At 44.1% G+C, this 144,179-nt stretch overlaps 1 protein-coding gene across 1 annotated transcript; it reads left to right on the plus strand.

The window, feature by feature from the left end:
• Positions 1–19,346: 19,346 nt before the first annotated feature.
• Positions 19,347–110,472, plus strand: HS3ST6 (heparan sulfate-glucosamine 3-sulfotransferase 6). Its single transcript, XM_058156912.1, has 2 exons — positions 19,347–19,982; positions 109,539–110,472. Exons 1-2 carry the CDS (start codon positions 19,501–19,503, stop codon positions 110,155–110,157), a joined length of 1,101 nt encoding a protein of 366 aa, XP_058012895.1. The 5' UTR covers positions 19,347–19,500; the 3' UTR covers positions 110,158–110,472.
• The last annotated feature ends 33,707 nt before the right edge of the window (positions 110,473–144,179 follow it).

Consider the following 144,179-nt stretch of genomic DNA (forward strand, 5'->3'; position numbering starts at 1 on the left):
TCTCTCTCTCTCTCTCTCTCTCTCAAACAAACCCCTCACCCCACCATTTTTTGCCCACAACCCCCATTTTTTGCCTAGAGGCTTCAGCTTTTTTACCTTTTAAAAAATGCTTTTAAAGTTTTTTAAAAAGCCTCCGATGATCAGGCACCTCAGCTGGGATCGTCAGAGCCTTGTTTTAACCCTCTAAAAGCATTTTTTTTTACAACCTCTTTGGCCGAAGAGGTTGTTTAAAAAATGCTTTTAAAAGAAAAAAAAGGTTCTGACGATCGCCTGGCTCAGCTGGGCATGTGGGGGGGGGGCAGGGATGTTTGCTACGGTTCTCCAAACCACCCCCCACCATTGCTACTGGATTGAGCGATCCGGTCTGAACCGGGAGCATTTCACCCCTGAATCTCCATTGCGATCTTTCCAAGGCTTTGGGATTCCAGTTAAATTGAGAACCTGCAGGAAGGTCTCTTCTGCAAAGCCAATTTCAGCAAATCCCAGATGCCTTTCAAGCTTCAACTTGCCCACTGGAGGGAGCCGGTGACTTCTCCCTCCTCAGAACTCAAAACCCAAAAAAAAAGCTCTGGAAATGCCCTAGGATGGATTGGCCAACACATGTCTCTTAATCCTGATTGCCGTTGTTATAAATCATATTAATATCTTCTCTTACTTTTCTTTTTTCTTTTTTTGGATGCCACATTCTTAACCCGAAGTAGCTACTGGCATGTAAAGTCATGCAGTAAGAATCAGAAAAATATCAACCAGGTTGGAGCAAGACAACTCAAGTCAAGGAGGGGAGAAAAATAGGTAAGGCCTTTCGGTCTTCTAAGATCCTCAGAACCAGAATTGGTGCTTTTATAAAAAAAATCCTGGCATGGCATGGATAGGCATGAAAGAGGCAAAAGAGCCACACCTTAGATACATATTAACACAGTTGGAAGGGACCTGGTAGGTCATCTAGTCCAACCCCCGCCCAAGCAGGAGACCCTACACCATTTCTGACAGATGGCAGTCCAATCTCTTCTTGAAAACCTCCTGTGATGAAGCTCCCACAACTTCCAAAGGCAACGTCTGGTCCATCGGTAGATTGTTCTCACTGTCAGAAAATTTCTCCTTGTTTCCAGGTTGAATCTCTCCTTGATCCGTTTCCATCCATTATTCCTTGTCTGGCCTTCAGATGTTTTGGAAAATTACTTGACCCCCTCCTCTCTGTGGCAGCCCCTCCAATATTGGAAGACTGCTATCCTGTCTCCCCTGGTCCTTCTCTTCACTAGACTAGCCAGGCCCAGTTCCTGCAACAGTTCATCTTATGTTCTAGCCTCCAGTCCCCTCATCATCCTGGTTGCTCTTCTCTGCACTCTTTCTAGAGTCTCAACATCTTTTTTATTTGAAGAGCAGGCCATTCTAATGTTGGTCTTCTAAGTGTCAACTCTGAAGCTGGCCTGACTGGGGCCATCTTTGAGACTTCAGGGTTGCCACAATGGAGATGAGGCGTAGGAAGGGAGGAATAGAGATAGTTGGTGGGGGGGGGCGGGGTTCATAGCCGGAACAAAATAGTTTCCTCTGGGAACCAAGGACATACTCACAGGTGGCTGGAGAGAGGAGGAGTGAAGTTGCCGAGCAACCGGACAGCATGTTGATTGGGCCATGTGATTGATTGTTTGGGGAAAGGGGGAAAACTTTTATTTTTAATTAGGTTAAACTGTCAGGAAATTGTTATTTGCCTAACTAGTTGACCAGGCAATGTATAAACTATGTATGTTTATAGAAATGCATAATATTGCTTTAAGGCTGTGCTGCATCATGGAAGCATCTTTTTATTTATTTTTATTTATTTATTTTGTCACAACAATATATGTAACTATCATACAGAAAGGTTATATAGTATATAAAGGTAAAAGCATATATATATATATATATGAAGAAGAAAAGAAAAACAATAGGACAGGAACGGTAGGCACGTTTGTGCTCTTATGCACGCCCCTTATGGTCCTCTTAGGAATGGGGTGAGGTCAATAGTAGAAAGTTTTTGGTTAAAGCTTTTAGGATTATGAGAAGAGACCACAGAGTCAGGTAAAGTATTCCAAGCACTGATGATTCTGTTACAGAAGTCATATTTTCTGCAATCTAAATTAAAGCGGTTGACATTAAGTTTAAATCTATTGGTTGCTTTTGTATTATTGCAATTAAACCTGAAGTAGTCTTTGATCCTGATTGGTTGAGCTCTGTAGCCAATGCATAAAAGGACTCCTAAATTATAGCTTGTGGGGAATTACAGAGGTGCTTTAGCATTATAACCTAATGACATGCTGCAACTGTATTTGAGCTTTATGATCGTTGCTTGATCATGGCTAGTTACTGATTCCTCAAGATACTGACTGTTGTGAATTGAACTGAACTGAAAGAAGACTTTGCTTGTTTGTTTTGCAAGTCTACCTTGGTAAGAAGACTGACTGACTGACTTTATATGTGTATGACCTGGAATTGTTTTTGGACTATGACTTTGCCTTTTCCCTAAAAGTAAAGGAATATCAAACCCCAGTTTGTCTGCAAGTGACTGTTATTGTATACAACCAGTCTCAGTCGTTTTCATGCGTAGGGTGCTCTGCTCAACAGTCCACAATCTTAGTTGTGAACCCAGATTACCCTTAACATAAACCATGGGAATTGGTTTCCACCAGTTTGTGCCAATATGATGTATCCAATAAAACTGTTCTTTAAGGAATCTACCTGCCTTGGAGTTCTGTTTGCTATGAGTATATTACTTGGAATCGGGGTGAAATGTAAAATTTGTTACTACCGGTTCTGTGGATGTGGCTTGGTGGGGTGGGGGGGTTAATGTGACTGGGTGGGCATGGCCAACTTTTTTTTTAACTTTTAAAAGCATTTTTTCTACAACCTCTTTGGCTGAAAAGGTTGTAAAAAATGCTTTTAAAAGCCTGTGATGATCAGGCAACTCCGCTGGGATCACTAGAGGAAAAAGAGCTTTTAAAGGTTTCTGACGATCCCAGTGGAGTTGCCTGATCGCCAGAACCTTTTAAAAGCATTTTTTTTACAACCTCTTCGGCCAAAGAGGTTGTAGAAAAAATGCTTTTAAAGGGTTCTGACGATCCCAGCTGAGCCGCGCGATCATCGGAGGCTTTTTTTTTTACTTTTAAAAGTATTTTTTTAGCTGAAGAAAAAATGCTTTTAAAAGTTAAAAAAAAAAACCTCTGATAATTGCGCGGCTCAGCTGGGGCGGGGGGGGCGGGGGGCAGGGATTTTTGCTACCGGTTCTCCGAACCACCCGCCACCATCGCTATCGGATCAGGCAATCTGGTCCAAACGGGGAGCATTTCACCCCTGCTTGGAACCGTTGGCACTAAACTCCTCAGAACCAGAATTGGTGCCTTTATAAAAATCCTGGCAGCAGGGAAAGGAACATTTTTCTGGCATGGCATGGATAGACATGGAAGAAGCAAAAGAGCCAGAACTTGCAACATATTCTCTAAACAAGCAAATAATGATTGGGTTGGGTTGGATTTGGCCTTCATAATCTGCTTAGGCACTCTTTTGCTAACCCAAAAGGTGCTTTTTTCAAGAGGCAACTGGACTTTCTTTGTTTTTCCTTGAAGATGTTTCGCTTCTCATCCAAGAAGCTTCATCGGTTCTGACTGAATGGTGGGGAATTCCACCAGAACTGAAGAAGCTTCTTGAATGAGAAGTGAAACAGCTTCAAGGAGAAACAAAGTCCAGTTGCCTTTTGAAAAAAAAAAAAAGGCACTTTTGGGACAACCATGACTCCGATGACTGAGAATCTCCATAGACACTTTTGATAAGCTTGATCATTGAAACTGTAGCCGATGTCAGCTGCCACTTCTTGCTTGCTTGTGCTTTTCAGGGACAGACTGCCATGAACTACGGGGAGGGGTAAATGTAAAATTTGTTACTACCAGTTCTGTGGGCATGGCTTGGTGGTGGTGGGGGTAATGTGACTGAGTCGGCCGAAGAGGTTGCAGAAAAAATGCTTTTAAAGGGTTCTGATGATCCCAGCTGAGCCGCGCCATCATCAGAGGCTTTTTTTTTTACTTTTAAAAGCATTTTTTCGGCCAAAGAAAAAATGCTTTTAAAAGTAAAGAAAAAAACCTCTGATAATCGCGCAGCTCAGCTGGGCATGGGGGTGGGGCAGGGATTTTTGTTACCGGTTCTCCGAACCACCTGCCACCATCATTACCGAATCGGGTGATCCAGTCCAAACCGGGAGCATTTCACCCCTGGAAGAGGTGAAGAGAGAGCCTTCCCCGTTACATTCCCCCCCCCCCGTTACACTACTAACCAGAGCATACAAAACATTTGCTAGACCAATTCTCGATTACAGCTCGCCTGTCTGGAACCCACACCTCATTTCGGACATTAATACAATTGAGCGTGTCCAGAAATATTTCACAAGAAGAGTTCTCCACTCCTCTAAATACAACAAAATACCTTATGCCACCAGACTTGAAATCCTGGGTTTAGAAAATTTAGAAATCCGCCGCCTTCGACATTACCTGAGTATAACTCGTAAAATCATCTGCTACAATGTCCTTCCTGTCGAAGACTACTTCAGTTTCAATCGCAACAATACACGAGCACACAATAGATTTAAGCTTAATGTGAACCGCTCCAATCTTGATTGCAGAAAATATGATTTCAGTAACAGTTGTTAATGCCTGGAATACACTACCTGACTCTGTGGTCTCTTCCCAAAATCCCCAAAGCTTTAACCAAAAACTGTCTATTATTGACCTCACCCCATTCCTAAGAGGTCTGTAAGAGGCATGCATAAGAGCACCAGCGTGCCTACCGTCCCTTTGATTGTATCCAATTTGTATTGTAATTTCATGCTTATACTTATGTATAATGTTGTGTTTGACAAATAAATAAATAAAATAATAAAATAAATAAAACCAAAGTAAGTGCTGTATTTCCTCGAGATGCTGCTTCAAGGTCACCCGGCATATCAACTGCATACCAAAGTTTGCATGGACTATCGGTTATGTAAACATCTTGCCTGAAGTTCATTGGCTGACCAGGGGTGGGAAATGGGAGATAAAATGTCTATAAAGATTCTCAGTCATCCCAGGTCATGGCTATTCCAAGGTACTTTTTTCAAGCGGCAACTGGACTTTCTGGTTTTCCTTTGAAGACATTTCGCTTCTCATCCAAGAAGCTTCTTCAGCTCTGACTGGATGGTGGGGAATGGAAGAACTTATACTCCTTGTAGACAGCTGGTCATTTGCATCCTTTTAGCATGTTGTTAAGGTCACCTGGAAGTTTATCTGTGTCCTCAGGGTCACCTGAGTAATGCAAATGGGTGTGGAGCCTTCTTGGAACTGTTGAAAGGACTATGTTGTAGATTGGAGATAGTGTTCTGACCTAGGCTTCCTGAGACAGTAAAAAGCACACAATTAGTCAACCCTCTTTTGATTTCAACGGCTGTGAATTCTCTTCATTCCCAGCCCGTGATGAGTCACAAATAGTTTGCAAAGAGTCCAACAGAAGTCTGCCACAGTACTTTGGGATAAGGCTGAGAATGCAGCTGCGCGGGTGATAGAGGGAGCCACTCGTGGCTCTCATATAACACCTACCCTGCGCAGACTGCACTGGCTACCTGTGGTTTTCTGAGTGCACTTCTGGTTACCACCTTTAAAGCGCTCCATGGCTTAGGACCGGGATATCTTCGGGACCGCCTTCTGTTACCACATGCCTCCCACCGACCGGTGCGCTCCCGTAGAGAGGGTCTTCTCAGGGTGCTGTCAGCCAAACAATGTCGGCTGGCGACCCCCAGGGGGAGAGCCTTCTCTGTGGGGGCACCTACCCTCTGGAATGAGCTTCCCCCAGGACTTCGACAGCTTCCTGACCTCCGGACCTTTTGCCGCGAGCTGAAGACGTATTTATTCTTCTGAGCAGGACGGCATAAAATGGGTTTTTAAATTGGATTTTAAAATGGGGTTTTATATTATATTATGTATTTTTAATTTAACTTATAGGCCATATTGAATAAGTTTTTTAATAGTGATTTTATTGTATTATATTGTGCTGTATTTTACTTGGCTGTTAACCGCCCTGAGTCCTTCGGGAGAAGGGCGGTATAAAAATTAAATTATTATTATTATTATTATTATTATTATTATTATTATTATTATTATTATTATTATTATTATTATTATTATTATTATTATTATTATTATTATTATTATTATTATTAGCACCCACCTTTATCTCCCTTGACACTCTGTCGAAGACCTAATTGGCAATTAGCTTTGCAAGGCCACAACCTTCAAAAAGGATGCAAATGACCAGCTCATGAGAACATATACTTGAAAAAGTACCACGGGATAGTAAAATAGAAGATAAATAATTGGAGACGTTCATAAAGTAACAAGATCTGAAAATCAACCCTGACGTGTTATGACATAAACCAACCACTGTGATTCTAGTAGTTATCCACATACCGGGCGCCATGCCAAAAAATCTTGGATGATGCTTAGAAAATTGTGGTGCATTGGCAAAAATTTCCATCTGTCAATTACAAAAAGACACATGCTTGGATCCACACATATATTACATTGATATATTAAAACCTCCTGAGTTCTTGGGAAGAATTTGATGCATAAGAAGGCCAAGAGTAGCTAAAGAACTGGCAGCTATATTGTGTATTTACTAATAATAATCAGAACATCCTGCAGCAATACCTTTAAACTTATTAAAGAACAACATCTGTCTGTTCCAGGTTTTTTAAAAAGGTAAAAGGTTCCCCTCGCACTTATGTGCTAGTCGTTCCCCACTCTAGGGGGCGGTGCTCATCTCCATTTCAAAGCCGAAGAGCCAGCGCTGTCCGAAGACGTCTCCGTGGTCATGTGGCCGGCATGACTCAACGCCAAAGGCACATGGAACACTGTTATCTTCCCACCAAAGGTGGTCCCTATTTTTTCTACTTGCATTTTTTATGTTCTTTCAAACTGCTAGGTTGGCAGAAGCTGGGACAAGTAACGGGAGCTCACCCCATTACACGGCGCCAGGGATTCAAACCGCTGAACTGCCAACCTTTCGATTGACAAGCTCAAGGTTCTTTAGAAGGACTCTATCATCGCCATCATCATCATCACCATCATTATCATCATCATCACCATCATTATCATTTTAGCCATTGTCTATCCAAAGCAGGATGAAGGCCTCTTTTGCATGTTTCCAATCAATGCGGTCCTGAACTTGCCTTTGGCAGTTGGCCCTGCCATATTTGCTGATGTTTTCGATCCATCTTGTTTTAGGTCGCTTTCGTGGACGCTTTTTATCAAGTGGGATCCATTCTATGACCGCCTTGGTCCACCTGCCCTCAGTTCTTCTTGCTAGGCGACCAACCCATTTCCATTTCCATTCTTTTACTCTCTTTACAACATTGTATGCTTTCGTTTGTTCTCTAATCCATGCGTGGGTCAGCTGATCATCAGAAATACCGGTTCAGACCAACCGGTAGATTTTATCACTACCAGTTCGCCCAACTGGTCCGAACCGGTAGGATTCCATGACTGTGAATATTTCTTGGGTATTACATACCCATATGACATTTTATGGTGGGGGCTTAGAATTTTGCTTGTAGGGGGCCTCTGTGGCTCAGACTGCTAATGCAGTCTGTTATTAACAGCAGCTGCCTGCAATTACTTTGGGTTCTAGTCCCACCAGGCCCAAGGTTGACTCAGCCTTCCATCCTTTATAAGGTAGGTAAAATGAGGACCCAGATTGTTGGGGGCAATAAAGTTGACTTTGTATATAATATACAAATGGATGAAGACTATTGCTAACATAGTGTAAGCCGCCCTGAGTCTTCGGAGAAGGGCGGGATATAAATTCAAATTTTTAAAAAAAAGTGACTCCCTGGATGCTTTCAACCATCATGCTATCTCCATTCATTCTTATCCTTCTTATTTTTTTTCTTAGCTTGCTCTGTTTTTTGGACACTCTTCCAAATGGTTTAATTCAGAAATCACGTTTAAGAGGTGGGTATTTTTGGGTGGGGGGGGATATATATATAGCCACTATAGTCCCAACGGTGCTTTCTTTCAAAAACGCAGCTGGACTTTCTTGTTTTGCTTGAAGACGTTTTGCTTCTCATCCAGGAAGCTTCTTCAGCGCTGACTGAATGGTGGAGGATGGAAGAATTTATGTTCCTTGCAGTCATATGAGCTAGTTCGTCGTCTAAGGAATGTTTGAGCTTTATAGCGGAATACTTTGCAAAGGGTTTTGTCCTGGTTTGCTATTTATTCTCCAACTAAGTGTAAAATTACTCCTGATAATCAAGATCCTCTGGGTGGGTTCTATGTTGCAGACCAGAGGAATGCTGTCGATATAATTTACTTGGACTTCAGTAAAGCATTTGATAAAGTAGACCATAACCTACTACTAGATAAAGTAGAAAAATGTGGGTTAGACAGCACCACCACCAGATGGATTCGTAACTGGCTGACCAACCGCACTCAACGTGTAGTCCTCAACGGAACTACATCCACATGGAGGGAAGTATGCAGTGGAGTACCCCAAGGCTCTGTTTTAGGCCCAGTACTCTTCAATATCTTCATCAATGACTTGGACGAGGGGATAGATGGGGAACACATCAAATTTGCAGATGACACCAAGCTGGCAGGAATAGCCAACACTCCAGAAGATAGGCTCAAGTTACAGAAAGATCTTGACAGACTTGAACATTGGGCGCTATCTAACAAAATGAAATTCAACAGTGAAAAAAGTAAGGTTCTACATTTAGGCCAAAAAAACAAAATGCACCAGTACCGTATATGTGGTACCTTGCTCAATAGTAGTACCTGTGAGAGGGATCTTGGAGTCCTAGTGGATAACCATTTAGATATGAGTCAGCAGTGTGTAGCAGCTGTTAAAAAAGCCAACACAGTTCAGGGCTGCATAAACAGAGGATAGAATCAAGATCACGTGAAGTGTTAGTACCACTTTATAATGCCTTGGTAAGGCCACACTTGGAATATTGCATCCAGTTTTGGTCGCCACGATGTAAAAAGATGTTGAGACTCTAGAAAGAGTGCAGAGAAGAGCAACAAAGATGATTAGGGACTGGAAGATAAAACATATGAAGAACGGTTGCAGGAACTGGGTATGTCTAGTTTAACAAAAGAAGGACTAGGGGAGACATGATAGCTGTGTTCCAATATCTTAGGGGCTGCCACAAAGAAGAGGGAGTCGGGCTGTTCACCAAAGCACCTGAGGGTAGAACAAGAAGCAATGGGTGGAAACTGATCAAAGAAAGAAGCAACTTAGAACTAAGGAGAAATTTCCTGACAGTTAGAACAATTAATAAGTGGAACGACTTGCCTTCAGAAGTTGTGAATGCTCCAACACTGGAAATTTTTAAGAAAATGTTGGATAACCATCTGACTGAGATGGTGTAGGGTTTCCTGCCTGGGCAGGGGGTTGGACTAGAAGGCCTCCAAGGTCCCTTCCAACTCTGATGTTATGTTATACTCAAAGAGCCATTTGGACCCGTTTCCCACAATAATAATAATAATAATAATAATAATAATAATAATAATAATAATAATAATAATAATAATAATAATAATAATAATAATATTTTAATTTGTATACCGCCCTTCTCCCGAAGGACTCAGGGCAGTGAACAGGCAGATAAAATATAAATACACACAATAATTAAAAACATCCCTTAAAAAACTAATTTAAATGCCCAAAATGTTAAAAAACATACTCCCCCATAAAATCACAAAACAGAAAAGGAAACACTGGGAGCCACAAAACCTGGGTGGGCGTGGCCAACTTGATGTCACTCACTTCTACCAGTCACATGACCCCCCCCATCCACGCCTACCCAGCCAGTCATTAGGGCAGAGAACCAGTTGTTAAAGAACACTGGGAACCACAAAATCCTTTTGACATATTTCTCTCTCCCCTCCCTCTCCCCTCCCTCCCTCTCTCCCCCTCTCTCTGTAACGCTGTATTCTCTCTCTGTCTCTCTCTCTCCTCCTTCTCGCTGTATCTCTCTCTGTCTCTCTCTTCCTTCTCTGTCTCTCTCTATGTTATCTCTCTATGTTAATCTATGTTATCTATCTACATTATCTATCTATGTTAATTGGTCTATTGCTAGACCAATTCTCGAATACAGCTCTCCTGTCTGGAACCCACACCTCATTTCGGACATTAACACAATTGAGCGTGTCCAGAAATATTTCACAAGAAGAAATTTTGTTGTATTCACTCCTCTGAATACAACAAAATACCTTATGCTACCAGATTTGAAATCCTGGGTTTAGAAAATTTAGAACTCCGCCGCCTTCGACACGACCTGAGCTTAACTCATAGAATCATCTGTTACAATGTCCTTCCTGTCGAAGACTACTTCAGCTTCAGTTGCAACAATACACCAGCACACAACAGATTTAAACTTAATGTGAACCGCTCCAATCTGGATTGCAGAAAATATGACTTCAGTAACAGAGTTGTTAATGCCTGGAACGCACTACCTGACTGTGGTCTCTTCCCAAAATCCCCAAATCTTTAACTAAAGACTATCTACTATTGACCTCACCCCATTCCTAAGAGGTCTGTAAGGGGCGTGCATAAGAGCACCAGCGTGCCTACTGTTCCTGTCCTAATATTCCCTTTGGTTGTATCCAATTCGTATGGTTATTTCATGCTTATACTTATATATACTGTTGTGTTTGACAAATAAATAAATAAATAAATAAATAAATAAATAAATAAATAAATAAATAAATAAATAAATAAATAAATATCTGTCTCTCTCCCCCCCCCTCTCTGTATCTCTCTGTCTCTGCCCTGGTGCTTCTCCATCCCCCACCATCATCCTTACCTTCTCAAGCCAGGCGAAGAGTGACTGGGAGGGGAGGTCAAGGGGCGGGGCCAGCCAGTGGTGGGATCACCTGACAGGGAGACACAGCAGAGGGCCCAAAAGGCCACATGCGGCTCCAGAGCCCCAGGTTGCTGACCCCTGTACTGTGGGAAGCCAGCCCCTTGAATTTGCAAACTATGATTCAGCGCAATATTTGAATGCAGCCAATTGTGGCTTGCTTAACAAACTGTATTTAAAAGACATTATGGATTAACACGTCGTGAGAACCAGAACATCTTTTAAACTTCATTTCTGTCTGATGAAGTTAAAAGAAAGAAACAACATGTATCAATGTTCTTCGTGAACATGTACACCTAACAACGCCCCGACATAAAAATCTGTAGTTCTTTAATTAAAACTGACAATTGCAAGCGTTAATTGCTTGGCATGTGGCTATCACCAAACTAATTGCTGTTTATTTATAACATGTTTCCCTTTTTTATTTTTAAAATTCAGCAGAAAAGAAGTGGGTTTTTTCCCTGCAAATCCCTTCTCATGATAGAAATGATTGCAAACAGTAATTAAGGCTTGAAAAATTACGGGGGAAGGGAAATTCAGTTGCAAACATATTAATTGAATGTTTGCTGTCAAACATCATCTCCTCCCCTCCCACTCACTTAACCTCCCACTTCCGTTCCCAAATGTTGTTTGATCTTTCTTTACTTCCAGTCTTGGGTTGCCTTTGATTTGCATCCTGCAGTATCTTGAAAGTTTAAGGAAGATTATAGATTATATATGTACAGTATATACCTCATCAAAACACCACATTTTGTCATGGGAAAAAAAGAAGATCTCCCTTGGCTAGTTCAAACTTTTGTATATCTTTTAAGTTTACTCACAGATGGTGTGTTTATTTTTGGCATGATGACACTTTTGTTCTTGCACTGTTACTTCCTCCTCCCCCCTCCTCTTCTTCTTCTTTTCATCCTCCTCCTCCTTCTCTTCCTCTCATTTCTTCTTCTTTTCTTTACTCCTCCTCCTCCTCCTCTTCCTCTTCTTCTTCTTGTCTTTCTTCTCCTTCTCTCCTCCTCCTTCTTCTTCCTCCTCCTCCTTCTTCTCCTTCTGCTTCTTCCTCCTCCTCCTCCTCCCCTTCTTTTTCGTCTTCTTTCTCCTCCTCCTCCTCCTCCTCCTCCTCCTCCTCCTCCTCCTCCTCCTCCTCCTCCTCCTTCTGCTTCTTCTTCTTCCTCCTCCTCCTCCTTCTTCTTCCTCCTCCTCCTCCTTTCTCTTCCTCTCATTTCTCCTTTTTTTTCTTTCTCCTTTCTCCTCCACTCCTCCCAGACGTCTCAGAAATGCATAAATCTAACATTTATCTGTTTTCTTCCAAGACTTTTTTTTAATTTGCATTTATATCCCGCCCTTCTCCGAAGACTCAGGGCGGCTTACACTATGTCAAGCAATAGTCTTCATCCATTTGTATATTATATACAAAGTCAATTTATTGCCCCCCAACAATCTGGGTCCTCATTTTACCTACCTTATAAAGACTGTGAAAGCATTGCTGTAGCTTCTGAGACGTTGTAATACTTTACTTTGTTACTATACTGTATTTCTGTGAAAAGTATTTGGTAAGACTTGGGTGAACATTTGAGGGGCAGGGAAGTAGATGAAAAAGCTAAAAGCATCTGTTTCCGTTTCATTTGTTTTTCTCTCACGTTTTTCCATTCATTAATTGGTGTTGTGGCCCCTGTTGTTTGTCAGTTTGCTCCGTTGACAGTTTTCCCATCAATTTGTCCTAAAGTAGTACATTTGTCTGCATTGTTTTGATAAATATGCAGTCTTTTGCACAGATGTTGTTGCAATAAACTTGCGTTTTATAAAAAGAAGCAACAAACTCAGAAGACTGTAAAGTTCAGATTGTTGAGCGTTCGGCTTTCAACTGTAATTGGCAAGTGAGTTTTGGTTCAAATATTGATTAAAAACAGCAACATTACCTCCGTCACCATCAAATGAGAACCAGTAGTTGCTCCATCCCTACAGTCAGGGGTCCCCAATCTTTTGGACCTCAGAGATCACTAAATTCATAATTTTAAATCTCATGGACCACTAATATGATCTGGCAAATGACTAGGTGGTCATGTGATTGGGTGGGCATGCCCAACTTGATGTCACTCACATCAAGGGGCAGCTCGCCGGCCTCTACTCACCCCCCTTCCCAGCCATTCCTCGTTTGCCCACCCAGGCTCCTTAGGGCCCCAACAGGAAGCAGTTGTTAGAGGTAAGCACCCACCACGAGAAAGAGTTTGCAAAACAGCTGGCTCAGTTCAAACTGGATCTGATTGAGAAGGAGGCTCAGCAGAAGCACCTCACTGAGGACTAGGAGGCTTTCCAAGCAGAGGGAAGACCTGCAGGAGTGCAAGACAGGTACCGGCACCTGGAGGCTCAGTGAGCTGAGATGGTCAGCCAGTTCCAGCCATGATGCAGTCCCACTGGAACGAGGCCCTCCGGCTCTTCGCCACCAGCAGCACTTCACTCCAGCCTTCGCCCAAAGCCCCACACCAGGAGGCTACAACAGACCCCAAGTCAGAATTTCTGCCCCCCCCTCCAACCCACACAAAAAAACCCTGAAAGGGGAGACTCTGCAGCAAAACAAACATTGCACCTATCCGGCCCAGGGGCCGTAGTTTGAGGACCCCTGATATAGTGCAATATAAAAATAGCAAACAATTTTTCTGCGGGCCACCAAAATTTTCTCATGGACCAGCAGTGGTCTGCAGACCACCAGTTGGTGACTGCTGCTACAGTAGACAAGTGGGGGACAGTGATGATATTACAGGTGAAAGTCACCGCAATTGAAAAGTATCTCTTTGTTGTCCGAGCAGAATCCAGGCACGGATTCTCTCCCCTCCAATCTGACTTCTTCTTGACAGATTTATAACATAACCTTGTCCACAATAAATCACAGTATTTCCATTTATTTAATCCTGGGTTGTATAAACAGAAGCATAGAAATCAAGATCACGTGAAGTATTAGTGCTGCTTTATAAAAACCTTAGTAAGGCCACACCTGGAATACTGCATCCAGTTTTGGTCACCATGCTATAAAAAAGATGTTGAGACTTTGGAAAAAATTCAGAGAAGAGCAACTAAGATGATCAAAGGCCTGGAGACTAAACCATAGAAAGAACAGTGGCGGGTTTTGGGTCTGGCTAAGAAAAGAATTAGGGGGTGACATAATTGCAGTATTCCAGTATTTGAGGGGCTGCCCCAAAGAAGAGGAGGGGTCAAATTATTTTCCCAAGCACCGGAGGACAGGACAAGAAACAATGGTTGGAAACTCATCAAGGATAGAAGCAACCTGGAATTAAGGAGAAATTTCCTAAAAGTGAGGACAATTTACCAGTGGAACAGCTTGCCACCAGAAATCATGGGTGCTCCATCACTGGATGTTTTTAAAAAGAGTCTACACAGTCATTTATTTGAAATGGTATAGGGTCTCCTGCTTGAGCAGGGGGCTGGGCAATAATAATAATAATAATAATAATAATAATAATAATAATAATAATAATAATAATAATAATAATAATAATAATAATAATAATAATAATTTAATTTGTATAATGCCCTTCTCCCGAAGGACTCAGGGCGGTTTACAGCCAAAATAAAAATACAACAATACATACAATATTAAAACACACACATTAAAAACTTATTAAATCTGGCTTAATATTAAAATACAAATAACACTAAAAATTAATAAAAATTAAAACCCCATAAAATCAGCTAAAAATTAAAATTAAAATCCAAGCCAGTCCAGCAAGACAAAACAAATAAGTTTTAAGTTCGCGGCGAAAGGTCCGAAGGTCAGGTATTTGTCGAAGTCCAGGGGGAATCTCGTTCCACAGGGAAGGAGCCCCCACAGAGAAGGCCCTTCCCCTGAGGGCCGCCAGCCGACATTGCTTGGCTGACGGCACCCTAAGGAGTCCCTCTCTGTGAGAGCGCACGGGTTGGTGGGAGATACAAGATGGCAGTAGACGGTCCCGTAAATATCCTGGTCCTAAGCCATGGAGCGCTTTAAAGGTGGTGACCAATACCTTGAAGCGCACCCGGAAGACAACAGGCAGCCAGTGCAGTCTGCGCAGGATGGGTGTTACATGGGAGCTCCAAACCGCTCCCTCTATCACCCACGCAGCTGCATTCTGGACTAACTGGAGCCTCCGAGTGCTCTTCAAGGGGAAGACCTCCAAGGTCTCTTCCAGCTCATTCATTCTATTCTATTCCAGTGGGAAGAGAGCTTGGAGGTATCTAGTGAGTATCTTACCTCACTCCTGCCCAGTGCATGATTCTGGGATGCGTAGTTTATGTAGACTGATGGCCGTCCAGCCTTTCACAAAAAAAGAAAAAGAAGAAGAAAGAAAAATCCTCCAGTGAAGAACATAAAACATAGACTAACAGAGTTGGAAGGGACCTTGGAGGTCTTCTAGTCCAACCCCTTGCTCAAGCAGGAGGTCCGATACCATTTCAGACAAATGGTTGTCCAGTCTCTTTTTGAAAGCCTCCCATGCTGGAGCCCCCACAACTTCTGAAGGTAAGCGATTTTCTCCTTAGCTCTAGCTTGCTTCTCTCCTTGCTTAGTTTCCATCCATTGTTTCTTGGAAATTCAAAAAGTCATAGAATGTAAAAAAATATTTACAGACCCCTCGCATCCTGGATATAAAGTGTTTCAACTCCCACCCTCAAAACAACGCTATAGAGCACTGCACACCAGAACAACTAGACGCAAGAACAGTTTTTTTCCCAAAGGCCATCACTCTGCTAAACAAATAATTCCCTCAACACTGTCAAAATATTGACTAAATCTGCACTACTATTAATCTTCTCATCGTTCCCATTACCCACCTCCTTCCACTTATGACTGTATGACTGTAACTTCATTGCTTGTATCCTTACGATTTATATCAATATTGATTGTTTCCTGATTGTTTATTTGTACTCTATGACTATCATTGTTGTACCTTATGATTCTTGATGAACGTATCTTTTCTTTTATATACACTGAGAGCATATGCACCAAAGACAAACTCCTTGTGTGTCCAAGCACACTTGGCCAATAAAAAATTCCATTCCATTCTATTCTATTCTATTCTATTCTATTCTATTCTATTCTATTCTATTCTATTCTATTCTATTCTCCTCCTCCTCCTCCTCCTCCTCCTCCTCCTTCTTCCTGATTGCTTATTTGTACCCTATGACTATCATTGTTGTACCTTATGATTCTTGATGAACATATCTTTTCTTTTATGTACACTGAGAGCATATGCACCAGGATAAATTCTTTGTGTGTCTCTAGACTAGCCAGGCCCAGTTCCTGCAACCGTTCTTCATATGTTTTAGCCTCCAGTCCCCTAATCATCCTGGTTGCTCTTCTCTGCACTTTTTTCTAGAGTCTCAACATCTTTTTTATAGTGTGGTGACCAAAACTGGATGCAGTATTCTAGGCGTGGTCTTACTAAGGCTTTATAGCGTGGTGTTAGTACCACACATGATCTTGATTGAATCCCTCTGTTAATGCAATTTAGGATTGCATTGGCTTTTTTGGCTGCTGCTGCACACTGCTGGCTCATATTTAGCTGGTTGTCCAGTAAGACTCCAAGATCCCTCTCACAGTTACTGCTATTAAGCCTGGTTTCACCCAGTCTATATGTGTTCTTTTGGTTTTTCTTGCTTAAGTGTAGGACTTTACTTTTCTCTACATTGAATTTAATTGCCATTCCTTTCCTGGCCTCAGATCTACCAAACCCTGGCTGGCTGGGCTGTCCAGTTTTACCCTTCCCTCTTCCTCTTCCTCCCCCACATAGGACATGTCCCAAGTTTGAGGGGCTCACCTTTTAAATGTGGGGCTCCCAACAGAGCAAATATTTGAGCTGCAGCTTGACTAGCGGGAGAATTTGCCTGAATTTGGCCTTATGCTACTCAAGAATAGCAGCTTTTTAGTAATTGTATCATCACACTCTCATTTTCAAAGTCTATAGCAGGGGTAGACAACCTTTTTATACCTACCGCCCACTTTTGTATCTCTGTTAGTAGTAAAATTTCCTAACCACCCACCGGTTCCACAGTAATGTGCCTTGTATCGTTGTCTGTGCATGCCTCTCGCGCATCGTGGATTGGGTTTTGGGGGGGCGCCGGCTACCAGCTCTGCTTATCTGTTACAGCTGGGTGGTGTGGGGGGAGACGCGCAAGCTATTCTGGGATGAGGCTCTTTTGTTTGCGGTCACACTATAGCGCCATTTAGTTTCACTTACGTAACGTGAACTAAACTTATGCGCGGGCGATACAAATAGTATATTTTCAGAAATTTAAATTGTCACAGGGATTTTTATGAAAACCTAATGAAAATGTTTTTAAATAATACTATGATTTTTTTTAAAAAAGTCAATTAAATAAAAAAAAAGGAAAGTGCTTCAGTATCGGACAAAACCCCTACCGCCCACCATGAAAGCTGGAACGCCCATTAGTGGGCAGTAGGGACCAGGTTGACTACCACTGGTCTATAGGCCAAACCGCAATGACATCATAATTTTTTCCCATCCTAATATCTAATGCAAGGGTATAAATTGAGTGTTAATTCTTAAGATACGCTTTGAGGGTCCGTGAATATTAACTTGTGTTCACTGACTACAATAGGATATGTTCTTTCATCCGATAAGTATCTTCAGAATTATACTTTCAACGTGTATAACTATACACACACACACACCTCCTTTGTCTGCTTCTCACCTTCATTAACTTTGAAGCCTGCACAAGAATCGGTGGTTTCCAGATGAGTGGGAGGGAGTGAAATTAGTTTTCAAAAACAAATTAATTGTGAAGCAGGAGAAAGAGCAGTTACATATGTGTAACAGAATCATCAGTGCTTGGAACACTTTACCTGACTCTGTGGTCTCTTCCCATAATCCCAAAAGCTTTAACCAAACTTTCTTTCTACAAAGAATATGAACAAATCTATCAAAAGTAGCTCAGCACAACAGCAGGCCATAAGATTCTGAGGCAGCTTCCTTGCTTTGGTTTGGTTCTCCAAACCAACAAGACAGACAAAGACTTCAGAGGATCATTAGAAGTGCAGAAAAAACAATGGCTACCAACCTGCCTTCCATTGAGGACCTGTATACTGCACGGGTCAAAAAGAGGGCTGTGAAAATATCTACAGACCCCTCACATCCTGGACATAAACTGTTTCAACTCCTACCTCAAAACGACGCTATAGAGCACTGCACACCAGAACAACTAGACACAAGAACAGTTTCTTCCCCAACGCCCTCACTCTGCTAAACAAATAATTCCCTCAACACTGTCAAACTATTTACTAAATCTGCACTACTATTAATCTTCTCATCATTCCCATCACCCATCTCCTTCCACTTAGGACTGTAACTTTGTTGCTTGTATCCTTACTATTGATATTGATTGTTTCCTGATTGCTTACTTGTACCCTATGACTATCATTAAGTGTTGTACCTTAGAATTCTTGATGATCTTTCTTTTATGTACACTGAGAGTATCTGCACCAAGACAAATTCCTTGTGTGACCAATCACATTTGGCCAATGAAGAATTCTACCTACCTATCTAACTATCTATCAATTAATCAATCTAATCTAATCTAATCTAATCTCTCTCTCTCTCTCTCTCTCTCTTTCTCTCAACCTCTGGGCCCCACTTGGGTCCTGCACGTTATGTGAACTCCGCAATCCTGCTAAAAAATTAACTGGGGTCAAAGGTTGGCAAGTTGTGTGAATAGGAGGGTTGGTTTTTCTGGTGTTCTTTAGAAAAAAAGATACCTTTCTCGATCAACGTCATTTTAAGGGCAGGTCAATTTTTCAAATTTTTTCTCCTCTCAAATTAGCGCCAAAGACGGGGAGAAGAGTTTCCCCCCCACACACACACACACTCTCGGGAGAGGTTGCAAGCGGCAGCCGCCAAGGATCGAGCCGGATGGTGGGAAGGGGCGCAGCGCACGTCCGACACCTTGCAGAGGATCGCTCGCGATCTCCTGCCCAGGAGAAACCCTCCATCCTCGCATCTCGGGAGCGCCCGGCCTTGGGTTGGAGACCCTCGAAAGCGAAGGAGGTTGCACCCGGCCGTGGGGGAGAGGGGGAGAGAGAAGCGAAGCCGGACAGCCCCGCTGCGCGCCTCTGCCCGGGTGGCAGCCTCCCTCTCCGCACTGCTCCCCCGAGGCATGTGCCCCGGGGTAGCGCCGGCCTGGGGCTCTTTCCGTGGCAAAGCGGGGCGCCTGCCAGCTGGCCAGCTGGCCCGGGACCCCAGCTGCGGGGCAGGGAGAAGGTGCGTCTCTCCAGCCCAGCCCCGCCTCGCCGCGCCCCGCCCCGCCTCGTCTGAATGCTGGGCTTGGCCAGCGGAGAAGCAGAAGAAGCCGGTCGGGGCTCCAGCCTCCGCGCCGGGAGGGCAAGGAAGGGGGCTTTGGGGGTGGGTGGGGGGCAGCAGAGGCGCTGAAAGGCGCCCGGGGCACCAAGGAGCGGAGCCGGGGGAAGACGGCTGCCTAGGGAGCGGCGAGGGGACGGCCCTCCGGGGGAGCGATGCCCTCGCCGCCCCAGCCCGACCCCGCCGCCGCCGCCGGGACGCCGCCTTGCCCGGGGGCGCCCACCGCCCATGGGATGTAGCCGCGTCGGGCCTCTGGGGGGGCTTCCGCGCGCCCCGCTCGCCCTGGCCATGCTACTCCTCTGCACCTACTTCTTCTACTGCCTGACCGGCCCCTGCCAGCCCCTCCGACGGCCAGGACCGCCCGGCTGGCCCCCCCAGGCTCCCCGGGCGCCTCTCTTCCCCCAGCGCCCTCCCGAGACCCCCGGCGGGGAGGAGGAGGAGGAAGAAGAGGAGGAAGACGAAGCCGCCGCCGCCGCCGTTGCATCCGGACCCGAGGAGGACGCCGCGGTCCCCGATGCTCCGGCCGGGGCTCTGCCAGTGGCCAGTGGCTTCGGCCAGAAGAAGTTCCCGCAAGCCATCATCGTCGGCGTGAAGAAAGGCGGGACTCGCGCACTGCTCGAGTTCCTCCGCGTCCACCCGGACGTGCGAGCCGTCGGGGCCGAGCCGCACTTCTTCGATCGCTGCTACGAGAAGGGGCTGCTCTGGTACAGGTAAGAGGGGGGCTCCGTCCCGGCCCAAGGGGGGTTGGCGCTCCATCTGCGCCCCTGCCCCGCTTTGGATCCTGCGCCGAGCTCGCTTGGAGCCCCTGCGCCCTTCCGCCCCGTCTCCGCCGCAGCTGCGGGTTGGAAGAGATCCAACCCGCAGACAACTGGGCTGTCTTTTGGGTTGTGTTTTTGTTTGTTTGTTTGCTTGAAGACGTTTCGCTTCTCACCCAAGGAGCTCCTTCGGTTCCGTTGGCAGGAAAATTAGTTTCCCATCCCCGAGCAGACCCGATCCCTCTCTGAGTAACAGTAACAGTAACAGTAAGAGAGTTGGAAGGGACCTTGGAGGTCATCTAGTCCAACTCGCCCTGCTCACGCAGGAGACTTATAGTAGGGATTCGAACCGCTGGACTTTTCTGATCGACAATCTCAGTTTCTGAGCCACTGAGCGAGCCGCCATCCCGGCCGGCCTTTCCCTTGGGATCGGATGAATGTGGGAAATCCTCGCGAGGAAAGGAGAGGAGAGAGGAGAAGAGCGGGATGAAATTTGGGTGGGAAGAGCTTCGCACCACTTCGGGAGAATCGGTGGTTAACTTTCTGAGCAGTTTGGTGAACTGGTTGTCGGACGAAATCATTAGGGCAGAGAACCGCTTGCTAAATTATTTGAATCCCACCACTGGTGGGAAGGTTGCGTGGTTAGCAAAACGGATCGAATCAGCCAAGCCAGGAGGAAGATTCCTTCCATCCGATCCCTTTCCAAAGCCCAAGTCTTCATCCGGCCAGCCGTCAGAGGGCTGGAGAGGTGCCCAAGGCGGCCCATTCCGGCTCTGCCTCTTCTCCCGAGTCGGTCCCGTTCCTCCTCGAACCCGCATCTTTTGCCCCTGCGGTTTTTTCTTTCTTCGTGCCTCTGCCATACGCTCAATAAATTTGTGCCGCTGCCCGCCTGCCTGCCTGCCCGCCCGGACTCTGCTGAGAATAAACGTTTGGGCTGGAAAACCAGCCACCCACCCTCCGTCCCTTTCTCCACTGGAGTTGTCCCTCCGCTTTCCCCCCGTTGCTTCCCTGGTCCTTCCTGATGCTTCGGTTAAAATTCGGTTAAAATGTTGCTTTGAACTGGCACAAATAACTCAGATGGGAACTGTTTTGAAATTCAGCAGCGTTGAATTGCTACAAACTGGGGGGTTTTATCATAATTATTCCGCGTATTTCTCTTCGCCAGCCCCTTCCTTTCCTTTCCTGTTAGGAGATCCTAAGAGGGGTCAACCGTTCTGATTTTAACTGGCAAAGACTGACAGCAGGCAGGAGTTTAAAAGTTTCTCTCGGGCTGGCTCCAGCCTTGTTCAGGCAATACTTGTTTTGCTAGATACTGGCTGACTCTGGAAGATGAGCCCAACTCTGTTCCACAATGGATGAAAAGCCCGGGGGGCCCCCGTTCATGCTTCCACCATCCCCCGTACTTTTTATAATAGTTTCTATTATGGGAATTGGATAGGAAAGAAATTCTGCCTTTGCAGGGCTGAAAGCTTTTCTGCTTTTGAAGTCCATGGCGGCGTGTCTGCTTTTGTGACTTCAAAGTGGAGTGTCTAGATTTCACAAAGGCAAAAAGTTAACAAAAAGCTGACCGGCTATGAAAACCCCTTGGAAAAAAATAAAATAAAAACCCAAATGATGAATTGAGGTTCAGGTATTTCCCCCTCCCCCTCAGTGTCTTGCTTTGTGACCTCTGGCTCTGAGCCCCTTCTGTCCTTCTGCAGAAAGTTTCTGTCCTTCACTGATACAACCCCACCACGTTGAAAGTGAAGTCAATTGATGCTCTGGTCCCATTTTCAGCCTTCTGGTCGTCCTTATTTCCCCATTCTTTTTCCCCTTTCTTCTACATTTCTTCTCTTCCCCTTGCGTGAATAATAATTTCCTGCAAATTCGGGTTCACTTCCACCATGTTGAAAGTGAAGTCGGGAAGTTGATGCTCTGATCCCATTTCAGCCTTCTAGTTGTCCTTATTTCCCCATCCTTCCCATCCCCGTACATTTCTTCTCTTGTCTTGTGTGAGTAATACTTTTCTGCAAATTTGGGTTCTCCTGAATGCAATCTCAGAAGACAGCAGTAAGATTTAAACTCAGGGTCTAAAAACCTCTTGGGGCTTCCTTCCCTTTTTGAGGAGCCCTCAAAAAAAAATAAATCATCATTTCAGAATCAGATCCTTGCAAATGTCTTGATAATAAACAGGCAGAACGTTGTACCGTAGCGTTTATTAGCTAAATCGAAAGTGCTGCTTTTATGTGGGGAGGGGCAGGAATAAATACTGTATGGAAGAGAAAGTTTGCCTTCGATCTTCTTCGGCTTCTTCTCGGTTGCCTTTTTGCAGTTTCTTCCCCAATTAGCTATTTTACAACTCATTGGATTAATGGTTTGTGAACCGGGCTAGTCGTTCTTGAGGTCAGGGGTGATCTATTGCAAACTTGATTTGAACAGAATAATAAAAAAAAGCCGCCTTTTTTTTTTGTATTGGTCTCAAGAGCCTCTCTTGGGGATTTGGGTTTTGTTTTGTCGCTCCCGGGATCACGACAGGCCTCCAAGCAGCTCCTTGTGATGAATGCTTCCAAAAATCAATAAAAGCATTTAGAGTTAAGGACCGGGATCCTTCATTTCAATCCATTTGATATGCATTATCCCTGGCGTAACAGCCGGATAAAATAGCTTCTGTTCCTTCTCTCCCCCCACCCCCACCCAAGAAATTGGGCTACTACTTATGTTTGAGCAAAATATATAAACAACCACCAAAAAAAGTGGAGGGGACAGTTGGAAGAATTGCTCTTCTTTGCAACTTAATTGTGCATTCTTAATTGACTGGACAAAGACCTTCTTAGATGGCAGCACTGCAAAAGGCCCAGGTCTCTTCCCATAATGACACTAGACGAGAGCCTTTTTTTGGGGGGGGGGGAGGTTACCATCCTCCTCTAGTTTCAGAATGGAGGGGAGGGAAATAGCGCTGTTTTCACTGTTCGAATCCTGCTGCCGGAGCGGAGCGACCCTCAGGCCCTCCGAAGCAGTTGAGCCTATCAGATCCCATCCGATGCCAATGAGGGATCTGAGCAAAATGCTGGAGCGGTTTGCAACTTTCTTGTTTCCCTTTTTTTTTTAAAAAATTTTTTTTTAAAGTTCAGTGTAAATGTATGCAAATTGGCCTCTGCGTAAAATCACATCAGACTCTGTGGTCTCATCCCAAAGACCCCAAAACTTTAACCTAAGACTGTCTATTGTTGACCTCACCCCATTCCTAAGAGGTCTGTAAGGGGCGTGCATAAGAGCCCCAACGTGCCTACCATCCTTGTCCTAATGTTCCCTTTAATTGTATTCATTTTATGTATTCAATTCATGCTTATGCTTATATATATTATCTAATATGTACTCAATAACATAAATAAACAAATAATAAAATAAATTTCCTGTTATGAGACCACAACGCTGGGAAGGCTTGTTTCCGGAGGTGAGACAATAGCCAGGTCCCCACAACGAGGCTAAAATTGAAAAGTGTATGTCTCATTGTGTAACAGAAACACAGCTGCTTCTAAGCGCATGCAGTGATCGAGGTGGTTTCATAAATGAATATCCCATTTAATACTGTTTGTTTGATGTTACAGGGCACGTGGGCCCAATAATTGTATTTTCATTATTATTATTCTGGGATGTGAAAATGCTGCGGAATGCATCCCCCATGAAATCAAGACCGCTTCAATCTTGATTGCAGAAAATATGACTTCAGAAACAGAGTTGTTAATGCCTGGAATGCACTACCAGACTCTGTGGTCTCTTCCCAAAATCCCCAAAGCTTTAACCAAAAACTGTCTACTATTGACCTCACTCCATTCCTAAGAGGTCTGTAAGGGGCGTGCATAAGAGCCCCAGCATGCCTACCGTTCCTGTCCTAATGTTCCCTTTGATTGTATCCAATGAATATAGTTATTGCATACTTATGCTTATATATAATGCTTATATGTTATATAGTTACTTTCATGCTTATGCTTATATATACCGTTGTGACAAAATAAATAAATTTAAAAAAATAAATAAAGAACAATTATGTCTAGATAGGTTGGCATTCCTGGACGAGGGCTCTGCATTGGAGGCAGAGATGGGGCCAGGGCCATCTGGGAACGATGTGCGGACTCCAGAGACTGATAGTAGTGAGGCAGAAGAACAGGAGGAGCCTGTTCCTAATGCATGCATGAGAAGAGCTACAAGAAGGCAAGAGCAGCTCAAGCAGAGAGGACAACTCAGGAGTAGGGCCAAGAGATGATTGGCCCCTCCCATAAGGCTTAAAACAGACCAGCACCGGTGTTTCAGCTTTGCCGGAAAACATTGGTGTAGCTGCGTCTTCTGCTTCATCCTCTGCTTCGTGTACATCTTTGTTTTTGTGGCTTCTGGATGTTTGCCAGGAACGGCCTTTGGCAGTTTGCCTAATTGGACTAAGGTTTGTGAGATAACTGAGGAATTTGTGTTGGGAGGCATTTGTTTTACTTTGAGTTGAACGACACTGGGAATGAAGTAATTCTCAGCTGTTCAAATAAAGTTTGTTTTTCCATGGACTAAGTTTATTACTACCTACTTGGGCCTGGATCACAACATTATCTGGTAGAAAAAGTGAGGATTTCAAAATGGCTTTTTAATTTCTAAGATTCTGGGGGATTTTACGATCACACAGACTTTTCAGGACTACCGTTCGCTTGTCCAGGAAAACTTATTGTCAGGGTTCCAAGTAATACACCCATAGCAAACCAAACTCTGAGGCAGGTGTATTCCTCAATGAATAGCTTTATTGGATATATCATATTGGCGCAGATCTGGTGAAAACCGACTCTGAAGGTTCCCGCGGTTTTCACCTAATTAAAAGTAAAAGTTCGTCACTTTCTCAAAACAATCACATGGTCCAGTCAGGGCTTTCTGGTTGCCTGGTGACATCAGTCCGCCTTCTTCTGACCAGGTGTGAGAACGTCCTTGGTTCCCAAGAGAAAGTATTTTGTTTTGGCTAAAAAATTCCAGCTATCTCTAATCTCCCCTCCCTTATCCCTCAGCTCCAGTGTGGCAACACTGAAGCATCCAAGATGGCTTCGGTCAGGTCAGCTTCAGGGTTGACACTTATTTTTAATTATTTGTTAGCTTTTAACACTTTGTTTTATTATTTTACTTTCTACTGTTACTGTTTAATGCCCCCTCTTGATGGGAAACTTAATTTTTTTCTTTGAACTGATTTTTTTGGTAGCCAATCTGTTTATTTTGAAGAAAATCAACTTTCATTAAGTCGGTTTGGTTGGTGAGTTCTAATCCTGCCTTAGGCATGAAAGCCAACTGGGTGGTTTTGGGCCAGACGCGCTCTCTCAGCCCAACCTACCTCATAGGGTTGTTGTTGTGGGCCATTAAGAGAAATGAGCAGGAGATAAGAAAGGCATTGAAGGCACCTTGCATAAGAGCACAAACGTGCCTACCGCTCCTGTCCTATTGTTTCCTTTTATTATATCCAATTAATATAGTTATTACATACTTATGCTTATATATATGCTTATATATTATATAGTTACTTTCATGCTTATGCTAATATATACTGTTGTGACAAAATAAATAAATAAATAAATAAAAATAAATAGTTCCAATAAGAACAATGGAATATATCAAAATTAGCCATTAAGTACGTGCCATTAACTTCAGCGGGATATGCGGCCAATTGCTCATATTTTAACACGGTCATTCTAAGGGAATTTCATGTAGCTAGTCCATAAGTCTTTGTGATCTCTACTGCTATCCCTTTTTTTTTTTTTTAGAAAAAAATGGATAAGACCAGTTGATTTTCATGGCACTAATCAAGTGTTTGTGGGAAGAGGTGACCTAGTTTTGACCTGGGTTTCTTAAAACACATCATTTCTCAGTAAAGTCTGCTGTGTCTAAATTCTGAATATTGTGATGGGGTAGAAAACTTTACAGTCCCTAGTAAATATTGTCTTAATGTTGGGGATCAGAAATGGTGTCCCTGATGTGTTCTTTTGTAAAAAATATTCTTTAATTTTTTTAACTATAAACATTCCATCTTCCATTCAACAGTGTGTCGTCTGGGTACAAATATCTCTGTGCAATAGCCATCAAAATTTACAACAGTATTCATTACATTAATATTAATTCTCTGATTTTACAATAGTGATATTGAGCATAATAAATATGTTCCTTTTCACCTCTTTACATATCTTCTGATAAGAATATAATAATAATATTAAACATAATAATCATAATAATAACAACCATCATATTGTTTACATCTCTATCTTAACACATTTTCTACATTTCACTAATCTCATTCTTTTGTTTCTATCTTCCATTTTTATTTTCTAACCATCGATAAAATAATTCCCATGTCATATAATATTCAGCTGGTTCTTTCTCTTTAATTGCGAGTGTTAATCTATTCATTTCTGCACATTCTAATATTTTCCTAATCACATTCTCGTCAGTCGGGATCTTTACACTTTTCCAGTTTTGGGCAAATACAATTCTAGCTGCAGTTAATACATGAATAATTAAATATGCATTCCCTTTACTATAAGTTTCAGGTAAAATTCCCAACAAAACTATTTCTGGTTTTAAATCTATGTGCTGTTTTATCATCTTTTCCAGCCAGGTATGTGTTTTTGTCCAGTATTTTTTTGCTTCTACATACGTCCACCACATATGATAATAAGACCCAGGTATCTGGTGGCATTTCCAAAACTTAGCTGACTTATCTTTAAACATCTTTGCCAACCTCACTGGTGCAAAGGACCATCTGTAAAACATCTTATACAAACTTTTTGTCTCTGATGTGTTCTTTATGTGCTCCCCCTCTATCCCACCTTCCATGGGCTATTCAGATGGAGCATGTGATAGGTTCTTTCAGTTTAGGGCCATCATAACCCTTAGGGTAAGCTAAGAAAAAGTCATCTTCCAAATTACAGGTAGATTTCACCTTGGGTCTCTTCAACCTGGGTCCTTATCAGAATAACAGATTTGGAAAGAACCCTGGAGGTCTTCTAGTCCAGCCCCCTGTGCAAGCAGGAGACCCTCTACCATTCCAGATAAGTGGCTATCCAGTCTCTTCTTGAAAGCCTCCAGTGATGGAGCACCCACGACTTCTGAAGGCGAGCTTATCCACTGGTTAATTGTTTTTACCTGTTAGGAAATTTCTCCTTAGTTCTAGTTTACTTCTCTCCGTTGTAATTCCAAACACTACCAGTATACTTTGGAACTCTGTGGTTAACAAGTAGGGATGGTAACATAGATTCACTGATGTAATTAACAGATTAACAGAGTTGGAAGGGACCTTGTAGGTCATCTAGTCCAACCCCTCCACCCAAGCAGGAGACCCTACACCATTTCTGACCGATGGCAGTCCAATCTCTTCTTGAAAGCTTCCAGTGATGAAGCTCCCACAACTTCCGAAGGCAACTTCTGTTCTGTTGGTTGATTGGTCTCATTGTCAGAAAATTTCTCCTTGTTTCCAGGTTGAATCTCTCCTTGATCCGTTTCCATCCACTATTCCTTGTCTGGCTTTCGGGTATTTTGGAAAACAGGTTTACCCCCCACACCTCCTCTCTGGGGCAGCCCCACAAATAGTGGAAGACTGCTATCCTGTCTCCCCTGGTCCTCCTCTTCACTAGACTAGCCAGGCCCGGTTCCTGCAACCATCCATCGTTATGTTTTAGCCTCCAGTAATAAGTTAAAACAACAAATAATCTTGTTGTCAACACTATACAAGTAGTTTTTGGTGGCTGGAGAATTCTGGGATTGAAGTCCACACATCTACAAAATGCCAAGTTTAGGGTTAGGGTTACTACTCTACTCCAAGGCCCTGAAATTTCCTGGTGGTTCCTCAGGACCAACTTAGAGTAAATCCTGCTCGGCTTTAAAATTAGACAGGTTTAATAAAATGTCGTCTGCTGAGTTCCAGTCAAAGTCCTGGCAAGGTTTACTTCAGTTTCACTATGCTGACGATTAAATGATACACCTCCCGGTGGTTTTCAAGAGAAGAGTTAAACACCTGCTCGGTTCTCAGCCTTAACTGCAGCTCCATCATAATCTCTTGATCTGTGTAAAAAGTAGGAACTAAACCTACCGGCTTTAACGATATCTTTTGTTCCCCTCCCTTTCTTGTTTGTAAGCTTGTTCAACTTAGGTCTGTTTCTTTTTCTCGTTTTTTTTCCCCCTTTGGCAGAGAAAGTTAGTTCAGGTTTATTTAAGATTGCCTACGGTTGCAGGCGGGATGGAGATATTTAAATCTGGGTGTGGATCTGCGCTTAGGGGTTGGAGAAAGAATTTTAAAAGTTGAGCTTTCTTGCTCCTGGGGAATCTTTTAAAGTCGTGTCAACATTGCTGAAATAGCTGACTAAGCCGAGAAATTCCAAATTGTGCCAAAAGCTTTTAATTGCCAGCAAGTTGAGCCCGCCTCCTGCACCTGTGGAATTGTTCGATTTAAATGAGGTTTTTCTTTTTTTTCTTTTCAAAAAAAGAAGACAATATTTTGAGCCACCAAAGTCCTTCTGCACGACGCGAGTTTCTTTCTATTTTCCCACGCGGTTCTTTAATCCTTAATGCAGGTCGGTGGATCCAGCGTGAATATTTCATAGATGGCCTCTGATCGGCATTTGGCGTTCCTTAAAGAAAGCAGCTCTTTTGCTTTGTAAATATAATTATGCAACTCAACAAAAGGCAAAGGGGTAGCATCTTTTCCTAGAGTGTTGGGTTTTTTTTTGGATGCTTTTCTTGGCCCTACCTTTTTCCGCAACTTGGGCCCTTTGTTAATAACAAAAGAAACCTTCAGTTAGAAAGCCATGAGTAATTCCCCAGATTGCTAAACCCTTTTAACCCTTGAGTGCAGGGCAAGGAGAAGACTGTCCGGATTCAATAGAAAGGGCAGGATGCAAATTGAATCAGTCAATGAATAAAACAAGAAGTAGAACAGCTTTTCTGGCTGGCACAGATACGTTTATGACCCGTCCAGGACTTAAGGAAATCATTCATTCAAACCAGTGGCATTTGGAGAGAGGCCTAAAGTAGGGCAAGATTGCAGTTGCAAAGCCGCTGCTTCTATATGCATCATGTGGGTTCTGGTGTGGCTATCATGTTGTTGTTGTTGTTTTTGTTTGCTACAAACACACACGCACTGCCGATGCCCTTAATCTAAACGCTTAAAAGGTTTGGGTTATATTGGCCTAGGTCCGTGATGGCGGAGCTATGGCACGCCTGCCACCAGTGGCACGTGGAGTCATATGGGTGGGCACGCAAGCTCAGCTCTGGCGTGCTCCGGGAAGTAGGGAAATAGTCTGTTTCTTGCCTCTGGGGTGGGGTGGGGGGAAGGCCCATTTTTTGCTCTCCCCAGGCTCCTAGAGAGGCTCTGGAGCCTGGGGAAAGCAAAATACGGATCCTGGGGCCACCGTGCCATCGCGTGCCAAAAGCAGGGGGAGCGCAGGTAGGGTCACACGGGCATACATGGGGGGTGGGGGACATAGAATTATGGGTGTGGGCACACACACGTGTGACATACACACCCACACCCACGCTCCCACGCTTTTGGCAGGCGATGGCAAAAAAGGTTATCCATCACTGCCCTAGGCTTAGGCTAAATGCAAACAAAATGCACCGGTACCGTATATGTGGCACCTTGCTCAATAGTAGTACCTGTGAGAGGGATCTTGGAGTCCTAGTGGATAACCATTTAGATATGAGCCAGCAGTATGCAGCAGCTGCCAAAAAAGCCAACACAGTTTTGGGCTGCATAAACAGAGGGATAGAATCAAGATCACGTGAAGTGTTAGTACCACTTTATAATGCCTTGGTAAGGCCACACTTGGAATATTGCATCCAGTTTTGGTCGCCACGATGTAAAAAAGATGTTGAGACTCTAGAAAGAGTGCAGAGAAGAGCAACAAAGATGATTAGGGGACTGGAGGCTAAAACATATGAAGAACGGTTGCAGGAACTGGGTATGTCTAGTTTAATAAAAAGAAGGACTAGGGGAGACATGATAGCTGTGTTCCAATATCTCAGGGGTTGCCACAAAGAAGAGGGAGTCAGGCTGTTCTCCAAAGCATCTGAGGGTAGAACAAGAAGCAATGGGTGGAAACTGATCAAAGAAAGAAGCAACTTAGAACTAAGGAGAAATTTCCTGACAGTTAGAACAATTAATAAGTGGAACGACTTGCCTGCAGAAGTTGTGAATGCTCCAACACTGGAAATTTTTAAGAAAATGTTGGATAGCCATCTGACTGAGATGGTGTAGGGTTTCCTGCCTGGGCAGGGGGTTGGACTAGAAGGCCTCCAAGGTCCCTTCCAACTCTGTTGTTATATATTATATATAAATCTCAAGTTTAGAAAAAAGAGTTTTAGTTACTCCTGCGGCAGTAAACAGCTGTGCAACAGGCTAAATTGAGGCAAGCGCAGGGGAGTTTTTGCAAACCCCACCTGTCTGGGCACGGCTAGATTGATGAATTTTAGCTGCGGTGGAAAAGGGGTGAGGTTGCAACAGGTAAACAAGCAAGAACCCTCCCTCTTAATGATTTCTTGCCGCAATTAAATTCAGCAAAGAGGCCAAGTGCGGTTTCAAAACATGTTTCGGCTCAGTCAAGGAAGACACTTTTCTTGGCAACGTGAAAACATTCATTTAACGTTTTCTGAGAGCAACCCGAAATTTACTTCCTGAATGTATTCCCGCGTTCAGGTCAATAGGCCTTGGCCAACTGCTTGCTTAATCAGATAGCACGGGACAATCTTCTCTCAGTCACGGGATTAATATGTACTACAAGTAATCCTTGATTTACAACAATTCATTTAGAGACTGTTCAAAATTACAACAGCACTAAAAAAAGCGACTTACGGTTGTTTTTCAAGTTATGACCTCTGCAGCGTCCCCGTGTATGTCAGAATTCAGATGCTCGGCGACTGGTTCATACTTAATGACGGTTGCTTTATCCCAGAGTTAGTTGATTCCCCGTTTGCAACCGTCTGACGGGCATGAAACCAGATTCACTTAACAACCAGGTAAAGTAATTTATCAGCCGCAGTGATTCACTTAACGACCGTGGCAAAGAAGGTTGTAAAACAGGGCAAAACTCACTTAAATGTCTCGCTTAACAACGGAAATGTTGGACTCGATTGTGGTCGTAAGTCAAGGACTACCTGTATTCACGTTGGGTGTTTATGCTGCCTTTTTAATTTAATATTAATTGTCTGTGTGCTGGGTGGAACCCAGTGGTGGGCTGCTGCCGGTTCAGACCGGTTCGGGTGAATCGGTAGTTGCGCCCCAGCGCTGTGCTGTCCTATTTAGCTGCAGTTTTTACAGTGCGTGTGTTGTGTCTGCGCCCCTCGAGTCGGGCCCTCTGCTAGAAAGTGACTTGGAAAGTGAGGGGGAAGGGCCGTCAGGACTTACCTCAGGAGCACCGGCTTCCCTGGCTCAGCTCCAGGAGCCAGAGGCAGGCCAGGTGGAGGAGATAACGACTCTTCCCCCCCAGGCCATGCCTCCAGACCTGGCTGATGGCAATCAGGCCTGGCTGGACCCTAGGTTTCATAGGCAGGAGAGGCGGGAACAACAGAAGCAGGGGTAGGGCAGGCCTAGGAAGTGCTGAGTTATGGAGCCATACCCCACAGGATATAAAACCAGCGAGGGCTGCTATGCCTCTTCGTAGCAGGCAAAATCAACTGCTTAACTAGAGCTGAAGTACTGTTTGTTCCTGTGTGACTCATCGGCATCAAGGGAGATAACAGAGTCACTTGGCAGACGCTTGCTAGTTTGCTGCCAGAGCTGATAGTGCCGGCTAATTAAGCTATTGCTTGGACGGAGGCGAGGGGGGACAGAACAGCGTGCATGTGTTCAAGCCATGCGTGAGAGCAAAGCACACGCGCGGAAGGCTGCGTGCGCTCACTTTTTCGGTGCTGGGCGAACTGGTTGTTAATTCATGTGACGCTCACCTCTGGTGGAGCCCTTGTTCCCACCCTGCTCTTTGAGGGAAAGCACTCCAAAAAGTTATACATGAAGGCAGGATAAGAGTTGGTTTTGTTCATTTTCCATTTTTTATTGTGTTGATTTTTTCCCCTTGTATTTCGTTTAGTAGATGATGTGCTGTTTTCATACTTACTGACTGAGCCCTGGTGTGTTTTAATCCTAGTTAACAGAGTTGGTCTTATGGGTTGGAGAAATAATCTTGGCTTGCTTGGTCGATTCCTGGTTAGCTGTCTTTCCTTTCTATCTTCTCTTGCATTTTTCTGAGTTGGTTAGACTTTGAGGAGGGAGACCAGCAGATAATTGGAATCTAAGCGTAGCCTTAAAACTCAAATCATGCAGCCATCAGGACATCTGCAACGCTCTCCGGATTCAATCAGCGGTTCGTTTGTTCTTTTTCATGCTACATTTCTACGGTTAATAATAGCAATAGCTTCAGATGGCTTATGAACAGTTCCTCTTTATGCAGAAAAGTGGCTGAGAAAAATATTTCGTGGTTGGTGGTTGATAAATGATTCATGGCCAGTGGTCTGATTTTTGCCAAGGCTCGGTTCTTTTTCCTTTCCCTTGTCCCATTCCATATTTTAATGACCTCCCCACCCCATTGTCACGAAACCTTTTGAAAGAGTAGTCCGGGTGAGATTAGAAGAAAATGTTGATTCATTTCGTCTGCAAACAAGCAGTGTACATTTACAACTCTTTCTGAACAAGGAGGCGTGCCGGATTGCTTCGGGGTTTTCGGAGAACTTTACACGCATATGGGTGTAACCGTGTAGCACAGGGGTCGGTAACATGTCACGCACCAGGAACTGCCATGCTTGTCAGCGTTCCAGAAAACCCCTCCTGCAGAAAGGACTCAGAAGCAAACATCTTTCAAAGTTCTTTTACTAGCATAGATAAACTGGCACAGTTGGATGAAATCTGGGGATGCGGGTTCCTCTCTCAGTAAGACAAACTCCAAAATCCCCACCCTCATGAACCCTCTGCCGATCACATGCTCCAATCTCCAACCATCCCATCTCGAGACATCACTCTGGCCACTCCTTCTCCAGATGTGAAGATGTGATGGTATTTATCTCCATAAATACCTTATGTTACCAGACTTGAAATCCTGGGTTTAGAAAATTTAGAACTCCGCCGCCTTCGACATGACCTGAGTTTAACTCATAGAATCATCTGCTACAATGTCCTTCCTGTTGAAGACTACTTCAGCTTCAGTCGCAACAGTACACGAGCACACAATAGATTTAAGCTTAAAGTTAACCGCTCCAATCTTGATTGCAGAAAATATGACTTCCGTAACAGAGTTGTTAATGCCTGGAATGCACTACCAGACTCTGTGGTCTCTTCCCAAAATCCCCAAAGCTTCAACCAAAAACTATCTACTATTGACCTCACCCCATTCCTAAGAGGTCTGTAAGGGGCATGCGTAAGAGCACCAGCGTGCCTACCGTTCCTGTCCTAATGTTCCCTTTGATTGTATCCAATTCATATAGTTATTTCATGCTTACGCTTATATATATGCTTATATATCGTATAGTTATTTCTTGCTTATGCTTATATATACTGTTGTGACAAATAAATAAATAATAAAAAAATAAATGTGAGCTCAGCCGGACCTTGACCGGCAGGAAGAATGTTATTATGTCTAATAGCCCCTTGAACCATCATCCCCTTCTCCTACTTTCCCCACACAGGAGAAAGTAGCAGCGTGTGGAAGCCTTCGACCTAGTATGGCTTCCAAAGCTGACAGTTCTCTTTCCCCATCAAAACATGACAGATTGCTCCGAGTATCGGAGTTTCTTGAAGAGACCCAGACTCATCGCTGAAACCTTACGCATTTTCCCACGCGAGCTCGTCTGATCTCGCTTCAGGACGCCAAAACCTTTTGCTCTTGGCAATCTCATGAGTCATGGGGGAGTGGGGAGGGGGCGGGGTGGTATTCACTTATCTGCTCTACCGGTTCGCAAATAACTTCCGCACATGCGCAGAGCGTCAAAAACGGGACGGTTGACGTCCAGGTGGGTGGGCAGAGCCTCCCGCCGCTGCTGCCGCTGCTGCCGGTTCACACAAACCGGATAGAACTGCCTGAATACCACCCACTGGGTGGGGGTTAATTTTGAGAATTGAAACTGCGGGCGCTTGGCATTTTTTCTCAGTTTAGGATGTTCACAAACGGGGCGAGTCAGAAAAATCAAGATGGCAAGAGTTTGCAATGGATGTCAAATCGGGAAAGAGCTTTGCTCACAAGTGCCATGTTTACCTTCCTATGGATCCCCTCTAATTCATGCGTGCAACAGATTTGGGCGGGGCCCTACTCATCCCTCTGTTCCTTTGGGGCAGAGATGGGGAACTTCGGCCCCCTTTATGACTTGTGGCCTTCAACTCCCAGTTGTCAACCCTGAAGCTGACCTGACCGAATCCGTCTTGGAGCTTCAGGGCTGCCACACTGGAGCTGAGGGATAGGGAGTGGGGATTAGAAATAGCTGGGTGTCAGGCCTGGAAGCCATATTTACCTTGGTGCCTTCAGGATCCAAGCCTGCCACAATCCTACCGTGGGAAGTTGGGAGCGGGGATTGCATGAGAGGAAGTAGAATTAGCCATAACAAAACTTCACAGAGGAGTTCAAGGCCATGGTGTCCGACAGCTGTGCAGAGAAGAACATGGGAGGTTGTCTTCTGTACGTGAAGGAACTGATTGGAGCAGTGGTGGACATGTGGGAGAAGTGGGCAAGGTCTTGAACTTGAGCTCTCCCTGCTTTTGGCAGGTTGGCCCATTAGGCCTGTTTTTTGCTCTCCCCAGAGCCTTTCTAGGAGCCTGGGGAGAGCAAAAAATGGGCCTTCCCACACCCCCAGGCCCTCTGGAGGCAGGAAACAGACTATTTCCCTACTTCCAGGTGCACGCCAGAGCTGAGCTCGTGTGCCCATTGATATGGCTCCGCGTGCCACCTGTGGCATGCGTGCCATAGGTTCACCATCACGGTTCTAGAGTGTCTTACTGGTAGAGGATATGTGTGACTCCCTGGGAAGTGTGTAAAAGTGCAGAATGTGTCAGCTGAAGTTTTGAGTGTCAAAGGAGATTTGCAGGAAGAGCCCACATCTTGCCCAACTTTTGCAAACCAAGATAACACTGCTTGGCATCTTTTGGGATAGCCAAGATAGCTTTTATCTGTAACTCTCCCTGGTTTAAACTTTGTTTGAGAATTGAAGTACCAGTGAGTTATGGGAAGATGATTAAAAAGCCCGTTTTCTGTGTCGTTTTTTCCGGTAACAAATGTTCATGATGTGGTATTCCTGTGGCCAGCGTATAAGATTGCCAGAGTCGATAATGCTTGCAATTGCCCCGTTATCTGTGTTACAGCGAAAACCAAATCAAGCTCTTTGTGTGCAAACTCTCCCGAATGCAGCCAAGGTAATTCTAGTCAAGGCAAATTGACTCAACCTGGCAGACGGGTTTGTGTTCCCAGGCCAGGACAGAGATAAGGAGTGTGCAAAAAAACAACAAAAAAAAACAAAGACAAAAAAAAAACCTTTGAAGGAAAAACATCCCAACTCTGAAATGTCAGGGTCTGATTTTGGAGAAGCTTTTCAAGGTCAAAACAAACACTTCAGAATTTCAATGTTTCAACCTCAGAATCTTTGGTTCCCTTCTCAGAGAAACGTATTGATGATGAGTATTTTTTAAGACAGCTTGGACATCCTTTTCCTGTCCTGGTTTGGACATTTAAGAAAGAAAGACCCTGGACTCCATTTGTGGTGCAAGATATTTATTATTTGATATTAATTGCAATAATACAAGAGCAACCAATAGATTTAAACTTAATGTTAACCGCTTCAATCTAGATTGCAGAAAATATGACTTCTGTAACAGAATCATCAGTGCTTGGAACACTTTACCTGACTCTGTGGTCTCTTCTCATAATCCCAAAAGCTTTAACCAAAAACTTTCTGCTATTGACCTCACCCCAATCCTAAGAGGACCATAAGGGGCGTGCATAAGCGCACAAACGTGCCTACCGTTCCTGTCCTATTGTTTTTCTTTTCTTCTTCCTTTATATATATATGCTTATACCTCCTAATATTTACGCATATATATGTTTATATACTATATAATCTTTTTGTATGATACTTATATATATTGTTGTGACAAAATAAATAAATAAAAAAATAAAATAAAAAATATATACTTTTACTAAAGCCAAATGGTTACAGCCTAAGCAAAACCAGATCTGAGGATTCATGGGTAAACCCGAAAACTTTCTCCTCTCCCAGGCCCTCTCCCAATGGTGAAATGTAAAATTTGTTACTACCAGTTCTGTGGGTGTGGCTTGGTGGGGGGATGGTAATGTGACTGGGTGGGTGTGGCCAACTTTTTTTTTTTACTTTTAAAAGCATTTTTTCTACAACCTCTTCGGCCGAAGAAAAAATGCTTTTAAAAGTAAAAAAAAACCCTCTGCTGATCCTGTGGCTCAGCTGGGCATGGGGGGGGGGCAGGGATTTTTGCTACCGGTTCTCCGAACCACCCGCTGCCATCGCTACCAGATCGGGCAATCCGGTCCGAAGCGGGAGTATTTCACCCCTGCCCTCTCCCCTTAGTCACCTTGTTAGCGTCCAATAAAGTTCAAACCAGTCATTAGAACAGAATAGAGCTGGAAGGGACCTTGGAGATCTTCTAGTCCAGCCCCCTGCTCAAGCAAGAAGTCCTATACCATTTCAAACAAATGGTTGTCCAATCTCTTCTTAAAAGCCTCCAGTGATGGAGCACCTACAACATCTGAAGCAACTTGTTTTTCACTGGTTAATTGTCCTCACTGTTAGGAAGTTTTGCCTTAATTCCAGGTTGCTACTCTCCTTGATTAGGTTCCATTCATCTATTCTATTCTATTCTTTTCTATTCTATTCTATTCTATTCTATTCTATTCTATTCTATTCTATTCTATTCTATTCTATTCTATTCTATTCTATGTTGTTGTGAACTCAGGCCCAAGTAGGTAGTAGGAAACTCAGTCAGTGTAAAAACAAACTTTATTAAAACAGCAGGGAATTACTTCATTCTCAGCGTAGTCCAACTAAATTAAAGCAAATTCCTCCCAACACAATTCCTCAGTCCTATCACCAACCTTGGTCCAATTAGGCAAACTGCCAAAGGCCTTTCTTGGCAAACGTTCAGAAGACGCTGATACGAAACAAATGGAACAAGACAAAGCTATCAACGTTGTTTTCCAGCAAAGAACCCAAATGCCGTTGCTGGTCTTTTAAGCCTTATGGGAGGGACCAATCATTCTTGTCCCTACTCCCAAGTCGTCCTCTTTGCTTGAATTGCTCTTGCCTTCTGGCAGCTCTTCTCATGCATGCATTAGGAACAGGCTCCTCCTGTTCCTCTGCCTCACTACTGTCAGCCTCTGGAGGCTCTGGAGTCCACCCATCACTCCCTGATGGCCGTGGCCCCGTCTCTGCCTCTGACGCAGAGCCCTCATCCAGGCCTTCCCCAGCCTCCAGGACTGGACGGTGTTCTTCCTCAGCCTCATCGCTGTCTGACTCTGTTGCCAGCTCCACAGGCTGCTGGTGGACTACAACATATGTAGAGCTCTTTAGGTGGTGGCAGCACCTTAAAATGCACCCAGAAGGAAATTGAGAGCCGGTGCAGCTCATGCAACAGTAGTGTCACATGGGTAAGCTAAGAGCTTTTAGTTTGTTTGCTAGCCCTCTGCCAGTGAAAACTGTTGTGGTCCACCAGTAGCCTGCAGACCTGGCAGCGGAGTCAGACAGTGAGGAGGCTGGGCAGGACAATGGGCCAGTCCTGGAGTCAGGGGAAGACCCAGACAAGGGCTCTGCATCGGAGGCAGAGATGGGGCCAGGACCATCTGGGAACGATGCGCGGACTCCAGAGCCTCCAGAGGCAGACAGCAGAGAGGCAGAGGAACAGGAAGAGCCTGTTCCCAGTGCACGCATGCTAACAGCTGCCAGAAGGCAAGAGCAGCTGAAGAAAAAAGGACAACTCGGGAGTAAGGCCAGAAGAAGGTTGGCCACTCCCATAAGGCTTAAAAGAGCAGCAACGAGCCATTGGGTTCTTTGTAGGAAAGCAACGTTGATTTCCGTGCTTCTTGTCAGCGTCTCTTGAACTTTGTGGGGGTTTTGCCAAGAAAAGCCTTTGGCAGGTTGCCACAGAGATCAAAAGTTGGTGATAAGGCCGACGGACTGGTTATTAAGAATTTTGTTTTGGACGAAGCTGAGAATGAATTAATTCTCAGCTGTTTTAATAAAATAAGTTTGCTGAGGACTGAATTGTGTTTAGTAATCACTACTTGGGCCTTGGTCACAACAACGGGTCTGGATGGGGAGAAACAGGCTCAAGCTCAATCCCTCCAAGACAGAGTGGCTGTGGATGCCGGCATCCCGGTACAGTCAGCTGCAGCCGTGGCTGACTGTTGGGGGCGAGTCATTGGCCCCGATGGAGAGGGTGCGCAACTTGGGCGTTCTCCTGGATGAACGGCTGTCCTTTGAAGATCATTTGACGGCCGTCTCCAGGAGAACTTTTTACCAGGTCCACCTGGTTCGCCAGTTGCGCCCCTTTCTAGACCGGGATGCCCTATGCACGGTCACTCACGCTCTCGTGACGTCTCGTCTGGATTACTGCAATGCTCTCTACATGGGGCTCCCCTTGAGGTGCACCCGGAGGCTCCAGTTAGTTTAGAATGCGGCTGCGCGGGTGATAGAGGGAGCCCCTCGTGGCTCCCATGTGACACCTCTCCTGCGCAGACTGCACTGGCTACCTGTGATCTTCCGGGTGCGCTTCAAGGTTTTGGTGACTATCTTCAAAGCGCTCCATGGCATTGGGACGGGATACTTACGGGACCGTCTGCTGCTACCGAATACCTCTCACCGACCCGTGCGCTCTCACAAATAGGGACTCCTCAGGGTGCCGCCGGCCAGACAGTGCCGGCTGGCGACACCCAGGGGAAGGGCCTTCTCTGTGGGGGCCCCCACCCTCTGGAACGAGCTTCCCCCAGGACTTCGCCAACTTCCCGACCTCCGAACCTTTCACTGCGAGCTTAAGACACATCTATTTATTTGCGCAGGACTGGACTAGATTTTAAATTCGAATTGGTTTTAATGGGGATTTTATTATTTTTATTGTCATTTTAATTATTCGGCCAATTATAATAAGTTTTTTAATGGATGTTTTATTTGTATTTATATGTATATTTTTATCTGGTTGTGAACTGCCCCGAGTCCCTAGGGAGATAGGGCGGTATAAAAATATGAAAAATAAATAAATAAATAAACAAAAACGGAGCTCGGGCAGGCCCATTTTCACTGGCAGAGGGGTGCAGAGGCCATTGCGGCTGAAAACGGAGGCTGGGGGAGCCGTGCTTGGCCCTTCCGAGCTCCGTTTTTGCTGGCTGAGCCACCGTGGGTCAGTTCTTCACCGTTTTCAAGGTGGCCCCTGGGCCAGATCTAAACACCGCCGCACTAAGTTAAAGCCCCAGAAAGCACATTAAGCACCAGCATCCTATCTGAATCTGGTCCTCATGAGCCTCGGTTTGTGTTCTGGGTTTTATTGTAGTGAATTAACAACCCGACTAATTTACAAAGGATCTTGGGAAACTGGTGGGGTTTTTAAAACTACGGTTGAAATACCAGCATGATTTCAGCGCTGACAGACGTGGGGGAATCCGGTCATCTCCCTGGCAAACGCAGCCCAATTGTTGCAATCCGGGGAGGGTTCTTCTCTCTGTCTGCCTGCCCTCCCCACCCCCACCCCATTCTGCAGCTTTGGTGAGGGGGGCAAGAAAGGAAGGCAGGTTGTGGCTGAGCAAAAGGGAAGCGGCTGTTTTGCCCCCAAGTCTCCACCGGTGTTTCGAACCCCGATAAGGAAGCTGCTCCGAGGGGGAAGTGGGTGAGCAAGGGAGGCATTCAGGTTGTTTGGAGAGCAGGCTTAAAAGCTTAGGGCTGACCCTTTTGGAAAGCGGGGAAGGGGAGCCCAAACATTTTCATAGTCTTAAACTGGGTGGGGATTGCAAAGTGAGCTAATGAAAGCCTCGCGTTAATACCAGGATTTAAGCTCCTAAGTGGCTTTTCAAAGGACTTTCAGTGTCGGCAAAAGAGCTCCATCAGCCCTAAGTTAGAGCTTTCTTGCTTTCTTGCTTTTTCTTTCTTCTCTTTCTCTTTCTCTCTTTCTTTCTTTCTCTCTTTCTCTTTCTTTTTGTCTCTCTTTCGTTCTTTCTTTCCTTCCTTTTTTCTTTCTTCTCTCTCTCTTTCTTTCTCTCTGCCTTTCTTTCTTTCTCTCTTTTTTTCTCTTTCTTTCTCTCTCTTTCTTTTCTTTCTGTCTCTTTTTTTCTTTCTCTCTCTTTCTTTCTTTTCTCTCTCTCTTTCTGTTTCTTTCTTGCCTCTTTCTCTCTTCTCTCTCTGTCATTTCTTTCTTTCTCTCTCTCTCTTTCTCTCTCTATCTCTCTTTCTCTCTGTGTCTCTTTCTTTCTGTCTCTTTTTCTTTCTCTCTCTTTCTTTCTTTTCTCTCTCTCTTTCTGTTTCTTTCTTGCCTCTTTCTCTCTTTCTCTCTTTCTGTCATTTCTTTTCTTTCTCTCTCTCTCTCTGTCTTTCTCTCTCTATCTCTCTTTCTCTCTGTGTCTCTTTCTTTCTCTGTCTCTCTCTTTGTCTTTTCTTTCTTTGTCTCTTTCTTTGTCTCTGTCATTTCTTTTCTCTCTCTTTCTTTTTCTTTCTATCTGTCATTTTCTCTCTGAGTCCCTCCCTCCCTCCCTCCCTCCCTCTCTCTCTCTCTCTCTCTCATTCTCTCTCTCTCTCTGTGTCTCTTTCTTTCTCTCACTCTCTGTCATTTCATTTCATTTCTTTTTCTCTTTCTTTATCCCTCTGTCTTTTTCTCTCTGTGTTCCTCCCCTTCCTTTCTTTCCAATTAAAAAAATAGAAGTCTCTTCTAAAAGGGCCTCTGGTGGCTCAACAGACTAATGCAGTCTGTTATTAACAGCAGCTGCTTGCAATTACTGCAGGTTCAAGTCCCACCAGGCCCAAGGTTGACTCAGCCTTCCATCCTTTATAAGGTAGGTAAAATGAGGACCCAGATTGTTGGGGGCAATAAGTTGACTTTGTATATAATATACAAATGGATGAAGACTATTGCTTGACATAGTGTAAGCCGCCCTGAGTCTTCGGAGAAGGGCGGGATATAAATGCAAATTAAAAAAAAAAAAAGCTGGAACTGCTACCCAAAAGACACATTACCTCCTTGTCCTATCACTTTTAAGAACAGAGAGAGGGAAGCAAGGATCTGCTTTCAGAACTAATTGCAAAATTTGGCAGAGGAATAATTGGGGGAGCCTCACTGGTTACAAAGGGGGTGGTGGCTTATCTTGCTTTACGAAGGACAGGCCTTGGTCAGAAAGCTTTTCTCAATATATCTGATGGGTTGACAAAGATAGCAGAGAGAAATATCTTATCTTGGCAACCCCAGGAGTCCAAGACCTTTACCTCTGGCGGCCATTATTATTAGCCATTGTAACATTCACTTTTTTAATTCTTGGAATTGGATTTATTGCAAAATACAAAAATAGGGGGACTGCATGGCTCCCACATCTGGGCTGCTCACTCTGGATGGCCAGCAGGGGTCAGTCGAGAGACACGGCTCTGTCCCTCTTGCTCGCTCCCTAGTGATAGCTGGGATTACTGCACCTCTCATTATGTTTCATCTTTATTTCCAAGAATTCTCTGGTGCCCAAAAGACTTTCTGAGAAGATAAAAATGACAGAGAATTAATATTGCTTGGGAAATGTTCCCCCAGCACAGGATGAAAGCATCATCTGGGCACATTATTGGCAGTTCAAAAAGGCCTTGATTGATGGCCTTGTCGTTATTTGATGTTTTTATCGCCTCTGCTTGGTATGGTAACCCTTATGTGAATCGGTAACTTCCGTCACTCATGGCAACCATTTGGAGAGTAACACAACATCTGAAAATGCCAAAAATGATCCTCACTCAGCTGTATTTAATCCACATGTGGTTTAAAGAGAAGGAACTTGAAACAAAGAAAAACAAAGAGTTACGTTTGGAATTAAGTTAAGTTAACTGGAGGCTAAAACATATGAAGAACGGTTGCAGGAACTAGGCATGATTAGTCTAGTGAAGAGAAGGATCAGGGGAGACATGATAGCATCTTCCAATATTTGAGGGGCTGCCACAAAGAGGAGGATGGGGGTCAAGCTATTTTCCAAAGCACCCAAAGGCCAGAAAAAGAATAATGGATGGAAACTGAAAAAGGAGAGATTCAAGCTGGAAATAAGGAGGAATTTTCTAACAGTGAGAACCATCAACCCATGGAACTGAAGTTGCCTTCAGAAGTTGTGGGAGCTTCATCACTGGAAGCTTTCAAGAAGAGACTCGCCTGCCATCTGTCAGAAATGGTGTAGGGTCTCCTGCTTGGACCTGGGGGTTGGGCTAGATGACCTACAAGGTCCCTTCCAACTCTTTTACTCTGAAAATCTGAAAGTTGCTGGTTCAGGCTTAGCATCTGGACCACGGGCCAGCCAGGTGGAATACCTGATTCTCCACTAGGGGGCACTACATTCTGTTTAATGATTTGAAAGGTAAGCTAACGATTACCCAATTTGCATCAATGCATCTGAATGATCCCTTCCATATTGCATTGCAGCCTTTATTCTTATTTTGTTTGGTGATAGGATGGTGCAAAATCTTTCAAATTCAGACAAAACAACAACAAAAGTCTCGGAGTTTTGTCAAGGGTGATATGCCAATTTCAAGCGGTGCCCTCTTGGTATTCAGTTTCCAGATTTATCAACTGAATTGGAAAAACCATAAGAATACAAAAATTACTCCTAGTAGAGGAAACTGCTTGCTGTTGGTACTTTCCCCTAAGTACTATGCCCCTGGTACTAGTATTATCACCCACTTTCTTCAGAGATCATCTCTTTTAAAAGCTTTCTTAAGTAACCACCCAGGCCTGTCTCTACTACAGCAGCAAATTCCACAATGGTTTTGATCAATCCATCAGCATAGAGCTGGAAGGGATCTCAGAGGTCTTCTAGTCCAACCCTCTGCTCGAGCAGGAGATCCTATACCAGTGGTTCCCAACGTGGGACCCACGCCCCACAGGGGGACAATTTGATTTTTGATGGGGGCAATTGGAACCTTGTTTAAACCACGTTAATGGCCTTTTAGGCTTCCTCCGCTTGAGTAGAGTTCACTTTTTGAATAGTAAGAATTATACGTCACGGGGGTGATGGGTGGGCATCAGGATTTTAGAGATGCTTAGGTGGGGCATGGCCAAAACAAAACCACTGTCCTATACCATTCTAGACAAGTAGTTGCCCAGTCCTTTCTTGAAAGGCTCCAGTGATGGAGACCCACAATTTCTGGTGGCAAGCTGTTCCACTGGTTAATTGTTCTCACTGTCAGGAAATTTCTCCTTAGTTCTAGGTTGGTTCTCTCCTTGATTAGTTTCCATCCATTACTTCTTGTCCTGCTTTTTGGTGCTTTGGAAAATAGCTTGACACACTCACACCCGTCTTTGTAGCAGTCCCTCAAATATTGGAACAGCGCTATCATGTCCCAGGTGGGGAAATATTGAAGAGCAAAGATCTGAAAAAACCTGGGAAAGCCACCTGGGAAAGCCAAGGAAAACCATCAAAACCATAAAAAAAGTGAAAGTTAGAATATTTCGGACATCTGATGCGACACCCGGACAAATACAGCATCCTTCACTTAATCCTCCAGGAAAAGTTTGAAGGCAAACGAGGTCCAGGCAGAAGAAGAACATCATGGCTTCAAAATCTAAGGGACCGATTTGGACAAAACTCAATAGTATTTTTTCATCCAGCTGTTGATAAAAATAAAATCGCCAACATGGTCGCCAACGTCCAATGACAGATAGGGCACAAGAAGAAGAAAGATCTCAAGATCTTCTTGGAAAATCATTTTTAATGGCTGACAGCACAGGAGGCAAAGTGGGAGGGAAGAGAATCAGGTCATAGAATCTTCACACTTTGGGCACCGAAGTAACTTGTAGGCAGACCAAGTCTAAATGATCACGTTTCACAGAATGAATCTTGCTTTGTGCCAGCAAAGAGCCACTTTTACCATTTGGTAGCTTGCAGTTATGTTTGGCTTCACCAACTACAACTGTCCAGACAGCAATGGGATTATATCCAAAGTTTGCAGAACGTTGGCATAGGTTATAATTGGCCTGGGGTTAATTAGGCAATAAGCCTAATTGTATTAATGATGGGTAAATAGATTCTATGAATATTTGGGAAAGTAATCTACAGCAAAATCAAATGGAAGAACTGGAATGCAATGACTGCTGAAAAGGAAAGACTAATTCACTGGTACGCTTTAACTACTACTTCTTCTTCTTCTTCTTCCTCTTCCTCTTCCTCTTTCTCTTCCTCTTCCTCTTCCTCTTCTTCTTCCTCCTACTCCTCCTCCTCTTCCTCTTCCTCCTCCTCTTTTTCTTCTTCTTCCTCTTCCCCTCCTCCTCCTCCTCCTCCTCCTTTTTCTCCTCCTCCATTTGAATGAGGCTTTTTCGTATGAAGCAGGAATTCTGCAAACAGGTTAAGGGCAGAAGCGAAGAGTGGAAATTTGCTTCAAGGGTGCTATGCTTCTGCTCATGTGGATTCTTTTTTCCACACAAAAAAATTGAGGGGCTGCCCCAAAGAAGAGAGGGCCAGTTTATTTTCCAAAGCACCAAAAGGCAAGACAAGAGACAATGAATGGAAACTCATCAAGGGCCTCTGGTGGTTCAGACTGCTAAGACAGTCTGTTATTAACACAGCTGCTTGCAATTACTGCAGGTTCTAGTCCCACCAGGCCCAAGGTTGACTCAGCCTTCCATCCTTTATAAGGTAGGTAAAATGAGGACCCAGATTGTTGGGGGCAATAAGTTGACTTTGTATATAATATACAAATGGATGAAGACTATTGCTTAACATAGTGTAAGCTGCCCTGAGTCTTCGGAGAAGGGCGGGATATAAATGCAAATTAAAAAAAAGGAGAAAAGCAATCTGGAATTAAGGAGAAACTTCCTAATAGTGAAAACAATTAACAATAGAACAGCTTGTCTTTAAGAAGTTGTGAGTTCTCCATCACTGGAGGCTTTTAAGAAGAGCCTGGACAGCCACTTGTCTGAGATGGTACAGTCTCCTGCTTGAGCAGGGGGCTGGACTAGAAGACCTCCAAGGTCCCTTTCAGCTCTATTCAGCTCTATATGCGATGGATTGATTGATTACAAACAGAATAGAATAGAATAGAATAGAATAGAATAGAATAGAATAGAATAGAATAGAATAGAATAGAATTTTTATTGGCCAAGTGTGATTGGACACACAAGGAATTTGTCTTGGTGCATATGCTCTCAGTGTACATAAAAGAAAAGATACCTTCATCAAGGTACAACATTTACAACACTTAATGATAGTCATAGGCTACAAATAAGCAATCAGGAAACAATCAATATCAATATAAATCGTAAAAGAATGACATTAATATTTTCAGCTGTCATTCACAACCTACCCTGCAATCTCTTCCCATTAATCTGCAGAAAAATATAGAGGCAACCTTGTGAAGCCTTCCTGAAGGGGTGGGGTAGCTTATTGATTTATAACTCCAAGACCATAAATGCCCTCTTGGCACACAGCCTGCATTCCGGCCGAATGGGAGCAGTCTGGATTGGGGAATGAGCTGGGTCCTAACTTGCCCTTATGGAAGCCTGATGGGTGACTCAGCAAAAGCTGTTGCAGTTGCCTTCTTGAAAGGCAGGGCAGAATTTGGAAAGAAATACCCGCATTGTTTCTGGCTTGCAACTTGTTGCTTAGGAATAGTAGGAAGGGAATATCGGTGCCCAGAAATCTAAAGGGAGGAACACCCATGAATAGAATAGAATAGAATAGAATAGAATAGAATAGAATAGAATAGAATAGAATAGAATAGAATAGAATAGAATAGAATAGAATTTTTTATTGGCCAAGTGTGATTGGACACACAAGGAATTTGTCTTGGTGCATATGCTCTCAGTGTACATAAAAGAAAAGATATGTTCATCAAGGTACAACATTTACAACACAAATGATGGTCAATATACTAAGGGCACTAGCCCTTGGACTACAGAGTCAGGCAATTGCCCCCAACAATCTGGGTCCTCATTTTACCAACCTCAGAAGGATGGAAGGAATATGATCAGGGTTGAAATCCAGCAGATTCTGACAGGTTCTGGAGAACCGGTAGCGGAAATTTTGAGCAGTTCAGAGAATTGGAAAATATCACCTCTGGCTGGCCCCAGAGTGGGGTGGGAATGGAGATTTTGCAATATCCTTCCACCAGGAGTGGGGAGAGAATGGGGATTTTGCAGTATCCTTCCCCTGCCATGCCCACCAAGCCATGCCCACCAAGCTACGCCCACAGGACCAGTGGTAAAAAAAATTGGATTTCACCACTGAATAGGAATTCATATTTTAATATAAATATTAAGCTATTGTTCTAAATCCCCAGTAGAGCACTTATGGACATTACCGCCCCCAAGAGATTCTTCAATCTCTACCAGCTAATTTTAGGGGGTGTTTCTTTCTTTTTTTTACTAGATGTATTCAATGGAAGGCAAGTGAAAAAATCCTCATTTTAAACCAGCATGTGCCAGTCAGAGCCAGTGTTAGAGCAGAATCAATGAGCCTGATTTGGAAACTGGACTTAAGATAAGAACAGTTGCAGGAATTGGGCATGTCTAATTTAATGGAAAGAAGGACTAAGGGTGGCATGATAGCAGTGTTACAATATCTCAGGGGCTGCAACAAAAGAAGGGGAGGGAGGACAATGTATTATCCAAAGTACCTGAAGGCAGGTTAAGAAACTAACCAAGGAGAAAAGCAACCTAAAACTAAGGAGAAACTTCCTAAGGAGGAGAGCAATTAACCAGAGGAAGGGCTTGCCTCCAGAAGTTGTGTCTGCTCCATCACTAGAGACTTTTAAGAAGAGACTGGACAACCATTTGCCTCCTGCTTGAGCAAGGAGTTGGACTAGAAGACCTCCAAGGTCCCTTCCAACTCTGTTCTTCCAACTCTGTATACAGGTCCTCAATGGAAGGCAGGTTGGTAGCAATTATTTTTTCTGCAGTTCTAATTATCCTCTGAAGTCTGTGTCTTTTCTGCAACCCAACAAGAAAGACACAGACTTCAGAGGCTAATTAGAACTGCAGAAAAAATAATTGCTACCAACCTGCCTTCCATTGAGGGCCTGTATACTGCATGAGTCAAGAAGACGGCCGTGAAAATATTTTTCAGATCCCTCGCATCCTGGACATAAACTGTTTCAACTCCTACCCTCAAAACGACGCTATAGAGCACTGCACACCAGAACAACTAGACACAAGAACAGTTTTTTCCCGAAGGCCATCACTGTGCTAAACAAATAATTCCATCAACACTGTCAAACTATTTACTAAATCTGCACTATTAATCTTCTCATCATTCCCATCACCCATCTCCTTCCAATTATGACTGTATGACTGTAACTTTGTTGCTGGTAATCCTTATGATTTATATTGATATTGATTGTTTCCTGATTGCTTATTTGTACCCTATGATTATCATTAAGTGCTGTATCATTAAGTGTCAAATTTGTACCCTATGACTATCATTAAGTGTTGTAAATGTTGAACCTTGATGAAGGTATCTTTTCTTTTATGTAGACTGAGAGCATCTGCACCAAGACAAATTCCTTGTGTGTCCAATCACACTTGGCCAATAAAAAATTCTATTCTATTCTATTCTATTCTATTCTATTCTATTCTATTCTATTCTATTCTATTCTATTCTATTCTATTCTTCTGTTAAACCTGGTCTGTTCTGTTAGAACGTACACTGTGAAACTATGCCAAGAGAACCTGTCTGGGTACAATGAATCTAGGAACTGAAGGGAAGGACAGATGAGGACCACACAAGGAAAAACAACAACATTACAATGCTCATTGATGGCAGACTTTTGACATCCCTGGGAGGAGCTGTTACCTGTACCTGGCAGCATCTGTTACAAGCCTGAAAGTGTCAAAATGGCAGCAGGCTCCGTTCTGGAAAAGCTGCTGTAGCTCTCACCTCCTTTTGAACGAATTGATTTATTTATAAGACAGGCTGACCCTGTCTGACCCTGCAAACTAAGAAAGGTCACAAATGATTAGCTTTTTTGGCAGCTGTAGCACACTGCAGGCTCATGCTTGAAGTGTCAGTTTCCTAGGACTCCTAGATCCCACTCACAATTCCTATTTTGGAGCTAGGTATCATCCATTCTCTACCTGTGCATTTGTTTTTCCTTGCCTATGTGAAGGGCCTTACTTTTCTCACCAATGAATTGCCTTTTGGATGGGGCCCAGTGTTCAAGTCTGTCAAGATCCTTCTGGATCTTGAAAGCTGTCTTCTAAGGTGCTGGCTATTCAAGCCAGTTTGGTGCCGTCTGCAAATTTGATAAGCTTCCCTTCTCTCTCCTCACCTTAATCATTTATGAAGATGTTGAAGAGTGCTGGGCTCAAGAAAAGAACTTGAGCTACTCCACTACATGTTTCGCTCTATGTAGCTGTAGCTCCACTGAGGACTACACGTTGAGTGTGGTTGATCAGTCAGGTTTGAATCCTTCGGGTGGTGATGCGTTGTTCTATCTTACTGAGAAGTAGGCTGTGGTCTACTTTGTCAAATACCTTTCTGAAGTCTAAGTAATAATAGTCTACAGCATTTCCCTTATCCACTAATTTAGTCACTGTCAGTTTTGGAAGGCAATTTTCTTTTTGCTTCTTAACTGCCACATATTTTAGCTGGAGAAGTTGGGAGGGGGTTGTTGTTGGAGCAGTAGAAAGTGAGTCATAACAGCATTCCGTATTCAAGGACATCCTGCGTCTAATGGTGACTGCCTGAAGATTGTATCCAATTGAGTGTGAAGTGTTGATTGGACAATGTGATGAACTTGTGGGTGTGGGGCAGGGCTGTGATCTGTCAACTGGGTGTGGAAAACCTGGAAGCTTTCAGTTTCGGGTTTTCGCAGCTGTGCCAACATGACATCTCTAATAAATTGGAACTTTGAGGAACCTCAATCCTCAGAGCTTTATTTCGTTGGGGGTGTTCCTTGGAACCCTGACAGTCACTTTGTCAAAGAAGGCTTTAAGGTTTGCTCTGGCATGATCTATTTTTGGCAAACCCAGGCTGGCTTCAAGTAATTGTCTTATTCATTTCTAGATGTTCACAGTTGTTCCCAGATCTTCCCAGGTATTGATTTCAGGCTGATTGGTCAGTAGTTTCCTGGATCCACCTTTTTTCTTCTTTTGTGTAGATTGGAACCACATCAGCTCTTTTCCAGCTCTTTTGCAATTCCCCCAATACTTCTGAAAGATCTCTTCAAGTGGTTTCAAGATCATATCTGCCAGCTTCTTCAAAACTCTGGGATATATCCATCTGGCCCTGGCAATTTGAACTCATCTAGAGTGATCAGCACTAAAAACAGATCAACTCAGAAGTTGAGACTTTGGAAAAAGTTCAGAGAAGAGCAACTAAGATGGCTGGAGACTAAAACATATGAAGAATGATTGTGGGATTTGGGCTTGGGTAGAATTGGGGAAGAAAAGAAGAATTGGGGGTGATATGATAGCATTCCAGTATTTGAGGGGCTGCCACAAGAAGAGGGGGTGAAATTATTCTCCAAAGCACCAGAGAGTGAGACAAGAAATAACGGTTGGAAACTGGTCAAGAAGAGAAGCAACCTGGAATTAAGGAGAAACTTCCTAATGAGGACGATTAACCAGTAGAACAGCTTGCCACCAGAAGCTGTGGGTGCTTCATTACTGGAGGTTTTTAAGAAGAGGCTAGACAGTCACTTATCTGAAATAGTATAGGTTCTCCTGCTTGAGCAGGGGGCTGGACTAGAAGACTTCCAAGGTCCCTTCCCGCTTCTATTCTATTCTATTCTATACTATTCTATTTAATTCTAATTCTAATTCTAATTCTAATTCTATTCTATTCTATTCTATTCTATTCCATATAACATTCTGCTCTGCTCTGCTCTGCTCTGCTCTACTCTACTCTACTCTACTCTACTCTACTCTACTCTACTCTACTCTACTCTACTCTACTCTACTCTACTCTACTCTACTCTACTCTACTCTATTCTATTCTATTCTATATAACCTAGTGTTACTGATTCCACAAAATTACCGTGTTTCCTTGAAAATAAGACCGGGTTTTGTATTATTTTTTTCTGGGGTTAGGTCTTATTTTGGGGAAAATATACTACTAATTGTGTCCATCTGGCTGATGATCTTAACTGGGCTTATTTTGGGGTAGGGCTTATATTAACAGCATCTTGAAAAATCATGCTAGGGCTTATTTTCCAGTTGGGTCTTATTTTCAGGGAAACAGGGTAAGAAGAAGGTGTGTGCTTGGAGGAAGTCTCCATGTAGAAAGCAATGACTAAATTCCTTATGAAAACAGATGGATATAACAGTGAGGCTACTGCAAGCGAAAAAAAAGGCTTGTTGGCATTTCACTCCCATTAAAAGGTTTGCAGTTTTGTCTTTTCTTCTCTTTCCTCTCCTTGGCTCCAGGCTGCCTGCCAGTCTTCGGGACAGATGCTCAGTTCCAACTTCAGGTCCACCAATTTGCTGACAGGATTCCTGTCCATGCAGCCTTTCTCGCTTCGGAATGCAGGAAACTCAGACCTGGAGCCAAAACTCTTCCCTTTTCCACCACGAACTCGTCTCATGGGCATCTTCCTAAAATGAAAATGTTATGTGGAATGAAAAGGCCTGTGTGTGTGTGTGTGTGTGTGTGTGTGTGTGTGTGTGTGTGTGTGTGGAGGGGCTGACTTTTCTGAGTCCAAAGCTAATTCTTTTGCTGAATAGATCATCTGCAAACTCATTAGCACATTGACTGAAACTTTGGCTACTTAGCAGGCTAGAAATGCAGGACTCTCGCAACTTCTGCAGTCCTAGGAGAAAATGGTACCCCGAGAGCAGATTCGGTAGAAGATTTTGTCTATTTAGTGCAGGCCTCTTGGATGGACCCATTTATTTTTATTTTATTTATTAGTCACAACAGTATATATAAGCATAAGCATGAAATAACTATATAAATAGGCATATATATAAGCATAAGTATGTAATAACTATACGAAATTGGATACAATCAAAGAGAACATTAGGATAGGAACGGTAGGCATGCTTGTGCTCTTATGCACGCCCCTTACAGACCTCTTAGGAATGGGGTGAGGTCAATAGTAGATAGTCTTTGGTTAAAGCTTTAGGGATTTTGGGAAGAGACCCAAAATCCCCAAAGTGCATTCCAGGAATTAACTACTCTGTTACGGAAGTCATATTTCCTCAATCAAGATTGGAGCGGTTCACATTAAATCTATTGTGTGCTCGTGTATTGTTGTGACTGAAGTTGAAGTAGTCTTCAGAGTCCAACTGATCTGGAGAGGACCCTGCTGAGTTCTTGGAGGGGGAGGCAGCACCAGATTTACTTTAGCTCAGGGGTCTCCAACCTTGGTCCAACCTTGGTCCCTTTAAGACTTGTGGACTTCAAAGCTGGCTGAGGAACTCTGGGAGCTGAAGTCCATAAGTCTTAAAGGGACCAAGGTTGGAGACCCCTGTTTTAGCTGATGAGGTACTAATACTCTAGAAAGTGAAACATCTTTTTATAGTGTGGTGACCAAACTGGATGTAGTATTCTAGGTGTGGTTTTACTAAGGCTTTATAGTCCAACCAGTGGTGGGTTTCAAATTTTTTTACTACCGGTTCTGTGGGTGTGCTTGGTGGGCGTGGCTTGGTGGGCGTGGCAGAGGAAGGAGAGTGTAAAATCTCCATTCCCTCCCCTCTCCAGGGGAAGGTTATTGCAAAATCCCCATTTCTTCCCAATCAGCTGGGACTCAGGAGGCAAAGAATAGATGGGGTCAGAATTTTTACTACGGGTTCTGTGGGCGTGGCAGGGGAAGGAGAGTGTAAAATCTCCATTCCCACCCTACTCCGGTGCCAGCCAGAGGTGGTATTTGCCGGTTCTCCGAACTGCTCAAAATTTCTACTACTGATTCTCTAGAACAGGGGTCTCCAACCTTGGTCCCTTTAAGACTTGTGGACTTCAACTGCCAGAGTCCCTCAGCCAGCAAAGCAAAGCTGGCTGAGGAACTCTGGGAGTTGAAGTCCACAAGTCTTAAAGGGACCAAGGTTGGAGACCCCTGCTCTAGAACCTGTCTGAACCTGCTGGATTTCACCCCTGGTAGGGGCACAGGGGAAAGGTGAAGAAAAGCCTAGGAAGATGCAGGAGAGTCACAAATGATATGATCATGTGCCTTAGCCTTATGACTGACTTCATTAAAATAAACACACAATAAAGATTGATGAAAGAAAAAATTAGCTGTGAACTGAGAAAAATAGTAAACATTTTAAAATTAATTCCAAGGTTTCAAGTTGCTGATGAGCCACAGCTCTGCAGCTGCATTGCAAAGGGCACAACCTTTTAGAAAACAGGTTTGTACTTGATAATTGAGGTCACACTCTTGACCATGAAGCCAAGACAAAATTTGATTTGATTCAGTGTAATTCACTTAAAGTGTAATTAATAGAGTATGATTACCTCCCTTTATACAATCATCTTCCTTCTGTGTTGCATAAAAGTTATAAACTGAGGGGGCTTTCAGATTGTATTAGCAGGTTCTGACAGGTTCTGGAGAAACGGTAGCGGAAATTTTGAGTAGTTCGGAGAACTGGCAAACACCACCTCTGGCTGGCTCCAGATTGGGGTGGGAATGGAGATTTTGCAGGATCCTTCCCCCAGGAGTGGAGGGGGAATGGGGATTTTGCAGGATCCTTCCCCCAGGAGTGGGCAGGGAATGGGGATTTTACAGGATCCTTCCCCCAGAAATGGGGAGGGAATGGGGATTTTGCAGGATCCTTCCCCCAGGAGTGGGGAGGGAATGGGGATTTTACAGGATCCTTCCCCCAGGAATGGGGAGGGAATGGGGATTTTGCAGTATCTTTCCCCCAGGAGTGGGGAGGGAATGGGGATTTTACAGGATCCTTCCCCCAGGAATGGGGAGGGAATGGGGATTTTGCAGGATCCTTCCCCCAGGAGTGGGGAGGGAATGGGGATTTTGCAGGATCCTTCCCCCAGGAGTGGGGAGGGAATGGCGATTTTGCAGTATCTTTCCGCCAGGAGTAGGGAGGGAATGGGGATTTTGCAGTATCCTTCCGCTGCCATGCCCCCCAAGCCACACCCACAGAACCGGTAGGGGAAAAAAATTGAATTTCACCCCTGGATTGCAGCTAGGACAATTGGGAAAGGTGGGGAGGGGGCTGCGTGGTGTTTCTGAATTCTGACATTGTGCATTCCTATATTTGGGAACGGGACGGTTTAATTGACCGTCAGTCTTTTCCTTGCTTAAAAAGAACAGGCTACCTATTATATTGCATACCTTCCTCCTTGCCGTGAGAAAAAAAAAATCACAACTGTGTTTTGAAAAGAATTGGAGAGGAGACTAATTCCTGACTCCATAAATGCCTTGAGAGGCAAGCTTTCCCCTGCTTCCAATTGGCAGACCTGCAGTGGAGACATTTATTAATTCAGTTAGCCTTCCATTGAGGACCTGTATACTGCACGAATCAAGAAGAAGGCCGTGAAAATATTTACAGATCCCTCATATCCAGGACATAAACTGTTTCAACTCCTACCCTCAAAACGAGGCTACAGAGCACTGCACACCAGAACAACTAGACACAAGAACAGTTTTTTCCCGAAGGCCATCACTCTGCTAAACAAATAATTCCCTCAACACTGTCAAACTATTTACTGAATCTGCATTACTATTAATCTACTCATCGTTCCCATCACCAATCTCTTTCCACTTATGACTGTATGACTGTAACTTTGTTGCTGGCAATCCTTATGATTTGTATTGATATATTGACCATCATTTGTGTGGTAAATGTTGTACCTTGATGAACGTATCTTTTCTTTTATGTACACTGAGAGCATCTGCACCAAGACAAATTCCTTGTGTGTCCAATCACACTTGGCCAATAAAAAATTCTATTCTATTCTATTCTATTCAATGTATCAGTGGAACGGATTGTCTCCAGAAGTTGTGAATGCTCCAACACTGGAAGTTTTTAAGAAGAGATTGGATAACCATTAGTCTGAAGTGGAGTAGCGTATCCTGCCTAGGCAGGGGGTTGGACTAGAAGGCCTCCAAGGTCCCTTCCAACTCTTGTTATTCTATTCTAATTCAGGATGGCCCTCTGGCTTTTTGTCATTCACATGTCATTTTGTCCCTCCTTCTGCATCCTTTCCTGATCAGGTCAGGTCCCCTTTTATGATAACACCCAAAAACGTAAAACTAGTCACTTGCTGTACTTGGTCTCCTGGCTTATCGATGGAGACCGAGTGGGACAAATGACCAGTTTTAAGTTCCTGGGTGTTATCATAAAAGAGGACCTGACTTGGGGCATTCACATTGCAGCCTTGATCAAAAGGACCCAGCAGAGATTATACCACCTGAGACTTCTCAGGAAACAATAACTGAATGAAAAACTGCTGGTGACCTTCTACCGCTGCACTATAGAGAGCATTTTAACTTACTGCACCTGCGTATGGTTTGCCAATTGCACAGTGGCAGATAGGACAGTGCTCCAGAGGGTCAACGTCATTGCCCAGAGGATCATTGTGTCAAGGTTCCAGAAAAACCTCTTCTGCATAAAAAAAACTCAGAAGCCATTGTCTTTCAGAGTTCTTTACTAGCATGAGGAAACTGGCACACGATGAGTGAAATTCCGAAACTGAACTTCCGGATTCTTTTCCCCAGTTATACAAACCCCAAGAGTCCCACCCCCCTGACCCTTTGATGGTCACATGGTCCCACGTTCTCCCAGTTCATTCGAATATCTTCTCGCCACTCTTCCTGCAGATGTGAACACCATCCGACCTTGACCGCTTGAAGAATGTTACCATACCCCTCAACCCCCCTTCTTCCCCTCAGGGGAAAAAATGTGGCAGCGTCTGGAACCCTAAAGTCTAGTATGGTTTCCAGGCCTGACACATTGGTTGCCCTCTCCCCTCTTTGGAAGAGCTTTATAGCTCCCACTGAAAGGGACCTTGGAGGTCTTCTAGTCCAACCCCCTGCTCAAGCAGGAGGCCCTATACCATTTCAATCAGTCAATCAATCAGTCAATCAATCAGCATAGAACTGAAAGGGACCTTGGAGATCTTCTAGTCCAACCCCACACTCAAATATTCCAATCAACCAATCAGCATAGAGCTGAAAGGGACCTTGGAGGTTTTCTAGTCCAACCCCCTGCTCAAGCAGGAGACCCTATACCATTTCAATCAATCAATCAATCAATCAGCAATCAATCAGTCGATTAGAATAGAGCTGGAAGGGACCTTGGAGGTCTTCTAGTCCAACCCCCTGCTCAAGCAGCAGACCCTATACCATTTCAATCAATCAATCAACAATCAATCAGTCACTTAGAATAGAGCTGGAAGGGACCTTGGAGGTCTTCTAGTCCAACCCCCTCCTCAAGCAGTAGATCCTTCTTGAGTATGACCTGGGCATTTGCAGTTCCCTGCCCACAGAGTTCCCTGGTGGCCATCCCCATGTGGCATCTTTTTCAGGTAGATGCCAATCTGGTACATGAGCAGAGCCGCTCCTTCTGCCCGCTGAACCAGCCTCCCATTGAGCCTGTCTTGTGAGCTGCGTGTGATCAGCAGCCTTGCGTTGCTGCCGTTGCTCTGCTACACTAGACTGTTGCCTGATTGTTTTGTGAAAGGAGGACGGAGTCCTTCTCCATCTGAGCTGCCCTCCTCCTTCTCCCCCCTTCCCTGCTGTCCCAGAACACAAAGGCTCAATGGTCTTCTAGTCCAGGGGTCTCCAACCTTGGCAACTTTAAGACTTGTGGACTTCAACTCCCAGAGTTCCTCAGCTGGCTGAGGAACTCTGGGAGTTGAGGTCCACAAGTCTTAAAGTTGCCAAGGTTGGAGACCCCTGTTCTAGTCCAACCCCTTACTCAAGCAGGAGACCCTATCCCATTCTAGACAAGTGGCTGTCTGGTCCCTTCTTGAAAGCTTCCAGTGATGGAACACCCACAATTTCTGGAGGCAAGTCATTCCACTGGTTGATTGTTCTCACTGTTAGGAAATTTCTCCTTAGTTCCAGGTTGCTTCTCTCCTTGGTTAGTTTCCATCCGTCGTTTCTTGCCTTGCCTTCTGTTCTTTGGAGAATAGAATTGACTCCCTCTTCTTTGTGGCAGCTCCTCAAATATTGGAAGACTGCTCTCATGTCACCCCTCGTCCTTCCTTTCACTAAACTAGCCATAGCCAGTTCTTGCAAACTTTCTTCACATGTTTTAGCCAGGGGTGAAATGTAAAATTTGTTACACCCACGGTTCGGTGGGTGTGGCTGGGTGGGGGAGGGGGTAATGTGGCTGGGTGGGCGTGGCCAACTTTTTTTTTTTTTAACTTTTAAAAACATTTTTTTTACAACCTCTTCGGCCGAAGAGGTTGTTAAAAAATACTTTAAAAAGCCTGTGATGATCAGGCAACTCTACTGGGATCGCCAGAGGAAAAAAAGCTTTTATAGCGTTCTGACGATCCCAGCTGAGTTGCCTGGTCACCAGAACCCTTTAAAAGGTTTTTTTTAACAGCCTCTTTGGCCGAAGAACTTGTAGAAAAAATGCTTTGAAAAGGCTCTGACGATCCCAGCTGAGCCGCACGATCATCAGAGGCTTTCTTTTTTTTACTTTTAAAAGCATTTTTTCAGCTGAAGAAAAAATGCTTTTAAAAGTCAAAAAAAAAAAACAACCTCTGATGATCGCGCGGCTCAGCTGGGAATAGTGGTAAGGGAGGGAAGGGATTTTTGCTACTGGTTGTCCAAACCACCCACCGCCATCGCTACCGAATCAAGCGATCTGGTCCGAATCGGGAGCATTTCACCCCTGGTTGTAGCCTCCAGCCCTCTAATCACCTTTGTTGCTCTTTTCTATGCTCTTCCGCACTCAATATTTGAGGAGGTGGACCCAGGGGTGAAATCAGTGGTGGGATTCAGCCAGTTCGCACCACTTCGGGAGAACCGGTTGTTAACTTTCTCAACTGTTTGGTGAACTGGTTGTTGGCAGAAATCATTAGGGCAGAGAACCGGTTGTTCAATTATTTGAATCCCACCACTGGGTGAAATCCAGCAGGTTCTGACAGGTTCTGGAGAACCGGTAGCGGAAATTTTGAGTAGTTCGGAGAACTGGCAAATACCACCTTTGGCTGGTCGTAGAGTGGGGAGGGAATGGGGATTTTGTAGTATCTTTTCCCTGGAATGGAGTGGAAATGGAGATTTTGCAGTATCCTTCCCCTGCCATGCCCCCCAAGCCACACCTACAGAACCGGTAGTAAAAAAATTTGAATTTCACCACTGGGTGGATCTCTTCACAAAGAGGAGGGGCTCCACCTGTTTTCCAAAGCACCAGAAGCCAAGAGAAGAAGCAATGGATGGAAACTCATCAAGGGGAGAAGCAACGTAGAACGAAGGAGAAATTTCCTAAGGTGAGAACAGTTAAGCAGTGGAACGTCTTGCCTTCAAAAGTTGTAGATGCTCCATCACTGGAGACTTTCAAGAAGAGACTGGACAGCCCCATGTCTGGAGTGGTATAGGGTCTTCTGCTTGAGAAGGAGGTTGATCTAAACCAGGGGTCTCCAACCTTGGCAACTTGAAGACTTGTGGACTTCAAATGATAATGATCTTCAAAGCGCTCCATGGCATAGGTCCGGGTTACTTACGGGACCGTCTATTGCCACCGAATGCCTCCCACTGGCCCGTGCGCTCTCACGGGGAGGGACTCCTCAGGGTGCCGTCGGCCAGGCAGTGCCGACTGGCTACGCCCAGGGGAAGGGCCTTTTCTGTGGGGGCTCCCACCCTCTGGAACGAGCTTCCCCCAGGACTTCGTCAACTTCCTGACCTTCGGACCTTCCGCCCCGAGCTTAAGACACATCTATTTATTTGCGCAGGACTGGACTAGATTTTTAAAAAAAATTTAAAATTTTAAATGTCTAAATTTTAGATTTGGTTTTAAATTGGGTTTTATTGTTTATATGTCTATTTTAAATTTGGCCTATATAATAAGTTTTGTTTTTTTTTTGTTTACATTTATACCCCGCCCTTCTCCGAAGACTCAGGGCGGCTTACAGTGTATAAGGCAATAGTCTCATTCTATTTGTATATTTTTACAAAGTCAACTTATTGCCCCCCCAACAATCTGGGTCCTCATTTTACCTACCTTATAAAGGATGGAAGGCTGAGTCAACCTTGGGCCGGGCTCGAACCTGCAGTAATTGCAGGCTACTGTGTTCTTAATAACAGGCTTTACCAGTGTGAGCTAAACCGGCCCCAAAAACATTTTTAGATGAATGTTTTACTTTGTATATTTATGTGTTTTTTATATGGCTGTACACCGCCCTGAGTCCCTAGGGAGATAGGGCGGTATAAAAGTACGAATAAATAAAATAAATAAAATAAAATAAATAAATCCCAGAATTCCTCAGCCAGCTTCTCTGCCTGAGGAATTCTGGGCGTTGAAGTCCACAAGTCTTCAAGTTGCCAAGGTCGGAGACCCCTGGTTTAGAAGACTTCCAAGGTACCTTCCAACTCTATTGCTCTGTGTTCTATCTTTTGCAAACTTTTTGCTTATTTGTAAATGAATAAACCCTGAGAAGGAATGCCTCCGTTTTCCAGCCAACGGTTGCCCAGTTTAGGAGGTGAGATTTGAGGCTGATTGAAAGCATGAACAACGCTGTAACAAGAAGACACAAGAGAGTCTGGCAAGAGGCCTGAGGTTGCCCTTATCTCTTCCCACTCCTGCAACGCAAGGCTGAAAACAGATGTGCTCCACAAAAACAAAGAGGCTCGTGATACAAATCCAGATGACAGGAAATACAGGCCTACGGATTAAAGCTTGTCTTTGTTAAAAGGCAGCGATTTAGCCCATCAGATTGCCAAATATGCTTGGAAGTAAAGACAGGCTCCCCCGGCTGTCCAGAGGCCAATGATGTCAGATGCAAGCATAGCATTATTGAGTCTGTCATTTGCACCTCTATAACTGTCTGGTTCGGTTCTGCAACCCAACAAGAAAAACACAGACTTCAGAGGATAATTAGAACTGCAGAAAAAATAATTGCTACCAACCTGCCTTCCATTGAGGACCTGTATACTGCACGAATCAAGAAGAGGGCCGTGAAAATATTTGCAGATCCCTCGCATCCTGGACATAAACTGTTTCAACTCCTACCCTCAAAACGACGCTATAGAGCACTACACACCAGAACAACTAGACACAAGAACAGTTTTTTCCCCGAAGGCCATCACTCTGCTAAACAAATAATTCCCTCAACACTGTCAGACTATTTACTGAATCTGCACTACTATTAATTGCTTCATAGTTCCCATCGCCAATCTCTTTCCACTTATGACTGTATGACTATAACTTGTTGCTGGCAATCCTTATGATTTATATTGATATATTGATCATCAATTGTGTTGTAAATGTTGTACCTTGATGAACGTGTCTTTTCTTTTACATACACTGAGAGCATATGCACCAAGACAAATTCCTTGTGTGTCCAATCACACTTGGCCAATAAAAAATTCTATTCTATTCTATTCTATTCTATTCTATTCTATTCTATTCATTAAGTTTTGTACCTAATGATTCTTAATGAATGTATCTTTTCTTTTATCTACACTGAGAGCATATGCACCAAGACAAATTCCTTGTGTGTCCAATCACACTTGGCCAATAAAAAATTCTATTCTATTCTATTCTATTCTGTGAACGATGCAAATTATGTCATTCCCAGGGAAGGGGCAAAAAAAAATAATGTATTAAAACATTGCATGGCCCGGCATTCTTCTTTTATGCATTGCATTCCAGTTTGTTCTTTTTTTAAAAAAAAAAAATGTTGATACGTTTCATTGGTTTCAGTGACTGATTTAAAGCAGATTTCCCTCTGGTGTTGATTTAAACCCAGATCTTTGGGGGTCGGCTCCTCGTTCCCCTATTAATAAAATAGAATGATATGAATTTTCTCAGAGAGCGGACTTCACATGTGGTTGCTTTGTGTATCTTGTCTTTTTATGTACGCCGAGAGCGTATGCACCAAAGAACAATTCTTTGTGTGTCCAATCACACTTGGCCAAAAATTTGGCAACTCCAAATCTCAACCAGCAAATGCTCAGTCTTACATATTGGAAAAAAGAACCAAAACACTAAGTACAAGCTTGATGGACATTACCTTGAAGATGATCCTCACCCCATCAAAGAGTTTTCATATCAAACGATCTAAGTGCCAAAGCCCACTGCATCTACATCGCCAAAAAGGCTTTAAGAGTTGTAAACTTAATCTTGCATAGCTTCTTCTCCAGAAAGATTACACTACTAACCAGAGCATACAAAACATTTGCTAGACCAATTCTCGAATACAGTTCGCCTGTCTGGAACCCTCACCACATCTCTGACATCAATACAATTGAACGTGTCCAGAAATATTTTACAAGAAGAGTTCTTCACTCCTCTGATCACAACAAAATACCTTATGCCACCAGACTTGAAATCCTGGGTTTAGAAAATTTAGAACTCCGTCGCCTTTGACATGACCTGTTTAACTCATAGAATCATCTATTACAATGTCCTTCCTGTCAAAGACTACTTCAGCTTCAGTTGCAACAATACATGAGCACACAATAGATTTAAGCTTAATGTGAACCGCTCCAATCTTGATTGCAGAAAATATGCCATCAGTAACAGAGTTGTTAATGCCTGGAATGCACTACCTGACTCTGTGGTCTCTTCCCAAAATCCCCAAATCTTTAACCAAAAACTGTCTACTGTTGACCTCACCCCATTCCTAAGAGGACTGTAAGGGGCGTGCATAAGAGCACCAGCGTGCCTACTGTTCCTGTCCTAATGTTCCCTTGATTGTATCCAATTCGTACGGTTATTTCATGCTTATACTTATATATACTGTTGTGTTTGACAAAAAAAATAAAGAAGTCTATTCTTCTTGCAATGGTTTTGCTTGTTCGTCATGGATGCCGGTACCTCAAACATGGTGTCTATGTGTGTTTACGTCTGTGTTAGTGTTTGAGCTTTGTTTTTTTAGACGTTTCTTCTAATTCTGGATTTTTTGGCTACTGCCGTTTTGCCAGTGTCTGCTGTGGGAGGTAGAACTTCATTCCTCTTTCTCTTGGCTCCGTGTTCTGTCTGGAGAGATGCTTTTCCTGGCCAATTCGGCTGAGCCCATCCCAGCATCAATAACCCAAAAGAGGACCCGAAGCCACAAGCATCTCCTCAAATCACCGATTGTAATTTAGTCGCAGAGCATTTGTCCTCCCCCCAACTCCCTGCCAAACTCCCAAACGGAGCAGGCCCAAAACACATGGAAGTATTTTCCCGCTGATAAATTTAGGATGGGGGAAAACACCAAAGGGGGTAATTTGGTGCCTGTTTTCTCCCTCTGGACCTATTTTCTCCCTCTGGAGTGTAGGAAATAAAGATTTGTAAAGAGCTGAGCTTCCTGGAATTGTCCTAATTACCCCCATATTTTTTAAATATAAATTTAACAAGGGCGTTTTTATATTTGTTGGTAAGAAAGTAAAGGTTTCCTAGCAAAGGTAAGGTGGTGGGGGGATCATCCCTGGCCACACACATGCAAAGAGCTTCGTTGCTTGAAATGACCAGCTGGGCTGAGAATTTTAATACATGGCAGTAAAACAAAATCAGTTAAAATTAAAACCTCAACAGTTCTTGCCATTCATTCCTGGTTATGTACCATTGGCATAACAGCCGATGAAATCAAGATTAAAACCAGCAGTGAACGAGTGATCTAATGGGGATTTTTTGGGAGAAATTTATAATAGCGTCACCAGGCAAGCATTTCTGGGAAGTTTACCAATGGAGAGACCCCGCTAACTAGGTGCATGCTAGCGATCTGGAGGTGAGAAGATGCACACCGTAAGTGATAACAGAATAACAAGAGTTGGAAGGGACCTTGGAGGTCTTCTAGTCCAACCTTCTGCTCAAGTAGGAAACCCTATGCCATTTGAGACAAATAGTTGTCAAATTTCTTCTTAAAAACTTCCAGTGTTGGAGCACCTACAACTTCTGGAGGCAAGTTGTTCCACTGGCTAATTGTTTAGGTCAGGAAATTTCTCCTTAGTTTTAGGTTGCTTCTCTCCTTGATTAGTTTCCCTCCATCACTTCTTGTCCTGCCTTGAGATACTTTGGAAAATAAGTTGACCCCCTCTTCTTTGTGGCAACCCCTCAAATATCGTTTGAATTTTCACCTCTAGTATTGTTATGAAAAGGAAGCTTGAAACTTCATGATGATAATATCAGAACACGGCTATCCTGTTATCCCTAGTTCTTTCTTTTCACTAGGCTAGAAAAACCCATTTCCTGCAACTGTTCTTTATATGTTTTAATCTCCAACCTCCTAATCATCCTTGTTGCTCTTTTCTGCAATCTTTCCAGACTCTCAACATTATTATTATTATTTTGTATTTTGGTGACCAGAACTGGATGCAATATTCCAAGTGTGGTCTTAAGGTAAAGGTTCCCCTGGCACATACGTGCTAGTCGTTGCCGACTCTAGGGGGCGGTGCTCATCTCCGTTTCAAAGCCGAAGAGCCAGCGCTGTCCGAAGACGTCTCCGTGGTCATGTGGCTGGCATGACTCAACGCCAAAGGCGCATGGAACGCTGTTACCTTCCCACCAAAGATGGTCCCTATTTTTCTACTTGCAATTTTTACGTGCTTTCAAACTGCTAGGTTGGCAGAAGCTGGGACAAGTAATGGGAGCTCACCCCGTTACACAGCAGCACTAGGGATTCGAACCGCTGAGCTGCCGACCTTTCGATCGACAAGTTCAACATCTTAGCCCCTGAGCCACCGCGGCCCCAACAACTGTGGTCTTACCAAGGCTTTATAAAGCAGTACTAGTACTTTTATGACAAGAGAGTCATGGAAGCATCATGAGCCGCATAAGGGACTTCCCATCACTAAAAGCAGCTATCTTCAGTTGGGAGATGAGTGGATAGAGATGGTTTTAGTCTCTGCATTTTGTTGTCTGTTTCGATAGTGGGCACATGACCCAGGAACTATAGGAGAGTCTCCTTGCTCTTCTTACATGCCCTCCCTCCCCCAGGAGGGGAGCAAGTGGACCAAATTCCCACTTTCCTTGCACAATTCCTTTCATGCTTATGCAAGGGAAAGCAAGTGGGCCAAGGAGATCCATTTCTGCTTCGTAGCTCTGCCTGATGTCCCGTGGAGATCTCCTGTCTTGTCATCTAACCAAGAGCCGCGATGGCGCAGTGGTGAGAATGCAGTACTGCAGGTTACTTTCTGCTGACTGCCGGCTGCCTGAAATTTGGCAGTTTGATTCTCAACAGGCACAAGGTTGACCCATCCTTCCATCCTTCCGAGGTGGGTCAAATGAGAACCCGGATTGTTGGGGGCAAATCAGCTGACTCTGTAAACCGCTTAGAGTGGGCTGTAAAGCACTATAAAGCGGTATATAAGTCTAAGTGCTACTGCTATTGCTAAGCGCATTGTTTCTTGTCCTGGAGCGCATCTGAACAGGCTGCTCCATGCCCTCCCATGATGGCCCTTCATATTGGGCACCAACTCTTCTTTTCTCCAGCTCAGTCCATTTTCTTTGGGGTTTGCTAATTAAAGAAGGTGCTGTGAAAGGCATTGACCACCCTGGGCCCTTCTCCCAGGGAGATGGAAGGGAAGGAGAGAGGAGAGGAGAGGGGAGGGGAAGGGAAGGGAGAGGAGAGGAGAGGGACACAGAGAGAGGAAGAGACAGAGAGAGAGAGAGAAAGAAAGAGAGAGAGAAAGAGAGAAAGAGAAAGAAAAAAAGGAAGGAAGGAAGGAAGGAAGGAAGGAAGGAAGGCAGGCAGGCAGGCAGGAAGGAAGGAAGGAAGGAAGGAAGGAAGGAAGGAAGGAAAAGAGACAGAGAGAAAGAGATAGAAAAAGAGAGACATAGAGAGAAGGGAAAAAAGAAAAAGTGAGAAAGAGAGGCAGGCAGTCAGGAAAGAAAGAAAGAAAGGAAGGAAGGAAGGAAGGAAGGAAGAAAGAAAGAAAGAAGAGAAAGAGAGAAAGAGAGACAAAGGTGGGGGAGAAAAAGAGAGAAAGAAAGAGAGGCAGGCAGGAAAGGAAGGAAGGGAGGGAGGGAGGGAGGGAGGGAGGGGCCTCTGTGGCTCAGACTGCTAACGCAGTCTGTTATTAACAGCAGCTGCCTGCAATTACTGCAGGTTCAAGCCCCACCAGGCCCAAGGTTGACTGAGCCTTCCATCCTTTATAAGGTAGGTAAAATGAGGACCCAGATTGTTGGGGGCAAGAAGTTGACTTTGTATATAAATATACAAATAGAATGAAGACTATTGCTAACATAGTGTAAGCCGCCCTGAGTCTTCAAATAAGGGCGGGATATAAATGCAAATTTTTTAAAAAAAAGAAGGAAGGAAGGAAGGAAGAGAGAGAGAAAGAAAAAGAGAAAGAAGGAAGGAAGGAAGAAAGAAAGAAAGAAAGAAAGAAAGAAAGAAAGAAAGAAAGAAAAGTTAAATCTCCAGTACTCTGTCACAGCCTCCCTTCAAGTTCTCCTCTTCCTAGGGGCTGCTTGCGTGTCTCTGTCTCTCTCTAGATGGGGGGGGGGGGTCAGTTTTAAAAACACCCGGAGCTCTTCAGTCCCACCTGCCAAGCTCTTCTCTCAGCTCCAGCAGTTTTATGACAGGTCTCCAGCCTTCGTCACGATCCGGGCTTCCTTACTGGGTTTCCATCCGCTGCTGCTGCTGCCAAACAAGTTCAAAGGCCTGCCCTTTTCACCGAAGGGTCACTCCCGCAAGCCAGCCTTGAATTAGCAACGGCAGCTAAGGGAACTCTCCCAGGTGGATTGTGGCCTGTAGCGGCTAATCTGCCCCCTGTTTAAAATTCCTTAAACAAGTTTTTTGACCCAACAAAAGCTTTGATTTCCCCATTGTGGCTGAAAGGGAACAGATGTTGCTCCTGGGGACACCAAGTGTGTCGGTTGCAGTCAAAGCCGCCCCAACCCTCCGCAATGTGGGGGTGTGTGGACGGGCAGAGGGGTGGGGGCTGCCTTCTGCATTCTAATGGATGCTGTTTGCATGAACCCCCCCAGGAGTTCTAGGAGAAACACCTGCGGAGGAAAAGTGACAGGTGTCCTTCCCTTCCCCAGCCATCCTTAAAAAAAATAACAGAAAGGAAAGGAATCTATCTGAAAATATGTGTGTGTGTGTGTCTTTGTGTGTGTTTGTGTGTGGTTTCCCCCCCCCCCCACTCTCTTTGTTATGATGGCTAGCTTGTCCCTGTCCAGAGGCTCAAAAAGGAATTTTTAAAGCATAGTTATTCCTAAGAGGTCCGTAAGGCGTGCCTAAGAGCACCAACGTGCCTACCGTTCCTGTCCTAAAGTTCCCTTTGGTTGTATTCATTTTGTGTGGTTATTTCATGCTTATACTTTATATATATATTGTTGTGTTTGACAAAATAAATAAATAAAATGTAAAATTAAAAGATGGGCTGGGCCTTTTCAAAGGTGGGTGAATGCAATCTGCATCTTTTCTGAAAGCAGACTGGTAGCAAAAATTTCTGGGAGAAACCCACGGGAAATGTCTGCATTCCAGTCTTTGGCTCCTCATCTGCATTTTTTCCTTTTCAGCACAAAGCATCTGGTAGCATTCATTGGGTGGGTTCGCACTTCATATTTAACGGGGTTGGCTGCATTTGTACAAGCTACAAGTCTGGGTTGTGTTAACCTTGGGTTAGTTTCTAATAAGGTGTGGCATATTCACTTGGTTTATAATTCCGATGTTGTATGAATTCAGAAATTTACACATTAGCGCAAATGAGCATGTACAGTCTGTTGCAGAGAAGAAACGGGCCATTCTCCCTGATTCTAGAGCTATTGAAATATGAAGTTTATTAGAATTATATTTTGTGTTTTGTACAGTTAGTTCTCAACTTACAACCACAACTGATTTATGTGAGATAAGTGAGAAAATTGTTAAGTGGTTTTTGTTTTGTTGTATGACTTTTCTTGCATGGAATGGAGTGGAGTGGAGTGGAGTGGAGTGGAGTGGAGTGGAGTGGAGTAGAGTAGAGTAGAATAGAGTGGAATGGAATGGAATGGAATAGAATAACAGAGTTGGAAGGGACCTTGGAGGTCTTCTAGTCCAACCTCCTGCTCAGGCAGGAAACCCTATACCATGCCAGACAAATGGTTGTCCAATCTCTTCTTAAAAACTTACAGTGTTGGAGCATTCACAACTTCTAGAGGCAAGTTGTTCCACTGACTAATTGTTCTAACTTGAGGGGCTGCCACAGAGGGGAAGGGGGTCAAGCCATTTTCCAAAGCACCTGAAGGCCAGACAAGGAACAATGGATGGAAACTGACCAAGGAGAGATTCAACCTGGAAATAAGGAGGAATTTTCTGACAGTCAGAACAATTAATCAGTGGAACGGCTGGCCTCCAGAAGTTGTGGGTGCTCCATCACAGGAGGTTTTTATGAATAGGCTGGACAGCCATTTGAAATAGGGCCTTCTACTTGAGCAGGGGGTTGGACCAGAGAAGTGGTCACCAACTGGTGGTCCGTGAGAAAATTTTGGTGGTCCGCAGAAAAATTATTTGCATTTTTTATATTGCACTAAATCAGGGGTCCTCAAACTACGGCCCCTGGGCCGGATATGTGCAATGAGCATTTGTGTTGCTGCAGAGTCTCCCCCTTTGGGGTCTTTTTGTGCAGGTTGGAGAGGGTCAGAAATTCCAACTTGGGGTCTGCTTTAACCTCCTGGTGCAGGGCTTTGGGCGAAGGCTGGAGGGAAGCGCCGCTGGTGGCGAAGAGCCGGAGGGCCTCGTTCCAGTGGGACTGCACCATGGCCTGGAACTGGCTGACCAACTCAGCCCGCTGAGCCTCCAGGCGCTGGTACCTGGCCTTGCATTCCTGCAGGTCTTCCCTCTGCTTGGAAAGCCTATGCTCCTAGTCCTCAGGGAGGTGCTTCTGCTGAGCCTCCTTCTCAGCCAGATCCAGTTTGAACTGAGCCAGCTGTTTTGCCAACTCTTTCACGTGGCGGCTGCTTAGCTCCAACACCTGCTTCCTATTGGGGCCCTAAGGAGCCTGGGTGGGCAGGCGAGGAGTGGCTGGCAGGCGAGGGGTGAGTAGAGGCACCCCTCGATGTGAGTGACGTGAGTTGGCCGCGCCCATCCAGTCACATGACCACCTAGCCACGCCCACCCAGCCGCACATTAGGCAAATCACATTAGTGGTCTGCGGGGTTTAAAATTATGAATTCAGTGGTCCCTGAGGTCCAAAAGGTCCTAGATTACAGGACCTCCAAAGTTCTTTCCGGCTTTGTTATTCCTTCAAAAAAAGAAAGAAAAGGAACAGTCCCTAAATAGAAAAGAACTTCACACATTGTGGTAAGTCTTGCGAAGTTTAAGCAGCTCTCCCCAAAACAAAGTGTTTTGACTGCAACAAAGCCTTATTGGACCGGGTGCTTTTTCCAGCTCCTGTGACTGCAAGCAGTTGCAATAGAAATACCTTCAGGTCCACAACTTCATTAGGGTTTCTTACAAGCTGCTGCTATCCCCAGTGCTGATCTTGAAGATATATATATATATATATATATATATATATATATATATCTTCATATATTTGTTTTCTGAGGTTTTCGCGGGTGTTTGTATGTAGGTCTTTGGTTATTCGGGTTTTCTCCCGTGTAAAATTGGAAGTGTCTTGGCGACGTTTCGAGGAAGTCTCATTCGTCATCTTCAGGCTTCAGCTTCGTGCTTCTGGGAGCAATGTGTGATTGCAGCTGTTTCTTCCTTTTTAACTGCTAGTGGGGGTTTGAACTGATTGGGCGGGAGCTTGGCTGTGCTCTGATTGGATGGGGGTTTTTTTGTGCTCTGATTGGCTGGGGGTGTGTCCTGTTTGGGTGGGGGCTTGGTTTTGCTCAGATTAGTCTGAGTTGCAGGGGGATTTGAGCTGGTGAGTTGCATTGCTGTTGTTTGGCTTCGTGTTTGTGGTCATGCTACATCTTCATAGTGGGTGTCTGTCTGCTGTATGTATGGATTGGAGGGGTTTGAAATGGCTAATGTTGCAGCTGCGGTCTGGCTTCTGGTCCTTGGTCGTGCTTCCTGATCAGTGTGGGTTTGGGTCTGCTTTCTGGGTGGATGTGTGGTGGTGACATCCTGTGTGGACCTCGTGAGTGTGGGTCTGGTGTCATTCCTCGTGTTAGGGACTCGTTTGTCATATATATATATATATATATATATATATATATATATATATCTGCGATCACACATTGCTCCTAGAAGCATGAATTTGTAAACACCAGCCTTAAGATGACGAATGAGACTTCGTCGAAACATCGCCAAGACACTTCCAGTTTTACGTGGGAGAAAACCCAGATAACCAAAGACACACACACACACACACACACACACACACACATATGTATATGTATATGTATAAGTATATGTATGTATATATATATATATATATTTGTTGTCGTTCCTTTGGGGGCCGATGAAAGGCAGAGCACAGCTTCTCTGGTCTGGCTTGCATTAGAGGCTCCTCTTCAGCGGTAGGTCTCTTTTCTGAAGTGGGCTTTCGAGAAAGAATGTTTAATGGAGAACAGAAGTGCTAAGTGGCTTTAAACGGCACATACAGCAAATGTACACTTAAGCTATCAACAGTTCCGTCATTCGTTCCAGATTGGAAGCTCCAGAGGCTGGGCTTCTAACCTCTTCCATCTTGGAGCTCTATCTGGGAGAAGCTAATGTGTTCAAAGGGCTGGAACTTTAAAAAACAAAAACAAAATTGGGATTTTGAATGGCCATGATGATGTGTGGAATATTTTTGTTTTTCTTAGTGGAACACAATCACAGTCCAGCACATGAATATCATATTTGGAATACTGCGTCCGGCTTTGGTTGCCACATTGTAAAAAAAGATGTTGATACCTTGGGAAAAAAAGTGCAAAGAAGAGCAAAGTAAGATGATCAAAGGCCTAGAGACTAAAACAGAGGGTCTCCAACCTTGGCAACTTTAAGCCTGGAGGACTTCAACTCCCAGAATCCCCCAGCCATCTGGGAGTTGAAGTCCACCGGGCTTAAAGTTGCCAAGGTTGGAGACCCCTCGACTAAAACATACAAAGAACGGTGGCAGGATTTGGGTATGGCTAGTCTAGAGAAAAGAAGGAGTAGGGGCAGTAGTGGGATTCAGCCAGTTCGCACCACTTCGGGAGAACCAGTTGTTAACTTTCTGAGCAGTTTGGTGAACTGGTAGTTGGAAGAAATCATTAGGGCAGAGAACCGGTTGTTAAATTATTTGAATCCCATCACTGAGTAGGGGGGACATGATAACAGTGTTCTAGTATTTGAAGGGCTGCCACAAAGAGGAGGGGGTCAACCAGAGGCGGTATTCAGCAGGTTCTGACCAGTTCTGGAGAACCGGTAGCAGAAATTTCAAGTAGTTTGGAGAACCAGTAAATACCACCTCTGGCTGCCCCCCCCCCATCTATTCTCTGCCACCCGAGTCTCAGCTGATTGGGAGGAAATGGGGATTTTGCAGTATCCTTCCCCTGCCACGCCCACCAAGCCACACCCACCAAGCCATGCCATACCCACAGGTAGTAAAAAAAATTTGAATCCCACCACTGGTGTCAAGCTATTCTCCAAAGCACCTGAGGGCAGAACAAGAAGCAATGGGTGGAAATTAATCCAGGAGAAAAGCAACTTAGAACTAAGGAGAAATTTCCTGACAGTGAGAACAATTAATCAGCGGAACAACTTGCCTCCAGAAGTTGTGAATGCTCCAACACTGGAAGTTTTTAAGAAGAGCTTGGACAACTATTTATCTCAAATGGCCTAGGGTTTCCTGCCTGAGCGGGGGATTGGACTAGAAGGCCTCCAAGGCGAACCTTTTCGGCACCAAGGAAGGAAGGAAGGAAGGAAGGAAGGAAGGAAGGAAGGAAGGAAGGAAGGAAGGAAGGAAGGAAGGAAAATACTGTAGATTGCGATCTCTGGATATTGAAAAGACTGTTAGTGTGGAGGGGTCCATGTGTTCTTTGCTGTTCAGTCAGGAGGTTGAAATTTCAAAAAAGACATTTCTGGCTGAATCTTAAGAGGTAATTGAACACCTGTTAAGAGGGAAGTAGAAGGTACTACGCACTGCAGCATGCAAGAAATTCAGTGAAATCAGGGTCCACCCCAAGTGGCTCTACTGAACTATATGCTCTTAGCATGAGATTGTTATCGTTACGCTATATAGAATAGAATAGAATAGAATAGAATAGAATAGAATAGAATAGAATAGAATAGAATAGAATAGAATTTTTTTTTTATTGGCCAAGTGCGATTGGACACACAAGGAATTTGTCTTGAATATGCTCTCAGTGTACATAAAAGAAAAGATACCTTCATCAAGGTACAACATTTACAACACAAATGATGGTCAATATATCAATATAAATCATAAGGATTGCCAGCAACAAAGTTACAGTCATACAATCATAAGTGGAAAGAGATTGGTGATGGGAACGATGAGAAGATTAATACTGTAGTAGTGCAGATTTAGTAAATAGTTTGACAGTGTTGAGGGAATTATTTGTTTAGCAGAGTGATGGCCTTCGGGAAAAAACTGTTCTTATGTCTAGTTGTTCTGGTGTGCAGTGCTCTATAGCGTCGTTTTGAGGGTAGGAGTTGAAACAGTTTATGTCCAGGATGTGAGGGGTCTGTAAATATTTTCACGGCCCTTTTCTTGATTTGTGCAGTATACAGGTCCTCAACAGAAGGCAGGTTGGTAGCAATTATTTTTTCTGCAGTTCTAATTATCCTCTGAAGTCTGTGTCTTTCTTGTTGGGTTGCAGAACCGAACCAGACAGTTATAGAGGTGCAAATGACAGACTCAATAATTCCTCTGTAGAACTGTATCAGTAGCTCCTTGGGCAGTTTGAGCTTACTGAGTTGGCGCAGAAAGAACATTCTTTGTTGTCCTTTTTTGATGATGTTTTTGATGTTAGCTGTCCATTTTAGATCTTGCGATATGATAGAACCTAGAAATTTAAAGGTTTCTACTGTTGATACTGTGTTGTCTAGTATTGTGAGAGGTGGAAGTATGGAAGGGTTTCTCCTAAAGTCTACCACCATTTCTACGGTTTTGAGTGTGTTCAGTTCCAGATTGTTATTTTTGCTGTCCCATTATAAAATCATCACACCTCCAACTGTCAACTTCCAAGTATGATCCTCTTCCTGCATGGCCCCCATCCAGATTGCTTTGAGGAAAAAACAACTTCAAAAATTCCCAGTGAGAAGCAGGCTGTCCTAACACCTTCGCCTCCAACATTTCTCCGAGGGTGCCTTTTCACATTTATTATATTTTTAATAACTCCCAGCGCCAAGAGTGATTTCACAAGCCTTGGAAATAGCGTATCAGAGAGATCAGAAGAGTATTTAGAATCAGGTGGAGTCTGAATGAATGAAACTAGAGGTTTCCCTCCTAGGTAAAGCAGGTTATGTCAGATTGTAGCCTTTTTTTAATTTCCTGTTTAATCATTTCTCTTGCTGTCAGAATTTGACTATCTTTAACAAGTCATATAGCCTTGCAGCCTGAGGGTGGGGACTCTTGTTTCTACTGATAATTGTAGGTTGTTTTGGCTGCTGTTTTTGTATGAAGATCAGGATTCTTTCTTTAAAAAAATAAAAATAAAAGGGGGGGAATATTTTAATTCACAAATCATGAAGCAAGCCCACCCTATCAAGCCACCCAAATTCAGCAGGCAAACAAGGAATCTGTCACATTTAGCCTTTGGTGATTGGTATTTGCTTGCAGGTGGTCAGTTTTCTGTCCTGTGGACCAGGATGGCCCTTTCTTAACAGATTAACAGAATTGGGAGGGACCTTGTAGGTCATCTAGTCCACCCCCCCTGCCCAAGCAGGAGACCCTACGCCATTTCCACAAAGGCAACTTCTGTTCCATGGGTTGATTGTTCTCACTGTCAGAAAATGTCTCCTTATTTCCAGGTTGAATCTCTCCTTGGTCAGTTTCCATCCATTATTCCTTGTCTGGCCTTCCGGTGCTTTGGAAAATAGCTTGACCCCCTCCTTTCTGTGGCAGCCCCTCAAATATTGGAACACTGCTAACTTGTCACCCCCGATTAGGGGTGAAATGCTCTGAAGTCTGCTACCGGTTCACTTTGCTACTGTTTGTTTCGCGCATGCATGCGTGGTGTGTGCCAAATGCACACGCATACGCGGAGTGCGCCAAACAAACGCTTTGCACAGATGCGCACCGCAGGTGCTACCACGCAGCGCTGAAAAAGGAGGATTAAGAAGCCTTTTCTGAGTCTGCAAAGGTAAGTAGAACAGTGGGGGGGAACAGCTGTGCCACGCGATTTAGATTCGCTAGAAAGCAGGATTTCACGCGGCACAGCTGATCATCAGAAATACCGGTTCCCGCGAACTGGTAGCATTTTTTATTACTGGTTCAGGCAAACCAGTCTGAACCGGTAGCATTTCATCCCTGTCCCTGATCCTTCCTTTCATTAAACTAGCCAGTCCCAATTCCGGCAACCGTTCTTCATATGCTTTTGTCTCCATCATCTTAGTTGTTCTTCTCTGCATTTTTTCCAAGGTCTCAACATCATTTTTTCTGTAACGTGGTGACCAAAACTGGATGCAGCATTCCAGGTGTGGTCATACTAAGGTTTTAAAAAGCGTTGACTAATACTTCACGTGATTTTGATTCTATGCCTGTTGTGTCTTGCCCGCTCTCACAGCAGCCGGGGCCTTCTTATCTGCTCCCGAACACGGAGGAATGTATGCCTCCCGGCCCCAATCCTGGCTCCATGCCCAGACAAGCTGAAGAGGAGGGGGCACCTCCCGGTCCCAGCCCTGGCTCCATGCCCAAGCAGGCTGCAGAGGAGGGAGCACCCCCAGGCCCCAGCCCTGGCTCCATGCCCAGGCAAACGGAGCAGTTAGACCCCTCCCCCTCCTCCACAGCAGGTGAGCCTGAGGAGGGTTTACTCCCAACAACAGCTGATTGGAGTGACCCTCGCATCAGAAGATTGGAGAGGTGGAGGCAACAGAAGGAAGGGAGGGGCAGGCCTTAATGAGTGCTGAGTCATGGAGCCACACCCCATGGCCTATATAAAGGATCTGTTTTCTGGCAGTCTCTGAGTCAGGCAAAGTCGAACTTATCTTGCTGAAGTCACTTTCTGGTCTCCTGCCTGCTCTGAGGACTTTGCTAGGACTTTGGGCAGAGCTGCAGAGGCAAACCTGATTCGGATTTCCCTGACCCGGCCGTCAGCGGAGGAGTGGGACACGACAATGCCTCTCTGTACAACCCGGGATTGCATTCGCTTTTTTTTTAACGGCTACTAAAAAAAGGCTGACACAATTTATTCCAGCCCTTTGCTGAAACCGTATCTCTTAATTTCTCCGGGAGTTTTCTCCCTTCGCAAATGAATATTCTGCTGTTCGACTTTCTTTCTCGGGATACTTGAGAGGATGCCTTTTAGCGTATGGTTCGGTATAATGTTTCTGGGGATGGACGGGAATGGATGGGAAAGGCAGAGGTGCTGCTTCTGCTGTTGGTAGCATTTTCTTCTTCACCTTTTCATCTTCTGAAGCTGCCCCATCCCTCCCTCCCCCCACCATTGGAAAAAGACCTTTGGGATTCAATTAAAGTTTCCAGGAGGATGTCGACCTGCATCTGTTTATCGTCACTCGGTGTTTCAAAAGGATTTTCTTCCTCCAAGCCCTAGTTTTAAGCCTTACGTGGAAAAGCCGAACGACTTCTCTTGAGGGAGAAATGAGGAGGTGAAATAGGACTAAGGAAGTAAGGAGAAGGCGGACTAACAGCGCCTGTACGGGTAGTCCTCGGCTTTACAACGGTTCATTTAGTGACCGTTTGACGTGACAACGGTGCTGAGGAAAGTGACACGACACATTTTTCACACTCACAGCCGTGGTTGCAGCATCTCAGTGGTCATCTGATCAAAATCGGGGTGCGTTGGAAGAAGTATCCATCTGGTTCAGTTCCAAGCTGGAAACATGGAGGCTGATTGGAAAGACGGTATAATGATGGAGCAGGTTCACGTGGGTTCTGGGCAGTTGACGACATGGTGTTGAGAGTGAGGGGGTTTTATGCCTTCTCTTGGACTTTGCACTTGAGCTTCCTGTTCCTGTGCAAGAGCACATATTCTATTGGCTGTTGTACGGTTCATAGCTGGCTCTGTAGGTTGTCTGAGCTAAGTTTGGTTGAAGTTTGCTGAGGGTGATGCAATGTCCTCCGGAGATTGTGCAATGTGGTGAGCTCTTCTGCTAAATGGTAGTGGGTTAATCTTATTATGTCCTGAAAGGGCTATATCTTCATCCCATCATCCTGGAGCTGAAGGTCTTTTGTTTTGTAGCTAGGATGGCCCAGTCTTTCTTAATGGGCACAAAATAACTGCTGGAGGCAGGGAGCTGGGGCTCTGAGTTTCTGTCTCCCTTAGGATTTTTTCTTTTTCTTTTAGGGGAAATATTTTTTCCTGCCTTTTTAAATATTTCTCAAAATATTTCATTCTTCTAGGAGGGAGGGGGTGGCTTCTCACACATGCTTGACGATTGACTCACTTTTATGACCGTTGCCGTGTCCCGGGGTGTGTGTGTCACATGATCCCCTTTTGCGACGTTCTGATAAGTAAAGCCCACGGGGAAGCCAGATTCACTTAACAACCGTGGGACTGATTTAACCCCTGCTGCGATTCACTTAACAAGTGTGCCAAGAAAAAGTTGTAAAATGGGGCAAAACTACACTTAACGTGTCTCGCTGAACAACAGAAATTTGGGGCTCCGCTGGAGGATTTTCTGCATTGAAAATTCACCATTTTGGACCTGTTTATAATGGCCATGCTGACAAACAGGTCTGGGGGGCAGAGGACAAAATCAGGGGAGGCACCCAGGGACAGGTGTCCTGGCCGTGTGTTAGGTTAGTTTTAGGCTGGGATCGCTCAGGGACTGTTCCATCCCAACAGGGGTGGGCTTCAAAAATTTTAGCAAGGAAGTTCTGTCCCCCCTCGCCTCAGTCCGAGTGATGACTTAATTAGCCGGCACTATCAGCTCTGGCAGCAAACTAGCGAGCGTCTGCCAAGTGTCTCTGTTATCTCTCTTGATGAGTCAATCAGGAACAAACAGTTCTTCAGCTCTAGTTAAGCAGTTGATTTGCTTGCTACGAAGAGGTATAGCAGCCCTCGCTGGTTTTATATCATGTGGGGTGTGGCTCCATGACTCAGCACTTCCTAGGCCTGCCCCACCCCTGCTTCTGTTGTTCCCGCCTCTCCTGCCTACGAAACCTAGGGTCCAGCCAGGCCTGATTGCCATCAGCTGGGTCTGGAGGCGTGGCCTGGGGGGGAAAGAGTCAAGGGGTGGAGGTCTCGTTATCTCCTCCACCTGGCCTGCCTGTGGCTCCTGGAGCTGAGCCAAGGAAACCGGTGCTCCTGAGGTAAGTCCTGATAGCCCTTCCCCCTCACTTTCCAAGTCACTTTCTGGCAGGGGGGCGCAGACACAACAAAGGGATTCTCTGCCCGGTTGCTGGTTGGGTGTGGCCATGGTGTGGCCTAGTCAGCCACCTGCACCATGGCGGGTGGGGGACGTTTTTGCCCTCCCCGGGCTCTAGAGGCTTTCCTTGAGCCTTCAGGAGGACGAAAACGGCCTCCCCAGGCTCTGGAGGCCCTCTGGAGGCTGGAAACGGGCTTGTTTCCCGCTTTCCCGAACTTCCAGTAGGCCTGTTTTTTGCCCTCCCTGAGCCTCCGCGCACGCCCTGCACTTACCTGCATCCAAAACGGGCCGTGTGGGGACTCCTGGGAGGGGCAGGGTGGGGTGGGGTGGGCATGGCCAGCCAAGAGTGGGATTTGAGGTTTCTCGGAACTGCACAGAACCTTAGCTAGAGGTTCTCCCGAACCCCTGCAAACCCCCAGCAGCCCCACCCCTGCATCCAAAGCACAGAACAGCTGGAGGACCGGCCAGCTGAGGAGGGAGCCTGGGAGTAAAAGGTTCACTTCTCCTTTTCAAAGACTTTACTACCGCCCCTGTCAGCCTCCGCTGCACACAATTAAAACTGGGAAGGTGGGGGTGGGGGGCTTGTTATCGCAACAGGCAGCTCACTTGCTTTGCTGGCAAAGGAAAAGAGCAACTAACAAGCTTATGCAGGTGCCTGTCCCAGATCCCTGCTGTCTCAGGGGAGGGGGAGGGAGGGAATGATGATGGGAGGGGAATGGGGGGGGGGGCTCTTCTGTAGCGTGTAAAGCCAGGTGGGATTTTGAAACAGTAGCATCACAAAGGCCAAGACAACAATATTGGAAAAGGCCAAGAAAACAGTCATACCCCTCCCCACTCTGAAATAAAATATGCGCCCTGTAGTCTAGTATCATACAGAAGAGTTCTCCCCTCCTCTGTATACAACAAAATACCTTATACCTCCAGACTTGAAATCCTGGGATTAGAAAACTTAGAACTCCGCCGACTCCGACATGATCTGTGTTTAACACACAGAATCATCTATTGTAATGTCCTTCCTGTTAAAGACTACTTCAGCTTCAATCGCAATAATAGAAGAGCAAACAATAGATTCAAACTTAATGTTAACCGCTTCAATCTTGATTGCAGAAAATATGACTTTTGTTACAGAGTTGTTAACGCTTGGAACACCCTACCTGACTCTGTGGTCTCTTCTCAAACTCCCAAAAGCTTTAACCAAAAACTATCTACCATTGATCTCACCCCATTCCTAAGAGGACTATAAGGGGCGTGCATAAGTGCATAAAAGTGCCTACCGTTCCTGTCTTATTGTTTTTTTTCATTATAAAAAGAGGGCAACTCCTCCTCCCCCCACCCCACGAGTTAGCAGTTATTAATTATAACGTTGCATAAATGCGAGCCTGGTAAGCCACAATAACACATTTTGTTCCCCTCTCCTCCCCCCCCCCCACACCATCTGATGTGGTTCAGTTTGGGGGTCTTCTTCCCGCCTCCAAATTTGCATCTGTTAGTTTCTTGTGCGTCACTGAAGCCTTGATTGTACGTTGGTGTTTTTTCAAACTTGGCCATTTTAAGATGGGTGAAATAAATGCATCTTAAACTTGCTAGTTTGAAGAAAAAAAACACACTCATATATGTCGTCTATAGAACAAGGAGATCCTAAAATTCCAGGAATCAGGAGCCTGGTAGTAGCACTTTTTCAAAGCCATCCAGGTTATTGAAAAGCATAATCTTTAATCAGCTACAGGCTCATCCCATCCAACGCAAATGTATATTTTTCAAAAAAGAAAAAGTTTTACAATAAAAGTCTGCAAAATTGCTGCTTATCCAATTTAGATTTAAAACATAAAATCATAGTGCTGGAAAGGACCTCGGAGGTCTTCTAGTTCAACCCCCTGCTCAAGCATTAGAGACCCAATACCATTCCGGACAAATGACGGTGCAGTCTCTTCTTAAAAGCCTCCAATGTTGGAGCACCCACAACTTCTGGAGGGAAACCGTTCTACTGGTTTATTGTTCTCACTGTCAGGAAATTTTTGTAGATCTAGGTTGGATCTCTCTTTGATCCACCAATATATTCCGCCTATTCTTTATTTGTGAATTTGGTGCTTCTTGCCTAAGTGCAGGAACTTACTTTAATCATAGGGGTAAAATGCTCCTGGTTCGGACCTGATCGTCCGATCCAGTAGCGATGGCGGCGGGTGGTTTGGAGAAACCAAATCTCTCCCCCGCCCCCCCACCCATGCCCATCCAATCACCCGGTCGCCCGCTTGTCCGTTTGCTGCTTCTTTTTAAAAAATGCTTTTAAAAGGTTAAAAAAAAAAAGGCTCGGACTATTGGCTGAGCCTCGCGATCGTCAGAGCCTTTTTTTCCCCCACAGAACAATGTGGGATAGACAGTACTACTAGCTGATGGATTCACAACTGGCTGATGTGGGAAATCCTTAATGGGACTACATCTACATGGAGGGAAGCATATAGTTGTCAATGTCCCAAGTATTACCCCCAACGAAATAAAACTCTGAGGCTTGTGTTTCCTCAAAGTTACGTTTTATGAGAGATGTTATATTGGCACATCTGGGGAAACCTGAATCTGAAAGCTTCCAGGTTTTCCCCACCCAAAGGAAAGTTCAAGTTCCTGCCCAGCACCCACATGTCCATCACTTGGTCCAATCCAAGCACCATCCCAACTGGAGATGCCTCCCAGTTCCAGTCCTCCAGGTGCAGGGCATGATGGCCTTGACTCTCTGAGAAAGGAATGTTATTATGACTACATATCACCCTGGCTCCATACAATCCCCCCTCCCAGTTTTCCTACAGTAGTAAATGTGGCAGGCCCGAAGGCCCAATGCAAAAGACCAGGTTGCAGGAATGAATTATATCTAATCTAGTGAAAAAAGGACCAGAGGTGACATGATAGCAGTCTTCCGATATTTGAGGGGTTGTCATAGAGAAGAGGGGGTTAATCCAGGGGTGAAATGCTCCTGGTTCTGACTGGATCTCGTGATCCAGTAGCGATCGTAGCTGGTGGTTCGGCGATCTGATAGCGATGGCAGAGCAAACCTCCGCCCACCCAACCAGGTGTTATTACTTCCTAGTTTTAACACGGTGTTTTAACACGGTGGCTCAGGGGCTAAGATGTTGAGCTTGTCGATTGAAAGGTCGGCAGCTCAGTGGTTTGAATCCCTAATGCTGCCATATAACGGGGTGAGCTCCCATTACTAGTCCCAGGTTCTGCCAACCTAGCAGTTTCGAAAGCACGTAAAAATGCAAGTAGAAAAAATAGTAAAAAAAAACAGTAGTAGGATACCTCAAGGCTCTGTCTTAGGTCTAGGACTCTTCAACAACTTCATGAATGATTTAGATGAGGGGATAGAAGAGGAACTCATCAAATTTGCAGACGACAACAAGGTGGGGAGAATAGTGAACACTTTGGAAGATGGTCTTACCAAGAAGTAGGCAGTTGACATTTGATAATGCTCTTCTGCCCATAAACTGCATCTTGTCAATTAAAAGATATGAACAAATGCCCAGCCCTCCAAGACTTCCTTCTCCGTGGAAAGAGCTTCTGTTCTTGGCTTACATAGATGATTGGTAATGCAAAGGCCATCCCCAAGCTTTCTTTATCCTGTCCATACGTTTAATGATTTCCAGTCATAGAACACTCCACACTCAACAACACTCAAACCTGCCCCAGCCTTTTAGAAGTTCCTTTACGTTTACCAGTTCAGTGGTTTATACTCCCTAATTTTAACTTAATTAGGTTAACATTCCAATTATTATTTTGATTTCTTTTTTCTAACTAATCATTATAATTTATTCCACATTTTGTAGTATTCCGACTCTTCCCTTTCCTTAATTTCTAGCATCATCTTGTTCATTTCTGCACACTGTAAGATTGTTTTGGATTATTATTTCCTCTCCTGGAACATCGTTTTGTTTCCATCCATATGCGACAGCGATCCTTGCTGCCGTTAATATATGAACGATAATCTGGTAAATAGATACCAATGTAAATATAAGCATGTAGAGGATCGATTGAATAAGAACAGAGAATATATATTTATATTTGATACGGCAAGCTTTAAAATAATATATGATGTAATGTTATGTCTGTTATGTGTTTTTAATATGTTTTTGTTTTTCGTTGTATTTTTTTATTTTGTTTTTAAAAGTTAAAAGTTTAATAAAAAATATTTTTTTTAAAAAATCCCACCGTTTTAAAAAGATACAATTATGTCTTATTATTTTCCTCCTATTTTGGTTTAAGTCAACTGCTTTTAACTTCGTTCTTCCATGGTACAATAAGTAGCAATCTGTCTGGCTTTGGCTCTATCGTTGTGGGATGTTTAAAGTAAATCAAGTTTAAGTAAAATTGGAGAGAGATTGCTTTGGCAGGGCAAAGTTTCAGATCTGCATCTTAAGAATTGAGTTTGATGGACAATTCCTTCTAGTTTCTTGGCAATGATGTGGAAGGGATTTGCTGTTGCTCTTGGGATGTATTTTGGGGCTTGGTCTCCCCTCCAAGTGTTAACCAAACCTGTCTGATACAGATTAACAGAGTTGGAAGGGACCTTGTAGGTCATCTAGTCCAACCCCCTGCCCAAGCAGGAGATCCTACATCATTTCTGACCGATGGCAGTCCAGTCTCCTCTTGAAAGCTTCCAGTGATGAAGCTCCCACAGCTCCATGGGTTGATAGTTCCCACTGTCAGAAAATTCCTCCTTATTTCCAAATTGAATCTCTCCTTGGATCAGTTTCCATCCATTATTCCTTGTCTGGCCTTCAGGTGCTTTGGAAAACAGTTTGACCCCCTCCTTTCTGTAGCAACCCCTCAAATATTAGAAGATTGCTATCCTGTCTCCTCTGGTCCTTCTCTTCACTAGACTAGCCAGGCCCAGTTCCTGCAACCATTCATCATATGTTTTAGCCTCCAGTCCCCTCATCATCTTGCTTGCTCTTCTCTGCACTCTTACTAGAGACTCAACATCTTTTTTACAAATATACAATATGCCAAACATAATACTTTTTGTAACGCAAATAGACCTGGTAGGTGGTTAGCATACACTTTAAGGAAAAGACAAAAACAACGTACTATAGAAAAAATAGAATATAAAGGCAAAGAGAGATATCAACAGGATAAAATTAAAAAAGCTTTTTTAGAATATTATACAAATTTATATCTTAAAGATAATATATTGAATAGGGATATTGATAATTATCTGAAGGAATATAAGGTTAAAAATTTAACTTTAGAACAAACGGATGAACTGAATCGGCCTATAACCTCGGAAGAAATTATTTTGGTAATTAAACAATTAAAAATGGGGAAAACTCCTGGTACGGATGGGCTCACAGTTAGTTATTATAGGAATTTACAGGATGAGATGTTAGGTCCACTTAAGGAATTATTTAATCAGATACAACTAGGAGAATTCCCCTCATGGAGAACCTCTTTTATTTCATTGATACCAAAGAGGAACAGGATTGTTCTAAACCTGGGAATTATAGGCCAATCTCACTTTTAAAATAATGATTATAAGATTTTGTTAAAATAATAGCTAATAGATTAATGTTGATTCTGCAGCGAAGAATTCATAATGATCAATCTGGATTTATAAAAGGGAGACAGATGAGGAATAATGTTAGGCAGATTGTTAATTTACTGGAGTACTTAGAAAAGAAAAATTTTATTCCAGCAGCATTTATTTTCTCGATGCAGAGAAAGCTTTTGATCGATTGCATTGGTATTTTTATTTTGTTTTTAAAAGTTAAAAGTTTAATAAAAATATTTTTTAAAAAAATCCCACCATTTTAAAAAGATACAATTATGTCTTATTATTTTCCTCCTATTTTGGTTTAAGTCAACTGCTTTTAACTCCGTTCTCCCATGGTACTATAAGTACTAGCCTGTCTGGCTTTGGCTCTATCGTTGTGGGATGTTTAAAGTAAATCAAGTTTAAGTAAAATTGGAGAAAGATTGCTTTGGCAGGGCAAAGTTTCAGATCTGCATCTTAAGAATTGACTTTGATGGACAATTCCTTCTAGTTTCTTGGCAATGATGTGGAAAGGATTTGCTGTTGCCATCTCTTGGGATGTATTTTGGGGCTTGGTCTCCCCTCCAAGTGTTAACCAAACCTGTCTGATACAGATTAACAGAGTTGGAAGGGACCTTGTAGGTCATCTAGTCCAACCCCCTGCCCAAGCAGGAGATCCTACATCATTTCTGACCGATGGCAGTCCAGTCTCTTCTTGTAAGCTTCCAGTGATGAAGCTCCCACAACTTCCGAAGGCAACTTCTGTTCCATGGGTTGATAGTTCCCACTGTCAGAAAATTCCTCCTTATTTCCAAATTGAATCTCTCCTTGGATCAGTTTCCATCCATTATTCCTTGTCTGGCCTTCAGGTGCTTTGGAAAACAGTTTGACCCCCTCCTTTCTGTGGCAACCCCTCAAATATTGGAAGACTGCTATCCTGTCTCCTCTGGTCCTTCTCTTCACTAGACTAGCCAGGCCCAGTTCCTGCAACCATTCATCGTATGTTTTAGCCTCCAGTCCCCTCATCATCTTGCTTGCTCTTCTCTGCACTCTTACTAGAGACTCAACATCTTTTTTACAAATATACAATATGCCAAACATAATACTTTTTGTAACGCAAATAGACCTGGTAGGTGGTTAGCATACACTTTAAGGAAAAGACAAAAACAACGTACTATAGAAAAAATAGAATATAAAGGCAAAGAGAGATATCAACAGGATAAAATTAAAAAAGCTTTTTTAGAATATTATACAAATTTATATCTTAAAGATAATATATTGAATAGGGATATTGATAATTACTTGAAGGAATATAAGGTTAAAATTTAACTTTAGAACAAGCGGATGAACTGAATCGGCCTATAACCTCGGAAGAAATTATTTTGGTAATTAAACAATTAAAAATGGGAAAACTCCTGGTACGGATGGGCTCACAGTTAGTTATTATAGGAATTTACAGGATGAGATGTTAGGTCCACTTAAGGAATTATTTAATCAGATACAACTAGGAGAATTCCCCTCATGGAGAACCTCTTTTATTTCATTGATACCAAAGAGGAACAGGATTGTTCTAAACCTGGGAATTATAGGCCAATCTCACTTTTAAATAATGATTATAAGATTTTGTTAAAATAATAGCTAATAGATTAATGTTGATTCTGCAGCGAAGAATTCATAATGATCAATCTGGATTTATAAAAGGGAGACAGATGAGGAATAATGTTAGGCAGATTGTTAATTTACTGGAGTACTTAGAAAAGAAAAATTTTATTCCAGCAGCATTTATTTTTCTCGATGCAGAGAAAGCTTTTGATCGATTGCATTGGGATTTTTTATTTAAATTAATAGAAAAGATGCAATTTGGAGATGGTTTTTTAAGAATAATTAGGGCAATTTATGGAGAGCAAACAGCACAGATTATAATCAATGGTAGCTTAACAGAACCTTTTAAGATTGCGAAAGGAACAAGACAGGGATGTCCTTTATCACCATTATTGTTTATTTTAACTCTAGAACCATTATTGGATAAAATACGAGAAGTAAAGGAGATAGAGGGAATTAGAGTTAGACAATATGAATATAAGTTAAGAGCTTTTGCAGATGATTTGGTGATTACTTTAACAAACCCTATAAATTCTAGTAAATCTTTGTTGGAAATAATTGATCAATATGGGAATGTCTCAGGGTTTAAGGTAAATCAGAAAAAGACAAAAGTGATAATAAAAAATATGGCCAGACAACAGAAAGAAAAACTAGAGGAAGTAACAGGATTTGAAATTGTAAAGAAGGTTAAGTACTTAGGGGTTTATATTACATCGTCAAATGTGAAATTGTATAAGAATAACTATGAGGTTTTATGGCAAAAAGTTCAGAAGGAGTTGATTGTTTGGAAAAAATTGCAATTATCTTTGCTGGGGAGAATTGCTGCTATTAAAATGAATGTTTTACCTAGATTTTTATTCCTCTTTCAGATGATACCAATAATTAAGAAAGATAAGAATCTTGAGGAATGGCAGAAGGGAATTAACAAATTTATATGGGAAGGTAAAAAAGCTAGGGTTAAAATGAAAATAATTCAAGATTCTCGGAAAGGGAGGTTTAAAATGCCTAATTTTAAATTATATTATGAAGCAGCTGCTCTCTCTGCAATAAGTGATTGGTTTAATTTAACAGAGGACAGAATTTTGAATATAGAAGGTTATGATTTGCTATATGGATGGCATGCATATTTAATTTATGACAAAAAGGTGGATAAGGCCTTTAAAAATCATGTGCTAAGAAATGCCCTTCTGCGTGTTTGGAAAAATACTCTTATAAACTAAATTATAAGGTTCCTATATGGGCAAGTCCTAGACATACAGTAGAAAATATAAACATAGAACAGAATCAGGAAATGATTACATATAAAGATCTTTTGTATACTGAAAGAGGTAATTTGCAGTTAAAATCTCTGCAAGTATTAAGAGAGGAAGGAAAAATTATACTTGGTTTCAATATGAGCAACTACATGCTAGATGGAAGGAGATCAGAAAATTGGTATAGAGCAGAACGAGGAAATTTGGTAAAGCAAATTAGAAATCAGTCTCAGGAGCATATAAAGAGATTGTATAATGTGTTACTTGAAATAGATTCTGAAAGGGACTTGGTAAAGGACTGTATGATAAAGTGGGCACAAAATTTTCAGGAGCCAATATTATTGGAAACTTGGGAAAAAATTGGGTTAGAAATGTTAAATTCACGAGGCACAGAATCTGAGGGAAAAATTTTTATAAAATGTTTTATAGATGGCATCTAGATCCTAAAAAATTATCGTGTATGTATCCAGAAATGCAAGCAAAATGTTGGAGATGTAATTGTGATGACGCTACATATTTTCACATTTGGTGGACTTGTAAGGACATAAAGGCCTTTTGGATAAAAATTTGGTGGATTTTACAAAATGTTTTGAAAAAGAAGATAAAGTTCCTGCCGCAACTTTTCTTGTTGGGAATTATTACGGATTGTACAGTAATTGAGACTAAATTGATTTTAAATCTAATAACTGCAGCAAGATTACTAATAGGACAATATTGGAAGAAAAAAGAAGTACCTACAATAGAAGAATGGATATTGAAAGTTGCCAATTTGGCTGAGATGGCGAAGATATCAGCCTTTTTGAAAGACAATACGCAAGAAAGATACTTAAAGGAATGGAAAAAATGGATTGACTATATTCAACGAGATATCAGACTAAGAGTTATCAGACTGTTTTGAATGATTATGATGTATTATTTTGATTGTTTTGGGGAAGTTAGGAATTGATGATTGTAGGGTATAATTAAGTTGGGACGAAAATTTTTAGCATATGTTTGTTTTATTTTTAACTATACCTTGTGCTCGTTCCGGGAAGTCGGGGGGGGGGGATTGTGAAGGGAGGGGGGAGGAGGGGGGGAAAGGGGGAAAAAATTGTGTAAAACTTTTTGAATAAAAAAAAAAAAATCTTTTTTACAGTGTGGTGACCAAAACTGGATGCAGTATTCTAGGTGTGGTCTTACTAAGGCTTTATAAAGTGGTATTAGTCCCTCATTTGATCTAAAGAGAGAAGCAACCGAGAACTAAGTAGAAATTCCCTAATGGTGAGAGCAAACACATCCTCAGACAGTTCTATACCCATGGACTGGTTGCTACCTGAATATCTATCTACCAGGACAAGATGCTGCCCGTAGAATTAAGCATTATTTTGAGGGTCAAGAAAAACCCCATGAATCTTGCTTCCCACCATCATCTCCAAGGGCTCTTTCAACATTTCACCCTTTGAGAACAAGGGCATGTTTTGGTGTTTGGAGAAAATGCAATTACAATAGGACAGGGCCAGAGGTGGGTTCTAGCAGATTCTGACCAGTTCTGGAGAATCGGTAGCGGAAATTTTGAGTAGTTTGGAGAACCGGTAGTAAAAAATTCTGACTGGCGCCACCCCCATCTATTCTCTGCCTCCCAAGTCCCAGCTGATTGGGAGGAAATGGGGCTTTTGCAGTAACCTTCCCCTGCCACACCCACCAAGCCACGCCCACCAAGCCATGCCATGCCAACTAAATCACACACACAGAACTGGTAGTAAAAAAATTTGGAACCCACTACTGGACAGGGCCTGTGGTGTTGAGAGATGAAAAAGAAATCAATGCATTGGTCTAAAAGTCTAGCTCAATATCAAAACTTTTCTTTGGGGAATTTCAACGCTTTCAGTTAAAATTCAGGAGCTATGTTGTTTTTCCAGAATTCAGGAATTAATTCCTTAACAGACGCGTGCATACTGCCACACCGAGCCAAGCACGTTGTGACTTCTGTGCAGCTGTGATTGTGAGACATCATTGTTCCTTCGAAGCCCTTTTAACCACTGGTCTTGATTAACAAAAACCAAGATGAAATTGAGATCACAAAACTTCTTGATTTGACTCGTGTACCTATCACGGCTGATCAGCGAGGTTTCTTTTTGTCTTCTGACTTAATTTTATCTGTCAGTTGCGAGTAAGAGGAGAACTGAAGGCCTGCGTTTAAATTCAGTTTCTCTAGTTTGATGCCAGAGATATTTGTGGTATCTTTCTCCCCTGCACAGCTGGTGCATAAAAACCAAAAAAAAAAAAAAAAACATACACCAATATGTTGTTTGACCACCTCAGAATAACAGGGAAAATTCACTTTAACACAAGCACACTTCTGAAGGCAACTTCTGTTCCATGGGTTGATTGGTCTCACTGTCAGAAGATTCCTCCTTATTTCCAGGTTGAATCTCTCCTTGGTCAGTTTCCATTCATTATTCCTTAATTGGCCTTTGGATGCTTTGGAAAATAGCTTGACCCCCTCCTCTCTGTGGCAGCCCCTCAAATATTGGAAGGCTGCTATCCTGTCTCCCCTGGTCCTTCTCTTCACTAGACTAGCCATGCCCAGTTCCTGCTACCGTTCTTTATATATGGTAGCCCCCAGCGGCCCCCTAATCATCTCGGCTGCTCTTCTCTGCACTTTTTTCTAGGGTCTCAACATCTTTTTTATAGTGTGGGGACCAAAACTGGATGCAGGATTCTAGGTGTGGTCTTACTAAGGCTTTATAGAGTGGTAATAGTACCTCATTTGATCTTGATTGTATCTCTCTCAGAGGTGGGTTTCAGCAGGTTCTGACCAGTTCTGGAGAACCGGTAGCAGAAATTTTGAGTAGTTCGGCGAACCAGTAGTAAAAATTCTGACTGGCCCCGCCCCCATCTACTCTCTGCCTCCCAAGTCCCAGCTGATCAGGAGGAAATGGAGATTTTACAGTATGCTTCCCCTGGAGTGGGGCAGGAATGGAGATTTTACAGTATCCTTCTCCTGCCACGCCCACCAAGCCACACCACTAAGCCATGCCACGCCCACCAAGCCACACCCACAGAACCGGTAGTAAAAAAATTTGAAAGCCACCACTGATCCCTCTGTATCACATTGCTGGCTGAAGACAAAGCTATACTTAATGATGAGTTTAAAGTAGATTTCGTTTTCATTTCTTGTTTTGTTTGTTTGCCACTCTCCCAATTTTTTCAAAGTTGTTTCAAAAAAAGATTTGTTTTGTTTATGTAAAATCTTTAGAGCCAGTTTGATGTAGTCGTCAAAGTACTGGGCTAGAAACGAGTTCTAACCCTGCCATGAGCACAAAGCCTGCTGGGTGACCTCGGGCCAGCCACTCCCTTGCACCCCTAGGAACAGGCAGTGGCAAACCACTTCTGAAAACCTGCCAAGAAATCTATGGAGACTTGTCCAGGCAGTGGCCAGGAGCCAACAATGACTTGAAAACGCTAAATAAATAAAACTTTGGAACTCTTTTTCCATTCTCAAAATCAAGTTTTAAATAGATCCTTCCGCCAAATCCTTCTAGATCAGTGGTAGTCAACCTGATCCCTACCGACCACTAGTGGGCACTCCAGCTTTCATGGTAGGCGGCAGGGGTTTTGTCCGATACTGAAGCACTTTCCTTTTTTTAAAATTTAATTGACTTTTTAAAAAAAAATTCATGGCATTATTTTAAAACATTTTAACTAGGTTTTCATAAAATTCCCCATGACAATTTACATTTCTGAAAATATACTATTTGTATCGCCCGCGCATAAGTTTAGTTCATGTTACGTAAGTGAAACTAAATGGCGCTCTAGTGCGACCGCAAACAAAAGAGCCTTGTCCCAGAATAGCTCGTGCATCTCCCCCCCCCACACCACCCAGCTGTAACAGACAAGCAGAGCTGGTAGCTGGCCCCCTCCAACCCAATCCACGATGTGCGAGAGGCATGTGCAGACGACGATACACGGCGCATTATTGTGGAACCGGCGGGCGGTTAGAAAATTTTACTACTAACAGAGATACAAAAGTGGGTGTTAGGTATAAAGAGGTTGCCTACCCCTCTTCTAGATCTTTAAAACAAATAACTTGAAGAAGAAAAGCACACATCCTTCTCCCTCCCCCTCCCCTCTTTTCCCAGCCCATAGCCAGAACTGCTTCCAGGTTATGACCTCCCTGGCATCATTGACTTCTGTTTTTGCTTTAAATTGATTCCGTTCGATTAACACAAAGGCAGCGTGAATCCCAGTTGGAGGAGCCTCTTTGGGAAGAGTCCATCTCTCTTGTACACCTGTGACACACATGGTATCGTTCTCCACAGGGCATCAAATGTGCTCAAATGATATGACGGGGATCCCTTCTTAAAATGCTGCTGCTTGGTCTGTTTTCAGAAGAGATGCCCCATATTTATTTATTTTGTTTGTCAAACATTTATTTATTTATTTATTTATTTTATTTTATTTGTCAAATACATATTAAATAATATATATAAGCATGAATTGAACACATAAAATGAAGATGTCGTGTCCCACTCCCCCTCCGTTGGCCAGGTCTGGGAAGTCTGTATCAAATGTGGCCACGAAGCCTCTGCAGCTTTGCCAAATTCCTGTCAGAGTTCTCAGGGCAGGCAGGAATCCAAGGTGTGACTTCAGCAACCAGATGAGACTTTGCTTGACTCAAGGAATGCCAAAAAGCAGATCCTTTATATAGGCCATGGGGTGTGGCTCCATGACTCAGCACTTATCCAGGCCTGCCCCTCCCTTCCTTTTGCTGACATCGCCTCTCCATTCTCCAGAAGCGGGGATCCGTCCACTGTGACTTTCCATCCTCCTGATCTGCTGCCGGCAATTCTAGCACGTGGCTGGCTTCGTGCTCACACGCTGTAGGAGGGAGGTTTGTTTGCTCATTCCTGACATTCTGTCTGGGCATGGTGCCAGGGCTGGGGGCTGGAGGCATGCCAGGCCGTTCCTCTTCATTATCAGACTCTGACTCAGATAGCAGGAGATGGGAGGGGCTCGGCTGAGGAGAGGAGGGCAGGCGAAGCACAACAGAATACAGCTAAAGAAAACATTAGGACAGGGACGGTAGGCACACTGATGCACTTATGCACGCCTCTTACAGACCTCTTAGGAATGGGGTGAAGTCAATAGTAGACAGTCTAAGGTTAAAGTTTTGGGGATTTGGAGATGAAACCACAGAGTCAGGTAGTGCATTCCAGGCATTGACCACTCTGTTGCTGAAGTCGTATTTTCTGCAATCGACTTTGGAGCGGTTCACTTTAAGTTTGTATCTATTGTGTGCTGGTGTATTGTTGTAGTTGAAGCTGAAGTAGTCTTTGACAGTAAGGACATTGTAGCAGATGATTTTATGAGCTATGCTGAGGTCATACCGAAGACAGTGTAGTTCTAAATTTTCTAAACCCAGAATTTCAAGCCTGGTGGCATAAGGTATTTTCTTGCGAGCAGAGGAGTGGAGGACTCTTCTTGTGAAATATTTCTGGACACGCTCATTGTATTAATTTCCAATATAAACATGTACAAGATAGCAGGTATAGGTATAAACATAAACATAAAAAAGGAAGTAAGTACAGATAAATAGGGACAGTAGGACAGGGACGGTAGGCCAGCTGGTGCACTTATGTACGCCTCCCTTTACGGACCTCTTAGGAATGGGGTGAGGTCCACGGTAGACAGTTTGAGGTTGAAGCTGTGAGGGTTTGAGGATGTAACAATGGAGTCAAGTAGAGCAACCACTCTGTTGCTGAAGTCGTATTTTCTGCTTTCGAGTTTGGAGTGGTTTATCTTAAGCTTGTATCAATTGTTTGCCCGTGTATTATTGTAGTTGAAGCTGAAGAAGTCATTGACAGGCAAGATGTTGTAGCGGACAATTTTGTGTACTATGCTTCGATCGGACCGCAGGCAGCGCAGTTCCAGATTGTTCAAAGCCAAAATAATTTTGAGCCTGGTGGCATAGGGAATTCTAATGTGAGTAGAGGAAATACCTCTGGACCCGCTCAACTGTATTAATGTCCAATATGCAGTGTGTATTCCAGGCAGACGAGCTGTATTCGAGAATTGGTCTGGCAAAAGTTTTGTATGTCCTAGTTAGCAATACAATCAGTGGTGGGTTGCTACCGGTTTGCCCCAGTTCAAGTGAACTGGTAGCAGCAGTGGGAGGCTCCACCTACCTGCCCAGACGTCTCTGCATGCACAGAAGCATCACACGCTCATGTGAGCTGGAGGTTTTTAAGAAGAGACTGGACAGTCAGCTATCTGAAATGGTATAGGACAGTGATGGCTAACCTTTTTGGCACCGAATGCCAAAAGCGCGCACGCAAACCCCCAAAATGCAATGCGAGCAACTCCCTGCGCATGCGCGGCAGAGACCTGAAGACCAACTGGCTGGCAGGAGACACGCACGCGTGCACGATAGAGCTGGGCTGGGTGACAGCTGGGGTTCCCGCAGAGTAGGTTCTGCGTGCCACCTCTGGCACACGTGCCATTAGGTTCGCCACCATGGATATAGGATCTCCTGCTTGAGCAAGGGGTTGGACTAGAAGACCTCCAAGGTCCCTTCCAGCTCTATTCTAGATTGATTGACGGCTAATATTACTCACCCTCTGGTTACCTCCCACGTGAACTATTTTTTGCATGAAATCTGGCACGAATGAGTCCACTGGGTGCCAACTGGCCCTTGGGTCTGCTTGCCCCTCGGAATGCCGGCTTTGTCTCTGCCTTCCAAAACAGCCTCCGTTCCCAAAGGATGATTGTTTAGCCTATTGTTGTTGGGGGTTTTTTTGCACGCAGGAAGGAAAGGCATGGCTGACCTTCTCCTTTCTTTCCTTGTATCAAAGTCTAATTAGGGAGAGAGGGGGCAGATTACCGGATTGGCAGAAAGGAAGGGGAGGGACCATTCATACATTCTTTCTTCCCCTTGTCTGGAGTGGTCCTGTCTCAAAACGGGGACCTCCTTGAGGCAGGAAAAGGGAGGTTAGCTTTTCTGCCAAAGGCGGTATAATATCATCGCCTCATTTCAGTCTCCATTAATGCATCCCGGTTCAGCCTCTTCAAGCCAATTAGCTCGTAGGGCTGAGCTGACTTGGAAACCTTCTGGCCTCATTTGCAAAAAAGCTGCCCACCCTCCTTGCTCCCATTCTTGGGAGAATGACCCAGCTAGGGATTCATCGGTGGTGAGGTCCCTACGGGCCTTTTCCTCCGGGGCTGCTTTTCTGAAAAGAGCTCAAGGGAAACGCTGGGAGAGCCAAGGGCTGGTGGGTGGGAGAGAAAGGAAGCCATTAGGAGGGAGAAGGGGATTTCCTGTTGGTGAAGGACGGGTTACGCCTGCTTGAACGGCAGCCATGGGGATTGTGCACCATTAATACGCCACAAAACAGTGTCCTTGTAGACCTAGCGTTCTAGTTATTCCCAGAATATCAAGGAATTAATTCTCCTTCTGTTTTTTTTATTATTACTAATTACCATTCATTGAATAGAATGAATGAGCTGTAAGGGACCTTGGAGGTCTTCTAGTCCAGCCCTCTGCTCAAGCAGGAGAACCTATACAATCTCAGACAAGTGACTGTCTACTCTCTTCCTAAAAGCCTCCAGTGATGAAGCGCCCACGATTTCTGGAGGCCAGCTGTTCCACTGGTTAATTGTCCCCACTGTTAGGAAGTTTCTCCTTGATTGCAGGTTGCTTCTCTCTTTGATTTGTTTCCATCCATTGTTCCTTGTCCTGCCCTCTGGGGCTTTGGAGAATAATTTGCCCCCCTCTTCTTTGTGGCAGCCCCTCAAATACTGGAATACTGCTATCATGTCACCCCTAACTATTCTTTTATTTAGACTAGTCACTAGCCAAACCCAAAACCTACAACCGTTCTTCATGTTTTAGTCTCCAAGCCTTTGGTCATCTTAGTCCCATGATGGCGAACCTATTGTAAGTGTACCACAGGTGGCACACAAAGCCATATCGATGGACACTCGAGCGTTGCCCTACCTCAGCTTTGGTGCACATGTGTGCACCGGCCAGCTGATTTTCGGCCCTTCCAGGCCCACTGGAAGTCAGGAAACAGGCTGTTTTTGGCCTGTGGAGGGCCTCTGGGTAGGGAGACCGTTTTCGCCCTCCCCAGGCTCCTAGAAAGCCTCTGGAGCAGAGGTGAGTTTCAGCAGATTCTGACCAGTTCTGGAGAACCGGTAGCAGAAATTTCGAGTAGTTCAGAGAACTGGTAGTAAAAATTCTGACTGTCCCCTCCCCCATCTATTCTCTGCCTCCCAAGTCCCAGCTGATTGGGAGGAAATGGGGATTTTGCAGTATCCCTCCCCTGCCACGCCCACCAAGCCACACCACACCCACTAAGCCACACCCACAGAACTGGTAGTAAAAAAATTTGAAACCCACCACTGCTCTGGAGCCTGGGAACAGTGAAAAACATGCCTACTGGGTCCATCATGCCATCACGTGCCCAAAGTGAAGGGAGCATGGGGGAGTCACACACGCATGCGCAGGCCGGGGGGGCGCATTAAATTATGGGCATGGGAACATGTGTATGCGACACGCCCCCCACCCCGGCGTTTCCTCTGCTTTTGGCACGCGATGGCAAAAAAGGTTACCCATCACTGTTGTAATGGCTCTTCTCTGAGCTTTTTCCAAAGTCTCAACTTCTTTTTTGTATTAGGGTGTTAAAGCATATTCCATTCGATAAAGTAGAAAATAGGCAGTCCTCGATGTACAACTACCCAAAAATTATGTTGCTCAGCGAGACCCTTGCTAAGGTGAGTTTTGCCTCGTTTTACGATCTTTACTGCCACCGTTGTTAAATGAATTACGGCGGTTGATAAGTTAGCAACCTGGTTGTTAAGTGAGTCTCGCTTCCCCCATGAGTTTGTTTTTTAGAAGGTCGCAAAAGGGGATCACGTGACCTTGTTAAGTATGAACCAATTTGCCAAGCGTCCGAATTTGGATCACGTGAACAGGAGGATGGTGCAACGGTCACAACAGTGAAAATAAACCGGTCATAAGTCACGTTGTTGTTGTTGTTGTTGTTGTTGTTGTTGTTGTTGTTGTTGTTATTATTATTATTATTATTATTATTATTATTATTATTATTATTATTATTAATCAAACTTATATACCGCACCATCTCCCGTAGGACTCAGGGCGGTTCACAGGCATATTAAAACAATATAATAAATAAGCATTAAAACCCAGTTAAAACTAAATATTATCATGGCCTGATCACTAAAACAGTAAAAACTAATAAAACCCCATTAAAATTTGCTAAAACATTTTATCTTAGGCTAGTCCAGCGCGCTAAAATAATAGAGTCTTCAGTTCATGTTTGAAGGTCCAGAGGTCGGGGAGTTGTCGTAATCCCGGAGGAAGCTCGTTCCACAGGGCTGGTGCCGCCACAGAGAAGGCCCTCCCCCTGGGGGTTGCCAAACTGCATTGCTTGGTCGACGGCACCCTGAGGAGGCCCACTGTGTGGGAGCGCACAGGTCGTTGGGAGGCAATCGGCGGCAGAAGGCGGTCTCGAAGGTATCCTAAGCCATGGAGCGCTTTAAAGGTGGTAACCAAGACCTTGAATTGCACCCGGAAGACTACCGGTAGCCAGTGTAGGCCGCGCAGGATGGGTGTTATATGGGAGCAACGCGATGCTCCCTCTATCACCCGCGCAGCCGCATTCTGGACTAACTGGAGCCTCCTGGTGCTCTTCAAGGGGAGCCCCATGTAGAGAGCATTGCAATAGTCCAGGCGGGAAGTGATGAGGGCGTGAGTGACTGTGCGTAAGGCGTCCCGGTCAAGGAAGGGGCGCAACTGGCGGATCAGGTGGACCTGATAAAATGCTCCCCTTGTTCAGTGCCGTTGTAAGTTTGAATGGTCACTAAGTGGACTGTTGTAAGTCGAGGACTACCTGTACCATCCTGGCAGGAAGTTGGACATCAGGAGCAGTGATGGGTTGCTACCGGTTTATCCCAGATCGGGCAAACTGGCAGCGGCGGCGGCAGGAGGCTCCGCCCATCCTCCCAGACGCTTCTACGCATGCACAGGAGCGTCGGACGCACACAAGTGTGCCTGCGCACAAGCAAATTGATAGCAAACTAAATTGAAATTGTAAACCTAATCTTGCATAGCTTCTTCTCCAGAAAGATTACACTACTAACCAGAGCATACAAAACATTTGTTAGACCAATTCTCAATTACAGCTCGCCTGTCTGGAACCCACACTTCATTTCGGACATTAATACAATTGAGCGTGTCCAGAAATATTTTACAAGAAGAGTTCTCCACTCCTTTGATCACAACAAAATACCTTATGCCACCAGACTTGAAATCCTGGGTTTAGAAAATTTAGAACTCCGCCCCCTTCGACACGACCTGAGCTTAACTCATAGAATCATCTATTACAATGTCCTTCCTGTTGAAGACTACTTCAGCTTCAATTGCAACAATACACGAGCACACAATAGATTTAAGCTTAATGTGAACCGCTCCAATCTTGATTGTAGAAAATATGACTTCAGTAACAGAGTTGTTAATGCCTGGAATGCACTACCTAATTCTGTGGTCTCTTCCCAAAATCCCCAAAGCTTTAACCAAAAACTATCTACTATTGACCTCACTCCATTCCTAGGAGGTCTGTAAGGGGCGTGCATAAGAGCACCAGCGTGCCTACCGTTTCCTGTCCTAATGTTCCCTTTGATTGTATACAATTTCATATAGTTATTATATACTTATATATATTGTTGTGTTTGACAAATAAATAAATAAATAAAATAGAAACCCACTACTGATCAGGAGTCTTCCCACAGCTGCTAAGGGACAGCTCCACTATTCTGGGCCATTCAGTACAATCTGGAGAAGGCCCATTTTAGCTCCACAGGAGCGTCGGACGCACAAGTGTGCCTGCGCACAAGCAAATTGATAGCAAACTAAATTGAAATTGTAAACCTAATCTTGCATAGCTTCTTCTCCAGAAAGATTACACTACTAACCAGAGCATACAAAACATTTGTTAGACCAATTCTCAATTACAGCTCGCCTGTCTGGAACCCACACTTCATTTCGGACATTAATACAATTGAGCGTGTCCAGAAATATTTTACAAGAAGAGTTCTCCACTCCTTTGATCACAACAAAATACCTTATGCCACCAGACTTGAAATCCTGGGTTTAGAAAATTTAGAACTCCGCCCCCTTCGACACGACCTGAGCTTAACTCATAGAATCATCTATTACAATGTCCTTCCTGTTGAAGACTACTTCAGCTTCAATTGCAACAATACACGAGCACACAATAGATTTAAGCTTAATGTGAACCGCTCCAATCTTGATTGTAGAAAATATGACTTCAGTAACAGAGTTGTTAATGCCTGGAATGCACTACCTAATTCTGTGGTCTCTTCCCAAAATCCCCAAAGCTTTAACCAAAAACTATCTACTATTGACCTCACTCCATTCCTAGGAGGTCTGTAAGGGGCGTGCATAAGAGCACCAGCGTGCCTACCGTTTCCTGTCCTAATGTTCCCTTTGATTGTATACAATTTCATATAGTTATTATATACTTATATATATTGTTGTGTTTGACAAATAAATAAATAAATAAAATAGAAACCCACTACTGATCAGGAGTCTTCCCACAGCTGCTAAGGGACAGCTCCACTATTCTGGGCCATTCAGTACAATCTGGAGAAGGCCCATTTTAGCTCCACAGGAGCGTTCCAGAAAGTGATTTTCCTGCTTCCACAAAGACCCCCTTGTTTCCACAGGCCCCCTTCCCCGTCTGTATCTTGCAATTGATATGCTGATGTGGGAAGTTCTCTTGTTTCCAGAGGGAGGAAAAAATGGCCCAGGTCTCTCCAGCCCTTTGCCCACCCTCTTTTCAAATGGATCCCCTCCTCTCCCCAGCCTAGTTTACATTTCTGGTACAAAAAAAAGGTTCTGTCCCCCATTAATCTTGAGTTCTGCCTTTGGAAAAGGCGCTGCTTCTAGACTTCAGGGAGAACGTAACCCTCTGTATGGGCAAAACTGCGTGAAAATGGTGGAAGGAGAGGTGTCACTGAGGCCACAAAACTGAGGCAAATGTTTTATTTCTGTAGGTTTTCAGTGAAGGCTTCTGTCTTCTCAGTTTGAGAATAGAATAGAGTCAGGAAGAGAATAAGAATAAGAATAGGAATAGAATAATGAATAGAATAGAATATTGGAATCAAGAAGAATAGAATAGAGTCAGAATAGAATAATGAATAGAATAGAGTGACCAGATTTCAGCAATGGCAAAGCGGGACACCATTGACGGGGTGGAGGGGCTGCGCATGCGCTGAGTCTTGCCACCTGCCTGAAGGAGGAGCGGCTGCTGCTTCTCCGCTCTTCCAGGCAGGCTCGGCTCTCCTCTCGGCTCTTCTCTTCCTCTCGGGTGAAGTCAAGCGGCGTCTCTCCTCCCTCTCGCGCCCCCTTCTCTGCCACTCCCCCTTCTCCGCTTCTTCCTCTTGCGTTGCCGCCTCCCATTTTCAGAATGGGAGTGAAACAAAAAAAAAATTGGGACTTTTTGGAATTGCCGCGGGACAAATTATTAAAAAGCCGGACTGTCCCGCCAAAAGCGGGACGTCTGGTCAGAATAGAATAGAATAGAATAGAATAGAATAGAATAGAATAGAATAGAATAGAATAGAATAGAATATTGGAATCAAGAAGAATAGAATAGAATAATGAATAGAATACAACAGAAGAGAATAGAAGAGAATAGAGTCAGGAAGAGAATAAGAATAAGAAATAGAATAGGATAGAACAGAATAAGAATAAGAATAGAATAGAATAGAATAGAATAGAATAGAATAGAATAGAATAGAATAGAATAGAATAGAATAGAATCAGGAAAAGAATAGAATCAGGAATAGAATAAGAAATAGAATAGAATAAGAATAATGAATAGAATAGAATAGAATAGAATAGAATAGAATAGAATAGAATATTGGAATCAAGAAGAATAGAATAGAATAATGAATAGAATACAACAGAAGAGAATAGAATAGAAGAGAATAGAATCAGGAATAGAATAGAGAATAGAATAGAATAGAATAGAATAGAATAGAATAGAAGAATAGAATCAGGAAAAGAATAGAATCAGGAATAGAATAAGAAATAGAATAGAATAAGAATAATGAATAGAATAGAATAGAATAGAATAGAATAGAATAGAATAGAATAGAATAGAATAGAATAGAATAGAATAGAATCAGGAATAGAATAAGAATAAGAATAGGAATAAGAAATAGAAATAGAAATAGAAATAGAATAGAATAGAATAGAATAGAATAGAATAGAATAGAATATTGGAATGAAGAGTAGAGTAGAGCAGAGCAGAGCAGAGCAGAATAGAATAACAGAGCTGGACAGGACCTTGGAGGTCTTCTAGACCAACCCCCTGCTCAGACAGGAAACGCTATACCATTTCAAATAAATGGTTGTCCAATCTCTTCTTAAAAACTTCCAGTGTTGGCGCATTTAAAACTTCTGGAGGGAAGTTGTTCCACCGATTAATTGTTCTCACTGTCAGGAAATTTCTCTTATACTGTAAGAGTTTTGAAAGGCAACACTTAATCATCAGAAGAGACGCTGATCTGCGGATTTTATTTTATTTTATTTTATTTTTGCTGTTGTTCCTTCAAAGCAGAAAAAAACCACCAACGACCCAAATGCAGGTCGTCCTTGACTTATGACAGTTCATTTAGTGACCGTTTGAAGTTTCGACAGCACTGAAAAACTGTGACATAACGACCATTTTTTCACACCACTTATGACCATGGTAGCACCCTTGCGGACATGTGATCAACATAGAGATGCTTGGCAACTGGTTTCATATTAACGACGGTCCCCCTTTTGCAACCTTCTAACAAGCAAAGTCAGATTCTCTTAACAACCGTGTGATTAATTTAGCAAATCCCACGATTCGCTTAAGCCAGCAAAGCTGGTTGAGGAACTCTGGGAATTGAAGTCCACAAGTCTTAAAAGAGCCAAGTTTGCAGAGCCCTGGGTTAACCAATGTGGCAAGGAAGATCATGAAACAAGGCTCAGCTCACTTAACCAATGTCTCACTTAACAACAGAAATCTTAGGCTCAATTGGTGGTCGTAAACCAAGGACTACCTGTACATACGTCTCCTAGTGATTCAGTGCAGGTGGACGGAGCCAAACGATAACAAGGATGGGTGAGCCTCTCTTCGTCGGTCTGTTTACAATGCTGCTCGTTCTGACCATCCGTTCTCGGTTAACTTCCAGCTTTTAAGAAAGAGAACAATAGAAATCGTAGAGACTCTGCTGTGAAAGTCATGCTCCCTCCCTGCTAATTGGTTCTTCCTGTGGAATTGGAAATAAATGCAGATGCTCCAGCCACGTGAAACTCTGGGAGGAAGGGTTGAGGAAGGGTCTTTTAAAAAACAAACAAACTTTCTGTAAAAATCAGTCAAATGCCGTGGGGCTGGCTATGGTAGAGGTTATTTACAGGTAGCCCTTGGATTACGACCTCAACGGAGCCCAAAATTTCTGCTGCTAAGTGAGATATTTGTTAAGTCAATTTGGCTCCGTTTTACGACCTTCCTTGCTGCGGTGGTTAAGTGAATCATCGCAGTTATTCAGTTAGTAACACCTACGTTAAGTGAATTTGGCTTCCGCATTGATTTTGCTGGTCAGAAGGTCGCAAAAGGGATTCATGTGACCCCGGGACACTGCAATATGAACCAGTGGCCAAGCAGGGGTGAAATGTTACCGGTTCGCTCAGGTTTGGGCGAACCGGCAGTGATAAAAACTTATGAACATATGTGGTATAAATGTGATAAGGTTAAAAAGTTTTGGCAACAATTGGAGAAAATGATATTTGAAATGATGGGGAAAGTAATAACATTGAGAGTGGAAACTATATTATTGTTGGTAATTAAGGAAATAGAATTAACAAAATATGAAAAAGAATTGATTAGAATTATGATTATAATAGGTAGAATTATAATAGCTAGATATTGGAAACTAGATGTGATTTTTAGAATAGAAGAGTGGAATTCTGAAATGTGGAAATTAGCTTTAAATGATAAAATGACATGTGATATTAAAATTAGAAGTGGTGTGTATAAAGAAGATATTTTCTGGAAGATTTGGAAACCATTTGTGGACTATGCGCTTGGAAAATTGGACGCCTCGGTACCTGTACCTCGAGAACGTGGATTTTGGCAATCATGAGGACATATCCGAAGACCCAAATCTTCCTTTTTTTATGTATAGCACAAGGGTGGAATAAATGTATTTTCTTTTCTGTTTGTAATGTTAAAAAAACAACAACAACAAAAAAACTACCGGTTCAGGAGAACCGGTAGTGAAAAAAAGCTACCGTTTGGTCCAAAGTGGTATTTCCGACGATTGGTTGTGCCGCACGATTTATATTCACTAGAAAGCAGGAAATCCTGCTTTCTAGCGAATCTACATAGCACGGCACAGCTGTTTCCCTCCCCTTTCTATTCTACTTACCTTCAAACAGCTCCTTTTTCCGTGCAAAGCATGCGCTTGGTATGCACTGGGCATGCACACGCATGCAGCGCACGTTTTGTGCGCACTGCGCGTGTGTACAGCATGTGTCTGGCACGCACTGCGCATGCACGGGCAACGAACCGGTGGTGACCGGCAGAGGATTTCACCACTGTGACCAAGGGTCTGGATTTTGATCACCTGACCTTGGGGATGGTGCAAAGGTCGTTAAGTTTTTTTAAGTTATGGGTTTTTAATGGGTTTTATCTCCAAATTTTAATTGTGGCCAATTTAAATAAGTTTTTTACTAGTATTTTAATTGTATTTATAATGTATTGTGCATTTTTTACTTGGCTGTGAACCTCCCTGAGTCCTTCGGGAGAAGGGCGGTATACAAATTTAAATAATAAAAAATAAATAAATAAATAAGTGTGAAAAGCAGCCCAAGCCACTTATTTCAGTGCCGTTGTAACTTCAAACGGTCGCGAATCGAAGTGTCGTAATTCGAGAACCACCTGTAAGAGCGAACGTTAAATTGACATCGTTAGGGGACCATCATTTTTCCCCAGGGGTGTGAGTAAATTTCTTTTTTCACGAGGGGCCTTGATGTGACAGGAAGCATTCCCAGAGGTGTTTCTGGCACTCCTTCCTTCCTTTGTTTCCTTTCATTTGGTTAATTAATTAACACTTTGTTCTTTATTGACCTCCAGTTTATTTAACCCGGCTTGCAATATTTAAAAAGATTCATCGGATTAATCCGTTTAGATGGTGCCGAAGAACCTAAGACAACCGTTCCATCACAATTAATTCAGATCTGGCTCTGCAAACCAGAGGCCGTTCTTTGAGCGTTAAAAAAAAAATAAAATAGAAGTTTATTTCTCATTTTTTGGCAGTCTTAATTCTTTGTGCTTTCAGCTGCCGAATCCTTTAGCCGTGACGACTGACTGTGGCTCATCCAGCCATCTCTCTCTTAGATCCTGACTTGTTTTTTTGCCTGCTGTGTCTAGCTCGGGATGTGCATTGATCCGTTGATTATTGGCTGATTCAATTCCAACTGATACTCGCTGAGTGGTTAATATGCGGAGGGAAAGGAAAGCAAGCCGGCAAAACAAAACAACCAAAGCCGCGGGTACCACCTCTGCTTTCCCAAAGACTGTGCAAAGCCACGGTCCAGGGATTTAAGCAACTGTTCTCCGAGATCATGGAAAATTGAAGGCAGCAAAAGAAAGAGTCCTGGGAAGAAATGAATGGGATGAAAATATAATCAGGGTATGGTTATTTTCGTGGTGTCAGTATCAAATCTTTTAATACGAGCGATGAGCCATCCCAGTCAAATGCTTGTCCAAATCTGTTTTTGAAAACCTCCGGTGATGAAGCATCCACACTTTCTGAAGGCAAGCCGTTCCGCTGATGAATTGTTCTCGCATTCAGGAAATTTCTCTTTCGTTCTAGATTGCTTCTTTCTTTGATTGGTTTCCACCCACCATTTCTTGTTCTGCCATAAGGTGCCTTTGGAGAATAGGTCAGTGGTGGGATTCAAGTAATTTAACCACCGGTTCTCTGCCCTAATGATTTCTTCCAACAACCGGTTTACCAAACTGCTCAGAAAGTTAACAGCTGGTTCTCCCGAAGTGGTGCGAACTGGCTGAATCCCATCACTAGAATAGGTTGACCGCTTTCTTTTCTTTTTATAAAGAAATCTTTTTATTTTCCACAACAAACCAAAAAAAAAATATTCACATCAAACCATTACATTGTGCGGATGGGGTGTTTACAAATCTTCTTGTGGAAATTCAAAATCCACGTCTCTTTCATACATGTGTCTTCAATATCTTATTCTAACATATTTTCCCTTCTAACCAATTGTAGAATAAGTCCCATATTTTATAATATTGCTTATCTTCTTGATCTCTAATTTCAAATGTCAATTTACTCATCTCTGCACATTCCATCATCTTCCTAATTATTTCATCTTGCAAAGGTAATTTCTCATTTTTCCAATTTTTAGCAAACACAATCCTGGCTGCTGTAATAATATTCACAATCAAATATTCTACATCTCTAGTATATATCTCAGGAATAATTCCCAACAAGAAAACTTCTGGCTTAAAGTCTATGTGTTTTTTAATCATTTTCTCCAACCACGTGTGTATCTTAGTCCAATATCTTTTCGCTTCAACACATGTCCACCACATACGGTAATATGATCCAGTTGTCTGATGACACTTCCAGCATTTTTTGGATTTGTCCTTAAACATTCTTGCAATTCTCGTCGGGGATAAATGCCACCTGTAAAACATCTTATACAAATTCTCTTTATATGCTGTAGACATTGTCATTTTATAGTTATACATCCATAATTTTTGCCAGGCATCTAAATCTATCCCATGACCAAAATTCTTCCCCCATGCAATCATAGTCTCTTTAACTTGGTCTGCCCCCAGTTTTTCTTCTAATAAATATCCATACAGTTTCTTAATCAAATTGTCATCAGAACCTGTTAAAATCTTATCAAGATCAGTTATGCTATGGGTTGCCTTGTTTCTTGTTTGCACTAGCCCCTCAAATACTGGAAGACTGCTATCATACCACTCTTAGTCCTGCTCTTCGATAGGTTAGCTAGATGTACTTGTTCCTGCAACCCTTCATCAGAGCCTTGGTGGCACAGTGGTTAGAATGCCAGTACAGCAGACTACTTCTGCTGATGGCAAGCTGCCGTCCGTCAGTTGGGCAGTTCGAGTCTCACCGGCTCAAGGTTGACTCAGCCTTCCAGCCTTCCAAAGTCAGTAAAATGAGGACCCAGAATGTTGGGGGCAATAGACTCAGTGATAAAATCTGAACTGGTTTACTACTGGTTCACTGGCCGCGCATGCATGTCAAACGCATGCTGTGTGCGCCTGTGCAGTGCACACCAAACGCAAGCTGTGCCCGCACATATGCAGGGCACGCCAAAAGGAGGCTTGGGAAGGTAAGTAGAACAGCGTGTGGGGGGCTGATCAGCTGTGACGCGTGATCGTGGGAACCTTTTTAAAAACTTTTTAAAAGCATTTTTTTACTACCGGTTCGGGCGAATAGGTAGTAAAAGATGCTTTTAAAAAGTTTTTTAAAAAGAATCTAAAAGGCTTTAGATTTGCTAGGAAGCACTGTGAAGCGGTATATAAGTCTAAAGGCTATTGCTATTGTCATTAACTCAGCCTTCCATCCTTCTGTGGTCGGTAAAATGAGGACCCCAGATTGTTGGGGGAAAGAGGCTTAGAGAGGGTTGTGAAGAACTGTGGAGCAGTATATAAGTGCCCTTCCTTCCTTCCTTCCTTCCTTCCTTCCTTCCTTCCTTCCTTCCTTTCTTCCTTCCTTCCTTCTTGTTAGAATGCAGTATTGCAGGCTAATTCTTCTGATTGCCAGCAATTTGATCCTGAGCGGCTCAGGGTTGACTCAGCCTTCCATCCTTCTGAGGTCGATAAAATGAGGACCCAGATTGTTAGGGGCAATAGGCTGACTCTGTAAACTGCTTAGAGAGGGCTATGAAGCACTGTGATGTGTGAAGCGGTCTAAGTGATATTGCTATTGCTATCATCTTGGTTGCTCTTCTCTGCATTTTTTTCTACAGCCTCAGCATTCTTTTTGTATAGTGGGTACCAGAACTGGATGCAGTATTCCAAGTGTAGCCTCACTAATGATGTATAAATTAGGGGCCGTATTAGGGGCCGTAATAGCTCAGGCTGTTAGAAGCCTGTTATTAGAACACAGCAGCCTGCAATTACTGCAGGTTCAAGCCCAGCCCAAGGTTGACTCAGCCTTCCATCCTTTATGAGGTAGGTAAAATGAGGACCCAGATTGTTGGGGGGGGCAGGTGGAAGAGATAATGAGGCCTCCAACCCCTGACTCTTCCCCCCCCAGGCCACGCCTGCAGACCCAGCTGACAGCAATGTGGCTTGGTTGAATCCTAGGTTTCATAGGCAGGAGAGGAGGGAACAACAGAAGCAGGGGAGGGGCAGGCCTAGGAAGTGCTGAGTCAAATTAAAATATTATTATTATTATGGAGCCACACCCCACAGGATATAAAAGGCAGCGAGAGCTGCTCTGTCTCTTTGTAACAGGCAAATCCACTGATTAAGAGCTGAAGTTTGTTTCTGGGTGACTCACCAGCGTCGTGGAAGATAACGACGGCTCTTGGCAGACGCTGGCTATTCTGCTGCCAGAGCTGATAGTGCTGGCTAATTAAGCCATCATTCGGTCGGAGGCGAGGGGGACAGAACAGCTATCCTTCTGTTGATGCAGCCCAGGTCTCCAGTTATCATGGTACTTATACAGAAGGGGTAGAGCTTTCATGGTTTAGCCTCCCCCCTGCCTCCAGTACTCCTCACCAGACCCCACTCCTAGCCTTGGGAAAACCTCCATCTCTGTACATATCTTTAATTGCAGGGAAATAAGGACTGGCAGCCCCCTAGATATCTTAGAATATCAAGGGAAGCTATTTAAAACCCTTTCCAAGTTATTTAATACATGTTAATTCAATTTCACCAAGTCACGTGACAAGTGGAAAATACAAGATAAATAGCAATTGCACTTGGACTTATATACCACTTCACAGTGCTTTACAGGATTCTCTTAAGTGTTTCTCAGGTCTGCCAGGTATGGCTCGGCGCCTCACAGGCATCCTGCCATCAAAAGCTAGAAGTGGGGGGGAGTCGGATACATGGGCAATAAAGCTGTGTAGGTGATGGGAAGTAGGGAGGGGGGAATGTCAGGTGATGAAAAGCAAGGGAAACTTGGTTTCAGTTTGCTCCAGAAACCAAGGCCAGGCACCCTGAGAAAGAATGTCTACTACTCCAAAACATCTCTGCATTCTCAAAACGTCTCGGCGAGTTCTGATTGGCTGAATATGGACTGGTCATGGGGGCAGGGGGCTGGGATAAAGAGAAACCTTTCTGTATCTTTTGGCGGATGAATTCCAGAGCTAGCCTGACTTTATTGCAGCCAACATCTTTTTAGTAAAAGTGTTCAACCCAGTTGAGGGTCTTTCTTTCCTAAGGGGTCAGATTGGGGCAGGTCTGACAGTGGTTTTCAGCATCTTGCCCCCAATAATCTGAGTCCTCATTTTACTGACCTTGGAAGGATGGAAGGTGTTCCTGCCTAAGCAGGGGGTTGGACTAGAAGACCTCCAAGGTCCCTTCCAACTCTGTTATTCTATTCTATTCTATTCTATTCTATGCTATGCTATGCTATGCTATGCTATGCTGTGCTGTGCTGTGCTGTGCTGTGCTGTGCTGTGCCGTGCCGTGCTGTTCTGTTCTGTTCTGTTCTACACTACTCTACTCTACTCTACTCTACTCTACTCTACTCTACTCTACTCTACTCTACTCTACTCTACTCTGCTCTATTCATTCTTTCCTAGTTGACCTACAAGGTCTCTTCCAGCTCTATTCTATTCTATTCTATTCTATTCTATTCTATTCTATTCTATTCTATTCTATTCTATTCTATTCTACTCTACTCTACTCTACTCTACTCTACTCTATTCTATTCTGGCTGAGACACTGGAGGGCATTTAATCAGTCTCCCAATTTCCTCGTGTTCAGAGGCTTAACTTTTTACCTCTGAATATCGATGGAGATTCTCAGTCATCCAGGGCATGGTTGTCCCAAACCTGCTTGGGATATCATGCCCCACGTGATCATGGAGATGCTGCAAGAGTTGTAAGTATGAAAAATGGCAATAACTCACTTTTTTCAGTTGTAACTTTGAACGGTCACTAAACAAACTGTTGTAAGTGAGGACAACCTGTATTTAAAAGGAGGTGAAGCTTTTATGACATGTCAAAAAGGTTATTTATGGTAGAGTTTCTGCAGCCCTGATCCCTGCCTAACTTTCTTTTGTCTTTGTTCCCTAACCCTCCTCTCTCGGTTTCTCTCCCACGCCTCCCTTTAAAGTAGGAATGCAGTTAAAAGATGTCATAAAAAGTATAAGTATAAACACTTAAAAGAATGTTTGCTGGGAATTCTGGAAAATGTCCTTTCAAAAAAGCAGGAAAGAGAACGTTGCTTTAGAGAAAAATTGATTTTATACACCCATTTAAAAAGCTGCTACAGCACAGCATCAGAGGGAAGTTGACAAACAGCTCTGGTTTTGATTTTTCTTTTGATGTTTTTTTTTTAAATCCCTGCTTTGGGGAGGGGGGAGAGGAATGTGGATTGAGAATAAGCATGAAGCAATTTAGATCTTTTAAAAATAAAGACGAGAGAGGAAAGCTAACCTCTTTAAAAGCAAGAGGATTTTTCCTTCATATCCGCTCCAATCTTGATTGCAGAAAATATGACTTCAGTAACAGAGTTGTTAATGCCTGGAATGCACTACCTGACTCTGTGGTCTCTTCCCAAAATCCCCAAAGCTTTAACCAAAAACTATCTACTATTGACCTCACCCCATTCCTAAGAGGTCTGTAAGGGGCGTGCATAAGAGCACCAGCGTGCCTACCGTTCCTGTCTTATATATACTTTTGTGACAAACAAACAAAGAAACAAACAAAGAAACAAACAAATATTTCAAATGCATCTAAAGCTTCTCTTATTTAACTCTGTAAAATCATCCTAATTTCTGGCCTCTAACTTCTATTAGGCTAATTGGCACAAAACGTCTTGGGATATCTTTTATATATATAAAACATCCACATGCACACAGAGAGAGGGAGGGAGAGAGAGAGAGAAAGAAAAAGAGAGAGGGGGGAACAGAGAAAGAGAAACAGAGGAGAGAGAGAGAAAGAGGGAGAGAGAGAGGAGGAGAGGAGGAGAGAGGAGAGACAGAGGAGAGAGAGAAAGAGAGGAGGAGGAGAGAGAGAGAAGGAGAGAGAGAGGAGAGGAGAGGGAGAAGGAGAGAGGAGAGAGAGAGAGGAGGAGAGAGAAAGAGAAAGAGGAGAAGGAGAGAGAAAGAGGAGGAGAGAGAGGGAGGAGAGAGACAAAGAGAGAGAGGGAGAAAAAGAGAGAGGGAGAGAGAGAAAGCGGGAGAGAGGGAGCGGAGGGACAGGGAGAAGGAGAAAGGGGGAGGGAGGGAGAGGGAGAGAGACAAAGAGGGAGAGGGAGAGAAAGAGAGAGGGAGAGAGAAAGGGAGAGAGGAGAGGAGGAAAGGGAGAAGGAAAGAGAGGGAGAGAGAAAGAGAAAGAGAGAGGGAGGGAGAGGGAGAGAGACAAAGAGAAAGGGAGAGAAAGACAGAGAGGGAGAGAGAGAAAGAGAGAGGGAGGGAGAGGGGGAGAGAGAAAAAGAGAGGAGAGAGAGAAAGAGGGAGAGGGAGAGGGAAAGAGAGAGAAGGAAAGGGGAGAGAGAAAAAGAGAGGGAGAGAGAGAGCGCTAACTGTATTTGTCCATAAAAACTTGTTGAAAGTGTTGACAGCTGTCCTGCCCACTTGGAAATGGTCACCCTGTGACCAAATCCTGGAAATATGTGCACGAATGTTTTTCATGTGGAACTTTGATGTATTTTTTTTCTTTTTTCTTTTTCTTTTATGTACACTGAGAGCATATGCACCAAGACAAATTCCTTGTGTGTCCAATCACCCTTGGCCAATAAAATTCTATTCTATTCTATTCTATTCTATTCTATTCTATTCGATTCGATTCGATTCGATTCGATTCGATTCTATTCTGGGCACAGCATGATGGGAAGAAGAAGGGAGAGACAAAAGTGGAGCCCAATTTCTTCAAGAATCTAAGTATATGTGGAGAATAGGATCATCAACAGGAGACGCAGCTTAAAAATACCCATTCAAAATAATTCTGCATTTTTAGTCAAACCAGAAAAATGAGTTCTCTGCTCCTATCTGTTATTTTTGCCTTTTTGAGCAAGTGTTCTGCTGTAACCACAGCTGGCTGATGCGTTGTGAAGTCGTGGCTTGTTTGTGGCATTCAGTTCCTTCTGTGCGATGGGGTTGCCAGTAGAAGCAAGACACTGTCTTGTATTTGGCTATTCAGTTCACGACACTTTCTTGAATTGAATAATTCAATGCAACTGAATGATTGTAAAGAAGAAGAATTATGCAATTGAATGCTATCCAATTATTCAATTGAATTCAATTATTCAACTCAAGACACTATCTTGAATTGAATAAGGCAAGACAACAGGCAATGGGTGGAAACTCATCAAGGAGAGAAGCAACCTAGAACTAAGGAGAAATTTCCCCGACAGTGAGAACAATCAACCGGTGGAACAACTTGCCTCCAGAAGCTGTGAATGCTCCATCACTGGAAGTTTTTCAGAAGAGACTGGACAACCATTTGTCCGGAAGATATAAGGTCTCCTGTCTCCTGGTCCTTCCAGAGGTGGAATTCAATTTTTTTTTACTATCAGTTCTTTGGCTTGGTGGGCATGGCAGGGGAAGCCATACTGCAAAATCTCCATTCCCACCCCACTCCAGGGGAAGGATATTGCAAAATATCCATGCCCACCCCACTCCTGGGGGAAGGATATTGAAAAATCCCCATTCCCTCCCCACTCGGACCAGCCAGAGGTGGTATTTGCCAGTTCTCTGAACTACTCAAAATTTCTGCTACTGGTTTGTTTGTTTGTTTGTTTGTTTGTTTGTTTTGTCACACAGTATATATAAGCATAAGCATGAAATAACTATACAATATATAAGTATATATATAAGAATGAGTATGTAATAACTATATTAATTGGATATAACAAAAGGAAACATTGGGACAGGAACAGTAGGCACGTTTGTGCTCTTATGCATGCCCCTCACAGACCTCTTAGAAATGGGGTGAGGTCAATAGTAGTCAGTTTTTGGTTGAGGCTTTGGGGATTTTGGGAAGAGACCACAGAGTCAGGTAGTGTATTCCAAGTATTAACAACTCTGTTACTGAAGTCATATTTTCTGCAATCAAGATTGGAGCGGTTCACATTAAGCTTAAATCTATTGTGTGCTCATGTATTATTGCAACTGAAGCTGAAGTACATTGTAATAGATGATTCTATGAGTTAAACTCAGGTCATGTCGAAGGCGGCGTAGTGGTTCTCCAGAACCTGCTGAATTTCACCCCTGGATCCCTCCTTATCTCATGAGCTTTTTAATCCTCTAAGATTAATGTCCGTCCATTGCTACTTGTCCTGCCTTCAAGTGCTTTGGAGAATACTGTAGGTTGGCCCCCTCATCTTTGTGGCAGCCTCTGAGATATTGGAAGACTGCTATCTTGTCACTCTTTTCTACGGAAAAGTGCAGATGCTTTTAAAGGAAGAAATCTTTCAATAATTACTTGCCTGCAGTATTTAAAATACAAACCAAATGTGAATAAAGCCGTGCTTAATTAAAAGCCTCTTCAAGGCTCTTTGCTGCTGGGCTCAATTTTCTGTTCCTACATTTTTAAATACATTTCTACATCCTCTTTCTACGTTTTTAAATTGATCCAAATAAAGATGGACTTTAATATCCAGTATTTGGCCATAATAAACCTTAACAACAAAGCTTAAATTAGTTCTTTTTATTTACACCATTGTTCTATCTCCTTAGACAAATAGACAATAAAATCAAACTATTTTTGATTGTTGCTACCAACAAACAATTGCTACCAACCTACCTTCCATCGAGGACCTGTATACTGCACGAGTCAAAAAGAGGGCTGTGAAAATATCTACAGACCCCTCGCATCCTGGACATAAACTGTTTCAATTAGTTTTTATTGTGTATGATTTCTGTATTTTATCTGGCTGTAAACCGCCCTGAGTCCTTCGGGAGATAGGGCGGTATAAAAATTTGATTAAATAAATAAATAAATAAATAAATAAATAAATAAATTACTGCAAGTTCAAGCCCCACCAGGCCCAAGGTTGACTCAGCCTTCCATTCTTTATAAGGTAGGTAAAATGAGGACCCAGATTGTTGGGGCAATAAGTTGACTTTGTATATAATATACAAATGGATGAAGACTATTGCTTGACATAGTGTAAGCCACCCTGAGTCTTCAGAGAAGGGCGGGATATAAATGCAAACAATAATAATAATAATAATGTGTTCTGAAAAAAAACAATGGAACGTGTTTATTTAAAGGAATCTGTCTGGCTTTTTATTCCTACAGAAACTTGATGCCAAGGACCTTGGATGGACAGATCACCATGGAGAAAACGCCGAGTTATTTTGTAACCAAGGAAGCCCCGCGACGCATTTACAATATGTCCAGAGACACCAAGTTGATCGTGGTGGTTCGCAACCCCGTGACCCGGGCCATTTCTGACTACACACAGACCCTTTCCAAGAACCCTACCATCCCCAGCTTCCAAAACTTGGCCTTCAAGAACCTGAGCATGGGCCTCATTGATACCACGTGGAGCGCGGTCAGGATTGGCCTTTATGTGAAACATCTGGACCACTGGTTGCGTTACTTCCCTCTTTCCAAATTCCTCTTCGTCAGCGGAGAGAGGTTGGTGAGCGACCCGGCCGGGGAAATGGGCCGCGTCCAAGACTTCCTGGGCCTCAAGCGCGTGGTGACGGACAAGCACTTCTACTTCAATGAAACCAAGGGCTTCCCTTGCTTGAAGAAACCGGAAGGGAGCAGTAGGCCCCGGTGTTTGGGGAAGTCCAAAGGACGGCCGCACCCCAAAATCGACCTGCAGGTTGTCCAACGCCTGCAGGAATTCTACAGACCGTTCAATTTAAAGTTCTATCAAATGACAGGGCAGGACTTTGGGTGGGACTGAGAGATCTCCTGGCACCGCCAAGGAGGCAGAGGGAGTGCGGTGGGAGCAAACGGGAGGCCTTCTCCAAGGTCTCGTGAAGTACATAACTTCTCCCAGAAAACCTATCGGGCGAACGGTGCATCTGAAATGGCAAACATCAGAGGAACGTTTTCTGACCCCTTACTAATTTATATAATTTCCTTCCAAGAAGAGAGGACGGTTATGCTTACGGTGTGCAGAGAAAGTCTCTAAGGCCTCCCCACAGCTGAAGAGCAAAGGACGGAAAACATAGATTGATTGAAATATTCTGCTTAAATAAATCTGTCCAAAAATGGATTTCTGAGTTCGTGTTGGGTGAGAGAAAATAAGTCAAGAGAGGGCTTGCCTGGGTCTGAAGGGTCTTCAGCGTCATCCAGTCGGTTTTCCTCTTGGATATGTGATTGATTGTACAGGTAGTCCTCGACTTACGACCATAATTGAGCCCAAAGTTTATGTTGCTAAGGGAGACATTTAAGTGAATTTGCCACCTTCGACGGCCTTTCTTGCCACGGTTCTTAAGTGAGTCACTGCCGTTATTAAATTAGTAACATGGTTGTTAAATGGATCTGGCTTCCCCATTGACATTGCTTGTCAGAAGGCCGCAAAAGGGGATCACGTGACCCCGGGACACTGCGACCGTCATAAATGTGAGTCAGCGTCTACATTTTGATCAGGTGACGGGGGGGGATGCCGCAACAGTCGTAAGTGTGAAAAACAGTCCTAAGTCACTTTTTCAGTGCCGTTGTAACCTCGAACGGTCACTAAGCGAAATGTCGTAAGTCGAGGACTAGCTGTGTTTCATGTGGGTGGTGTAAAGAAGTCAGGAAACAGTTTTACTCCAAATCAAATAGCCGGCCTTAATGGTGGGTGGTGATAGGGCATCGTGAATGTGGAATTTACTGAAATGAATCAATGCATTTTGGGGAAACAGTCGTGCTAACCATTTTGTGAAAACTTCTTGGTGTGTCCCAAAACTTTCTAGTCTATAAAGCACCAAGATTAGTATATTAGTTGTTGTGACCCAGGCCCAAGTAGGTAGTAGGAAACTCAGTCCGTGAAAAAACAAACAAACTTTATTCGAACAGCTGAGAATTACTTCATTCCCAGCGTTGTTCAACTGAATTAAAGCAAATTCCTCCCAACACAAATTCCTCAGTTATCTCACAAACCTTGGTCCAATTAGGCAAACTGCCAAAGGCCTTTCTTGGCAAACGTACAGAAGTCACAGAAATAAAGGCAAGACGTAGACGAAGCAGAAGATGAAGCTACCAACGTTGTTTTCTGGCGAAGCCCAAACGCCGTTGCTGGTCTTTTAAGCTTTATGGGAGGGGCCAATCATCTCTTGGCCCTACTCCTGAGTTGTCCTCTTTGCTTGAGCTGCTCTTGCCTTTTGGCAGCTCTTCTCATGCGTGCATTAGGAACAGGCTCCTCCCGTTCCTCTGCCTCACTACTGTCAGTCTCTGGAGGCTCTGGAGTCCGCACCTCACTCCCCGATGGCCCTAGCCTCACCTCTGCCTCATCGCTGTCCGACTCCGTTGCCAGCTTCGCAGGCTGCTGGTAGACCACAACATTAGTATGCACAACATTTCAATTGCACGACACACATTTCATACCAAGCATATGTTTGTGTGCAGTGTGAGAAAGCACAACTACCTATTCAGAATCTGCACACTGGAGTGGAATAAGATGCTGCCACTTTCCCAAGGTCTAGGTTGCTTATAAAGAATTATGTAATAATCTCCATTTAAAGTAACCACTGGTCGAAGGAAAACCGAGAGTGTATTTTGTACAGAAAAAAACACAGGCTGTGGTACAGTATTTCATTGGCGCTTTCAGCTCCTGAGAATTTCAGCCTCCTGCCGCCCTCTGCCAGTGAAAACGGAGCTCGGGGGGCATATGCACACACACCCCGAGCTCCATTTTCGTTGGCAGAAGGCGGCAGGAGGCCATTGCAGCTGAAAATGGAGCCTAGGGGAGCCGCACATGGTACTCCTGAGCACCATTTTCTCTGGGTGAGCCACCGCGGGCCGGTCCCTTGCTGTTTCTAGGGCAGCCACATGGACCAGATCTAAGCACCCTGTGGGCCGGATCCAGCCTCCGGACCTTGAGTTTAACACCCCTGCTGTAGGAACTCTTATATGTAAAGGTAAAGGTTTCCCTTGCACATATGTGCTGGTCATTCCCGACTCTATGGGGCAGTGCTCATCTCCGTTTCAAAGCCGAAGAACCAGCGCTGTCCAAAGACGTCTACGTGGTCATGTGGCCAGTATGACTCAACGCCAAAGGCGCATGGAACGCTGTTACCTTCCCACCAAAGGTGGTCCCTGTTTTTCTACTTGCATTTTTACGTGCTTTCGAAACTGCTAGGTTGGCAGAAGCTGGGACAAGTCACGGGCGCTCACTCCGTTACGCGGCACTTGGGATTCGAACCGCTGAACTGCCGACCTTTCGATCGACAAGCCCAGCATCTTTAGCCACTGAGCCACCACGTCCCATTTATGAACTCTTGGCCGTAGCTAATAAAAAAAAAGAGAGAATCACAAAAGCGGAGTCTCTGTTCCACTCTCCAAATGTTTTTGACTGGTTTTTCTTGTTCATCCATTCACAGGGGTGTACCGCACTGATTTGCAAAGCAACAACACTAGCAATGCTCTCTTTTATATGTGCTGATAACGCAGAGATGAACAAGATTAAAACACACACACACACACACACACACAAAGGATGGAGTGAAATTTAGAGGTTTGCCAGATCTTGCTTTCTTAACTTTTTCATGGGCTGTAATTTTTGTACAGGTGATGATTTGGAGATTTTAAAACGTGCCACAGCGGATGGCCACGTACACCTCCTCTTTTAAGAGGGCTCGTTAATCGGTTGGATGACTGACATGAAGCAAACAGATGTGTGATTCTCACCTGCTTGTGGTCTCGCCAGTGTTGCAAACACAATCGCTTTCACACACCCACAAAAAGCATTGTCTTTGATTTCCAAGCTACGCAGTACAAGACTTATTTGCCAGCTACTGGCAAAAGGAAGGACTGTAGTGTAGAATGCAGGTACTCCTCGACATATGACCACAACGGAGTCCAAAATGTTTGTTGCTGAGTGAAACGTTGGTTCAGTGAATTTTACCCCGTTTTACGACCTTTCGTGCCGTAATTGTTCAACGAATCCCTGCAGTTGTTAGGTTAGTCTCACGGTCGCTAAGTGAATTGGGCTTCTCCATTGACTTTGCTTATACGAAGGTTGCAAAAGGGAATCACGTGACCTCGGGACACTGCAACCGTCATAAATATGAGTCCGTTGCTGAATTTTGGTCACATGACCATGGGGATACTACAATCGTCAGTGTGAAAAACAGTCATAAGTCGGGTTTTTTCAGTGCCGTTGTAACTTTGAATGGTCACTAAGTGAACTGTTGTAAGTCGAGGATGACCTGGACTTCCACTGATCATGCACTTCAACATATGATGCTTACATTTACACTCATATCTTAAACTGTGCAATTTTATTTTATTTTATTTTATTTATTTTGTCACAACAATATATGTAGGAATCATACAAAAGATTATATAGTATATAAACATATATGGGTAAATATAATGCAATGCTCAGCCACTGCCAAAAAGGCTAATACAATTCTGGGTTGTATAAACAAGAGGCATAGAATCAAGAACATGTGAAGTATTAGTGCTGCTTTATAAAACCCTTAGTAATGCCACACCTGGAATACTGCAACCAATTTTGGTCACCATACTACTTAAAAGTGTTGAAACTTTGGAAAAAGTTCAGAGAAGAGCAACTAAGATGATCAAAGGCCTGGAAGACTAAAACATACGAAGAATGGCTGCAGGATTTGGGTCTGGCTAGTCTAGAGAACTACAGGGACGCTGTAGCTCAATGGCTAGGATGCTGAGCTTGTCGATCAGAAGGTCGGCAGTTCAGTGGTTCGAATCCCTAGTGCTGCGTAATGGAGTGAGCTCCCGTTTGTCCCAGCTTCTGCCAACCTAGCAGTTCGAAAGCACGTTAAAGGATGCAAGTAGAAAAATACTTTGGTGGGAAGGTCACAGTGCTCCATGAGCCTTCAGTGTTGAGTCATGTGGGCCACATGGCCACGGAGACGTCTTCGGACAGCACTGGCTCTTCAGCTTTGAAACAGAGATGAGCATCACCGCTAGAGCTGGAAACGCTAGTGCGGGGGAACCTTTACCTTTACCTAGTCTAAAGAAAAGAAGAATTAGCGGTGACACGATCGCAGTATTCCAGTATTTGAAGGGCTGCCACAAAGATGAGGGTGGTCAAATTATTCTCCAAAGCACCTGAAGGCAGGACAAGAAGCAATGGTTGGAATTAAGGAGAAACTTCCCAACAGTGAGGATGATCAACCAGTGGAACAGCTTGCCTTTAGAAATTGTGGTCGCTCCATCACTGGAGGTTTTTAAGAAGAGAGTAGACAGTCACTTATCTGAACTGGTATAGGTTTTCCTGCTTGAGCGGGGGAGGGCTGGACTAGAAGACCTCCAAGGTCCCTTCCCGCTCATTCATTCGATTCTGTGCTGGGAAACCAAATTGCAATCGGAGCATCTCTTCTAACCTGCGAGAATCAACCTGATCCTTGTAACTTTGTGGTTCAGTGTGCTCTCCCTCTCTCTTTCACACACATACACACACATACACACACACAGAGAGAGAGAGAGAGAGAGAGTTGCCATTGTGCCAGTGGAAGTGACATCCCAGATGGCCCCCTGGGCGGGGGGCTTGGATATCAGAGGTCTTGGGGAGCCGGGAGCCTCCATTGTCGCTCTTACTGGCAGCCTCCCATGATAGACTGTCCCCGTCTTGTTGAGGTTTTGTTTCCAGCCTGACATTCGACCAAATTATTCTCCACCCAGGTCTTTCAAGATTCCTAAGAGCCAGGGGGAAGCTGCATCTGAATGCCTGCATTGAGGCCGGAGGGGCCATTGAGATGCAAAGAGCTCCATGGAAAGCTGGTTTCTGTCTCAGCTTTATGAAAATGGGGGGAGGGAGGCCGAGGGCCGGTCCTTCTCCCTCCCAGCTTTGACAAAAGCAAGCTTGAATCTCCAAAAAAAAACCCCACACAATGCCGGATGGAGAGGGGCTTTCAAGAGGCGCTGACACCACCCCAAAGGTCTGGAAAGGAGCCATAGCCAGCAGGCTCATTAAGGGCACAAGGTCCTGGAGAAGACTGGGAAGGGCGGGTGTGGGGGGACAGGGGAGAGGAGGCAAGCTGACCGCCCAGATTAAGACTTTTGAAGGACTACATGAACCTCCTGTTTAAACTAATTGCTGCCCCACCGCTCAAGGGGTCAAGTATTTGCATTCATGGCATTGAGCAGCCGCCACTTGTGGGGTTGACCAGGTGAAGCATCTACTTCATTCGAGGAAGACAATAAAAACAGCCCTTTGTATGGGGAGCAGAGGGGCGAAAAAAGAGAAGGGAGACACATCAGCTCCTCCCAGAGCAAAACCTTCTGCATTCAAATTTAAAAAAAAAAAATGGGTGCCGCTGGGGGCTTTGAGGAGTAAGCCATTTTACAGAGGCCAGAAGGAGCCAACTTGTCATCGGTTTTGTGGGCAGTCAGGGATTTGGCCTGACTGCCCACAATCATTTGGCCCAGTGGTGGGTTTCAAAATTTTTTACTACCGATCCTGTCGGTCTGGCTTGGTGGGCATGGCTTGGTGGGCATGGCAGGGGAAGGATACTGTAAAATCTCCATTCCCACCCTACTCCAGGGGAAGGATACTGCAAAATCTCCATTCCCAGCCCACTCCAGGAGAAGGATACTGTAAAATCTCCATTCCCACCCTACTCCAGGGGAAGAATACTGTAAAATCTCCATTCCCTCCCCAGTCCAGGGGAAAGTTACTGCAAAATCCCCATTTCCTCCCGATCGGCTGGGATTCGGGAGGCAGAGAATAGATGGAGGTGGGGCCAGTCAGAATTTTACTACAGGTTCTCCAAACTACTCCAAATTTCCGCTACCGATTCTCCAGAACTGGTCAGAACCTGCTGAAATCCACCTCTGATTTGGCCTGATTTGGCCATTGCCTGCTAGATCCCCCTTGGAAAGAGAATAAGTTATAATGGGATGTCTGTAGAGATTCTCAGTCATCCAGGTCCTGGTTGTCCCAATGGTGCTTTTTTCAGGAGGCAACTGGACTTTCTGTTTTTTTTCTTTTGAAGATGTTTCACTTCTCATCTAAGAAGCTTCTTTAGTTCTGACAGGATGGTGGGGAATGGAAGGATTTATATTCCTTGCAGACAGTTGGTCGTTTGCATCCTTTTTTTAAAAAATTTTTTTTTATTTTGTCACAAGAGTATATATAACCATAAGCATGAAACAACTATACAACATATAAGCATATATATAATGAAAGGAAACAATAGGACAGGAACGGTAGGCGCTTTTGTGCACTTATGCACACCCCTTATAGTCCTTTTAGGAATAGGATGAGGTCAATAGTAGATAGTCTTTGGTTAAAGCTTTTGGGAGTTTGAGAAGAGACCACAGAGTCAGGTAGTGTGTTCCAAGCGTTAACAACTCTGTTACAAAAGTCATATTTTCTGCAATCAAGATTGAAGCGGTTAACATTAAGTTTGAATCTATTGTTTGCTCTTGTATTGTTGTGATTGAAGCTGAAGTAGTCTTTAACAGGAAGGACATTGCAATAGATGATTCTGTTTGTTAAACACAGGTCTTGTCGGAGTCGGTGGAGTTCTAAATTTTCCAATCCCAGGATTTTAAAAAAAAAATTTTAGAGGGTTGTTGAAGCACTTGGAGGTTTACCTGTGTCCTCAGGGTCACCTGATAGGTGCAAATGGTTCCTGTAGTCTGCAGGTTTTTTCCTCTAGAAATCCGTTCCTGCTCCCACGCCATTCCAAGGGTGTTCATCCCAAATTGTATAGTTAAAAGTCTGTAGCGATTCTGAGACATCCAGGTCCTGGTTGTCCCAAAGGTGCTTTTTTTAGGAGGCAACTGAACTTTCTTGGTTTTTCTTTTGAAGACGTTTCGCTTCCCATCCAAGAAGCTCCTCCAGTTCTAACAGGATGGTGGGGAATGGAAGGATTTATATTCCTTGCAGGCAGCTTGTTGTTTACATCCTTTCAGAGGGTCATTGAAGCACTTGGAGCAGGGGTTGGTTCCACTTACCTTTACTACCGGTTTGCAATGGGAGCACGTGCATTCGCAGAAGCTTCTGCGCATGCACAGATCACCTATTATGATGTTGTGGTGGGTGTGCGGAGCCTCCCATCGGTTTTACTACCGGTTCTATAGAACCGGACCGAACCGGGAGCAACCCAGCACTGACTTGGAGGTTTATCTGTGTCCTCAGGGTCACAGGGAGCACCACACAGGTGTCCACCAGGAGCACCACACAGGTGACCCTGAAGACACAGGTAAACCTCCCAATGCTTCAATGACCCTCTAAAAGGATGCAAATGACCAGCTGTCCCATCCCTTCATTACATGTGCTATTGGTGTAAAAAGATGATTAGGGGACTGGAGGCTAAAACATACGATGACCAGTTGCAGGAACTGGGCCTGGCTAGTCTAGTGACGAGAAGGATCAGGGGAGACAGGATAATAGTCTTCCAATATTTGAGGGGCTGCTACAGAGAGGAGGCGGTCAAGCTATTTTCCAACACACCCGAAGGCCAGACAAGGATGGAAGCTGATCAAGTGAGGTACTAATACCACTCTATAAAGACTTAGTAAGACCACACCTAGAGTTTTGGTCACCACACTATAAAAAAGATGTTGAGACTCTATAAAAAGTGCAGAGAAGAGCAACCAAGATGATTAGGGGACTGGAGATTAAAACATACGATGAACGTTTGCAGGAACTGGGCATGGCTAGTCTAGTGAAGAGAAGGACCAGGGGAGACAGGATAGCAGTCTTCCAATATGTGAGGGGCTACCACAGAGAGGAAGGGGTCAAGCTATTTTCCAAAGCACCTGAGGGCCAGACAAGGATGGAAGCTGATCAAGTGAGGTACTAATACCACTCTATGAAACCTTGGTAAGACTACACCTAAAGTTTTGGTCCCCACACTATAAAAAAGATGTTAAGATTCTAGAAAGAGTGCAGAGAAGAGCAACCAGGATGATTAAGAGACTGGAGACTAAAACATACGATGTACTGTTGCAGGAACTGGGCCTGGCTAGTCTAGTGAAGAGAAGGACCAGGGGAGACAGGATAGCAGTGTTCCGATATCTGAAGGGCTGCCAACAGAGAGGAAGGGGTCAAGCTGTTTTCCAAACCAAAGTATAATGGATGGAAACTGAACAAGGAGAGATTCAACCTGGAAATAAGGAGAAATTTTCTGACAGTGAGAGCAATCAACCAACGGAACAGAAGCTGCCTTCGGAAGTTGTAGGAGCTTCATCGCTAGAAGCTTTCAAGAAGAGACTGGACTGCCATCTGTCAGAAATAGTGTAGGGTCTCCTGCTTGGGTGGGTTAGATTAGATGACCTGCAAGGTCTCTTTAACTCTGGTGATCTGAATCTATCTAAGATGATCAAAGGCCTAGAGACTGAAACATGAAGAACGGTTGCAGGAACTGGGCATGGCTAGTCTAGTGAAGGGAAGGACCAGGGGAGACAGGATAGCAGTCTTCCAGTATTTGAGGGGCTGCCACAGAGAGGAAGGGGTCAAGCTGTTTTCTAAACCAAAGTATAATGGATGGAAACTGAACAAGGAGAGATTCAACCTGGAAATAAGGAGAAATTTTCTGACAGTGAGAGCAATCAACCAATGGAACAGAAGTTCCCTTCTGAAGTTGTGGGAACGTCATCCCTGGAAGCTTTCAAGGAGAGACTGGATTGCCATCTGTCAGAAATGCTGTAGGGTTTCCTGTTTGGGCGGGGGGTTGGACTAGATGACCTACAAGGTCCCTTCCAACTCTTTTAATCTGTTAAACCGTTTACTGTGATATATGAATCCAGTATGTTTCCCATTATTGGTTGTTCACACGAAACCAAAATAAAGGACAGGAATAATGTGTGAGAAAAATCCAGAATAAAAGAAGGAAAAGAAAGGAAGGTCCACTTGCATGTGGGCATTTGACAGAAGCCAACGACATCATTGCAAAAATGGCATTTGTAAGATGTCATGATGCATGTGATGTAAAGCTCTCATTTTGCTATAAATGCGGTATCTGCTTTGACAACACTGGGTCACCCTCATGCCGTTATGACTGGATCTAAATAGAGATGAATTTATGATGGGCGCAGTTATATGCTAATGAATTGATAGCGTATTATGGTCTTTGATAACACAAGAATTAATAGGAATACAAGAATAGCAACAGCACTTAGTCTTATATACCGCTTTACAGTGCTTTACAGCTCTCTCTAAGTGGCTTATAGAGTCAGCCTCTTGGTCCCAACAATCTGGAAAGATAGAAGGCTGAGTCAACCTTGAGTTGGTCAGGATCGAACTGCTGGCAGTCAGCAGAGTTAGCCTGCAATACTGCATTCTAACCACTGGGAAGGAAGGAAGGAAGGAAGGAAGGAAGGAAGGAAGGAAGGAAGGAAGGAAGGAAGGAAGGGCAATAGCAATATCAGTTAGACTTATATACTGCTTCACAGTGCTTTTACAGACCTCTCTAAGCGGTTTACAGAGTCAGCCTCTTGCCCCCAACAACCTGGATCCTCATTTTACCCACCTTGGAAGGATGGAAGGCTGAGTGAGTCAACCTTGAGGCCGGTGAGATTCAAACTGCCAAATTGCAGGCACCCGGCAGTCAGCAGAAGGAGCCTGCAGTACTGCATTCTAATCATTGCACCACTGTGGCTCTTAATGTGATTTAATTTGAAATCAATGTGAATTTAATATGAGATTTAATGTGATTTAATAGGAGATTTAATGTGATTTAATATGAAAACTTTCAGCCCGATCGCTGAGAGTATTGCAAATCTCTCCTCCGTGAATATTCCTTTGGGTCAAGAAATACACGGTGCTTCAGGGGTTCATTAGCATCCGAGCCAACATCACAGTCCTGTCTCCCCGATTCTCCTGGAGTTTTCTGCTGGGATTCTTACCATTTCAACATTGGGGAACTGAACTGTCAGTTACCGTCACCCTTTCGAGAAGGGTCAGCGAGTGATCATGTGACCTTGTCACTCACCCGCCTCCGATTCCATCTCCCTGGCTTTCTTGTCATGTGACCCTGTCAAGCGTTTAGACAGGGGGCAGGATTTGCTGTCAGCTGAGATTAACTTGCCTGGGAGAGAGTTGGCCACACGGACAAGAATGTTTGGCATTTGTGAGAGATGGATTCCGCCTCAGTCAATTCACTGCACCCAAGCCATTAAGTTAGAAGGGAAAAGGTTTTATTTTGTTTGATCCAATGGGCCACCCGACACCCCAAAATGAAGAGCTGGTTTTGAATAATATAGAATAACAGAGTTGGAAAGGACTTTGGAGGTCTTCTAGTCCAGCCCCCTGCTCAAGCAGGAGATCTTAACATAACATAACATCAGAGTTGGAAGGGACCTTGGAGGCCTTCTAGTCCAACCCCTTGCCCAGGCAGGAAACCCTACACCATCTCAGTCAGATGGTTATCCAACATTTTCTTAAAAATTTCCAGTGTTGGAGCATTCACAACTTCTGAAGGCAAGTCGTTCCACCTATTAATTGTTCTAACTGTCAGGAACTTTCTCCTTAGTTCTAAGTTGCTTCTTTCCTTGATCAGTTTCCACCCATTGCTTCTTGTTCTACCCTCAGGTGCTTTGAAGAACAGCCCGACTCCCTCTTCTTTGTGGCAGCCCCTGAGATATTGGAACACAGCTATCATGTTTCCCCTAGTCCTTCTTTTTGTTAAACTAGACATACCCAGTTCCTGCAACCGTTCTTCATATGTTTTATCCTCCAGTCCCCTAATCATCTTTGTTGCTCTTCTCTGCACTCTTTCTAGTACAGTGGTGGGTTTCAAGTTTTTTTACTGCTGGTTCTGTGGGTGTGGCTTGGTGGGCATGGCAGGGAAAGGATACTGTAAAATCTCCATTCCCACCCCAGTCCAGGGGAAAGATACTGTAAAATCTCCATTCCCACCCTACTCCAGGGGAAGGTTACTGCAAAATCCCCATTTCCTCCCAATCAGCTGGGACTTGGAAGGCAGAGAATAGATGAGGGCGAGGCCAGTTAGAATTTTTACTCCCGGTTCTCTGAACTACTCAAAATTTTCGCTACCGGTTCTCCACAACTGGTCAGAACCTGCTGAAACCCACCTCTAATCTTATACCATTCCAGACAAGTGGCTGGAGCACCCACAACATCTGAAGGCAAGCTGTTTCAATGGTTTATTGTCCTCACTGTTAGGAAATGTCTCCTTAGTTCTAAGTTGCTTCTCTCCTTGGTTAGTTTCCATCCATTGCTTCTTGTCCTGCCTTCTGGTGCTTTGGAGAATAGCTTGACTCCCTCTTCTTTGTGGCAGTCCCTGAGATATTGGAACACTGCTATCATGTCTTCCCTAACCCTTCTTTTCATTAAACTAGACATACCCAATTCCTGCACCCGTTCTTTATATATTCTTCATATGATTAAGATTAGTCCCCTAATCATCTTGGTTGCTCTTCTACACACTTTATTTATTTATTTATTTATTATTTACATTTCTATACCGCCTTTCTCCGAAGACTCAGGGCGGTTTACAACCAAGTTAAAAAGACATATACAAAAATTAAAACACAATATTTGAATTTTAAAATCTGAATCCATAGGCCGAATATTAAAATAACAAGTAATAAAACCACCCATTAAAAATTACCCTTAGGCCAACCCTGCTCGGTGAAAAAAAAAAGTATTGAGCTCGCGCTTAAAGGCCCGGAGGTCAGGAAGAAGGCGTAGCCCCAGAGGCAGTTCGTTCCATAGAGTAGGTGCCCCCACAGAGAAGGCTCTTCCCCTGGGGGCCGCCAGCCGACATTGTTTAGCTGACGGCACCCTGAGGAGACCCTCCCTGTGGGAGCGCACAGGTCGATGGGAGGCTATTGGCGGCAGTAGGCGGTCCCGTAAGTAACCTGGTCCTATGCCATGGAGCGCTTTAAAGGTGATCATCAACACCTTGAATTGCACCCGGAAGACCACCGGCAACCAGTGCAGCTTGCGCAAGAGAGGTGTTATATGGAAGCTCCGAGACTTTCCCAGAATCTCAATATCTTTTTTTATATTGTGGTGCCCAAAAGTGGATGGAGTATTCCAGGGGTGGTTTTACTAATCCCATAAAGAAATTTATATTTTCTCAGAGATAGAAAAGAAGAAAGGGTCATTTCTGGAACCAGGTTTTCCTCCCCTCTGAACATCTGAAGAATTCGACCCAGGTTTTGAGATGGGAGAAAGAGCATTAAAAAAAAAAGAAAAAGCCATCCAATTCAACAGTAAGTCTCCTGGTTTGAATTGATGTGTAATCCTCTGACACAGAATAAACTTGTGCCATATTGCCCACCCCCAAAAAGAAAATGAAATAACAAATGCCCCTGCCTTGGGGGAAACAAGGTAATGATAGCCACATGTCTGCAAATTCTTTCCAAACCTTGTCAAATTGAAATATGTGAAGTTACTCCACTTAACCATTATCACATGGTACCATCTTAAACGAGCATATAAGGAAAAGTAGTGAACTGGAAAAGAAAACCCAGTTGCCTCCTTCGGAGGCACCCTTAGATCCATTACGAGATTCCTCGTGATTCCCTATAATTCCCTTCGCTGAATAAAAGTGTTTGGAAGAAGGTCTTTAATTTAGGCTGGGATTTCAAATTAATCTCAAGTACGAGCTGAAGACGTACTTATTCTTCCCTGCAGGACTGGCATAAAATTGAAATTTACTAGTGATTTTAATGGGTTTTTTTATGGTTTTAATATGTATTTTAATTAATAGGCCAAACTGAATAGGTTTTTTAATAATAATAATAATAATATTTTAATTTATAGACCGCCCTTCTCCCGAAGGACTCAGGGCGGTGAACAGCCAGTTAAAATACAGAAAAACAGACAATATTAAAACAACCCTTAAAAAACTCATTCAATTGGCCAAGACTAAAACACAATTACCCCCTATAAATTATTAAAAATTTAAAACCCCAATTAATCAGATTAAATTTTTTTTAAAAGATCAAGCCAGTCCAGCGAGATGGAACAAATAGGTTTTAAGTTCACGGCGAAAGGTCCTAAGGTCAGACAATTGTCGAAATCCAGGGGGAAGCTCGTTCCACAGGGTAGGAGCCCCCACAGAGAAGGCCCTCCCTCTGGGGGCCGCCAGACGACATTGTTTGGCTGATGGCACCCTAAGGAGTCTGTTGTGACCCAGGTTCCTGGACTCGGATGATTCAGAAAGTGAGGGAGAAGACCTGGCAAGCCCTGCTTCTCTTGAGCCCTCTCCCTCCCTGGCACCCACTCAAAGGGAGGAGGAGGGGCCGGCAAGGCCTGATTCTCTGGAGCCTTCTTCTGATTTGGCAACGCCCCAAGAACAGTTTTGGAGTGATGCAAGACTGCATGAGCGTGACCGCAGCAGAAGCAGCGTTGGGATAAAGCCAAGTAATGATTGTCATGCAGTGACATCTGCAGAGACTATAAATAGGAGGCGGGACTTCCTGGTTTTTTGTCTTGGACAAAGCAATGAATTTGCGCGGGCAAACTGTATCAATGGAGGGAAGAATATATTCGTGAGTAATTCTGGCCTTATCTATAATTTCCTCGTTATCTCTAGAAATATTGGGGGGAGGAAAACAGAACAGAGTCCCTCTCTGTGAGAACGCACCAGTCGCTGGGAGATTGAAGCCGGCAGAAGACGATCCCGTAAATATCCCGGTCCTAAGCCATGGAGCGCTTTAAAGGTCGCCACCAAAACCTTGAAGCGCACCCGGAAGACCACAGGTAGCCAGTGCAATCTGCGCAGGATAGGTGTTACATGGGAGCTACGTACTGCTCCCTCAATAACCCGCGCAGCCACATTCTGGACTAACTGGAGTCTCCGAGTGCTCTTCAAGGGGAGCTCCATGTAGAGAGCATTGCAGTAGTCCAGGTGAGATGTAACGAGAGCATGAGTGACCATGCATAGGGCATCCCAGTCCAGGAAGGGACGCAACTGGCGGATCAGGCGAACCTGTTAAAAAGCTCTCCTGGAGACGGTCGTCAAATGGTCTTCAAAAGACAACCGTCCATCCAGGAGCACGCCCAAGTTGCGCACCTTCTCCGTCAGGGCCAAAGACTTGCCCCCGACAGACAGCCGCATCTGCAGCTGACTGTACCGGGGTGCCGGCATCCACAGCCACTCCGTCTTGGAGGGATTAAGCTTGAGCCTGTTCCTCCTCATCCAAACCTGTACGGCTTCCAAACACCGGGACAGCACTTCGATAGCTTCGTTGGGGTGGCCTGGTGTGGAAAAGTACAGCTGAGTGTCATCAGCGTTCAGCTGGTATCTCACCCCAAAACCACTGATGATCTCACCCAGCGGCTTCATATAGATGTTGAACAGGAGAGGCGAGAGAATCGACCCCTGCGGCACCCCACACAGGAGGCCCTTCGGGGTCGATCTCTGCCCCCCTGTCAACACCGTCTGCATCTGGTCAGAGAGGTAGGAGGAGAACCACCGATAAACGGTGCCTCCCACTCCCAACCCCCCCAGCCGGCGCAGCAGGATATCATGGTCGATGGTATCAAAAGCCGCTGAGAGGTCTAATAGGACCAGGGCAGAGGAGTAACCCTTATCCCTGGCCCTCCAGAGATCATCCACCAACGCGACCAAAGCCGTCTCAGTACTGTAACCAGGTCGGAAGCTGGACTGGAACGGGTCTAGATAGACAGTTTTATCCAGGTACTGGGGTAGCTGACATGCCACCGCACTCTCTACAACCTTCGCCGTAAAGCGAAGATTGGAGACTGGACGGTAATTACCTAAAACAGCTGGGTCCAGGGAAGGCTTCTTGAGGAGAGGTCTCACCACCGCCTCTTTCAAGGCAGCGGGAAAGACTCCCTCCCGCAAAGAAGCATTTGTAATCCCCTGGAGCCAGCCTCGTGTCACCTCCTGTGTGGCCAGCACCAACCAGGAGGGACACAGGTCCAGTAAACATGTGGTGGCATTCAACCTTCCCAGCAACCTGTCCATGTCCTCGGGAGTCACAGGATCAAAGCTATCCCAAACAACCTCAACAAGACGGGCCTCGGTACCCTCACCTGGATCTACCCAATTTTGATCCAATCCATCCCGAAGCTGAACGATTTTGTCGTATAGATAACCGTTAAACTCCTCGGCACGCCCTAGTAATGGGTCCCCCCGTCCCTCCTGTTGAAGGAGGGAGCGGGTCACCCGAAACAGGGCGGCCGGGCGGTTATCTGCCGACGCAATGAGGGAGGAAACATAGGAACGCTTCACCTCCCTCAATGCCACTAGGTAGGTCCTACTATAGGACCTAACTAGTGTCCGGTCAGCCTCGGAGCGGCTGGATCTCCAGACACTCTCTAGGCGTCTTCTCCGGCGTTTCATCTCTCTCAGCTCCTTGGAAAACCAAGGAGCTGGTTGAGATCGGTGCCGGGTCAGAGGCCGCAAAGGCACGACATGGTCCAAAGCTCCAGCTGCGGCCTGTTCCCAGGCCGCGACTAGCTCTTCAGTCGTGCCATGGGCCAGATTCTCAGGAAGCGGCCCAAGCTCCGTCAGGAACCTCTCAGGGTCCATCAAGCACCTGGGACGGAACCAATGAATTGGTTCCGTCTCCCTGCGGTGGTGGGTGGCAGTCAGAAAGTCTAGACGAAGGAGGGAATGATCTGACCATGACAAAGTTTCAGCAACTAAATCCCTTAAAATCAGATCATTCAACCACTGGCCAGAGATAAAAATCAAATCTAGGGTGCCACCCCCGACGTGGGTAGGGCGGTCAACTAATTGAGTCAAGTCCATGGCCGTCATGGAAGCCATGAACTCCCGAGCCGCCGAAGAAGCCATGCCAGTTGATGGCAGATTGAAATCCCCCATGACCAACAGTCTAGGGGTTTCAACTGCCAGCCCGGCCAGCAGTTCCAGCAGCTCGGGCAGGGCTGTTGTCAGGCAGCAAGGAGCCAGGTACGTGATCAACAAGCCCACCTGAGTCCTACAACCCCACTTCACATAGAGGGATTCACACCCAGATATCTGAGGCACAGTGGTCTCCCTCGATTCCAGACTCTCCTTAATAATAACCGCTACTCCACCTCCCCTACCCTGGGCCCTCGGCTGATGGAATGCTCGGAAACCTGCTGGGCACATCTCCACTAGGGGAACCCCCCCCCTTCGGTTTCCAACCAGGTCTCCGTAACGCCCATAACATCTGTGGTCCCCTCCCAAATTAGATCTGATATCAGGGGGGCTTTGTTAACCACGGACCTCGTGTTATATAACATCAGCCGAAGGCCCAGGTCCTGAGTACCCTGGCCACTCGGGGAACGGGAAAATCCTCCTGGGGGGCCGGAGCACACAATCGCTCTTAAGTAGCGAGGGCGTACCCCCCGAACCTGATGTGCCCCCCCCTTCCATCATATCTGCCTCTCCCACTTACCGTGTCGATGACCCAACCCTGATAAACTGGAACTAAACCCACCCCTGTCACCTTAGGACCTGTTAAATCACTGCCGCAAACATAAGCTGGACTTGGCACCCTCCCCGATGGGATTCCCCCCCACCCATCCTCCCCCCCAACCCCAACCCGTCAATTTCCCTCCCCCCTTTAAAATCCCCATTAAAACCCCCCTTAAAAAACGATTAAAACAGTTTGTTAAAAATCCCCTAAGCCTCCTAGATTTAGCATGCCAACTCTCGGGGTTCCAAAACCCATCCTCAAGATGGGCCCTCGATAATGTAGGAGGCCAAACCTGCGAGAGAGGGGAATCTCGCAGGGCAAGAAGGTCCACAATTGAAAATCTCCGCATAACAAAAAAGTACAGAACGGTTAGCTGTCCCTCCAAGCCGGTCAAGATGTCACTGCAGCAGAACTCGACTCCCCGGCTAGCAGGATAAACCATGGACTTCCAGGACTCCGTGGGGCCGTTACTCTACCACCAAATCCAAACGGCCACCAACATTGCCCCAGGTCCAGATAAAACCAGCCACTCTCCTCTGAGCCGGTCCATTCGATCTTATTAACAGTCGATATGTACCTTGATGTAAAAAATCGATATGGGCCAATGGACTCCATACAATATAGACCATGATGTAAAAGGTCAATATGGGCCAGGGACTCCATACCAGGTAACTCCGGCTCTACAGGACTAGCCTTAATGAGGACCACAGCCGTCCAGAATAAACCCATCAGGTGAAGGTCGTCACGTTGCCGACGGCCGAAACTCCAGCCGTCACTGCCGCCGCCGTCACCGTCTTGGGCCATTCCGGGCCGTACTGCAGAGGGTCTGCAAGGGGGCCAGCCGCACCTCCAACTCCCCCTTCAGCAGGCCGGACCCTCCCGGTGACTCATCCGACCCTCTGCCTCTCTGACATCCAAACCTCTCCTCTCCGGCGTTGATGAAGAGAAAACCCTCCAGCGCTGATGGAAAAGTTCTCAGCCCCTGGGAGGGGCACCGCCGCCGCCGCCGCCAAACCCAGAGGTCCTGCCGCAACCGCTGCGGCCGCCACCCCAACAAAAGGCCGAGGAAAAACACCAAGGGCAAACACCGTGGGAGAACATTGGTTTTAATTGTATATTGTACGTTTTCATTGTGTTTTACTTGGCTGTTTTTTTTTTTTTGTTTTTTTTTTTTGTTTACATTTATACCCCGCCCTTCTCCGAAGACTCAGGGCGGCTTACAATGTATAGGGCAATAGTCTCATTCTATTTGTATATATTTACAAAGTCAACTTATTGCCCCCCCAACAATCTGGGTCCTCATTTTACCTACCTTATAAAGGATGGAAGGCTGAGTCAACCTTGGGCCGGGCTCGAACCTGCAGTAATTGCAGGCTTTGTGTTCTTAATAACAGGCCTTACCAGGCAGAGCTAAACCGGCCCCAGGCTGTAAACCGCCCTGAGTCCTTCAGGAGAAGGGCGGTATAGAAATTAAATTATTCTAAATTATTCTATCTCGCTTTGTACAGGTAGTCTCCAATTTTCAACAGTTCATTTAGTGCAGGGGTAGTCAACCTTTTTATACCTAATGCCCACTTTTGTATCTCTGTTAGTAGTAAAATATTCTAACCGCCCGCCGGTTCCATAGTAATGCGCCGTGTATCGTCGCCTGCGCATGCCTCTCGTGCATCGTGGATTGGGTTTGGGGCGGGGGGGGCGCCGGCTACCAGCTCTGCTTGTCTGTTACATCTGGGTGATGTGGGGGGAAATGCGCGAGCTATTCTAGGACGAGGCTCTTTTGTTTGCGGTCGCACTATAGCGCCATTTAGTTTCACTTACGTAACGTGAACTAAACTTATGCGTGGGCGATACAAATAGTATATTTTCAGAAATTTACATTTTTTTGTTGTTGTTTACATTTATATCCCGCCCTTCTCCGAAGACTCAGGGCGGCTTACAGTGTGTAAGGCAATAGTCTCATTCTATTTGTATATTTACAAAGTCAACTTATTGCCCCCCCAGCAATCTGGGTCCTCATTTTACCTACCTTATAAAGGATGGAAGGCTGAGTCAACCTGGTGGGACTAGAACCTGCAGTAATTGCAGGCAGCTGTGTTTTAATAACAGGCTTCTTACAGCCTGAGCCACACCGCGGCCCGTTGTCACTGGGAATTTTATGAAAACCTAATGAAAATGTTTTTAAATAATGCTATGAATTTTTTTTTAAAAAGTCAATTAAATTAAAAAAAAGGAAAGTGCTTCAGTATCGGACAAAACCCCTACTGCCCACCATGAAAGCTGGAAGGCCCACTAGTTGACTACCACTGATTTAGTGACTGTTCAAAGTTACAACAGCACTGAAAAATGTGACTGATGACAAGTTACGACTTTGCAGCCTTCCTATGATCATGTGATCAAAATTCAGAGGTTTGGCAACCAATTCATACTGTGTTTCCTCGAAAATAAGACCCTGTCTTATATTTTTTTGAACCCTGAAATAAGCGCTTGGCCTTATTGCAGGAGTGAAATCCAGCAGGTTCTGACAGGTTCTGGAGAACCGGTAGCGGAAATTTTGAGTAGTTCGGAGAACTGGCAAATACCACCTCTGGCTGGTCCTAGAGTGGGGAGGGGATGGGGATTTTGCAATATCCTTCCCCCTGGAGAGGGGTGGGAATGGGGATTTTACAGTATCCTTCCCTTGCCACACCCACCAAGCCACGCCCTCCAATCCACACCATGCCCACCAACCAGTAGTAAAAAAAATTGGATTTCGCCACTGCCTTATTGCCATGCGCTCAAAAGCCCGATTGGGCTTATTTTCAGGGGATGTCTTATTTGGGGGGAAACAGGGTCTTTATGATCATTGTTGTGACCGAAGGTTATGTGATCCCCCTTCTGATAAGCAGCGTTAATGGAGAAGCCAGGAAATTTCTTCTTAGTTCTAGGTTGCTTCTCTCCTTGATCCATTGCTTCTTGTCCTGACTTCAGGTGCTTTGGAGAATAGCTTGATTCCCTCTTCTTTGTGGCAGACCCTGAGATATTGGAAGACTGCTATCATGTCTCCCCTAGTCCTTCTTTTCATTAAATTAGCCATACCCAATTCTAACAACCATTCTTTATACTGTTTTAGCCTCCAGTCTCCTAATCATCTTTGTTGCTCTTCTCTGCACTCTTTCCAGAATCTCAACATCTTTTATTATATTTGTGACCAAAAGTGGATGCAGTATTCCAGATGTGGGTCTTACTAAGGTTTTATAAAGCAGTACTAATACTTCACGTGATCTTTATTTTATTGTTCTGTTGATGCAACCAAGGATCTGAGGTTGTTTTTTTTCTTCCAACATTGCCATCCATATACAAATTAAAATATTCATATTCATATTCATATTCATTTCCATGGAAAAAAGGCAAGAGACTGCAGTGAGAAGGAACAGAGGCAGCAGTGGCACCAGCTAGGGAATGTAATATTGGGTTATGGCTAAGGGTGAATGGATGGCCTTGCTAAAATGCTCAAAGGAGTTTTCTCTCCAACACCAACTCAAGCCACAAGGGACTTAAAATCGGTGGGACAACCATCAGAAGCATCTAAGGCAGTGTTTCGCAAACTTCACAGCTTTAAGATCTTCAGGCCTGCCTCAGCCTGGGCTCTCAGGAAAGAAAGACCCTCAACTCCATTTGTAGTGAAAGGTATATTTCAGTGGTGGGTTTCAAAAATTTTTTACTACCAGTTCTGTGGGTGTGGCAGGGGAAAGATACTGCAAAATCCCCATTTCCTCCCAATCAGCTGGGACTCGGGAGGCAGAGAATAAATGGGGCGGGGCCAGTCAGAATTTTTACTACTGGTTCTCTGAAGTATTCAAAATGTCCACTACCGGTTCTCCAGAACTGGTCAGAACCTGCTGAAACCCATCTCTGGTATACTTGTACTGAAGTAGTTTATTTATTTACATATTTTTTTTGTTGTTTACATTTATATCCCGCCCTTCTCTGAAGACTCAGGGCAGCTTACAGTGTGTAAGGCAATAGTCTCATTCTATTTGTATATTTACAAAGTCAACTTATTGCCCCCCCAACAATCTGGGTCCTCATTTTACCTACCTTATAAAGGATGGAAGGCTGAGTCAACCTTGGACCTGGTGGGACTAGAACCTGCAGTAATTGAAGGCAGCTGTGTTTTAATAACAGGCTTCTTACAGCCTGAGCCACACCGCGGCCCGTTGTCACTGGGAATTTTATGAAAACCTAATGAAAATATTTTTAAATAATGCTATGAAATTTTTTTAAAAAGTCAATTAAATTAAAAAAAAAGGAAAGTGCTTCAGTATCGGACAAAACCCCTACCGCCCACCATGAAAGCTGGAAGGCCCACTAGTTGACTACCACTGATTTAGTGACTGTTCAAAGTTACAACAGCACTGAAAAATGTGACTGATGACAAGTTACGACTTTGCAGCCTTCCTATGATCATGTGATCAAAATTCAGAGGTTTGGCAACCAATTCATACCGTGTTTCCCCGAAAATAAGACCCTGTCTTATATTTTTTTGAACCCTGAAATAAGCGCTTGGCCTTATTGCAGGAGTGAAATCCAGCAGGTTCTGACAGGTTCTGGAGAACCGGTAGCGGAAATTTTGAGTAGTTCGGAGAATCGGCAAATGCCACCTCTGGCTGGCCCCAGAGTGGGGTGGAAATGGGGATTTTGCAATATCCTTCCCCCTGGAGAGGGGTGGGAATGGGGATTTTACAGTATCCTTCCCCTGCCACACCCACCAAGCCACACCATGCCCACCAACCAGTAGTAAAAAAAATTGGATTTCGCCACTGCCTTATTGCCATGCGCTCAAAAGCCCGATTGGGCTTATTTTCAGGGGATGTCTTATTTGGGGGGAAACAGGGTCTTTATGATCATTGTTGTGACCGAAGGTTATGTGATCCCCCTTCTGATAAGCAGCGTTAATGGAGAAGCCAGGAAATTTCTCCTTAGTTCCAGGTTGCTTCTCTCCTTGATTAGTTTCCATTCATTGCAACTTCTCCTGCCTTCAGGTGCTTTGGAGAATAGATTGACACTCTCTTCTTTGTGGTAGCATCTTAGATATTGGACCACTGCTGTCATGTCATCCTTAGTCCTTCTTTTGATTAAACTAGACATACCCAATTTTAGCAACCATTCTTTACACGTTTTAGCCTCCAGTCCCTAATCATCTTTGTTGCTCTTCTCTGCACTCTTTCCAGAATCTCAACATCTTTTATTATATTTGTGGTCAAAAGTGGATGCAGTATTCCAGATGTGGGTCTTACTAAGGTTTTATAAAGCAGTACTAATACTTCACGTGATCTTTATTTTATTGTTCTGTTGATGCAACCAAGGATCTGAGAATTAAAATATTCATATTCATATTCATATTCATTTCCATGGAAAAAAGGCAAGAGACTGCAGTGAGAAGGAACAGAGGCAGCAGTGGCACCAGCTAGGGAATGTAATATTGGGTTATGGCTAAGGGTGAATGGAAGGAGTTGCTCAAAGGAGTTTTCTCTCCAACACCAACTCAAGCCACAAGGGACTTAAAATCGGTGGGACAACCATCAGAAGCATCTAAGGCAGTGTTTCGCAAACTTCACAGCTTTAAGATCTTCAGGCCTGCCTCAGCCTGGGCTCTCAGAAAAGAAAGACCCTCAACTCCATTTGTAGTGAAAGGTATATTTCAGTGGTGGGTTTCAAAAATTTTATACTACCACTTCTGTGAGTGTGGCAGGGGAAAGATACTGCAAAATCTCCATTTCCTCCCAATCAGCTGGGACTCGGGAGGCAGAGAATAAATGGGGCGGGGCCAGTCAGAATTTTTACTACTGGTTCTCTGAAGTATTCAAAATGTCCACTACCGGTTCTCCAGAACTGGTCAGAACCTGCTGAAACCCATCTCTGGTATACTTGTACTGAAGTAGTTTATTTATTTATTTATTTTATGTATTTGTCAAACACAACAGTATATATAAGCATGAAATAACCATACGAATTGGATACAATCAAAGGGAACATTAGGACAGGAACGGTAGGCACGCTAGTGCTCTTATGCACGCCCCTTACAGACCTCTTAGGAATGGGGTGAGGTCAATAGTAGATAGTCTTTGGTTAAAGCTTTGAGGATTTTGGGAAGAGACCACAGAGTCAGGTAGTGCATTCCAGTTACAGCATAGCGAAGCCAGATCGGAGGATTTCCTGTGTAATTCCGGTAATTTTCCCTTATCCCAGGCCGTCCCCCATTGATCATCTTGGTGCTGCCCATTAAGATTTAGATTAGATGTTTTGGTAACAGTTCCACATTTTGGTGCCTCTCTGGTGGGCATTTGCCTTCCGTTCCCAGGCTTGTGTCCTGGAATCTATTCAACCATTGTCTATGGATGGCACCTTTGGATCCTGTCATTCCATCCTCCCCTCTCTGCACAGCCATCAAAGCGAAACGAAGCGGTTTGATGGCAGATCTGCCATTAGGTGTATTTCAGTTCAAACATTCCCTAGACAGCATGAAAGTTTTCTTACAGCAAAACCTCTCCCTTCAAAAATCCTGGGCCTTATCCGATAAAATCAATCAACCTGCTTTGAACTGGTTTACACTATTCTCTCTGGCTCCATTTGTTTTTATTTTTAATTCCCCCGCCCCTCCGCGGTAGGGATGTTTTCCTGAACGGTTTAATTTTATGCTTACCTGATCAATCGAGTGTTTATCTTGCCCCTATTGCAGAAAGAAAACACTTTGTACAACTAATTACTGTCAAAGGTGACCTGATAATGCTTCATTAACAATCTTAGCTAATTGCCTCCCATCTGTTCTGTAGAGCTGACTAGTTTCCAAGCTCCTTCTTGAACAAGAGTGAGATTCGAAAGTGAGTCCAGCTCTCTGGCGAAGTTCTAGGGCATGCAACCAAGGCAAAAATTTACATTTGCGTTGTCTCAATGTGTAGTCCTCAATGGAATTACATACACATGGAGGGAAGTATGCAGTGGAGTAACCCAAGGCTCTGTTTTAGGCCCAGTACTCTTCAACATCTTCATCAATGATTTGGACAAGGGGATAGATGGAGAACTCATCAAATTTGCAGATGACACCAAGCTGGCAGGAATAGCCAACACTACAGAAGATAGGCTCAAGATACAGAAGGATCTTAACAGACTTGAACATTGGGCGCTATATATCAAAATGAAATTCAACAGTGCAAAAAGTAAGGTTCTACATTTAGGCAAAAAAACCAAAACAAAATGCACAGGTAGCGTATATGTGGTGCCTTGCTCAATAGTAGTACCTGTGAGAGGGATCTTGGAGTCCTAGTGGACAACCATTTAGATATGAGCCAGCAGTGTGCAGCAGCTGCTAAAAAAGCCAACACAGTTCTGGGCTTCATAAACAGAGGGATAGAATCAAGATCACGTGAAGTGTTAGTGCCACTTTATAATGCCTTGGTAAGGCCACACTTGGAATACTGCATTCAGTTTTGGTCGCCACGATGTAAAAAAGATGCTTAAGGCACTGGAGGCTAAAACATATGAAGAACGGTTGCAGGAACTCGGTATGCCTAGTTTAATGAAAAGAAGGACTAGGGGAGACATGATAGCAGTGTTCCAATATCTCAGGGGTTGCCCCAAAGAAGAGGGAGTCAAACTATTCTCCAAAGCACCTGAGGGTAGAACAAGAAGCAATGGGTGGAAACCAATCAAGGAGAGAAGCAGAAATTTCCTGACGGTTAGAACAATTAATCAGTGGAACAACTTGCCTGTAGAAGTTGTGAATGCTCCAACACTGGAAATTTTTAAGAAGGTGTTGAATAACCATTTGTCTGAAATGGTGTAGGGTTTCCTGCCTGGGCAGTGGGTTGGACTAGAAGACCTCCAAGGTCCCTTCCAACTCTGTTCTTGTTGTTGTTGTTGTTCTTGTTGTTGTTGTTGTTCTTGTTGTTGTTGTTGTTGTTATTATTATTAAAATGTTTGTCACATTGGCTATTGAGTCAGATGGATGTATTCATGCTTATTATGTTATGTTATGTCTTTTATAAGTAAGTTGCCTAAAGTGGTGGAAGTAAAGAAACTTCTAGCAAAGCTGTTACAGATGGAATGACTACTGTTTAATTCTGCTTGGGTCCATGAATTGCTCATTCCCAATTAAAACGATACCAGATCTCACCTGGACTCATATCTGAATCAACCCACATAGGAATGCGTGCTACAAATAGCCATTCTTCCATAAACACTACCAACAAGAGACAGGGAAAATATAATTATTGATATGGTAAGATTGTTGTTTCCTTCACTCCAAGGTTGCTAAAATTATAGCTGTTTTGCAAGTAAAAGCTCTACCGATCTTGTGAGCTCACGTGCAAATAAGAATATAGAAAGAAAAATGTGCAATTGATGCCAAGAGGAGTAATTGTGAGATATCAATATCTTGATTATTTAAAAAAATAGGTTTTTGTTCTGTTTTGTTTTTTGGCCAGGGGTAGAAAGTGCTGGATGATGATGGAAGTACCTCAAAATGCTTTGTGATCCTTAAAAACCCTCTCTGGAACTTTAAGGGTTAACTTAGAATACATACAAGAAGAAATAATTATCTAGCTGTCCTCTTTGGCTTCTTGTACAAACACTGCCTTTTTTGGGCTTCAGATGGAGCCCATGCCTGGAGGAATGGAAAGCTTATGACCATTGAATGTCACCAGTGATTTTTTCGTATCCAAAAAAACCTCTCCTATTTGGTCAAAAATCTGGCTCCATCTTATTAAAATTAAAAAAAAAACCCTCACCTGTTAATTAGGAAAGCTATGATAAGGTCCCAGAAGTTTCCCTGAGCCGCTGAGATGCCAAACAGAGTGAGACCCAAGATGAGGCTTGCAAAAAATAACAGCTTTTTATTTATAGCCAAAGTAAAAAGGCGGGGGGGGGGGGGGGACATGGTGGCTCAGTGGCTAAGACGCTGAGCTTGTCGATCAAAAGGTTAGCAGTTCAGCGGTTCGAATCCCTAGTGCCCCACCTAATGGAGTGAGCTCCCATTACTTATCCCCAGCTTCTGCCAACCTAGCAGTTCAAAAGCAGGTAAAAAATGCAAGTAGAAAAAATAGGGACCACCTTTGGTGGGAAGGCAACACCGTTCCGTGCGCCTTTGGCGTTGAGTCATGCCGGCCACATGACCACGGAGACATCTTCGGACAGCGCTGGCTCTTTGGCTTTGAAACAGAGCTGAGCACCGCCCCCTAGAGTCGGGAACGACTAGCACATATGAGCAAGGGGAACCTTTACCTTTACCTTAAAAGGACTTGGTGACAAAACTATATCCAAAACATACAGACAAAATGCATGTAAAGAATAGCCACACCCCTGTGAGATTGGCTCAGAGTATTATATACATTTTACGCAGTTAGAAACAAAATTTACCTAATCAGCGACAAAGGTTTGTTATCAATGTAGTCTTTAAAGCGTTCTATGTTCAGACTCCTGCCTCTGTCCACCTTATCTATGGAGTATTCCTATAGCTTTGTGTAGGGACGGCTTCCCTCTCTGGCCAAGTGGTTTATTCAGAATTCTTTCAGGATTCAGAATTTATGAGGCAGGAAAACTCCCTACTCTGGTTCCTTTATCTATGGGGCCTGATATTCCTGGGTAACAGTTTGTTCTATATTTTCAAGGATGTGCCTAGCTTTGAAACCAAGAATAGAAGCGAGACACAGAAGCAAGATAATGTTCTGATCTAGGCTTTCCTAGCAGCACAAAGCCAAATCCTTGTCCCGATAAACCCCTTTTATTTAATTTATAGTGAATTTCTCTCCAGAAAGTCTTTCCTCTCCCACAGTCTTTCAAGATAGTTCACAATTACCGACCTTTATCAGGCTTGGAAGACGCTGCAATACTTGACAAGAATGAACTAATTGTCTCCTGCAAACTCCACTCGACTTTTGCTCCTCTTTTATTCCCTCTGGGAGGGGCATTCATCATCCACCTGTGGCCTTACTCCCAAGTCGACCCTTGTTCTTTAGCTGTTTCCTTCATCTGGCAACTCTGCGCATGTGCACACTGGGAACAGGCTCCAGCTGTTCGTCTGCGTCATTGATGTCTGACTCCGAAAGCAGCTGATAACTGGCATATGGCCCTGGCCCAGGGGTGAAATCCAGCAGGTTCTGACAGGTTCTGGAGAACCAATAGCAGAAATTTTGAGCAGTTTGGTGAATCGGTAGAGGAGATTTTGAGCAGTTCAGAGAACCGATAGTGGAAATTTTGAGTAGTTCGGAGTAGTTTTGAGTAGTTCGGAATACTGTTCGGAAGGGCCTCTGGTGGCTCAGACTGGTAAGACAGTCTGTTATTAACAGCAGCTGCTTGCAATTACTGCAGGTTCAAGTCCCACCAGGCCCAAGGTTGACTCAGCCTTCCATCCTTTATAAGGTAGGTAAAATGAGGACCCAGATTGTTGGGGGCAATAAGTTGACTTTGTATATAATATACAAATGGATGAAGACTATTGCTTGACATAGTGTAAGCCGCCCTGAGTCTTCGGAGAAGGGATATAAATGCAAATAATAAAAAAAAAACTGGTAGCAGAGATTTTAAGCAGTTCGGAGAACCGATAGCGGAAATTTTGAGTAGTTTGGAGAACCAGCAAATACCATCTCTGGCTGGCCCCAGAGTGGAGAGGGAACGGGGATTTTGCAACATCCTTCCCCTGCCACGCCCACCAAGCCACGCCCACAGAACCGGTATTTAAAAATTTGGATTTCACCACTGCCCTGGCCCCATCTCTGCCTCTGATGCAGAGCCCTCATCAGAGCCTTCCCCAGACTCCAGGACTGGCCCATGTTCCTCCCCAACCTCCTCACTGTCCAAATCTGCTGCCAGATCTGCTGGCTGCTGGCGGGCCACAACAGATAACAAACTTTGTACTAATGCCAACCAGTATTAAGGTTACAATAAACTAAGCTAGAATTAATTCCTAACAACTAACTAACAACTAATTTCTCCTGGGGCAGATTGAGGGCAAAAGAAGAAGGGGACGACAGAGAACGAGGTGGCCGGATGGAGTCACTGAAGCAGTGGGTGTGAGCTTAAATAGACTCCAGAGGATGGTAGAGGACAGGAAGGCCTGGAAGAACGTTGTCCATGGGGTCGCGATGGGTCGGATACGACTTCGCAGCTAACAACAGCAACGATTTCTGACAGTATACAATAATATAAGCAGGAGTCAATAACAAAGCTCAATTCATCGTATCAGAAACAAACAGCAAATATTGGTTTGATCATTATGCTCCTTCAACACGTTTACTTGTATCATGCGATCCTCTCCACTGTGCCATCAAATGATTTTCGGTTCCTAGAGACCAGATACTGTAGATTTTCCTCACGATAAAAATCTAGCCGGTGGACGTCACAATACCTGGAGGCAGCCGAAGAGAAGAGAAAGAAGTGCAGAAAATCACAAAATATAAAGGCCACCAAGAAAGAAGCACTCGGCTTACAACCACAACCGAGCCCAACATTTATGTCACTAAGTGAGAAATTTGTTAAGTGCGTTTTGCCCGGTTTGTTTTACAACTTCTTCTTGATTCATTTGTTAAGTGAATCGCTGCTGCTGTTAAAATTAGTAACACGGTTATTAAGTGAATCTGATTTTTCCCACTGACTTTCGGAAAGCTTGTCAGAAAATTGCAAAAGGGGATCCCATGACCCCGGGACACTGGAACCATCGTAAATGTGAGTCTGTTCTCAAGCGTGTCAATGATGGTGTCAGGCCTGGAAACCATACAAGACTTTAGGGTTCCAGACGCTGCCACATTTTTCCCCTGAGGGGAAGAAGGGGGGTTGAGGGTTATGGTAACATTCTTCAAGCAGTCAAGGTCGGATGGTGTTCACATCTGCAGGAGGAGTGGCGAGAAGATATTTGAATGAACTGGGAGAACGTGGGACCATGTGACCAGCAAAGGGGTCAGGGGGGGTGGGACTCTTGGGGTTTGTATAACTGGGAAAAGAATCCGGAAGTTCAGTTTTGGAATTTCACTCATCGTGTGCCAGTTTCCTCATGCTAGTAAAGAACTCTGGAAAACAATGGCTTCTGAGTTTTTTTTAATGCAGAAGAGGTTTTTCTGGAACCTTGACAGATGGGACCATTGGGAATGCTGCCATGGTCATAAGTGTGAAAAAAAGGTCATAAGTCATTTTTTTCAGTGCCATTGTAACTTCGAGGGGCCACTAAATGAACTGTTGTTAAGTGGAGGACTACCTGTACAAATAGGCCTCAATTTACCTCTGGCATGTTCCTGTTAATTATTTTATTATTTGGGGGAGGGCTTCAGGTAAGTCATGACACCTGGCAACTGGACATCCCTCCAATTTTCTTGGCAAGACTCCAGAATCTTTCTCTTGCGTTCTGTTCCAAGGCCACTTCTGGAATATCGCATTCAGTTCTGGTCGCCATGATGTAAAAAAGATGTTGAGACTCTAGAAAAGAGTGCAGAGAAGAGCAACAAAGATGATTAGGGTCTTAAATGGGACCAAGGTTGGAGACCCCTGCTCCAAAGCACCTGAGGGTAGAACAAGAAGCAATGGGTGGAAACTAATCAAGGAGAGAAGCAACTTAGAACTGAGAAATTTCCTAACAGTTAGAACAATCAATAAGTGGACAACTTGCCTGCAGAAGTTGTGAATGCTCCAACACGGGAATTTTTTTAAGAAAATGTTGGAAAACCATTTTTATGAAATGGTGTAGGGTTTCCTGCCTGGGCAGGGGGTTGGACTAGAAGACCTCCAAGGTCCAACTCTGTTGTTATGTTATGTTTCCTGGGCTGAGAGGGAGTGACTGGCCAAGGTCACCCAGCTGGCTTCAAGAGATTTCCCCAAAGGGTCACAAAACAAACTGTTATAAATTGAGGACTACTGCAGAGCTGCAAATGTTTTTAACTCCAGAAGATGGTAGCATATTTGCTTCAAGTTTTTCTTCATTGCCACCTAGTGGTCTTACTACTCTTTGCAGCCCAGACCTAAAACTGGAGGAGTACGGTATGGTTCCCAGCCAGGCCTTCGTATAAGCTAGCCAAACACACTGTGTTGTGTCTGCGCCCCCTGAGCCGGGCCTCCTGCCAGAAAGAGACTTGGAGCTGGGCCTCCTGCCAGAAAGTGACTCGGATAGTGAGGGGGAAGGGCCGTCAGGACTTACCTCGGGAGCACTGGCTTCCCTGGCTCAGCTCCAGGAGCCAGAGGCAGGCCAGGTGGAGGAGATAATGAGGCCTCCGTCCCCTGACTCTTTCCCCACCACAGCTGATGGCAATCAGGCTTGGTTGGACCCTAAGTTTCGTAGGCAGGAGAGGAGGAAACAACAGAAGCAGGGCTGGGGCAGGCATAGGAAGTGCTGAGTCATGGAGCCACACCCCACAGGATATAAAGGCAGCAAGAACTGCTGTTCCTCTTCGTAGCAGGCAAATCAACTGAGTAACTAAGAGCTGAAGTTTGTTCCTGGGTGACTCATTGGCGTCGAGGGAGATAACAGAGATACTTGGCAGGCACTCGCTATTCTGCTGCCAGAGCTGATAGTGCCGGCTAATTAAGCCATCACTCGGACGGAGGCGAAGGGGGGACAGAACACACTCTGAGAACATAGCTAGCATGTAAAGTTGCTGTGTTACACAGGCTGAGATGCCAAATTAACCGTCAATGCTTGGAATTCCATTACTGATTGAATACAGAGATGTATGGTTGAGCAGAGCATGTCAACGGAGCTTAAGTTTTGGAAAAAGCAAGGCTGCCTCTTTCTTAATCAGAGTAGGGTGAAGGAGGCATGCAAGCAAATTTCAGACTTTGTTTCCCTCGTAAAGTGTTTCGTGTTTGTTGCCCTTTTAGTCTGGTATTCATAGAGGAAAAGAGGAATCTGAATAAAGCTACACTTATCAGTGCCACAGTGCCTTTTTTCCAGAATATTTTCTGCGTCGTTTGAAAAAATGGTTTTGATGATCTTTTAAATGGAAAGTGCTGTTGGAAGAACAGAAAATCCATCTGGTTCAGTTCCAAGGCAGGAGAAAGGCGCTGGAACCAAATGGAGGCTGGAGGCTGATTGAAAAGAAGATCCATTTATTGGTGAGCAGAACCATCAGGGTTTGTGGTTCTGGTGCAGCCGAACAAATGGTTGAAGGAGTGGATGGATCTTTATAGGTTGCTGTGGCTTTGAAGTTTTAACACTTCTTGGGATGTTACAATGAAGGGACTTGTGTTCTAAAAGAATGTTGGGCAATTCCTACTGTGGCTTAATGACTTTTGTCCTGTGTTGGATCTTGGGTGAGGGGGCTGCTTTCTAATCCTACCATTCCATCTTTGTTAGCGTTGCCCCAAGGAGTTCGCTTTGCTTATGAATAAAGCTATCTAGATACTTGTCTTCCTCTTTCAATAAGCTATTTATCTCTTAAGTGCTGGCATCTACTGTGGGAAGGGTTTTTGTTTTGTTTTGTTTAATTTGAATTTATATCCCGCCCTTCTCCGAAGACTCAGGGCAGCTTACACTATGTTAAGCAATAGTCTTCATCCATTTGTATATTATATACAAAGTCAACTTTATTACCCCCAACAATCTGGGTCCTCATTTTACCTACCTTATAAAGGATGGAAGGCTGAGTCAACCTTGGGCCTGGTGGGGCTTGAACCTGCAGTAATTGCAAGCAGCTGCTGTTAATAACAGACAGACTTAGTCTGCTGAGCCACCAGAGGCCCCCTGAAATCTACTTACCTTCCCTACCAGTTCAGAAGTATCATCACATGGGATTTTGGACCCTCTGCGCATGTGCAGGTTACTTCCTGGTTAAAACAGGTACTTCAAAAACAGGTTACTTCCTGGTTAAAACCAGGAAGTAATGACGTACTGGTGGGTGGGTGGAGCTCCCGCTACCAGTTTGCCCAAACCAGGGCGAACCGGTAGCATTTCACCCCTGGCTGTGGGCTATTAAGAAAGACTTGGGGACTGGTTTCTGCCTGTAAGAGCATGTTTCTTATTTCTCCTTTAGGGAAATAAAATATTCTGCCTTTTTAATATTTCCCAAAATATGTTATTCTTCTAGGAGGTGGAGGGAGGGGCTTCCTACAGCCCAAAGGACTTGGGGACAGGAGTGGAGGCAGAAAAGCTATTTAAGAGAGGAAATGGGATGGTAGAAGTATGAGACTCAGAGTAACTCTGCCTTAAATACACTTGTAGGTAAAATTGGGCAAGAGAATTAATGAGGAGGCTTTCACGATTATGTTGCATTACCCTACTATCATAAGGATTTTTCCAGAAATCTAAGTGCTTCTTGTATCCTGAGTCTGCCAAATTCACAGGGCTTCACGGTAAAATTTTCAGAACATGTTTATTTACTCTTTTGATTTGTTTCATTGGCCTTAACTCAATCTGAGTGGATAATAGACCGTTGTGATGTGTGATTGGCACTTATGGTAGTGGTATAGGAGGGAGCTGGAAATGTCGAAATAGTGGTCACGATCATTAAAGATTAAAGGTCGCCTCCCCGCAATTTCCAAAGAAGAAAGAAATGAGAAGTAGGGAAGGAAGAAAATGTTATTTATTTGGAAAATTTATATAGCTGTGTGGGAAGCAATATCCATCTGGTTCCGTTCCAAACCGAAAAAAGACATTGGAAACATGGAGACTGATTGGAAAGATGGTTTAATGATGAAGCAGAACCACGTAGATGGTCCTGGGCAATGGTGAAATGTAAAATTTGTTACTACCGGTTTTGTGGGCATGGCTTGGTGGGGGAGGGGGGTAATGTGACTGGGAGGGCGTGGCCAACTTTTTTTTTTTTTACTTTTAAAAGCATTTTTTCTACAACCTCTTCGGCTGAAAAAAATGCTTTTAAAAAGTTCTGACGATCCCGGCTGAGTTGGCTGATCGTCAGAGGCTTTTGTTTTCTTTTAAAAGCATTTTTTTTTTTGCCTTTAAAAGAAAAAACTACCTCAGGCAATTCAGCTGGGATGGTCAGAGCCTTTTAAAAGCATTTTTTTCTACAACCTCTTTGGCTGAAGAGGTAGTAGAAAAAATGCTTTTAAAAGGTTTGACGATCCCAGCTGAGCTGCGTTATCATCAGAGGCTTTTTTTTTTTTTTTACTTTTAAAAACATTTTTTTTCAGCTGAAGAAAAGCTGCAGGAACTAGTAGCTTTTTTTTAGCGTCCTTTTTCCCCTCCCTAATTACTTGCATAGGGATTATTCTTTATACTATATATGTTGTTTGTATTTTTTTGTCATGGATTGCACCAGTGAGGCTAAAACCAATTTCGTTGTATACATTTTTTTTATTTATTTATTTTATTTGCATTTATATCCCGCCCTTCTCCGAAGACTCAGGGCGGCTTACACTATGTTAAGCAATAGTCTTCATTCTATTTGTATATTTATATACAAAGTCAACTTATTGTCCCCCCAACAATCTGGGTCCTCATTTTACCTACCTTATAAAGGATGGAAGGCTGAGTCAACCTTGGACCTGGTGGGACTAGAACCTGCAGTAATTGCAGGCAGCTGTGTTAATAACAGACAGAATTAGTCTTCTGAGCCACCAGAGGCCCCCTGAAATCTACTTACCTTCCCTACCAGTTCGGAAGTATCATCACATGGGATTTTGGACCCTCTGCGCATGTGCAGGTTACTTCCTGGTTAAAACAGGTACTTCAAAAACAGGTTACTTCCTGGTTAAAACCAGGAAGTAATGACGTACTGGTGGGGGGGTGGAGGTCCCGCTACAGTTTGCCCAAACCAGGGCGAACCGGTAGCATTTCACCCCTGGCTGTGGGCTATTAAGAAAGACTTGGGGACTGGTTTCTGCCTGTAAGAGCATGTTTCTTATTTCTCCTTTAGGGAAATAAAATATTCTGCCTTTTTAATATTTCCCAAAATATGTTATTCTTCTAGGAGGTGGAGGGAGGGGCTTCCTACAGCCCAAAGGACTTGGGGACAGGAGTGGAGGCAGAAAAGCTATTTAAGAGAGGAAATGGGATGGTAGAAGTATGAGACTCAGAGTAACTCTGCCTTAAATACACTTGTAGGTAAAATTGGGCAAGAGAATTAATGAGGAGGCTTTCACGATTATGTTGCATTACCCTACTATCATAAGGATTTTTCCAGAAATCTAAGTGCTTCTTGTATCCTGAGTCTGCCAAATTCACAGGGCTTCACGGTAAAATTTTCAGAACATGTTTATTTACTCTTTTGATTTGTTTCATTGGCCTTAACTCAATCTGAGTGGATAATAGACCGTTGTGATGTGTGATTGGCACTTATGGTAGTGGTATAGGAGGGAGCTGGAAATGTCGAAATAGTGGTCACGATCATTAAAGATTAAAGGTCGCCTCCCCGCAATTTCCAAAGAAGAAAGAAATGAGAAGTAGGGAAGGAAGAAAATGTTATTTATTTGGAAAATTTATATAGCTGTGTGGGAAGCAATATCCATCTGGTTCCGTTC

Source organism: Ahaetulla prasina, chromosome 14, assembly GCF_028640845.1.
Source record: "Ahaetulla prasina isolate Xishuangbanna chromosome 14, ASM2864084v1, whole genome shotgun sequence".
NCBI classification, from domain to species: Eukaryota; Metazoa; Chordata; class Lepidosauria; order Squamata; family Colubridae; genus Ahaetulla; species Ahaetulla prasina.

Bases quoted from the DNA above. Each gene is read 5' to 3' on its own strand.
- HS3ST6 (XM_058156912.1), top strand. From the start codon at position 19,501: ATGGGATGTAGCCGCGTCGGGCCTCTGGGGGGGCTTCCGCGCGCCCCG. The intron at 19,983-109,538 runs GTAAGAGGGGGG...TTATTCCTACAG, and splicing joins AAGGGGCTGCTCTGGTACAG to AAACTTGATGCCAAGGACCT.